Source organism: Pleuronectes platessa, chromosome 3 (genome assembly GCF_947347685.1).
Source record: "Pleuronectes platessa chromosome 3, fPlePla1.1, whole genome shotgun sequence".
Lineage (NCBI taxonomy): Eukaryota > Metazoa > Chordata > Actinopteri > Pleuronectiformes > Pleuronectidae > Pleuronectes > Pleuronectes platessa.
The window spans coordinates 8726531-8849257 of NC_070628.1; the positions used below are offsets into that span (position 1 = coordinate 8726531).

The window sequence follows — 122727 nt, forward strand, 5'->3', positions numbered from 1 at the left end:
TGGTTCAAATATTAACACTCACTCCTTCTGTTTTATGGCACAGGGCGTCTCCTCTTTATCACCATTTCCACTGTTTAATTATTCCTGAAAGATATCTACATAAAATAGAGAGAGAGAGTCGAGCGAGTCCTGAACTGCTAACTGTTCCCCAAATTAATGAATTCATTGATCAAACAATGCAGAGACAGAGAAATCTTATTTTCTGCCTTCCCGCGCAGCTTTGAGATGTAAAACAGGATTTTCTCTGAAAAGCAGCAGCTGATTCTTTTGGCCCCGATAACGGACGACAACACTTAACATTCAGTCTGAGGAAGGAGAGTGGACAGAGATGTGTTGTGTGAAGATGCTCAGACACACACAGACACACACACACACACACACACAAACACACCTGACAGCTGCACTTTAACGCCCCGTCCAGGTTACAAGTCTAATTATCCGGTGCTGGCAAGTGTGTGTGCGTGCAAGTGTGTATGTGTGTGTGTGTGTACCAGTGGGAGGGGGGGTGCCGGATGGCTGGGACCTGTGATTTGATTTTTGGAGGAGCAGATGGCAGGCTGCTGCTGGAAGGCATTTGGGGTGTGTGGTTTGTGTGCGGGGGTGTGAAGGGGGGGGGGGGGGGGGGGGGGGGGGTCTTTACTTTCTAGGAGAGCAAAGTAAAGCTTTCTTTAGAATCTATGGGATTAGTTGGTTACCATGTGTTACTGGTATGTTGTGATTCTCATTTAAAGACCTGATAATATTTGGTGACACACACCTTAAATAAAGTTCTGACACCGAAACCAAAAGATTTGTTTGTATTTATGAATTTATACAACCTTAGATTATTTCTTTTCTTATTCTTTAACTTTCCATTTTTTATAAAACAAAAATAATATAATTAATATATGACCCGAGTAACTGTACAAACAATGTCAGTTTAGCCTTCTGAGCCATCTTTGTGTTTAACAGCACCACAAACTACAGCTCCAGTAAACACTCAACATTATAACTTTTAATATAGATAACTGCAGGGTTGTTTTATTGGGAACCTAATAATACTGAGTGCATTATAAAAAATCGAAATGACAGATACAAAAGCCAGGATGATGTCACTGTAACAAGGGGCATCTGTGTGTGTGTGTGGAGCGCACATCCACAGGAGTGTCATTGGTTTGGTGTGTGTTTGTTTGCCCTCTGTGTCATTTTCAAATACACAAAACTGAATATTCTTTTCACTTCGGATGGAAAACGTTTCCCTGGCCTCCAGTGAACTCTACAATACACTGAATACACTCTGGGCTGGTTGAGATTGATAAACAGATATAGATTTTCTGGTCCGGCTCGGTGGTTTGAAGGAAAACATGCCTCCCAAAATGTTTGTGTTGACGGTATTGGAACTAACATTAGGAAACGTCCTCTGCTCAAATCACTATATATTGACACATTTATGAGTTTGGTGCATGTCGTCGATAAACTTAGGAATTCATTGTTGCTTGATAGATTGACACAAAACTCCCAAAACCTAGATTAATCTTTAAACATTCGATAATTTGGCCGACAAGAGAACATTTGTATTTCCTATTCATAGAGTTGATGTTTTGGAGGAACATAGAAGAACAACGATGGAAGTGGAGAACAGCCTTTTGTTTGTGTGTCCACCAGTATGACGACACTTGGACTGTGAAGAGCCTCATCAGTGTTGAGAGGTTACACACAAATGAGTCCGCTCTTCCAAGTAGTCAACATGTATACAGGACAAATAAAGACTGTGTTGACATATCAAGAATCCCCTCAGCCTAGATTACAGAGAGCATGCTGTGTGTTAAAGTGATCTGACTGCTGCTGTAATGGACAGGATGTTGTCAGGTGTCCAGCTCTGTGCTTCGGTTCAAGTTACAGGCTTAATGGGTTAAAACCTCCAATTAGACTTTTAATTCGATCCTGAGACGATCCTGTTGCAGCCGATTGACGAACACGGGTCAAAAGCAAAAGACATCATGGCAAGGAACATTCACGCTTCAGCTTTGGGGTCGTTGAACAGACAGATGTGAAACACAAATTCTGTCTGATGCTGAAAAGAATATCCTGAAGAAAATTGCTCCAGAAGAGAAGAAGCATTTGTGAAGTGCGTGTAACTTGTTCACATGAAGGTTTTCAGACAGAATAATAAAAGGCGTCTGTTGAAAAAACCCAAACAGGCTTTAAATCCACTGAATCATCTTCAGAAACACTACCTGACTCGTACATATAAATATTCACCTCTAAAATGAATTATTAAATCTGGAATCTGTTGCTTGTATCCAAAGGAGTAAACCGTGTGGAGGACTTGAGCACTTGGTGACAGACTGAAGAATTCATGTTCCAGGAAAAGAAGACATCATTCATCAAATGATGCTGAAATAAGAGACGGCTGTGACTAATGGCTGACGTGTTTATCATTTAAAATCCTGTGGTGAGAATCTGAAGAAGATACATGATGTGGTCGGCGTGAGTTGTGTGATGTGTCAATTGAAATGTACAACCTGGAAATAGTAGAGTGTATCTCCACAATCACAACTACAATGATTGATTCATGATTTGAAAGATAAATACGCAGCCAGAAGGAAAAGGAAACAGGAACTTATTCATCAGATCTGCCTGATCTTAGAGTGTAGACAGCTGATCTAAGGCCAGCCAGGTTCGCACAAAGGTTTCAAATGATATCTGGGTTTGGGTCGGGTTTGATTCATTCAGACACAAACAACACAACAGCCGTCATGTTTGGGTTGGGCTCGGCTAATCTTCTCTCAGGGTTCAGACAGACCATTGCTCCACAGTCACAGAAACAAACAACAAGTTTAAGAGCATCCAGCACAGGAAACTTTAAGCTATGATTGAGTTAAATATACAGTGATATTCTGGATACTATTAAATAATCCTGACCAGCCCTTATAATCTGTGTTCCTGTTGTGTGCTGGCCTGACAGAGAGGACTCTGGCCCGGGCTCTGTCAGAGGAGATAAGAATCATTATTCTCATGAGTCACTTATCTGGACTGTCAGAGCCCCTGCTGTCGGCTCACAGGAAACAAACAGCAGCTCTTTTGCTTTTCAGACTTTACTTTTTTTAAAATGAGGACATTGTTCAGTTTCACGTAAACTTAACGTCAAAGTCATTTCAGCAATAATCAGCAGCTCAGTGGAGTTGTTCATTTATTATACAGTTGAATTTCACTAGCAATTAAACAGCCGTTTTAGATTTTATGAGAAAAGTCCTTGTGAACATTTTGACCTTTGTTCATAAACACAGTTTCACTGCGACACCGACAGTAAACAGGCGAATCTAACCTGAAATCCAAGGACGCACGAACAGCACGAGCAGATTCAAGAAACGTCTCAACGGGTTTAAAAGCTCCATGTGACCATTTGCTGCGTCACAGGGAAAATAATCATTCTTGTTTCTCTTCATGTGTTTCAGTCATTTCAAAAAAAGCCATTGCAGGCACCCTCAAGCAATGCAAAGCAGAAATGTGGGAGCGATTATTCTTACTTAAGCTTTAAAATGTTGCAGTTCTTTTTGCATTTAAAAGTCTAAGTTATATTCCCTGCCTTTTAAACTTTATTCTGTCATTACCCAGGGGTCGGTTTTATGTCCTTTGCTATAAAACCTGTTAAACTGGTGAAAATAATTGTATTTGTATCTTTGCATTCAAAAGTTTAGTCCTTTAAAGTTTTGACAATAGGATTCTATATACATAAATACGATGTGAATCTCATAAATGGATTCCAGCCCTTACACAACCCCACATCTGTTGACCTAACTTTTCCAATCAAGTTCCTGTGAAGGTTCAAAAGATTATTTTTCAAAACTTAACTTTTATACATTTCCTCCTTTGTGATGTATCATTTATTTAAGTATAATTCATCCTCGACATTTGTCCAGAGCTGCCGTTGTTAAATCACTTCTGCGAGGATGAGTTAAAACAATATAATCAATAATCATAATGTCAGGAGTCTCCCAGATGAGGAAACATCGATATAAATCACCGGGTGTTGGAGCTCACCTCATCTCCCACCACCGGGGACCCTCAATGAGAATCTCAGATGCATTAGAGCGCTGAACGATTCCCAGACGGATCAGATTATAGCGAAATGTCTCCGACGGCTTCACGAGGTGAGGAGGACACTGCACTGATGGTTACAGCAAAAGGCCTGAACTCCAAAGTGTATTCATCAGCGCCTTGTTGAAATAACTGTGGCTGTGTAATTACGTATGGATGATTAAGGAGGATGTGATTACCTCCGCTGCTGACACAGCTGAAGCCTGTAAATCACAGCGGTTTGTGGAGATAAAACCTTTCGGGCTAAAACGCTCAGCCCCGCAGGCCCATCTGGTTTTCATGTGCACGTCGTCCGACCTCGTCTCACTGAACACAATGCAGGGAACTCCCTCTGTAATGGCCAGGTTATGTAATGATGGTCTGTGAGCTCATGGATTGGCAGGAACCAGAAGGAACATTGTTTCTATGGATGGTTTTGCTATTGTCATCTACCCAGGAGGATACAGTTGTACTCCGATGATGCTTTCAGACCAAGGAGGTTTATGTTTTCACCCTTGTTCATTTGTTTGTTGGTTGTTTTTGTTTGTTTGTTTGTAAACAGGATTGCGCAAACACTACTTGATGGATTACAATGAAACTCAGTGCAAGGATGTAATATGGTCCAGGAAAGAACCCATTCAATTCGGGTGTGGATGTGGACGAAGGTGTGGATCCAAGAATGTTTCTATCCCTTGGTTTAAGATTGAGAAATGGGTTGTGGACTTGTCTTTCACTCTCTGTATTTATGTTCTGTTATACTTATATATGTCCAATTGTCTCAATTATAATAATATACAGCCTGTATTAAAGCTCTTGTATGTTTTTATTTCATTTTTTGTTTTAATTGGGTGTGGATTGATTTCATGAGACATTACTGGTTTCTACCACACCCTACGTGTATAGTTTAACATTTAAATGAATGCAATTAGTATAAATGTTGATTGAAATAAACTCAACTGAATGAAAAAGGAAATCAGGCCTATTTAGTTGACTGATATCTATGCATGTGTGTAAAAGGGTAAAGGCTGATTTAACTGTTGGGCCTTGGCGGAGGTTTGCGCTCTACTGAGTCTCATAAGCAAGTATTCTCCTCGACTGACTCACCTGCTTGCCCTCCAGCGTGTACAGCCTCCTCACGGCTCCAGAGTCCAACTTGATGGCCTCGGTGATGTCGGTGAGCACCTGATCGAAGGAGTGCGCCGTCTTCTTGTTGAGCAGGATCCGAACGGCCTTGCGCGGTTTGACTCCGCTGCGGATCACGGTGACGAGCTTGGGCTTGATGAAGTCCTTGGACTCGCGCTGCACCAGCTGCATGAGGGAGGAGAGGGAGCGCGAGGTGCCGGTCTTGCAGCCCACCGACCAGTTGGGGTTGACGTTCTTGGCGTAGTCCACACGTCGGAAGGGCTCGTTGGAGGCGCACACGTAACTCTCACCTGGAGGAGGACAGGGAGTTGAGGGTAGATATAGTCAAATTTTGTTTTTGTTTTTTAAATTCTTGAGCATTGTTAGAAGAGAGCCTGTGACTCAAGCATTTCATTGTCATTGACTGCTTAATTGTTATCTCTGTGCATTTGATAATAAAACTCTTGAATCTCTTGAATCTTGAATACGCCAAGAAACAAAACCCACACGCATGCATCACACGTAGGGAATGCACCATAAATACCACTTCCACTTCCAGGTCAGACGAACAACAAAGAGTTAACATTCCTCAGCTGGAACAGAGAGGCACATTGAGAGGCCGGTCCAGCCTCACACTGCCCCTCGTACCGTTCAGCTGCCGAGCTGCTGCACTGGCCTCCCTCCAAAGCAAAAGCATTTTGTTTCATCTGCCAGCATTCCATCGGAACCGTGAACACGCAAATGTTTTCCCCTCAAGAACAAAGTCGTGTGACAGCAGGGGGCCGGCTGGTCGAATGGAAACCACAACAAGAATGTGTGTGTGGGGGGGGGATTGTTTTGGAGTGATTGTTAGATGACAAACTGTTGCTCCTGAATTCCGACGCGTTTCTTCAGCATGAGTAAGAATGTGACACATATCTCCTCTCGTGGCTCCATTCTATTTCTAAAGTATGTCAGTGTCCTTGAAGAGGAAAGCTACTGCTCAACAGGCGAAGACATAATTCCTCTTTCTGCATAATGAAGAGCATGATCACATTTATTGGATCCAATAGTGGAGCATTGTTTTTGCCATATCATCCACTGCAGCAATATAATATCTTCCCAGTGGCTTGGGTGTGGTGTGTTAGGAAAACTGCATAGTAATCAGGTCAATCTCTGAGCCCATTGGCTGTCGTCTGACAAAGAATTAGCCTGTGGGGGCAACGGCAAACATTTTGGGGCCCCCCGGTGCAGAGGGTGGATATCTGGGCCAAGACTGGCTTCTGTTCACCGGTCACTGTCCGAGTTGTTTTGAAACACTGCTCCCAAATTAATTTTTACCGACCAGATTACAACTGATAATCCATAAAAGTGTCATTAAATGATCAAATTATCATACAGAGGGCCACATTTATCATAAAAATACAATAATTATCGTACATCTGGCCACACTGACCTTTTTCAATCTGTTTCTAGAGATTATAATGAGGTTGGCCGTGGAGCAAACAGACATGTTCGTTTCAAAGCAGCATAATCCTTAAATCCCACAAACCACACAAATATGTCAGTTAATAACTTTAAAAAAAAATGTTGTGAAACCATTTCCACTGTCTTTGGGTAAATAGGGATTTTTACTGGTTGCTGGATATGTATCAAGACAGATGAACGGAGCTGGAGTGTTTAAAAGGCCGTTTGAGACAGTGTGTCCCATGATACCTGGTTTTATTAAGCCTGCAATTAACCAGAGGCTAATTAGAGAGCTAGGACGCAGCTGGGGGGGGGGGGGCAAAATAAAACTGGGGCTGTCAATCATCTGAGGGAAACTGTCAGAGCTGGTGACAAGCGTGTTCCCTGGAGACCTGGGGATCTCAGGTGCAACGTCTCCCAGTTGTGCGTGAGGCCGCCTCCTCCGCCCGCCACCGGCTGCTGTTCTCATCTGCACCACAGCTGAGGCCTCACCAGAGCTGCCTAACCAGCAACTACTGCAGTGGTCACACAGCTGGCACCAGTATAAGACCTCGGTAGATAGATGTGAGTGAGTGGGAATCATAAAACAGTGTTGAGGCAGAATAAGATGTATCATGTCCAAATCAATGAAGAGACCCCATCATGCACTGATGGTCTCAATTGTTTGTTTTTGCAGGTTTATTCTCCTTTTAGATATAAAGGTCGAGCATTTTCAACGTTCACCCTCATGGATCCATCATCCTTACATTCAGGATGCAGCGCAGTTTTTAGCCTGGAGCATACAATCTATAAATCTCTACAAATTAGACATTTAAGATGATTCATGACTGAGGGTCTCCTACAACTGTTAGAATTTTAAAGAATAATTGAAATCAAACACAAAATTCAGGCCATGATGATGAATCTTGGAAATTCTCAGGAATCAAATGACTTCATAAAAATATTTGCTTTGATTTTAGGTAAACATCAAACTGTTTTTGGTGTAGGAACAATGATTACAATATATTCTAGCTTCTGACCGTTACTGGCGGCACTGAGAACATTATGCTGCAGCATTGATTTTTACAGGACTTGTGTTTGTCCTAAATGGCCACTGGAGAAACTCTCTGGATGAGCTGCAGACAAGTTAAGCATAAATCATTGTTATTCTGAAGCATTCTCATCCTGATGAACTGAACGAGCTCTGAATCACAGAAAACAGAAGGCAGCTCTACTTTCTGTGATTCAGGGCCCATGAGGAAGTTCTCGTTCCTGCACCAGATTCTTCCTCATCTGGTGCAGTACCGTGACTCATGATGTGACATCCCTCTATCAGGGCTAATGCTATAAACAGCTATAAAATGTTAAATATTTCAAACTCCGGAATTCCTCATTATCTTTAGCCGAGTGGAACATCCCCATTAGGGGACTTCATCTCACCATTTGCTGGAAATAAACCCTTCAGCCTGCAAAGTTATTGTCCCATCTGGAGTTCCACTGTCAGCACGTTGTCCGCACAGTAAACTACAAAGCTTCCGCTCCTGCTACCTCCCTGTGTTGATTTCCACGAGCGCAGCAGTTCAATTTGGCTGGCTGGCTCCCGTCCGGGCCGTAAGGGGCACACATGTGAACGCTGCTTGATTGGCTTTGCACACAAAAGAGCCCAAGCAGGCCTCGGTCAATGGAGGACGGACTGCTGAGCTGTGCAGTAATGTGCCCGCCGTCTGTCCATTTGGATGGGTGAGGAAACGAGGACAAGACACTGGAGCCGGCCCACCTGTCTCACGTTTGAGATGTTTTGACACCGGCTGTCAATGCCAGTAAGACGAAGGATTAAAGAGGATTTTTATGTGATTTGGGTGAACTGACCCTTTAGCAGATATTTTGTAGAACAAACTTTTCCCTCTGCGTTTGTGCTTTTGGGGAGTATTTGGGGAACTATAATGTCACAACTAACTTGTTGCATGTCCACAGAAACAACAACAATGGCCGCTCTACGTTTTGTCTAATCACAAGTTTGCAACCAAATCACATTCACAGGCTTATTCTGCCTGAACCATTTCATAAGCAAAGATATAGGCTAAAGAAATGATGAGCTACAAGTGTTGTTCCACATTCAAAAACCTATCTGCAGTAGTGTAGACGAGGCCGAAGTTAGTTGTTGAGTTGTCGGTCAAGGGTAAAACTCTAGATCAAGCCAATGCACCAAAAAACAACCTCGCTTCTGCTGCAGTTTGCCAAAGTAGTGATGCCACAGAAATTGAGATCAGACACTCGCTGGCCTAAATCTTCCTCGGGTCTCTCAGGGGGACCCGGTGCAGGAAGTGAGCGGCGTGGAGGATGTGACACCAAAACTAAACCAGTACATAAGAATAACGGCTGCAAGCGAGAGGTCGGCGGATCCTGTGAGTGTGCGTGTGCGTGGCCGAGCGGTGACCCCATCACGTGGAAAGAGGATTTCAGGGCAGGTTGGAGCAGACAGACATGAAGCTTAACTGATCACGGAGAGAGGTCACTGTCCCCTGCAGGGAGAACATCACAGCAGGACAGTGAGAGGACTGCTGACTGGGCACAAATCGTGAGTCTGCAGTGCAACGGCCCCATCTGACAAAGTGGTTTTAAAAAAACACATTTGTTTGGGAACTTGGATTCTTCTGTCACGTCTCACTATAAAATCATTGCAATCAGTCCGTTTCCAGTCCATTAAAGCCCATTAATCCCCCCCCCTCTCGCTCTACACTGCAAGCAATAAACAGATAGTGTGGATATTGGAAAAGGGGGGGGTGGATCTTTCAAGCCCCAAGGGGGAGATTAAGACTTTAACAGCAAATTGACCTTAAAACAAAAAACACACAGTCATCAAACATTTACTCCCAGGCAGTGAGATATAAAATACACAAACTCAAAGTGGAGGGAAGGGAAAGACCAGCTGAGATGAAAGAGTAGAAGCCTGGATCTGCACTGAGGAGTGTGTGTGTGGGGGGTTCCTTGTGTGCATGCATGGCACTGGGTCAAACATGTCACAAGAGTTATGTCAAGGATGGAAAACTAGGTGAATGAAGAGGGAAGATTTGCAATTGCATCCATTATAATGCAATGCCCCCTGGAGATAAATTGACAGAGTTCTACTCTCTCTCTGTGGTGGTGGTGGAGGGGAGGGGGGACTTTGTGGGGCCAGACTTCACATGACCTGCCTGACCTTTAAAACCCCTGGCCTCACTCTCATGAGGCTGTAGTGCACATCTGTATGAGCCGGTCGACCAATATTCAAGTCAAAATGTAGCTTTTAACACAAATAATAATCGATTGCATGTCTGGATCGATGCACATTAGTCTGTCGTGCAACCAGGCCTCTTTCATAGAGGCAAGAGGAAGGCAATGCATCAATCATCATAATCAACCCTTACCCTCCACTAACTCCTCCAGGCTGCTGATCCTCCTGCCCCCGTCCAGCACGTACAGGCTCCGGACCCCCTGGGGCAGGTTGACGTTGTCCGACAGGGACCGGGTGAGCTCCATGAGCAGCGCGTCCAGGGACCGGAACCGGTCGTTGGACACGGCGTACACCAGCCCTTTGAAATACTTGTCCCCGTTGCGGTAGAATCGCACTTTCTTGGCTTTCTTCTCGGAGGTGAGTGACTGCAGGGTGCGCGTGCGGTAGAAGCTGCAGTGCGCGCTGTGCGCCGGGCTGGGGACCGCTCCGTTTCCCCTGGAGCCAGGATGCGCGGACCCGGGGCCCGAGATGTTCCTGGGCGTCCGCTGCATCTTCTCCTCGAAGTGCTCGAACTCGATGCTCCTGCTCAGAGACATGTTTATATCGTCCTGGGAGAAAAACAAACACTTCACACTTGAAATCCAGAAGGAGTCCGTGCACGTGTGCGTCTCCAGTCACTCCCAGACCAGTGTGCGTCTCCAGTCACTCCCAGACCAGAGTGCGCACTCGCTTCTGCAACTTCTGCTCGTTGCAAAAACCAGCTTCCCAAAAACAAAACCACTCTTCACCTCCACGGACACTGAATCCAGGTGAATGAATTGATCTTCCTACAACCCCCCGCCGCAGGAGCAGGAGTAATCCAAGTGCTACAACGCGCAGCAGCAGCGGAGTGTGACAGGCATCGCTGTGGAATTTTCCAAACCGAAGTTGTAGTGCACCGCAGCAGACTGACCGCAGACCAGCTCCTTCTTCCCTCACATCCTCCCTCTCACTGGAGTCTGAGTCAAACTGTCACATCACTGGATAATGAGGGAGCAGGGAACCTCCACAGCCTCAGGGTCCTAATGCCCCGAGCGTTGCTCCAGCTCGTGTGTCCAGGACCTGAGGACCAGGAAGTCTTAAAGGTGCAGCCTGTCAGGGAAAGGGATCTATGGGCAGAAATTGAAAATAAAATACTCTTAGTGATGATTTCCCTTATGTGTGATCATCTAAGTTGTACGAATTTTTGTTTTCTTTACCCTAGAATTAACCCTTTATATTTACATAGGGAGTGGGTCCTCTCTACGGAGTCGGCCATGTTTTTCACTGGACATACTTGACACCTTTTGAGTTTTTATGACAACTGAAGGTTACCACAGGTTTTCTTTCATGTTTGGAAGGGGAGGATGAGTTGAGGGAGATTAAGCTGCAACATGCAACTTCACCACTAGATGTCACTAAATGCTATACTCTACACATTGAACCTTTAACTGTCACTGAAGTAATAAATAACATCTATCTATTCATCTATCTGGCCTTATGTCTATTTATCCATCGACTGTCGATATTTTTTTTTAAATTGCAAATATTTCTTTACCGTGCACCCTTAAAACAAAAGTTTTTCTTATCCCATGTACAATCCTATACCACCAAGTTTCATGGAAATCTCTTCCGTAGATGTTGTGTAATCCTGCTAATAAACAAACAATGTAGAATGGAACTCAGTTGTGTTCAAGGCCCAACAGTCGCCACGTGAAACAACATTTAAATTCACTTGATCTGGATTTTTTTATAGGATCTGCACCAAACCTTACCCTCTTCAATATCAGTCCCCTAAACAGAATCATCAAGATCCATGAATTATTCTCTGCTGGACGCTCTATCCGAAGTCTGTCAAACAGTGAGCTTCATGGGTCAAAGCCAGTTTGACACTCTGCCTGTTGGGTTCATGGCTGTTCCCCACCAGGCTCGTACCTTCCTGTCACCACCTGGCACCACACAGCACAGTCCTGAGCCTCACTTTCACTGCAGCTTGACAGAAAAACAAAACACAAACAGGACAAACACAGTGTAAAGGATAGAATGAGGCTGAGTTAACCCACTTTTCAAATACATTGGCCTAATTCACGAAGCCAGTGCAACATAAAACACTAATCTGTCACATTTAATGAGCAATTACAGAGACAAGCTAGTTTTGAAAGACAGACCGGTAATTTTCTGACAGTAAAACAGTTGCAGGTATAGTCACACATATGGTAGTTTAGCTAATAGCTGAAAAAAATCTACATTTATTCTTTAATTTTCCTTTAATTTCAAAAGCTGCAAGTCTTGTGTGTGCCCTATGAAACAATCTGTTTTTAAATAATTGAATAGTGTCACATTAACAATTAAAGACATAACAAACCCAGCATGAAAACCAGAAAATATGTGAAATTGGGTCGTAAATCAATTTGTGAGAGATGGCAGGTCTTTTATTTTGTAGCTGGGTGGCCCTTGTTTTTACATGATCACAGATTGTGTGTATGTGAGAAAGGAAATGAGATTATGAGTGAATAGAAACAAAACAACATTTGTGACCTTATCTCTCTATTGTCAAACGTTTCATTCATTTTTTCCCCCTTTGATTTAACCATTTCATTCAAATCTGTATAAATAAACCAATGTGTTTCCAGCCACATCTTAGGAATTCCTCAACTCAACAGCCGGCTGTTTTGAATGCATTGTTCTCAGCAGCCTTTGAGAAAGGAGGAAGCCACTTAGCAGAAACCAAATGGAAGTGCTCTTCCCCCGGCGGAGGGAAATCCTGTACAGAATGACAAGCAGAAAATCCCTCGCTGACAAGAATCCCTCTCTCTAAAATAAAAATAACAATCAGGCCGGCGGTGGAGCTTAAGCCTCCTCTGACTTCTTCTTCGGGTACTTTTGCTAAGCTGCTAATATAATGCAGTTTATCGGGGATTGTGGGAATAAATTCTCCTCAGGCATTTGTATGAAAATCATTTAGCAGAGGAAATCCACTCTAAAGAAAACAATGCCGAGCTTGTGCTCAGCGGCAAAGCTCTGCCGGTTTCAGGCTGAAAATCACATGCCTCATGTATATAGGCTATTTACTATACTGGAGGGGAGAAGTGAAATCTCAGTTTTGTAACATGTAACATTTTATAAAACACACTTACAGTTACTACAGTATGTATATATATTATAAAAAATTACTTGTGGGCGTATTAAAGGCATCAAGATATCTAAACTGTGTCTGTAAACACAGTGAAAACAGCATGTGCACTGTGTGTATTGTTTTTATGGCGGAAACCAGGTGCAGCAACACAGATTAATGTGTCAATAAAGATGTGGATGTAGCTTCAGGGGTCAAAGGTTATGAGACAGTTAGAGAGAGGTCAGTGGTGCATAGCTTATTGTGGGCAATGACACATACTGTAGTTATTGCTGTCTTGGACACAGTGGATGTTTTATACACAAGCCAAAAAAATAAATAATTGTTTTCTTTTCAGGAAGTCAGGCTCAGTCATTTCTGTCTGATGTGGTGACATTGAAAGAATAAAATATACTCCACCTCCCTCTAGTGTTCACTGGAGAAACTGGAGTCGAGGAATTCTAGAACAAACCCAGATTGTTTCATGCTGAATTAGAGATGATGTGGGAGCTGTTTAGGATTTTTTTTCATATTTATGGCACTAATCACACAGTGAGGTTGGATTATAGCTAAACTCTCTGCTCTGCAGCTTTGTTTCTGACCAGTCAGGATTCCTTGTATCCCTTGTATCTGGACCACTGGGACATTTCCTCTGACAACGTCTAACCTATATGAGCACTGAAGTGACTACATGGACTCCCCCTGCCATGGTTTGGCTCTGGGAGGGGCCCCTATGCCATTGCTAAGACTGGGAAATCTTTCCTTTTCCTACAAGGACCTAATGCCTGTAGCAACACAGCTCCCAGAACCACAGAGGCATGCAAACCCATCCACTTTGTAAATACGGTAATATTCTACATTTCTGTCTCATGCTCGTCATTCGTAAACAGAGACCAACACCTCTGTTAGGACCTTATTTTATTGGAATATTGATCAGAGGTTATGCTGGAAGAACAATGAAGATGAATCAAATCAATAACTAATGTCATAAAAACACATGTGTTCTTTTGAACATACATAGTCCTGACCTGTGAAGTGGGGGAATGCAAAGGAAATCAACGGTTCACTTAGAAACTTCACATGAAAGTGCACAAAATGTGCCACAACCATAAAGTGGACAAAAAAACAATCATCCTCAGCCATGACCCATGGCAACTATTATGAGGATAATAAAAGTGAGTCACACACACAGCCGTGGTAATTGCACAGAGTAAATCTCTTGCTGTAGGAGAATAAAGTGTTCTCCAGGAGAAGAAACACTGTCTATATCTATTATTTACCAGGCAGTGGGTCCAAATTTAAATATATAAATATATGCAACACAGCAGGGATTCATAAGTCTGGGCATGATCACAAACAAGGGCATTGTGGGAGCCAGACAATGTGGGCCATTCTGATATGAACCAAGCACTCGCTTCCACCACCAAGACGGCGTGAATTATACTGGGTCACTTCAGGTTTGACACAGTTTGGCATCAGTGACACTTGAGGGGCCGCGTTTCTCCCACAATGACCCAATTCTCTCACACTGTGTTAAAGGTGGAGTCGCTGGCATCGCTGCCAGGTCAAGTAGCACGACTCTGCAGCGGATACATTAGGAATACTAGAGTGGGAAGTATGAATCGCCCATTCAGTAAGAGACAGATCTGGATGCATGGCCATGAAAACATGAACATACTCGAGCATATGTAAAAAAAAAAAGCCTATAACTCAATGTTGTTTAAATACATTTTTATGTAATGTGTTTACATGTAGCAGGCAGGTGATATAGTAACAACAACAGTGTATTGTTTTTTTATGTTAAATTGTTTTGGATTACACAAACATTTATGAAGTTGACTAAACTAAGCTTTAACTCTCTCGAGCCACTTGTATTCTATGAGACCTTGTAAATTGAGCATTTTTCTTTTCTCTTGTTGTTTTTGTTTATGTCTTTCTTATTATCAAATTGTCAATTGCATGTGTTTCACTTTGAACTGCACTCACATGCATGAAAGTTGCTGTATAAATAAAGTTTGATTGATATGTTGTATTATATAAACGTTAACATTATAGTACACCCATGCCCACACTCATCTGTGGAGATCTGCAATGACTTTCAAAATAAACGTTCCATTTGCAAGCCCACCAAGCCACACCCATGACCATACACGCCAACTCTGTTCAGCCAATGAGATTGTGTCCTGCTCCGGGCTGAGCTCGCCTCTCTACCTTTAAAGGTGTAGAGTAAAAGTCACGATGGCGCCTCCCTCTGGAGAGGAGTGTGTCACACAGCGCATCGGGTCCAGCAGCAGTTCTACAAAGTCTGTATCCAAACTACGGTGGCTGAGAGAGCTCAATTAAAAAAAAAAATGCAAATAGAAAAAAAACACGTGCAGACTCAGAAAATATCTTCATCACTTTGACGACACATGTGCTCCAAAGAGTGACAAGAACAGCGCAGCAAGACCAGAAATGTCAAGTTCTTTTGTCGTTTACAAAAAAGCATCCAGCTTTTCACTGGTGCAGGGAACAGAACGCATAAATATAAAAATAATGCATCACAACATGTACATCAGAAAGTGTGTAACAAGTGAAAGTTTAAAAGAAGGAATTTGAATTTTCTCTTAAAGAAAATCACTTTTCAGGTCTGACCACCAGATGGGGCTCTAACACCTTCTTTGTACTGTAGTTGTGCTGCTCTCTTCAAATAAGGTGACTTCTATTATTTTTACAAATATTCTTCATTTTTTTAATTTGACAAACATTTACTCATCCTGTGTTTCTATAGCTGAACCCATGAACAGTGACATTTAAGGAAAGCACCAGTCACTCTCTGTACCTTCATCACCATAAGCGAGTGATGCCTGAGTCAGAGCCTCACTTCCCCACCAGTGACCTCAGACCATGTGGAGGGGAGCAGCAATGGGAGTAGAAATAAAAAACAACAGCAAGGGAGACATAGAAAGGGATTTGAAAAAAAGAAGAGCTAATTAGAATGGTAGAAAGAGGATTTAATTCAGTGAGCCAAGGACAATATGAGGTAGGCCATTTTACAAAGATGTGAGTTTTTCAGACTCCAAAAGAAAGTGAGGATTTAACTGGAGAGGAAAAATAAAACCTTTCCTCCCATCAGGGAAAAGACCAGCGTGGAGGAGTCTGCACGGGGCGATGAGCACACTGCAGGAGGAATACTGAAACATATACACAAAACTTTCATTTAATTAGTTCTTTGAGTTTGAAATACGTGTAATATAACCTGTGCTGCAGATGTGTGCTGAGCTGCCCACACAGAACTCCATCAAGTCACACAGCTCTGACAGTGATGTGTCTCTACACCTTTGTGACCTTGACCCCGACATTAAAACACACCTCTCTCGCTGAGAAGCTCTTACGGCACAAAGACAAATCCCGGATCAATACAATCTGTGAGTTCTCTGCAAGGGCCCAAACGCATGTAGGCATTAATAGCACTGTTAATCTGTCAGAGCCTATATACTTAAAGATTTCTGTTTGGAGAAGTCAGCGCATTGACGTCAGAACTAATGGAGTCTGACACATGTCGGAGTGAGGCACTGGCCGGGCCTGATCTCGCCCGAGTCGTCTTGCCCCTCCAGAGAAATCACCGGCCCTGTGGCCTCTCTCTCTCTCCGTCGTGAAGAGCTGCATGTACAGATCCATCACCAGCTCTCTCCACACTGGCAGTGATCTGGTGCTGTCATAAGGTATCGGATTGTCAGATAGTAATTCCTGTGTTTCAGGATTACGCTGAAACTGCGATGGGAGTTAAAAATATCAAATGGCAAACAATTTGATATTTAGTTTTTTTAATGAAAATCCATTGGCATTAAGGCACAGTTGGTGCAGCATTCAGAAATAATAACAGGGGACTTTGAGATGTGACTTTAAAGGCTCAGCTCAGTCCGGCCCTCAGTTATATTACGGAGCTATAACTCACTGGTCTCAGAGCTGTTATCTAAGATCCAGCATTTGTAGGCTGGTAACCAAGGGTGACTGGGCTTTTGCCATCAGGACCTGAGATCCAAACATTTTTTTTATCAGAAAGACTTTTAAAAATCCAGGTTCAGTGTGTACGATTTAGGTGAAAGGGATCTATTGGCAGAAATGTTTGTTTTCTTTACCCTAGAATTAACCCTTTATATTTAACTCCTTTACATTTACATCAGGCGTGGCTCCTCTTTACGGACGCCGCCATTTTTTGACAACTGAGGACAACCACAGGTTCTCTCTCTCATTTTTGGAAGGAGAGTTTGAGGTGAGGGGATATTCAGCTGCAACACGCAACTTCACCACTAGATGTCACTAAATTCTACACACTGAACCTTTAACTGGCTTGTTTTCGATGTTTTCTTTAATGTATTGTTCTTTCTTATTTTGTTTGTCTGTTATCATCATCGTTTTCATCATTATTGTTACTATTGTTATTAATATATTGTATCAAAGGTTAATAAATAATTTCACAATGTTTTAAATATAAGTCATGGATGGATAACCAGCTTACTAATACCCTGTTGAAAAAAGTAAAGGTTGAGTCTGGTCATTTTCGATATAATTATAATGCAGTTAGAAGTGTCAGTAATCCATTAATCAATACTCATGAGTATCTCTTTCTATTTGAAAACCAATTGGATTATATTAAACATAATGTATTGTCATGAAACTGATAACAGGAGAGATTTCACAGCTAATTAAAAGTTGGCATTTCAGGAGTTAGGGGAGTTAAATCAAGTATAATTAATACATTTATAATCCTCTATGTTTAGAGGACTGTGCCATCGCATGCTGATGACTCTACTGACAGCATCAACACTGCTGTTACCACCTTCTATACTAACAATCGGCCAAATGTGAACTATGATGCACAGCAACACTGGACACTGCATGTCACCGCCGATCTGACACGAAAACTCCCGGAGATGCGTCAGAAATTAGCATTGTGAGCAGTTGGGCCCTGACGGTTGTCTTTCACTGTGAATATCAACCACGGTGCTGGTGAACAAGTCTTTTCTCATCTTGTCACAGACTCCTACAGAGCGCTGTGTGACGTCAGAGCCACACTGCAGGTTCTCATGTGAACTGTCGGGCTGAGACAGACCCTCGTTAAAATGTATTGATTGATGATTTGTCACCGTGTTAAAGGTCCACTCACTATGTGGCGCGATGACACATTAGCAGTCGCTCAGTTTTTCTTAAATCCTGCTCGTCAATCAGTTTTAAAAATAACTAAGTTGAAAGTAATTTGAACGTTGTTGAATATCTGGCTGTATCGTGTTCATAAGGTCACAACAGATTGGAGACTTAATGTAATACAACGTTACTGTCCATTAGGGAGGAGAAGTCCTTTACATCACAACTGGATCACAAAATGGACACAAAACATACAACTTTGATTAGAATGAATATTAATAGTATGGAAAGGTAGTTTTAGTGCTAAAAAATGTACTTATCATAAGCCTGAGATGATCATAGGATCAGGCTTCTGTACATCAGAAAACACATTTAAGGATATTTCAATGGGAGATATTACGGTTAGTAAATGCTATTCTTTCATTAAATCATGAAACTGTGAATACAACTACATCACAGTGTGTCACACAACTTAATTTAATATTTATATTGCACTTAAATGGCCTAATGATAAATGGAGTCAAGTAAGTGAAGCATACCATAAATACATAATATACAATACATATATAGCCCTATAAAATAAATATAATAAAAGATAGATCCTGCAGAACAACATCACCATGGCGCTTTCTAGTCTTGATGACCACTCAATATGATTATTGAATACATATAGTAAGATCAACTTTAAGGAAAATAAACTACCAGGTTGTAACTCTGCACTGAGCTAAAAACATTCAAATAGAAAAACACACATGATGAGTGAGGTGAGGAAAGATGTTCACTGTGAATCCACAACAGTTCACTGCTGCCACAACGTAACTCGACGTGAAGTATAATCAATAGATGGCACTGTTTCCCAGGCCCTCAACCTCTCAGTACCTCTCTCTCTCTCTCTCTCTCTCTCTCTCTCTCTCTCTCTCTCTCTCTCTTCTCCCTCTCTCCCTCTCTCCCTCTCTCCCTCTCTCGTACAGTCGTTCTTTCTGTCTGGAACCCACTTCACTAAAAATGTTGAATAGACTCTCGCTGGAGCCATTTCAAGCAGAATCCTCCGGGGAGTCAAACATCATTGCACTTATTGTAGCAAAATATAGCCGGGGATGGGATAACTGTTTGAGATGGCTGGTCACAATGTAGGGGGGAAAAGTAACCATACAGTGTTAGCGGCAGATTTATATTAAAAAATATGTGGTTTGTTTTTATATAATGGTGAAAACAAAAACATTGAATATCAGTCCAGACAGGTTTCTGCATGTTCTGCATACTACATAGACTAATTTACATACTTTATACTAGGGAGCCTATTATCTGCAGTGTCACTATGTGTGTCCGGCCTCGTACAGCAACTTATAACAGGAGCTGTTGCTTTTTTTGGGGTCAGGAGATTATGCACAAATGAAAACATGATTATAAGTATTAGATTTACTGTTTTCAATTTCTGGCAATAGATCCTAAATCCAATGTTTAGGTCTGATATGTGTCACTTCCCCTGAGTAAGACGTTTTAGTAGTCAGAGGGAGACAAGCCATGCAATGCATTTATGAATGCTTAAACCTTATTCTTTATAAACCCATATAAAAATTGTTATCTTGCCAAATTTCAGTTTTCTCTATCTGACCAGATCATTCATTTTTCATGTTGAGAATAGAAAATCTATATGATTAACCCCAAAACACCTAATCTGCCAGAAAACCTGATCACTTCTTTTTTCACCAGTCTGAGTGACAATGCTAACTTTGGATGTTTGCTAATTAAAACATCTGCTTTTAGTTTGAAACATTCCGAGCTGTGCATTGAGCTCCTTTCCCTGCTGTCGACCCGCCTGCAGATGACTGACTGCTGCTCTGTGGCAAAGATGCTCAAGTCTGAGTAAGAGCTTAGTCAAAGAGAACTGCTGCACTGTTAATTACAACACTGATCACAGAAGGTGAACGTGTGGAGGGAGAGAGCTGGTGGATCTCGAATGATGAGTCAATGTGATTCCAGGGAAAAACACCAGATTCTCTCTCTCCCGGAACCCTGAGGCCCACCAGTTGAAAACCCACTGTGTTGTTTAGTCTTCCTTTTGTTCCTCAACGTTTTTCCTTAAAAATACAAGAACACACACAGGGTTTGAAATACCGCAGCACCCACTTGGTTCACATGGGGCTCCAGCTTCTTCACGGAAGTTACACCTGGAGCATGAGACAACCACAGCGTTGCTAGGTAACGGGTCTCCTCACGGTCTCTGCCGCGAGCTTCCAGAGGAACCGGGCTCTGCTCTGTGAATCATTGCCTGAGCCCGTGAGGATGACAACGAGTGAACCATATTCTGTACGCTAGAAATCCAGTGTGTGTGCGTGTGTGTGTGTGTGTGTGTGTGTGTGTGTGTGTGTGTGTGTGTGCTTCAACTGTGGATACAGTAACGATGCCTTTTTCACAGAGGATATTTTGATATTTCAGGGTGAAAACAACAACAACTGAAATGTAAGAAGCAGCCATGCTCGTATTTTACTGAAGATTTATATTATCATCGCAGTATAAGGTTTAGTAATAGAGTTTTCTGACATAATTCATGATTGTGCGATCACGGTGGTTGTTAAAGTTGATGGTGGATATGGATGGTGATAACTCATAGTTTATATCAGCAGCAGTTCACATCTGTGTGGGAGTGGAGGGACGGAGAATATTTGCTGACCACCACTTCTTTTGATGGGTGCGAATATTTCAAGTTCATGCTGTGCTCCTTCAAACAAGTTGATGACTTAAATATAGTTATATACGATAAAAACAGGGGCTGAGACTGCCTCCCGATTGGTTGACCCTGTGCATCAGCGGCTCTACCGTGCAGACTCTGAATCTAAATGAGCAAGATGGCGGCTTTCATGACCGGGATAGTTTGGCTTCATTTCTGGATAGTGGGAGGACAATGGAGACGCGTCGTCCATCTTTATTTAAAATCTACGAGAGCAATATTTGAAATCTTATTCCAGGTTGCCTGGAGAAATTAAAATTACATACGTTAATCGTAATTTAAAATATCTGACTCTCCACTGTGTTCACCAGATAGTTGCTAATTAATAAGAGACTTCACAGAAACAAGAAGCTGAAAGACGCTGAAAAGCCTCAAAGAACTGACGGGGGAATCAGGTGACACCATCTCATTCATCCGTGTGGTTGACACCTTTCAGATTACACGGAGGCGTTTGACCCATATTCATATTAAAATTGGTTTGATTGATTGGTGCGGCTTCAAAAATTGGATTGAATGAAAGATACAGGAAATGAATCGTTAACGCCTGTGATGTGTGTGTCTGTGTGTGTGTGTGTGTGGAGGGATGTACAATCTGCTGTAAATCTCTCTCTGATGAGCAGATATTGGCCTTCGTTTTTGAGGAGTTCTCTCCTTTGACTATAGTCAAATAAATGGTTTATCATGGTGGAAACGACAGGACTGAGATCTGCCCGAACGCCTCTCCGGCTCTGCTCAATAGTGTTGTTTTCCTCTCCTCATCAATTCCAGCCATCTGTTGCTCATTTCAAATCTGTCCATCCCAGTTTGGCCCTGGGAGCCTGCATACTTTAAAGTATTGCTTTAGCGTTCGAAATATTCATTTATCCATTTAAAATGTGGCTTTGCCAGAATCCCAGAATTCTAAAGCAACGCAACCACCTTGTGAAGTGATGCCACAGGAATAAATGTTACACAAATGGCACATGTATTCCTAACAGAATAATTAATAAGCCGTGGTGCTGCACCTTTTCCGTATCAAGGCCCATTACAATTTTTATAAAATTATTCAAGGGACTTACTAAATTACTTAACATACATTTTGTACTTGTTTTTATACTCATTAATTTCTTGTCATGATTTTCACTACCACTTTAGATTTTATAATTTTTTATGGCATCTTTCACAAATGTTATATCACAAGAACTGCTTTAATTGTTTTTCTGATGTCAGATGGTTGTGTTGAGCACAGGTGGATGTTACCGAAGAACCTTACTCAAGCAAATCCTCACCCTTGGTCGTTGAATGCCTAGGTTTCAAATACAGCGTTTCCTCCCTTGTACTTTGTAGTAATCCATGCACAAAAATTACTGGGTGCTCAAGGTATATTGTCAGTTTCAGTCAGATGATCTTTTTTCAAATATATTTTTGGGTATTGTGTTTTTATGGACAGAAAATCTCCAGTGAGAACCGGGGGACGACGCACAGTAAAGACCAGAACTAAAGGTAAGGCTGCTGCAAGACGACTTAAACCTCAGTTTGTGACGTGTTTGCAGTTTTTCGTTGTTTAATATCTTTGAGACAAAATTGACACTTTTGAACTGTTTTACTTTGTCCGGTTCTAGAAGCTCCAACATGGCTCCTTCACAAATTCTCTTTCTGACTTAGGTTTTCTGTTTTTTGCTATCAGCTTAATTAATCAGCACAAAACGTGCCTGCATAATAATGTAGCTGTCAGAATGTGGTCTTGTGAATGTCGCTTGTTGGGAACCCAGACTCTGACATTGACCTTTTCCAAGCACATGCGTCCATGTAACTCAACCAGTTTGTTACGTTTCTCCATTTCACTTGGACAGAAGAATTTACTAGATCTACTTTATTTTTCTTAAAAATCATTAATCTTAGTCTCTTGTGTGTTTGTATATTTAGGTCACGGTGGGAAAAAAATCTATGTTTATCAGCAAATGTTCGCTGCTCGACATGCTCCTGGATCCACATCATTCATATATATTTGTAGGCACTTTATTTGGAACACTTTCAGTCATTATCTATCAATTATCCAATCAGCTCATGGGGCATAGATTCAATGTGTAAAATCAGGCAGATTCAGGTCAACATCTTCAGTTTATACACAACCAACATCGGGACGAGGGGAAAACATGATCTCACCGACTTTGACTGTGGTATGACTGCTGGTGCCAGACAGGCTGGTTGGACTGATCCTGAAACAGCCGATCTCCTGGGATTTTGATGCCCAACAATCTCTGGAGTCAACTCAGAATGGTGTGGAAAAACAGAACGCATGCAGTGGGGAGCAGTTCTGTGGATGGAAATGTCTTGTTGATAAGAAAAGTCTGAGAAGATATTCAAGACTGGTTGGAGTTTACAGAAAGGTCTTTACGTTAACTCAGATACGCTCTCTTTAAAACTGTACCGAGCAGAAAAGCTTCTGGTAATAAAAAATACATTGAATCTTGAGGTGGACGACAGCAGAAGACTTCGTAGGGTTCCACTCCCGCCATAAAGAACAGAGATCTGAGGCTGCAGCCGACACAAAGTCATCGAACTGGACAGGCTGAAGGCACGAAAAGCATAGTCGAGTCTGATGACCCTTGTTTTTCTTCTACAGCATGAAGATAGTAGCGTCAGTTGTTGGCGTCAACAGAATCCATGGACCCTATTATGTCAACTGGTGGTGGTCTAGTAGCGTGGAGAACAGTTTGGGCTCCTTAATTCCAATCAATCGACGTTTGAATGATCTGAGCATTGATGACGCTACTTATCCGTATTCTGACGGCCACTTCCAGCATGATGATGCAGCATGTCACAAAACAAACGTTATCTCAAACTGGTTTCCTAACCAAGCCAATATGTGAAATTTACTTCAGTGACCTACCTATTGGCTCCAACCTCCCCCCAAGCCCTGCAACACCATAGGCGACCTGTCCAGGGTGTAGGCTGCCTCTTGGGGATTGGCACCAGCTCTCCCTCCAACCCTCAAAGGATACACACTCTAGATGATGGATGGATGGATGGATGGATGGAGGGATGGATGGATGGACCTACATACCCAGTCACCAGACCTAAATCCAACAAGGCACAGTAGGAATGCGGTGGCATCAGAGACAGGCAGATTGATGAGAAAGGAGGCAAGGACACGTGTTGTATTATAATTTCCAGGGGAATGACTCTTTGAGTATTTACCCACGTTGTCCTATGATGTAACTGAAACTTTATGTCATGTCTAACAAATCTATCTCTTTCCCGTTGCACAGTAGTTTGGGGTTTAAATGAGGCACATAAGGTGATCTGGAGGACTACCGCTGATTTATCTTGGACTGGGACACGGTTGTGGTGCTACAGTTTTGGCACAGCTGCTCTCGTAAAATGTTTTGATACCCCCAATAAGAGTTCAGTGTTTTACTGTGATTAAATCCCCCAGGCCTGTTTGCAGTAAAGTCTCTCTCTCTCTCTCTCTCTCTCTCTCTCTCTCTCTCTCTCTCTCTCTCTCTCTCTCTCTCCCCTCCCACACCCTCACTGTTTGCCTCTCTCTGCCTCCCTCGTCATTTTCATTCCCTCCCAGTCTTTTTACCTCGAGTGACCTACACACAGGAAGACGCGGGTCACCGAGTTCCAGTCTGGGGAGTCAGTGCAGATGCCTGAGATAAAACCCCTCATACCTTTACCTCAAGTCCCAACCAAATGACTGCAGAGTGTTTGTATTAGAGGGTTTATCTTTCACCTGTTTCATTTGCCTTTAAGAAAATCCTACAACTAATTAAATTGGTCCATAATTTGCCAAACACTTGTTTCCTGGTCGGGGTGTGGAATTTGTCTGTTCTCCTGGTGTCTGTGGGGGTTTTTATCTGGATAGTACTCTGGCTTCCTCCCTCCAAAGACTTGCAAGATCGGGGTTGGCTTAATTGGAGACTCTACACTGTCAGAAGCTGTGAATGTGAGTGTGAATGTCGAGGCCCCTTCCGCCCCCTGTGTCAGCTAGAATTGGCTCTGCTGCCTCCGTAATGCTTCAAACGGTAAAGAATAATCACGATCAATTACAAGTGATGAATACAAACAGTGGAAGAAAACTAGCAGAGACGAGTAATGTCACAGCTAAAGCAGATATGAAGTATTTTAAGTAGATTTTGGATAATGTAAACACCAGTCAACAAAATATATAACATTTATTATTAAAAAAAAATCTAAATATACCTTAAAACATAGTTTTAAACCTCTGTTGGTCCATGTAGAAACATCACCTTCATATTGTCTCATATGATCTGAGCCTTCACTCTGTGCCCCCCCATGTGACCGACTTTCCTTAGCCCCTCATTTGTCCTCTGACGATTACTGATAATTGTTAACCAAAGGCCCTAATTGCTCAATTAGGCCGGGGGCCGGGGCGCTGCGGCAGCTGTGGCATGATTCATGTATGCTGCATTTTGGGCAGTGGTATAATGGGCTGGGGGGGAGGCAGGTGAGTGAGAGGAGTGATGCGGCCTCTGGCAGAGGAGCTGGCATCTCTCCCCCGTGTCAGCGTAATGGGAATGGGAGAGGCAGTCCCAGTATGCTGCCAGGTAACCCGCAGCCTCCATTCTTCACCGCCGCTGACTTGAAACAGGTTCAATCGGGATTCGTGCCACTTTTAAGTGAGTCGGGGGCCAATATTTATGAGAATTCAAAGAATCAAAGCGTTAATCCATCGCGCATCTGTCATCCAAGACGTGTGTGTGCTTAATGCAATAATGTGCAATTCATCAACAGCATGTTTAGGTGGAATATCCCTTTAAAATGTCCCGGTCTGCCTCTAAGCTCCCACCGTCATTTACATAAAAGGACATAACGCAGTGCGACTTCATAAATAAATGATTTATACTGTACCTTTTTGTATTTGTGGCCATCTTGAGCCCAAATGAGCCAAAAACAGTAAAAGTCCTATGCATCCCCAGAGCGCCATGAGCAGACTGTGTGCAGCGCTTGTTGAAGTAAATATTAATTGACAGGCAAGAGCACTGGCTTGAATATTTCAAAATCAGAGAGGGCCGTACAGTGTGAGAGAGTCCAGGCCCGAGCGCTGCGATCCATTAGTGCTGTGTTCTCCTCCACGGCCATTCCCAAGGCAGCAGCGGCACCAAACTGGGTACAGTACTTTCTTTGCAGTGGCAGGCAGTTTCCTCCCTGCCAGCAGACTTTCTCCAAAGGTCATGTTACTGTGGGCAGAGTTGAATCACATTTTTCAAAGCCCTCTGTGTCATTCTCAGATGTTCGTGTCCCGTCTATGCTCCGTCGCAGGCAAACAGAGACATACTGTCTTTCTTTAATGCCTGGATTTGCATATGGAGTTGTTAAACTAATGGTTGTACAGTGCTGTGTTTCTCAAGGAGAAGTTGGCATCTTCTTTTAACTTCTACAAGGACTATACAGTGTGATTATTATTATTATTTTAATGTATTTTGGGACATTTTGCCTTTTATATATAGGACAGTGTTCCGATTGTGTTGATCCTAACATGCAGTGTGTTCAGGTGCATTTCTGACCCATTGCTCTCTTGGTTCTGCTTTTGACCAAAACAAAACTTGTCTTTAGACAATGGGGCAGCATTTCATTGCTATTTAAAGGGTGCATTATCAAGATAGTGATATAAGTGTGTGCACAATGCATGCACACTCTGCTTGTTACACACACAGGTGGCCTGCTCATGTGCTTCGGCTTGTGCACGAGCGCGCACAGATCTGTTCCCTTTCTCTTTTCTTACCTCCTGGAAAATCTGCCATTATTGTAGCGACTGGCCAAGGTGTGAGTGCACCTGGCTTTTAAAGCTAATGACAAATGGGACATCCGTTGGTTTATCACACACTCAAAACATGCTCAGGACCAATAGGGAGACTAAACACAACCATTCTGATCCATGTGTCGGCCTCAATTACCTTTATTTCCAATCATTCACTGAATGCATTTGCAACATACACTTGAAAACACTTGTGTGGATGGTTAAAACGCAGATCCTCTGTTGTCAGCATTGTTTCTGAGATGCAAAGCAAATTTGATGTTGCCGCTTTAATCTGGAAATGTGAGGTCGCTGAGTGAAGCTGTAGACGTTGGACAGACACATGGTCAGCTTTGTTAAGGTGCTGCCAGAGTTTTTAACGGCTCTTACTTTTGAGAGGACGAGATAAATTTCCACTTATGTTTACACCAAGGGGACGAATTTGCAGGAGCGTCTTATCATGAAAGGTGAGCTCACAAGATCTGGATTTCCCTCAGTGAAGCGTGATTTGTAGACATCCACCATTAGGGTCCTTCTGCTTGATATCGGTCATGGTCTATTAATGTTTGCATGAGGGGCAGCCGCACTAACAACACGGTTAGTCAGATATAAAATTTGCTTGTGCACCAAAAACACTGGATCCTACTCATCCTATATCCCAGTGGGAGGTTTGTTTTCACCCCTGTTCATGTGCTTGTGTGTTTGAAAGCAAGATTATGCAAAAACTACTGCACAGTTTTCGACAGAACTTTGTGGTAGGATGTGGCTGGACCAGGGGACAGTCCCAAGACCACTTTCTTAATAATTGCCAAATTTTTTGACAATGTCACTGATTTCCCCAAATAAAAATAAATCAACCATATTTTCTGAACTGATGTCTATGAGTGTGGGAAATTTGGTGGAGCTCGGTGGAATATGAGGGGACTATTGGACCGTGGCAGCTATTCTCCTTTATTTTGTTAGACCCCCCCTGACAAGAAAACTTCCTGCCTATCAGAGTCATATCACCGGTTACTCCAGGTGAGGAGTCATTTCCTGACTCGTCAAATATTCTCCAGATCCACAGGATACAATTGTTTTCACACGCCGGGTCAGGGTCAGCACTTTATTGCTTCAAAAATATTTGAGAAAGGCCTCCAGCTGAAATGCAACAATAGTGTGTGTCTCTGCACTAAAACATCAGGATGCCCCTTTTAATTTACTTTGGAAAACTATGTATTTATTTTATTTCCGTGATCGGAGAAATTCTCTGTATGGTTTTGCTCACTAACATGAATACTGATGTGAATTTCCCGCTGCCATGTTGGAGATGATGGTTTGAGTAAAACATGGAGATGTGTGGATTAATTGCGGGTCCAGAATCCGACTGCACATCACCACTGTAGCTCCCCGAGGGCTTCATAGAGCCGTGGCTTTTAGCCAAGTGTAGATTTACAGCCACACTCGGACAAACATTAGAGTGAGAAAACACTGCTGCTGTTTAGTTTGTTGCTATCTGTCACATTTGAGTTATTTCCTCTAATGTTCCGAACAAATTAAGCTGTTTTACTATAGATGCAATTAGATCTCACACAGTGTTATGTTTCAACTTTCTCTCTCTTGTTATTCAACACTCGGAATTTGCAACGTGTCTCACCTTGAGCAATAATTGTGATTTTTTCTTTTCTGGTACAAGACTCATTTGCCAAAGTGTCAGGCCACGTCAGGAAAAATGGCTGTGACACGGTTACCTGCAAAATGAATAAATAAATAAATAAAAATAACTTTGGAAGGGATAATTATTTCCCGGGGAATGTAGAGGAAAGCGTTTTCTCTCTCTACTTCTGGGTCAGTCTGTGGAAATGCTCATTATCTATAAAATGATTTCTATATCTGGCCGGACAGATTCAGACAGTGACATGATCAAAACACCCAGAACAGGGATTCCTAATGGTATCAACATCATTAGTGGGAAAGTTGAATGAAGAGTTTCCAAGAGGCGAAATGTGTTAAATGTTATTTCCAACATGACAAAATAATATATGAAGAAACTGTTATTTTCTTTGCTTGTGTGATGTGATGGAGCAAATTTTTACTTTTACCAAGGAGGTAATGTTTATTACTCTGTCCGTTTATTGGGATTATTCAATGACTTATTAAAAGGATGGACATGAGCCAAGAAGGAGCGCATCCATTACTATTTTTCTTAATTCTTCTTCCACGTTTTTTCCTTGCAAACATACACTACGGCACAATGCAGCATTAAAAGCCACGTAGCATATTGGAATGCAAAACGTTGAAAGCACAGGGACACAGAGATAGAGATGAACGGATGATTAATTCTTGCTTAAACATTGCTGTGCTTATAATAGAGCGTCTATTCCCCTCTGAGCTGATGCGACTAAACACAGGAGATGAGGCTCCAGAACTGGAAAGTTTTGCTCTAACAGAAGGGTCGGGCGCATGTGGGGAGATAGCAAAAGACTCCTCTGGTATCCAAAGTATGACTTGGGGTCACGGGAAGCTCATTAACACTGCAAATCCCCTTGATCTTTTCCAATTAACTGTCCTGGCCAGGACGATGTGAGACATGCAATTAACAAAGGCCAGTGGCTGACTCACCCCTCATCCCCCCCAGTTTCATTACTGGCAAAACCTTGGATCTGAGTCAAATTCAAAAGCTGACATATGTGCTTTAACAATCCGAGGGCTGTGAGTTTGATGCCGCAGAAGCTCTTCTGTCTCGGCGCTGTAATTATGGAGATGGCCTCCTGTTAGTGGTTGAGTGGGTTCAAGGTCTCACACAGGCGGCGAGGGGTGACATGCAAGAGTCAATAATGAAACAAGAGGGATGATCATAGACCTGTGTAACACTTGGATCTATATCCGGCTCTAGACTACTGTAGTGTTTGATCCAACCTCGCCGTGGTATTACTCACTCTGATTCACACTCCGATTATTCTCAGACAAGATTTTCAGTTAAAGGGATAGTTCACCGAAAATGTTTATATGACTCAATATCTGCTCACCACTGAGCCGATGGAAGGTTGGGTGAAGTGTTAGAGTCAACAAAACACTTTTGGAGTTTGCAGCACTGCAGCCAAATCCAATACAATTGAAATAACTGGTGAACACGTCTTCAAATGTACAACATCCAAGTGTCCGTGAGCCCGTCATTCAAATTCACCTGGAATCAGCTTCACACCCAACACAAGCTCTCGCCCAAGGGTGCACACGGGGTTCGGGTAGCATCGCTAGTTCCAGTCACATGGCTGCATAGCTGCAGTTATTGCTGAGTACTGCTGATGTCGTCACGTGGGTGAGAGCACAGAGGTGCGAGCTTATGCGATGTGTGTGAGTGCACGTGAACCGGGCTCCAGCAGGAGGATGTACAGTAAGCGGACATTTACATACACAACCATCACAGGCTACTGGAGCCTCGAGGTAGGACAGGTAGGAGCGCTCTGAAGCCGAGGTCGCTGGTGGAGCCGCTGGTGCAGATCTTGGTTGTGGTAGCAAATATTCAAATGGGAAATTTGTAGGTGGAAGTGGGGAAGGCTTTCGTTTTGGATTTTTTTCTATTATTTAGGTCTATTCTAGAATTTCATTATTATTTGCTTCAATGCCTTGTCATATTTTTTGGTATGTTTTCTCAATTTACCATTAGAATTCTTGAGGTATGGCCAAAACTGTTCTTTGTGACGTCACAGTGACCTTTACCTTTGGCTTCTCGACATCCAGAATTTCAAACAGTTCGTCCTTGAGATACAATAAACATTTGTGGCAAATTTAAAGAAATTTTCACAGGGTGTTCATGAAATATCGTGTAAATGAAAAAGGGATGTTCATTTGCACTGACGGCAAACTGAAAACACTGTGTCCAAGGCCACAGCTGCCACTGGTGTTGAAGAAAAGAAAGACAGAACGGAGGAAAGAAGCATAGACAGAAGAATAAAAGCTCCACCAAGAGCAGTTGAGCCCTTTATACTCTTTCCTCTGTCTGCACCTACTGAGTCAGGCTGTGTTTATATTCTCTACGGTATCGAGTGTAACTGACAAAAAGACCATGTTCGAATTCACCCAGGCTACAGTTTTGTTTAAGTTCTCCGGCATTTTAAAAACTTGTTTTTTTTCCCCAGTCAACGATGACATAATTAATGGAGAACAACACGACTTAATGGAGATTCTGAGAATCTTAACGTCTCTCTGAGGATCAAATCTGCATGTGCTCTTAAGTGATCTCTGGCCTCAGATGCGGGATTTGCCACCCACCAACATGGATGCATACGGTACACACACACACACACCAGCCAGAACACAAAGCATGTACACACACACACACACACACACACACTTAAACAAGTGAAACTGTACATATATATTCTTACTCTGCTCTGACCCTGGTGTAACTTTAACCTATGAAAACAAAGTTTTAAACCCTGGTCGACATTACTCTGCAAAGCGCCTTGAGATAATGTGCTGTAGCTGTGAGTGTGAAGTAATTGTTAAATATTGAGAACATCTCAAGGAGGAAATTCTCAAACTTCTTCCAAATCAGATTTTTGCTGTGAATCTAGTTTTAAAATGACGTATTCATCATGTACTCTCTCACAAATAACCTTATTTTAATTATCTTGATTTTAATTCCCTCCGTATATATTCATTCATTCTATTTTGTTAACTTTTTGGGACCTTTTCCAGCATAAACAATGACCATGTCTGGACCAGTCGATCTCACGAGGAACAAAGACCGATCCCAGTGAGAAAAAACTTCATTTATGAGGTCCTATAGGTTATATGTAAAGTTCTGGTTAGGCTCTTTAGCTGACCTCAAAGAACAGAAGTCAATGCAGTGTCCTTATAAGGATAGCTGTGTGTGTGTGTGTGTGTTTGTGTTGTGTGTGTGTGTGTGTGTGTGTGTGTGTGTGTGTGTGTGTGTGTGGATCCGATGCAGCCTTTCTCTGCATGTGTGGGCTGCTGAAACTCAGTTTTAGTGATTGCGGATTCAAACTCCTTTACATTCACTCTCTGGTTGATAAAGCATTTCTTCATCACACTATATTTGCATTCATGTTAATTCTCTTTAGGATGTGGCAGCATCCCAGTGGTATTGAGTTTGATAGAAAAGGAAGATTTAAAAGGTATTTGGGTGATCCTGATGTAATGTTAGCAGTATGCAGTGTGTTTCCTTTCCCCAACCATGATACTCCTCCTTCCACTACAGTGACATACTAATAAGGAGCTGCAAATAAATATTTATACAGTACTTTACATCACATATATCTTTAAGTATAACATACCTCCCCACTGTTCATATATATTTAATGTCTAATACTTTGCAGGCAGTTAAATTGCCTTCACCAAATAGAATTCCTCAGTAAAGACCTTCGGGAGAAAAACTAAACCTGAGTCAGTAATCATGAGGCCGTTTATATTACATTACACAATGCTCTTCATTTTTAAGATGCATAAATAAAGACAAAAAGCGACACCTTCAGAAAGTCGTTATCTGATTCCACAGATGTTCTCAACTTGGTTTGTTCGCGGGCCGTGGAGAGCTGCGAGATCATTACTGACATGTTGGTTTTAATAGGACTGGTAAGGTGCAAGCCTTCACACTGGTTGCAGAAAAAAAAAAGCCAAGAACATATGTAGCTAAAATGACAGAATGGTGAGAGAAGAGCTGTCAAAACTAAATAACACTCAAGATATCATAAATAAATATAATTTTGTCATGTCATGCTTATGGTTTATACTAAGTGAGATGTTAGCTTTCAAGTAACTCTTTTATTTACAGGACGGTGTATCTTAATGGCAGCGCTGGTCATAAAGGATTCATGAGAGATGGTATTAGATGCAGTGACTGGACAAAATATTGAGCGCAGCAATGTGAAAAGGACTTTTGAAGTTATTAAAAATCCCCGGTCACCGTGCCGGAGACACCGGTGTGTCATTTTAAGATGGAAGTATTGTGGGTCACCTTTAAAAAGAGGTCGGACAATTGCCACTTTTATGTGAATTCTCAAAGCCCCATGAAGCAACTAATGGAGTACTTAAGTGTCGGAGAGTCGGTGGCTTGAACGCCGGCACATCAATTACACGAGGTTTAAGTATTTGAAGCGGCGAGGGTCTCAATTATCAAACGACAAACTGCACTGGCAAAGAATGACAGAGATTACATGTAGAGCTCAACAGCCAGGGGAGATGGAAATCACAATGTGGATTCATTTAGTCATTTTCTCCTATATTGACTTAAATGTGTATTGACACACACATTTAAGTTAATATACATATACAACAGTAACAGTAAGAAGAGTTGATGGATGGTCTCCAGAGAATTCATCCCAGTAGCTTTAGAAATCCCATCAACTCTATGTAAAAAAGGACGTATTCTCCAATGACCAACAGAGGGCTACTGGTTTCAAAAGAAGTCTAAGAGAAAATGACCCAATTCCCACTTGGTTTATAAAATCAGTTAATATTTTCATGGTTTTTGGTCTAAATAAGTTCAAGTCTTATTTAAAACAGCATGATTTCGTCAAGTATTAGACGATAAAGCCTGGTGTTCATTGGAGCATGGATACCTTCATTGTATTCTCCAACGGGTGCAAGAAGCAGGTGTAGGTGGGTTCTGGTTTCAAAGCTCCAACATGGCACTGGACTGCCTGTAGTCATTTAACCAGTTTCCTACATTTTTTATTTCCTCTAACATGCATCTAACAGCCTGTTGTTAGATGCATGTTATTGAGATGCATCTAACAACAGCGTTATTTCTGTAAACCTGCTAAGCGATGAGGTTTCCATCAACCGCTCAGCTTAGCACGCTAGCATAAGGATGGTAATCATGTTTACTACTTCACATCAGTATGTTAAGAACTAAGAAAGTTAGCATGGAGATGTTAGTATGTAACGTAAAAAGCAGTGAGGAACCAACCTGGTAGTCTTGGTCTCGTTCAGTTTTTTTCTTTTTAAATAAAAACAAATGAAAGTAATAAATTTGACTCAGGTTTATATCCTCACTCCTATTTAGATCTTAATTAATCCATAATTCATCAGTAATTTATGTGACAACTGGGCAAAGTTCCTCTGTTGATAAAGATCATGGGATACGAGTGAAAGCAGCTGCAGGTCGTGAGGTGAACTCGTCGAGGTCACAAGGTCGAGCACGAACGTTGAACTTTTCATTTCCAACATTAGTCTCCATTAGAAACTCTGTTAATCTAAATTTTATGACAGAGCAAAACAAAGTTTCTGTAATTAAAGAAGTCGCTCAGATGAAGGAAACCAATGATAACGGGAAGTCTCCAAAGTTTTACACCACTGCCGGCGGTGCAGCTTGGAAAGTCTTATTAACCTAGGTGCCATTCATTAACATCACATTATTCATATGCATTTCTATATTGGACTCCATGCATCTCCAACCCTGCAACAATTACACACTTATGAAGGATTAAGAAGGATCCTATATTTAGGAGCAGCTCCTGAGATAAGCAACTATTTTCAGGATCGAACTAATTCAAATTAAACTCACTCATACAAACTTCTCTTATAATATAACAGCATATTTCTGTTTATAACCAGAGTCGGAGCAAAATACTTGAATCAGATGTCAGATGAATAAAAGGAAGGACCTTGAATCAGAGCTTGTTTATGCTCTTGGCTGCTTGTAATAAAATGATATCATATTATTATAGTATCTTCACAGTCGACCTTAGATGAAGGCCATGATGCTTATACAATAATAAAATTACATAATGTAATACACACAACACACAATATCATTTATCTGACAAACTGTTGACTCAAGATACCGTGTCACCTCCTCCATGTTGTTTTTTAAGGTGAACTGTGCTGTTGCCATAACAGCAGCGACCAGTGAAGGCAGCGAGGTCCCTCTGCCTGAAATAGCCTGGCAAAAAAAATCTTTGTTTAAACAGATAACTGGGAGTCTGGCTACTGGCCAGGAGCGTGCCCCGGTGCCTCATGGGATATTAATGGCAGGCCGAGCTGAGGCAGGGCTGCGGTGAGGGAATAGATCCGAGAACCAGCACAGCACATCTCCCCTTAATCGGTGCTTTAAAAATCAGCTGTGCCTCTGCTAATTGGCTTCATTTCAGACTCAGGACGTCTCCATTTGCTATTAAATTAGAGCAGCGAGGGGGGGGGGGGGGGCTGTGAGGCGTGTTGTCCAAGTCCACGTTTCAGAGCTGAAATCACGACCGGGGCTAGATCTTCTCTCTGCGTTGCTTTTGCCCCTTGGCCACAGATTTGTGCCCCAGGAGTTGCTCAATAATACCGAAGTTACCAATTCTCCCGGCTGTCCTCGCTAAACTCTCCATCTTGGCTCCTCTGTTCCCGTGTCCTGGCTGGCGGGCTTCTGGTAGATAAATATCAGCTCCTTTGGCAGCGGTCTCCGTGTACATTTCCCCAGCGAGCCCGTGGGGCCCCTTGATGAAAGCCATCCGTCATGGCTGCGGGATGACCTGTCTGCCCTGACCACCACAACACCTCCACCCTGACCACTGGACTGTGAAGGGGATGTCTCCATGAGCACCCTCACACACCACCAAATCATGATTTAATGCCTTTAATTTACCACGTCTCAAGGGCTTATCAAAAGGTTAGTCCGGGAGCACTGAGACAAGTTTATAAAGGCCTCGCTGGGACACTGCTACACAGGACTTTTAGAGGTGGTACCCAAATTCCCCGACTGCCGCAGTAAAGGCTGTGGCTTTTCCTGGTGTTTATCGCTGAAGGTTTTTTTGGCGAGCGGAGCATGTTTTTCTGTCGGTGCCTCCCGAGGGGCGAGAGCAACAGGGACCGATGTGAGGCTGAGTGCACGGTGAATCGAACATGTGCCGGGACAACAGTGAGGATGAGGAATGATGCCTCGGCGGGAGATGGAGAGTGACAGGCTGAAAACAACATCGAGGATATTCCCATGAATATTCCTCCCGAACATGTGAGATAACATTCAGAGAAGAGCCTGCGAGGGAGGGGGGGGGAAGCATCGGCTGTCGAAGGCGTTTGACGCAATTCGCTGCAATGTTTCATCGCGGGAGTCACACAGCAATGGTCTAATTGAAAGTGCCTACATGGTATTTAAGCAGGCCTCGGTTGGCCGGCAGAGTGCAAAACAAATCCCATGTAGGTTTTATCTGTTACGGGCCATCAGGACCAATTTATGACTGTCATCATCATCACTGCAGGTAATGTCATTGGAGGGCATATGGAACAATAAATCCGGTTCCCAGGTTCCTCGTTACTGTAAATGTTCCTCCTACACAGCCAATGAAATGGATAATTCAAGTAGTATTAAAGCTGCTGTAGGTCAGAATGGGACCGAAGATGCAGGAATCACAGACAAGGAGGAAGTTTTAATGAAGAACTTATCGACTTTTAAGAATTCAACGAGATTCTGAATCCCTCGAGAGTCTGAAAATCATGAGGCAAAAGAAAAAAAACATCCCGGCATTTCAATGCATTTGGATTTGAGTCGAGGGGAATTTTAAATTCATAACAGAAAGAATTGTGACCCAGTTTTGGATCCACAACTGCTACAGAGTGTGTTAGATGACTGGGATATCCAAATACTGGGATTGGTTTCAGGCAAAGGGTGAATTTTAAAGTGCTGCTTTCCCCAAAATCAAAAAAAGGAAAAGAAATGTGCTCACCTTCAGTTGTATCTAACCATGCACATAGTCTGTTTGTTGGTTTGTTGGCTGGATTACAATAGAACAACTGAATTGGTTTCCATTAAATTCATGTCCTGCATGCACAACACAGGGCCTTCTGGTTATCTCAGGGTTTTGAATCTGTTACATTCCCTATAGCTCAACAAATCACAGAGTCCCCTGAAGGAGGACAAAGTGAATACTGTTGGTTAATGGTACACGTTTCCTTCTTCCTCTGAGGGGTCACTCCATCTTTAATCCACAGCTCCTGCCAGGGTGATAACTGAGCTAACCTCTTTTGAAGTAGAAGGCAGTTTCTACCAAAGGAGGAAGTCTCGTCTACTTTTTAAAGTGTACTACATAATCGTAGTTTTCCTTAATGTACAAAAGAATCACTGCTAGTGATAAATGTTCAATATCAACATCGGCAACTGCACTGAGCCCTCTGAAGATTTTACCCGTCTTAACAATCCACATGAAAGCAGAACTTTCCTCGTCTTCCCTCTGCGGAGCTGCCAGTGCAGAGCTGGTACAGAGGAGAGAATGAAAGGCTAAGTGTTTTTCAATGGGACCTTCTTCTTCTTCTCTGCTTTGTTCTTCATCTTGCACATTTCCACCGATATCTGATCAAACAAACCCAGCAGACTGTCCTGGGCTTAAAAACACAACTGAATAATAAAAGCGGTGATTCCATGGTTGCCAGTTTTGTAATCCTCAGACAACATAATATTTGTGGAGCATGTTGTTCCATCAGTTCACACAGTTACCGGTTGGATACAAAGGAATGTAAAAAAAGGATTAGCGAGTCATCATAAGGTGTCATATGGTGGTAAAGACAATGTCAGCAAACAAAACAGAAGTATCGGGGAATCTGAAATCTGGTTTATTTTCTGTTGTGGCTAATTTTAGAACTTAATGTTTGAAATCTCTGTTAAAGTTAAACATCGACTGGCAAGGGAAATAAATAAGACTTGTGTTAATGAATCATAGACTGTAAATAAAGAAGGATAACATTTCTCCACTTCCTGCCACTGTGCAAAAATGAAGCTTCGATACGGGTGCTGCCATCTTCCATTTCTAACAGTAATTTCAAAGTAGTGAAGGTGGAGCCACAGAACCGACGTCCCGCCTACACGTGTGCTGCACCAATTGCGAGTCACTCTCAGCTGTCAATCATCACGTTTCCTCCCTATTTTCAAATCCTTAAATAACGAACACATCACTGGGTTAGGATCTACCTGAAATGAGAGAATCCATTTTTTAAAAGACATTTTTTGATGCATACTTTGATTTGTTTAAATGAGGTCCATGTCCCATTTGTTAACCTGGAGGAGGCAGATTATATGACCTATACTGCAGCTAGCCTCCAGGGGGCAATGAGGATGATTTGTCCTCACTCTTGAGGAGCTGTCATGTCGTCTATCTTTATTCTTTGTTATTAATGAGACCAAACCGGATGAGCTCACACGTCAAACATTCACCTCCATCGCAACCCGACACATTACATCCTCTGTTGAAGACTGTGCGACTGAAAGCTCCAGGAAATAATATTTACACAGTATAGTAATTCTACAAATACTTTTCTAAGAATATGGTACAAACAGAAACGCTCCTGCGACAATGAACAGTGTGATCGCCTAACAGTGGCTTTTTCATTTTACATGAAAGAGCAAAACAACAAGCTACGGCTAATTATATTATTGGTCTGTGTTGGGGGGGGGGGGGGGGGGAAACATTTAATCATTACAGATAACCCAATTCAGTCGTGTTTGATATTCGCTCTCTCTCTTCCTCTTCGCTGCGGTTCCACTTCATTTGCCTCAGAAACAAACACAAACACATAAGCAGCTCCCTTCTGCGACTTTGTACCCGATAACTTATTTTTGCTTTTCTTTACGTCATCTTAATTCTAATCTTCAAAATAAATAAAAACTCCCTCCGAGATACTGGGAGCACATCTGCAGACCGAGATAATGAGGTAGCTAAAGAAGAGAAAAGTAAGAAAGTTTGTTTGTGCGAGGAGATTCCTCCCAGGCAGTCCAGGCTGCTGCGTATATATAGCGGAGCAGGCTCGCTTGCATGCTGATGGCCATCGACCAGCAGAAGGTGTTGTCTGGCACTCCAGGCCGTTCACACAGACTCCTGGCTTTCAGCGCACAGTCATATTAACAAGTTTGCCAGTTTGTAATTAATAGGAATCTGCTGTTGAGCTTGATGAGCCCCGTTTCCTGGTTTATGGAGCCGTTTTGACATAAATGAGGAAAACGTGATCTGAAGGGGAGTTAAGGAGTTGAAGGAATTTCACATGCAGTCAAGATGTCTGCATTTTAAAATATTTATTGAGATCTTTCAACTTAATCTTACATGAATCACAGTCTGCAGACACTGGGCTGGTTTGTAGTGTCTGTATATTTGTGGTTTGTGACCATTGATAAATAAATGCATCTGAAAATGAAGCTTCTGGAAATAAGTTTTTCACTTTTCTGACATTTTAGGGAAACAATTAACAGGTTCATAACAAATATATAATTGACACATTAACTGATAATTAAACTAATTGTTATTTGCAGCCAAACACAATCTCTTTCCCTTCAGAGTCCACGATCAGCTCGTGTTCGACAAAACTGCAGCAGTCTGATTCTGTCAGATGAACGTGTGGATGGCTCTCAGTGGAGCACATCTACCTCTGCCAGGGCTCGACAGTCCACTCAAATTACAACAAGCCTGATAATTAAGATCACATTACGTTACACTGGTGTCATTCACAGGTTTCTAGCTCTATTTGTTACTATGCAGAGGCTGAAAAATACCTAAACCACTTTGAAACCACATTTAAATCTACTGGATCCAGATTTCTGTTAGGATCCCTGGCCCTCTAAATAATGAATGAATTTTCATTGAAGCTTCACTCATAATTCTCTGAGAAATAAATAAAAAAAAGAGTGGGAAAAGGCCTTTCCCTCGACCTTAAAGGAAGTGAAGAAAGTAAGCCTGGATCCACCCCCTGCTTTGGATCAGCAACAACATTTTATGTTTTTTTTTAATGGCTGATAATTCATCTTTCCACCAATATATTCAGTAGTTTATACATAATCCTGTTCACAAACCAACATGTGCAGATGAAACCCCTCTGGTGCATGTAATAAACTCTTGGATGCTTTCGGTGAAGAGCATTAATCTTCTATCAGCAAACTCGTCATAATGAAACCTGTGCTCGGTTCAGGCTGGATGGTCAGTGTGATATTATTTCTTCACGTTCCCTCTTCCACTCGGCAAAAGCTTCCCTCGCGTGAACTTGTCTTCACAACCTGAAAAGTTTTCGGCGTCTTGTGACAACTCTAACCCTTCTCCCGTTGGCAAAGGGACGCCTGTGAAGAAAGTGATCATCAAAGCCAGACAAATTTACACCTTAGCCAAGTATCACGAGTCCTGCAATTTCACACAGACCCAGTTTCCCTCCACAGCAACACCAGGAAAACAGCCAAGTTTGCCACTTTCCAGATGGAGGCTCGGCTTTGGAATAATGACTGGCTCTAAAAGTTGCATTCGAAACGTGCGCGCTACAGTGTTTTCAAAAGTGCTGATCTCCAGTCACTGTATGTTAATGCAAAGTGTGCACACAGCCTCGAACACTCCACTGAAAATGGATTTATATCAACGATGCTTCGACGTCATTTGTTTGTTACAATCATCACGTTTATTTCAAACCATCTATCACTTTAATTCGTCAGGAATATTCTGGACTTGTGTAAAACATAATGTGCCGAGTGGAGACGTCTGATACGCTGTAGGTGGACAGGAGGAAAATGCAGGACTGAATTTATTTTTTTGCACAAGCTTGTTTACACAGCTCAGCCAAGATGAGCCTTCTTTCCCCTTCATTTCTATCAAGGCATCCCTCACTGCTCACACACGCACACGCACACAAGCACACACACACTATATGCACATCTCTCTATGTAGCAGCTTCTTCCTCAAATAGAAAATGTGCACTAAAACATGACAGCACTGGCGGCTAGTCTCCGAGAGCAGCCCCGCTCTCTCTGGCCTAGATTCTTTCAAATCCGCTCTGGAAGTGCCTTCGTCCTCAGCTGCACTGCCAGCCCGCCAGAGAGGGAGTGAGCGAGCCATCTGGCTGCACAGCACATCAAATCCCAATCTGTGTTAATTTGAGTGTTATGGGCCATTGTTTATTTTGGAGAAAATAGAAGAATAGAGGGAGGAGGAGGGAGAAGAGGAAAAAATGTATAACTCATTCGTGGTTAATTCTGTGTAAAGTTTTTCCAAAATTTCCTTTTTTTTCTTCTGCACACTGCAGATCGCTTCTGAAAATTACATACGTCGAACATGGCAAAGTTAAAATGGAATGTAGCTGCGAGACACATCAACACATGTCGAGGATTCTGGGGAAATGGGACTTGATGCATAAATGGAACATTTTTATGAATAAAATAGACACAGGCTACACAGGCCTGTCATCCTGCTGTGCAGATAAAAGTAATTGCGCTGAACTGGTTTCCACCACCTGGCGAGAACGTTTGCAACGCCATGGGCTTTCATTGGAGTTTACGGTCGTGCATCCAGTACTCCCAGTGACAGTCACCAGCACAAACATTCCTCCACAGGTTTGTAAGTAAACTCAGATGACACTGTGAGCTCAGAAGTCAAGCTCTGACTCATACAGGAAATACAAGTAGCTACTTGAATACATAGACATAGATACATAGATCATATGCATGCAGATTTTATAATATAGGCTCTCCACTGATCATATTGTAACGTGAGAGCGGAGATCAGATTGTAATAAGTGCAAGCCAGCGATAATTCTTTCAAACTTCCTCTTGGTTTTACCAGAAAAAGTTGTTGAAGCCATGTCTCTCTGTGTCTCTTTACCCCCCACACTCTTCTTCTCTCCTTCTCTCTCACCCTCACACACACACACACACTCACACACACACACACACACGCCACCCACCCTGACACATGGTGTGTTATGCAATGGGTGATGCCTAATTACCACTGACATCGCGGAGACTGTTCACTGCGAAATTAATCATGACACAGGCGTCAGCTTTTGATATTTTTCGCCAAGTGCTCTGAGTTCGTACCAGCCGATGTAATTAATAAACCAAATGCACACAAATGCTGATAAGACGCTGACACTGATGTCTTCATAATAACCAGGCACCTTGAAAACCAACGCCAGGTTCCACACACACACACACACCCAGCAGAGATGAGAGAAGGAAAGGAGATGCAGAGGAAGAGGAAGAGGAAGAAGAGGAAAGAGAAACTGGGACAAATTAATCTCAAAGTGTTAGTATGAGATTGTTAAGGGTACTGACTTTGCTGTGAACTGCCATAAATAATGAAAGGCTTCATGTGTAACAAGGTCGTGTGCATACATCTCCACACACATTCTAAACAGCTGTGGGTCCACGGTAGCTCAGAGGGCTCCAGTGCTATTTATAAATCACAGCGTTGTGCTTGGAGAGCGCTTACTGTACATCCAGTCATGCGGAACATAAACAGTTGCTTTCTGTTAGCAGAGGAAATCTCGCCGTTACTTTATTATTACAAATAGATGAACCGAGACTCCAGGAACGCAGCTCGCCAGTATCCGGCATAATTAATGTGACATGCAGCTCATCAGTGCACAAACCTCTACAAGAGCTGGTTGCTCATTTCACAGAGTGTGTTTTTTAAGCGATCACAACGTCGTGCCGTTTGGGGCCGAGATGTGGGACGACTGATTCACCACAGTGCTCATTGTTAAAATCAGGCCCGGAGACTGTTTACCTCTCATAAAAAGACGTATTCCTTTTTTTTGTTCCAGCTGAGATTAACTTTGATCCTCCGCAGGCTTCAAAGTGCAACACATCAGATCCGTTCATTTGGAAAACACAAAAGGGAAAGTTGTTTCACATCTGAGATTTCTGTTTTATCTTTTATCTTTTATCAGAGAGAACAAAACACAATAGTGCGCAGGGCCCCTGTTTCTTTTTTAAACGGGCGGAGAAGTGTCAAATTTTTCCTGTGAGTTGTGCTGTTAAGCTATTTTGGGTCCATATGATCTCTCTCTGTGGAGTATGTACAGTACAACACAAGCCTTTCAGGTCATTTTAAACTGTTGCACCCTGGCCCCCGGTGAGTCTCCAACAAGCAGGCCTCCTATTTGCTCTCAGGCTGAGGTGGGTCACTGAGTGCACATGGGAGAGAGAGAGAGAGAGAGAGAGAGAGAGAGAGAGAGAGAGAGAGAGAGAGAGAGAGAGAGAGAATAGAGAAAGAATGCCAAGAGAAAAAAAATGGTGATTAACAGATAGAGGTTGTTTGTGTTTTTGTCCATGTAAAGAATTTTTCATGCATTTTACAGTAAAGATAGAGAGTAGGGAGGGGACAGGAAATGAGGGGATGAAGAGCAAAAAAGAAAAGTAAAAAATCTGAAACATAAACTTATTAAATTGCGATTACAACCTTCATTTGCATTGTTCATTAAACTTCTTTCACTGTCTTGGTAAAGGTACATATAGAAGACCAAACATGAGGATAATATAAATACTGATAATAACCAGTTCAGATTCTTTAGGTTATAATGATTATTTATTTTCAGTTCTTAAACCGGGTTATAGCTATGCTATAATAATAATAAACTATATTTATAAAGCACCTTTCACTACAGTTACAAGGTACTCTACAAGTTGAAAATTTAAAATGAAAGGCAAAAAATAGGAAACAGTTAAAAAGCAATAAGCAATAGAGCACAGCTATAGAAATATAAAAATGAAAAACATTATATTATTAAACATGACAAAAGCGTTAAAATAGAAGTTGAGATTGGAACAAGGAAAGAGCACACATCTAAAAATAAAGCTTTAGGAGGCTATAAAAGAGGGTCAGGAGTTTGCAGTGTAACTGATGTGGATATATTGTACTGTAACTGTCTGTCAGGATATAAAAAACAAATAAAAGCAGAGACACACGAAGAAAACTCCTGATAATCGAGTAAACACTGTTATCAGTCGCTCTGAGCAAAGGTCACGTGGGAAAATTAGAAGGGGAAAAAAAGAGAAAAGAGTTTATAGGCCAGAATATGCTTTCACAAATTATCAGCACAGAGCCATATGTGCAAACACTGTACACACACACACACACACACACACACACACACACACATCACACACACACACACACACACACACACACGCACACAAACCTCAGCGAGGGTCACCAGAGACCCACTGTTACACACCACAGCACCACAGCTTTTCCATATGAAAAGCACAGACGCTTCGCACTAGATTTCAGATGGGATTCATTTTGCTCCTCTGACTATGTCTATATATATTTTTCCTTAAATCTACTTTATCTCTAGGCGAGGTTGCATGTGCGGATGTCTGCTCTGTATTCGACAGACAGAGGAGCAGGAGGTGACCTTTATAAATGACACACAAACAGCCAGACAGTGCATCAGAGTAAAGGTGTTTTTTTCTAATCCTCTCCCCTCCTGTTGTGTGGTCTGACTTGTCCACTGTATCTCTGTGTGTTACGTCCCAGGCAGAGTGACACGTGGAGCTCGGCTGTTTCTCTGGCTGCTGCCCTGACATTCTGTTTGTGTCACGCTTTACCTCCCTCACTGCTTTTGTGCAAGTCGAGGTACAGGTGGAGAAAAACGACTGCTACTGTAACACGTGTGACTCTGCACTGGAAGAAGTGTTTGCTCAAAGCTGCAAGTCATATTATTTGAGTTGAACTTGTAGACGAGTATTTTAAAATAACTTGACACTGATAGTCATAGTGTATTATTAAAAGTTTGCATTGGCCCACTTTTACTAATGTGGATAGTATATCATTGGTTATTTTTTTGAATTATTTCTTATTAAGATAATTCATTGTGATTTGTTTTATCTGTAAGAATGCATCTTATTTTCTTAACTAATGAACTGCATTGATTAAGAATTGTTACCTCAGGTATATGTCAAACCATACATGTGTTACATAGGGCTGCAGAATTCCGGGAATATTCAAAGTTGGAAACTTTCCATGGGAATTAACGGGAATTAACGGGAATGAACTGGAAATGTTGTGGGTAATTTTTACTAACCGTATTTACCTTGTAATATAAAGACATAAATATAAACATTTTGTTTTGACATATGCACACAGCCTTTCATTCTACATTGGCTGGGGTGAAATAACTCAAGATAGTGCACGTGCCATTATTCTGTAGAATAAGAGGAGAAAAAAGCTTGTAAAAAAAACACTAATGCAATGCCAGAGATATAAATAGTTGACCAAACAATTGGAATCTTCTGAAAAAATATCTTACAATTGATGGATAAATGGAATGGAAATGGAAATATTCCGGAAATTTACCGGACACTTTCCGCCACTTTGCAACCCTAGTGTTACACGAACACTATTTCACATGTTCATTATAAAACAAATCGTGTCAATTAAAACATCTGCAATGATTTCAGTTTTAATCTTTACCTCAACTTCCCTTATGACTACTTTTACATAATTCAAAAGATACTCTCCCTGCGAGTATTCTATCAAAAATGTCATTACTTGTACAAAATGCCGCGCATCAAAATCAATTGCAGGAAACATCACAACACCTGAACCCACTCAAATAGCTATCCAAGCATTTGCTTTTAAACCTTGGCATCTAGGTGCTGCATGATGGGAGTTATGTTTGCAAGCTGACACCAGGAATATCAATTCATAATGTACTTGACACAGTTTTGTTGAACAACACATTATTTAGTGATAATTCTCCGCGTGTTAATAATGTGATCTGAAGTCAGGCTGTAGCCTATACGCCGTGTTCCCACTGAATATGTATTCCTGACTACGCTGAGGGTAAACATGTTATTTAATCATCAACATGATCTCAATCGTCATTGCCTAAGTGGGAGGAACAAACCCCAGGTGGTGCACACATAGTAGGAGAGACTTTTTGCCGGGGAGGCCGGCTGAATGCATATCATTCAGCATTTAAACGCTCCGTGCCGTCTGTGTAGTAGGGCAACTTAAGGTGAACAGCAATCTGTGTCATAAGTGGGACTGGGGGGGTGGCTTTGTTTACGTTGTCTGAGTCTCACGAGAGACACGTACACATTTTGCATAATGTGCACTTTGTATTTTTTTAACTTACGTTGAATTACACACACGTTTAAATGATGCACTGAAACTCTGTGAGGATACAGTTCTTTGTATTTGTTTCCTGATCTGGAATCAGCTAAGCACGCCTTTTTGTTGTTTTTTGTGAAATCTTCTAAAAGCGTGTGTGGATTTTCACCCTGTGTTACAGTCACACTTTAATGATGTTCTCTGTAATTATACCTCTGGGTGCATTCATTAAAATCTTAGCAAGTTAGTTGTAAAGCTCCTCAAGTCTCCATGTGTCTGACTGCTTTTACACCAGTTACACTTTTTCAATTATATCCTTTTTAACCTTAATTGCTTAACTTGGATAAACTTGTGAAAATGTGATTTAATTTGTTACCAGGATGAATCAAGGGGGGAAATGAGAGAATATCAATCTTATATGAAAATCATATCATGATAGCAGGAGATGTTTCCTTACTATAATCTCTGTGAGTGGGTAATATATGTATTTTTCTGTTTTCAGGCACAAAATATTCACTATCACGCATTTTATTCACTTAGCCCAAGGTTATTTTTTTTTATTCTGTTCAACACACATACCCTGGCCGTGGCTATAGAGTTCACATTTAAAAAACATGCTAGTTCCCATAGCAACCCTGTTTAAAATTCACTGGCATACGGTATATTCTCATGTCTGACCTTCATAGGCTTGAGTCCCATCGTCCAAATGGGAAGTTATTCAGTCTGTGTGCCAGATACTGAAGTCTCCCTCAGACACAGGGAACGAGACCATCATCAAAGCTGGAGAAAGTGTTTACTGCAGCGAATGGGCACATTTTAATGAAAAAAAGATGTGTGAACAGATGGGCTCTGAGTTGCCACATATAAGGTGAGGCATCTAATGTTGTGTATGCAGCATGGTTTTTTTTTTTCACCAGGAGTAATGGCTGGGGTGGTAAAATGTTGGAAAGGAATCCGATAATTGAAGAAGCAAAAAATGTAAGTGTCTTTGATTAAAATATACAAAAAGATTATTATCCACAGGGTGAGACAAAAATGACAGTTTAGACTTTATATCGAAGCCGAGACTCTATCATGTTGCAAAGATACAGTATCTACTAAGGTTAGCATGCAGCGTTGGAAAGGTATGATCCAGTTTAATTGGTTGGCAAGAACTAGCAAGTGTCATTTCTGGATTTTGGGAGGACGTTGATATGTGTTGTCCATCTTGTTTTGCAGCCAATGGTCTGCCCTCATGTGAGGATGAAGAAATAGTACTGCCTCAGGTCCGTTGATATCCCATGGTTCATCTGCTATGACAACGACAACCTCCCCTTGGGGGTCAAAAGGTTGTCCATGTCTTTTCTTCTACATCATCTGTTTCCAAGTTAAACCGGAGAAGAAAGATTCTTATCCAACAAATGCAGGTTCGACAACGTGCAGATTTATTCAAGCTAACGTTAGCACAATTTGAGGTTGAGTGTTTGAAACTTTGTTCTGATTGGATGGTTAGCTCAAACCAAGCGCATGTGCTAGCATGCTACAAGTGGCACCCTGAATGAACAGGCACACAGAGAAGGCCTGTTAAAACTTTACGGATTTTTTTGAAAGCTCACTGAGTTTTGAGAAACAAGGGGAAATAATTAAATTACTGTAGATCACCTCGACGGTGTCATAACATTATTAAAGATATGCAAATTATTCCTTAAGAAAAACTCTGCTAAACGGGAACTATAAGCATCTGATTAAAACAAGCTCTGTAATTATCACAGACGATGGGAACAGGGTCTTCTGCTGAGTTGACGAGTGTTTTGTTTCGGAGTTAGCATGCTCCAATTCCCTTGTCCCCATGAGGCACAGCCAGCACCTCTCTGTTACGCTGTTGGCCCAATCCGCAACTGGGGTTGTCTGCTATGAGTCTGAACGGGAGTGGAAGTCTGCTCCTGAACACAGCGATCACTCATCCAAGAGGATCCCTCCCCTCCAAAAGAGAGCTATTTTTAGCCCCCATGTATGTACAATGTTTTCAGGGCCAGCGTGGTTATCTTCGATTCGGCTGGAGCGATGGGGAAAACCCCGGCGACATGCGATGGAGCAAACTCACAAAAAAAGAGTTACCACGTAGGCAGCCAATTATGACTGATTTCAGATCAGCCGCGCTCTGATGTCAGTCTGCGAATTCCTCTGTCGCTGAGGAAAAGGTCTGTGATGCAGAGCTAAATTAGATTTGCTCATGATGTGTTTGACGGGAAGCCACGGACGAGCGGGAGCTGCATGAGTGAGGGTGGGCCACATGGGCTGTATCTCAATTCGGATGCTTTTTATCAAGCAGGTCTTCGCTCATGGGTGATTAGCAGGCAGATCAGGGAGGTGGGCAGTGTTGCTTGGATGGCTTTGACTAATCCAAATGCTGCTGCTTCGCTTAGCTACAGGCTGGCTCGCAAAAAACAAGCAATGAAGCGATCCGCTCCAGAGATCCTCTCGAGATGTCCACAAGTCCTGCCTGCGTCCTCTCACACAGGAACGTGAGACGCTGCAGAATGTGACTCGACTGACTGACAACTCCGCAGATTAAACTGATTATTGGACGTCGCCGGAGTGAAACCAAAGTCCACACTCACATCGACGGTGAAATGTAAACAACACCCTATTCAGAATGTTGGCGTCACAATCGTTATTCGTTGATTTCGCGAATAAACGCGTGCCCAAACATTATCTCAGAGCTACACTGACATCACAGGAAGTCGGTTTGACTCGGAGCCTCTGAGCAAAAACGGGAACATACATAAATTTTAGATTTTTTTTACTTCCGCCTATGAGGTTATGTTTTCACCCTTGTCTGTTTGTTTGTCTGTTGGTTTGTTTGTTTGATCATAAGCAAGATTAAAAAGATGACGACATATTCCATGAAGTTTTGTGGAGGGTGATCCAAGGAAGAACCCAGATCCGGGGTCAGATCCAGGATTCCTTAACGGTGAAACATTAAGTGTTTTAGGACATTTACACTAATTCACAGAGCTTGAAGAAAACCAGGCATAGTAAGGGAACTGATATCTGTACATGTGTGCAGATTGGTTGAACTTAATGGGACTGTTGCACCTTGGTGGAGCTCTGAGATCCACTCCAGCCCACTTGTGTGTGTTTTGGCCTCACTTTACAAATACAATCATCATCATCCACTTCAAGTAATATTGTGCATGCGGATGGCTGATCGTATTAGTTATTTGCATATTAATTTATTCATTGACATTGGTTTATTTGAGTTGTGGTGTTGTTACTGGTGTGAAGTGACGTAGTTTATCTTAGTTTGACATGAACTAAAGTGACATCTCCTACTGTTTCAACACATTTACTTTCTGGGAGAAGCAGTAGAAATATTGCTCCACCTGGTGGAGGCAGACGTTACAGTGGCTGGGCACCATCCTGGTTGATCTCACTGTGTGTGCAGGGGTCTATATGATCCTGCGTGTCATTAGTTGTAAAGAGACAACCCCCCCCCACCGGTCCCCTCTCACAGACACACACACACACACACACACCCTTATGCAACTTGTAAGGTGGACGCGTGTGCACGTGCCCCGCGTGCAGCAGAGCTTGTCGGAAAAGGAAAACCAAGTGAGATATTCGCAGGAGAAAGTTGCAGCGGATGTTTTATTCAGAGGCCGGGCAGACTCTGAGACTTTTTTATTTATTTATTTTATTTCCATGCCCTATTTCCAGACTGTACCTGCGCCCATAGCCCCTCCCCTCCGCCTCTACCTCCCTCCCTCCCCCCGCCCCCTTCCTGGGAGTTTGTGTTGCACTCGTTGCAGTGAGAAGAAGAAGAAGAAGAAGAAGAAGAAGAAGAAGAAGGGTCCATGTGCACACGATGACGTCGCCCTGACTCCTGCGTCTCTTTCTTTTCTTTTTCCAAAATCAGCACTTTTTTTTGTGTGTGCGCGTGTGTTTTGTTTTTTTGAGCTCCCCCCCCTCCCCCTCACTCACCCCACCCCCCCCACCGGACAGTGATAATCCCGGAGAGCCGCGCGCGCTGTGTGCAGAATCCTGCGGCCATAATGTGAGATGATCCGCCGCTGTCGTCCGAGCCCGTCGCTGCCTGCTCGTCCTGTCAGGAGCAGCGGCCGCGCTGCCGAGGATTACACCGGGGGTAATACGCAGCTAAGACTTCTCCTCCTCCTCTTCCTCCTCTTCCTCCTCCCCGAGCTGTCAAACTGAAAACTATGAATAAGACTGACGCGTCTCGCTGCTGACATCCACTGACTTTTCTTTTTTTTGTATAATCTTTGTGGCTCTGCGTGGCTTTTTTTTCCTCCTTCTCCTTCTTCGTTGTCTGGAATACCGCTGCCCGGCCACACACACACCCACCACCCGGCAACTCTGAATGTGGCTGTTAAAGGTAAGGAAGCGCCATGTGTGTGTGTGCCCGAACTGCGCGTCTTTATCCGCGAACTCCTCGGGCGCACGGTCCCGCAGCTCGACACTTCGCATCCTCCTCCGTGTCTATTTGCAGCGGAAGAGAAACGCGATAACTTTCGACCCGGGATCGGCTCCACGGTCAAAACTTTGTGCACGCCGGGGGGTTTACGCACGAACGATGAATACGCACGACAGTTTTATTTCCCCCCCAAAAAAGATCCCATTTGTCTGCGCACCTGTGATGTGCGGAGAGATCCCAGTGCGGCCAGTTCGTTAAAACTAAACACCACTTAAACTGTGCACTAGCTGTGATTTGCACCCGGAACAAAATACTTCCAACTGCAGCTTTATAATAGCAGTTTTTAGTTTTTTTTTTAATATTCTGCGCAAACGCAAAATGGAGAGAGATGCGGAGATGGTGTCCAGACGGAGGCAGGACAATCCCGACCCGGAGCTGCAGGAGGAACCGAGCTTTTTTTTTTAAATGTAATCATCATTATGTTATATTGAAGCGTGTGCACGTGCGCAGGCCCTGTGTGATATTTGACTAGTGCGTAACTTTAAACGCAGATGTCTCAGGAGGAGAGAAACACAAACAAACAGTGGGACAGGGATCTCGAAGAAGACGCCTTATCGCCACACTGGCTTCTGTCAACGGTGATAATTAGCGGGTGTGTATTTGTTTGATCTTCCCCGTGCACGTGCCGCGAGCTGCTCCAGCCGCTAAAACAATATTTCAACTTATGTCGCAGCTACGTTGAGGCTGCAAGAGCAATAACTATTGAGCGACAGCTGTCCGACCAATCCGTGCGTGGCCTGGTGGAGCCTGCTGGATATCTGGCTCGGCCGGCCAATGGGAGCGCGGCAGAGGGTGGGAAGTTAACGCAACAACACAACGAGAAGAAAAAAAAAAGAGAAAAAGTCGACGTCACGCAGATCCATTAACTCTTACGATGCGTTTTCCCTCAAGTTGTCACTGTACGTCCCCTGTGGAGCAAGGAGCAGCAGCTTGACTTGAGAGAGAGAGAGAGAGAGGAGATACTGTACTGGACTTTTTAATAAGAGAATAACTAATTTAACATTCTGGTGTCAGTTTTTGTTTTGTCTTGTATTCTAAGGAGGTAAGTCATCTGATATCCAGATCATTTAAATAATATGGTTCAAAGAAATATGCTCTACTTCTTCACTGTGCTTTTTCTTCCTGCGACATTGCATTCAGAAGTTTTTTGCATTGAAGCTTTGACCGTGAAGTTGAAACGCTCAATTCACGCTGTTGTTTTAAAAATAGATTATTATCTCCCCCGATCGTGTAATTTCATTACTCTGAAAAAAATTGTTTACCAACTTGAAATACTTCAGTTGGTGACACGCAAATACTTTTCTTTTGAACTTGTGAATTGTGTTAACATAATGTAATAAAACTTGATTTAACTTTAACTTCAATTTAAACAGGAACTTGATTCATTTGTGTTATTTCATAAGTTTGTACACAGTTTACTTTTTCCAGTGAACATGAGACCTGCCTAAAGGCAAACAGCCAACCTTTAATACACCTGCCACTAAACTTTATTGTCTATATTATTGTCATTAATCCACTGTTGTTGTGTGCAGCTGAACCCTAAAAACAGTATTGTAAACTGTCTCTCATTCTTTTCTTTCTTTTTCTTTCACTTTCCTTATTCTACCAGGTGAATCAATGAGCCAGCAATGGAGACCAAAAGATACCAAAGTTTCTTTGATGGAAGCGACACAGAGAACAGATGGTCTCACGTCCCCGGCACCATGGAGTACTGCTGCAGCACAGAAGATTTGAGTCTGTCCAGCACTGATATCCTGATGGACATAGTCAACGTCAGCTGCCCGGCTGGAGGTGCAGCCGCCGACTGCAAAGACAACAACACAAAGAAGCAGGAGCAGCCAATGCTGCGGCTCGGCCAGAACCAGCCATTTGTTCTCCCACACTTCAACAACTCTCTCCACGGCCATAAGCAGGAAATGGACTCCAAGGAGCTTTCCAAGACTGTGGCCGAGTCCATGGGTCTGTACATGAACGCTGCCAGGGAGGCCGACTTTGCTTTCAGTCAGCATGGGGGCAGTACCAGCCCTGGGAAGATGTACCCAGTGTGTGGCAGGCCTCTGGATGAGACCCAGACTGGTGCCACTAAGAGCCCCAAGATAAAGCCCTTTGGTTTTCAGCAGTCCAACGCCACTCCCAGAGAGTGCAACACTGGGACTCCTGTTAGCTCGGCGTCCATGCTGGTCTCATCTCTGTCCTGCAGCCCCCAGACCCCCGGCTCCATCTCCAGCCCGGGGGGCAGCAACAACATGGTGTCATCCACCACCAGTCCTCCAGCGTGCTTCGGAGCAGCGTGTTCATCCGTGGGCAGTCCTGTCAGCCAGACGTCTTGTGCTGCCACGCTGGCCAACATCAAGCGTAGGAATTCAGCCACATGTAGCCCAGTGGAGTCCACCACTGTGGGCTCACCACCACTCACCAGCCCACTTAACGTCATGAGGTCTCCCATGTCCAGCCCTCAGAGTATGAGCAGCGTGAGATCGCCTCCGTCCTGCAGCACCACGTGTAACATCCGCTCGTCCGTCTCGAGCCCCACAGGTGGCAGCTGCACCAGCACTGCCAACACCTGCAACCCAGCACGGCCTTCCATCTCCAGTCCAGCCACCGGGAGCACTATGGCTGTCGGCAGCCCACAGAACCCCTCCTCCGGTGGGTTTCCCGTGTCCAGTCCTGCGGGTGGACTGGGTTTGGTACAGAACGACACCAACAGCCCAGAAGACACATCTCTGACCAGAGACCCAGACTTCAAGAACTTCGAGTTCCCCAAAGTGGAGATGGCTGACGGGGAGGTGTTCAACGTGGGCCTGGACCAGATGGGCATGGTTAAGTACATTAAGAACGAGCCCGGGACTGACTTCAGGAGCATGTGCTTAGGCAGCTCTAAATGTAATGTGAGTAGCACACCCTTTATCACACAGATTAAGAATGAGCCAAACAAAAACGAGGGATGTATGAATCCTCAACCCTATGGCGAGCACTCACCTTCTCTTGGACTCTTCTCCGCGTCTGAGACCACCTATTTGTCCCTGAGGAATAACATTGACGAATACAGTCTTTCTGGTATCTTAGGACCCCCTGTCGCTATGAATGGGAACTATGAGCCCGATGTGTTCTCCAACAATGTCCTGTCTAAAGGGGTTAAGCAGGAGCCTGCTGATGGCAGCTATTACCAAGAGAATAACAGCATGCCCACATCGGCCATTGTTGGAGTTAATTCCGGTGGACACTCATTCCACTACCAGATTGGAGCCCAAGGAACAATGTCTTTCACGCGGCACGATGTGAGGGACCAGTCCAACCCTTTGTTGAGCCTAATTTCGCCCGTAACGGCGTTAATGGAGTCGTGGAAATCTCGGCCAGGCATGTCAGGCCGAGGTGAAGGATACCCAGGTCCCAACTGCATCACAGACAACATGTCAAGGTAAGGACAATGAAGACGTCTCTATACAGCCTGACTCTCTGTGTATCTCCGTCAGATGTCCTGCTTAAAAAACTCTGTGATGTTTTTTAGGAGCTGTGATAAGCGTGCAAGCTTAGCGTCACAAAGAGCAGCAGCTTTCACTTTTCCTGCATTTTTCTTTTTTTCTTTCTGTGAGTGTACCTGTAGAATCACCAGCAGCCTGCGTCTTCAGAGGATCAGATAAATGAAGGGGCCAGTTTGCTACAGTTAGACTCATATTGCAAAAAAGGGATTTAAGGCGTTTGCTCTGGGAAGTGCTAAATAATAACAACAGCAGAGCTTGGGAAAGGCAGCGGGATGCTGGCTGGGGGGGGGGGGACAGGAATGAAAAGACGAAGGCCCAGGTCATTGTTATAGTAGCATGTGATCACAACATCGTCTGTGCTCGTGCTGCCCTGTGTCCTACTGTAACACACAGCAAGAGACAAAGTTTACCTCTTATCAGGGCCTTGTGTGTATGCACAGCAACACAATTAATTGCTCTGTAAGACCTTGTGTAAAGCAAATATCTGTCTTTTATGGGCCCTGAGCCATTGGCAGCAACATAAATTATGAATGATTGATCACATGTTCTTGTTGCCAAACTGATTGAATAAACAGTTGCTTTTCCTGAGGGTGGAGGAGGGGGGGCCGAAACAAAAACAAACAGGCCAAACGGGAGAAAAATCTATAATCGCAGCCAATCTGGCGAAGTGCAACTTTGACACAGTTGTTGTGCCTCTTATGTATTCCGGTGTCCTAGTTGCATGTGAAGTTAAATTATTGTCAGCGTGATTAATAACGCTGAATATCAAAGCCACGATCTGAAGATACGTGTGCGCCTCTGTGCACTGTATTCACCCAACGGTGGGAGACGCTGCTGTTTGTTTACACTAAATCAAAAGAAAGGTTTGTGGTCCTGTAATTTGGATGTGATGTGATATTTATGTTTTTAAATAACAGCGGCTGGCTATTGGGGTTCTTCTGAAATACATTGCTATCATCTATTTATGCATGGGACGTCATAAATTCGCAGCCTTTATGAGCTGGAGCAAAGAAGCTCTAAACAAAGTCATAAATGACTCCCTGCTTACTCGGCTTTGATAAGAGTCAGACGCTTGCTGTAAAAGAAGCACTGTACAGCTCTGGATTTGACATTGGCGGGACATTGGTTGTGCGTTTGACTGTGTCTCGACCATGACAAGTCCAGGCTGAGTTTGGGCAGTGATGTTGCGCAGCATCTGAAAATGGAGATTTATTAGATAAAAAAGTTTTTCCTGATTGAATTTGTTAGAAACCAACTTTGCTCTGATTGCGCTGTCGTTTTTTTTTTCTGTACTCAGTCGATTTCTTCAGCTCAGCTGTGTGAGACAGCGGGGACATGTTCGGAGGAAGGTTGTGGGGAAAAAGGACATATTCACACAGCTCATCAACTGACGGCTTATTTACTGTAGCACACAAATGCAATGCAAAACACAACTGTCCTTATGCTTTTGAGCCAATCTGTTTATTTTCCTTCTTCTGAATCTCACCCACATTTGACCTAATTATCTTATCATCAGTCATTTATTGTGTCTGCTGGGTTTGACATATTCATTTTATGTTTATGTGTACGGTACACACCCTTCTAGACAGTAGATACTGTGTGTGTGTTTGTGTGTGTGTGTGTGTGTGTGTGCATGTGTGTGCTATAACAAGGCTTGCAGCTCTGAGGAGACTGATACAGCCCGTTACCTTGGAGGCGACCCATATGGCAGGAGCCAAAGCGATGTTGACGGGATCACTGCCACCTTGGTCCTAATGAGATCCAGCTTAGCCCTAATGTCAGACAGGATGACAGTAAGAGATGGGCCACATGGCAGGCAGCCAGGCTGGCAGAGCAGCACACAGGCACCAACACACATATAAATACATACAGTACATACAATTAATACACACACACACACACACACACACACACACACACACACACAGTAGATGTAGACATGGAGGGATGTCTTAGCTCGAATGTAGGAATGTTACATTTTTGTAGAGGTTGCTGCCCACTTAGAGTTTCCAGTTACACCTGTACGATGGTATTGATTGACAGCTATACTTAGACATAAACATAAACCTAAATCTGAAAGGGCCCTGCAGGAAATCTGTGATTGTGTCACGCTCTGGGCTAACCGCACGCTGCCCTGGCCCAATATCTCATATGCCAAAAAAAAAGAAAAAGAATTACGTAATCAAAACCATTAAAAAGCACAACCAAAAAACTCTTTGATCCACTGGAGCCTTGGATGACAGAGAGTAAAATCCCATGGCTCCGTTTTTCCCTTTCACTTTGGTTTCCTCTGTAAATGGATTTAATTAAAAGTGGCTGCTCATCTGAGCAATCTGGATTATTTCGTGCGAAACTGTTTTGACTCTGATTTACAAGAAAGGAAAAAGAGGTAAAAATAAAGAGTCGTTCCAACCCAGAATTGAGCTGTTTATTTATTTGCCCTTATTGTTTATTTAAACCAGGCTGCCAGCATGGTGCACTGTAAAAGTCAGTCTTGTTTTATTTTCAAAACAAAAAAGTTGAGTTCCTATATTTAATATCTCGACACTGTAAGTCCCTCATAGAAGAAATCTAATTTGTAGGAAATATATAAATGTGGATATTATTATAAAATGACCTACATTAGTGAGCTGGATTATATTTGCTTTCTGGCTAAATCTCCAAATCTCTTTTCATCCTATTTAGGGCATTTTTTGTGTGCCGGTTTTCAAAGTACTGTTTCACCAAATAGAATTAATCCAAAACTTTTCAGTCCTCTGACCTCTTAATTTCATAATCTAACAAATGGTAGAAGCCAACGATGTAGTTTTTTCATTGAGGTACGGTCTCATTAAAAAATGTGAACCTTTCCTAGAGACAGTGCAGAGTGATATATTCCTATAGACGGGTCTTTTCCTCGCTCTCAGCCTGCAGCCAGTTTCTATAGACGGACAGAATTGCCGTCGACTCATGAGGAAGCACCAGATTTAAGCGGGGAGAAGGCTTTGCACTGGACTCTGGCCAACTCTCAATGTTCTGCAGAGGGATGAAAAGGCATACTCCTGAGAGCACACTAATAAGGCTGTAATTGTATGTTCCTCCACTAAATTAATGGATGGAAATGATTTGATTAATTCAGACACTGCTGGATACTAATATCCAATTAAATCCCAACACCAGGCATGCACAGGGGCTCCTGGTGCATTATGGGCTCCTGGCTGTATGAGGCTGGCAGCTGCTTGTCTGGGTTGTTAAAAAGGATGTTACAGGTGAAGGTGTCGGGGAATGGTTGTGTGTCTCTTCTGTCTATGCATTAATTGGTGCGTTCTCCTGTGCACGGGCAAGTATTTAATTGACAGTGAAAAACAAATGAAGAATACAATTATTTAATTCTGCCTAGTTTTTTTAACTTGCAGGTTTGTGTTTTTCTACCATTAGTGTAAACGATATTCAGTAGGCCATCATGTCAGATTTTGTATTTACATCCACAAACAAATAAGAATGGATTTTCATTAGATAACACACATTATGTCGATAATTTCACCATCACTATGCTTTTCCAAAGGCATTTTATCATAAATCCAAACTGTCAGTCCGTTTTAGAATGAATACATCATGTTATCCACTGAAAGATAATTGATCGGTCAGTGAAGCATGCTGGGAAAAGTTTTTCTCAGCAAAACAATTGCAATAAAGTTTATAAGTGTATAGCACAGCACATAACATCAGAGAACCGCTCCTGTACAATTTTGTGACATTAGAAAGTTTTAATTGGGATAAAAAAGGTCAATATAAAGACAGGAAAAAAAATTATACACTTGTCCTAGATTCAATAACTATCAAAGTTTAATATTTTTCAGGTTATGCATATTTCATGTGCACTGAAATATACTGAGATGTACTGTGGAGTACTCCACCTTGGAGTCTATGTATGGAGGTCTCAACTTTATGCAGCACCTTTCATCCATGCAGCTCAAACTACTTTGGAAAAATACATTTAAGATATGAAGACATAGAATATCCATAGAAAGCATTGTAGAAAATTTATGGAAATTAAAATGGAAATAAAACCCAATCAGTAAAAAGTGGGATTAAATAAGAGTGAGTAATAGTGATTATTTGAGGTTAAGATGGCATATATATATATGAAGTTAAAAACTGCAAATAAAAACAAAGACAACGACAACAAACTCATAATTAAGAAAATAATTCAACAATAGAAATCAGTGTGATACAACTGGTATGACAATTGAGACATTTTGTTCTAAACCAACCTCCCCTCTTAAAAAAATCGACATAATTGGCTGAAATTATTCTGATATTTTTCTCAATATTTCCCCTATTTTGTGAATTGGTATGAATATATATTCATAGCAGAATATGACAACCAATGTCTACCGGGAAGAAAATCTAAATGAATAAAACACCTGAATGGAAAATGAAAAATAATATTAACACAGCCCGTGAGATTCCAGTTCTTTGTATCTTCTGGGCAGCCCATCACTCGTCGGTGTGGGCGGATCAGAGGATGTGTAAAGCAAGAGCGGAGAAGAGGATTCAAGGGATGAGAAGCAAGAGTGAAATCTTACTTCTTCAAACTCCCCCCCAAAAAAATCCTTAAAATGAAGATGAAAGCTCTTTGTGAGGCATTTTATATCTTGACTGCAAAGTTAAAAAAAAAGTATTTATCGAGAGGAGCTTTCCAGGCTCGCTGGCTTCACGAGGCTAAACTGGGGAAACATCCTCCAAATGTTGGTTACAGCGAGTTAGCAAAACGTTAAGTGTCCAGAGCTTGATATTTAGTAGATTGAGTTGTAGCTTAATGCTTTCATGACATTAATTTAGTCTCAAGGCTCCATTGTGAATAGTTTTTTAGATTTTTGGCTGGCTTTTGCTGCATGGCTGACAAATTGACAGCAATTGGTTGATAATCGCGGTGCTTGTTATTTGTTTTTCTTTCCTTTCACAAGAAAGAGATTCTGGAATTACTACACGTCTTCCCACCTGTCAAGTTGTAGTTCACGTCCATGTCCAGTGTCTCCCGCAGAATAAGATCCTTGTAGCCGGTAACTGAATAATATATACAGCTCTATATCTTGTGTTTGCTGTCAATCTCAGCTGTTGCTTCGGCCCGACCTGGCTCTCCCACAGCAGCGTGTTGGCTGCAGTCCTCCTCCTCCTCCTCCTCCTCTTCCTCTTCCAGGTTTTAGCTGCAGATATCTCTACCTGACCCTCTCTGTTTCTGCCATAGCAGCAAAAGATGAAGCCTGGATATTTTCAAAACAAATTCATTGGATAAGATCACACTGTTTGGAATTGTTTGGTTTTCCCATGTGAGTTTAGTTTTTTTTTAATGACCTGATTTGGATTGACTTCATGCCTCCCCAGAATTTGGACTTTCGAATCGATGTAAATAATTGTCATTATTCATCTGTCTGAGATAATTAATTAACGTTATCTACTTGCGAGAAAATCGATATTGTGCAGTGACTATGCTAGCTGTCCTTTTGGAAAAAGCTAACTATAATCCTTCCTGCTGTGCATGATCAGTTTTGATTCTGAGTGTCCAACTATTCATAGATGAGGTGTCTAGATGACGCGATTTTAATGAAAGATAAATAAGTCTGAGCTGCGGAACTTGAGTATCCCCCCCGCTGGCTGTGAAAGGAATTACACAAACACTGTTTACAAATATAGTCACTAAAATACAGAAACATTTCCACAGTTCCAAATCAGTAATCAATTATTTTGTGTAAACAGAATAAATGTAAAAGCTACATATTATTCCTGCAATATTTTACAAATACAAACCTTGAGCCTACTTATGTACATACACCAGAATACATTTGAAGAAATTCCCCCAAGGCATTCGTTAGATGTTTCATTTAAGAGAAAGCAATATGAAATCACGATGCAGCAATAAAACGCTTAAAATACAGAGCAGGAGGAAATTCAAAAAGATCTGATCTGATGTCCAGTAACGTGATATTGAAAGGTAAAGCCATGTGGGCACATGAATGGACGTTTGTTTTACCTTGTGCTACGAGAGCGTAGGAGCAGAACCGCCTGCAGTGGCTGTTATCTTTTTAAAAGAGCCAGGATGATACAGCGTGGCACAACCATCGGATGCTTTTGTTGCAGAGAGGAGAAACCCTGCAAAAGTCTCCACTCTGCCTCTCCCACGCAGAGCCGTGCACGCACACACGCACACACGCACACACACACACATACGCGTGCACACACAAGCGCACAACACCTCTGCCATGGCCGCCAACAACAACAACAGCACACATTCTAGTCCAGACTTGACACCCCAATAAAAGTGTGGTTACTGCTGGCCGGGGCTCCTGGGATCTGAATGCTTGTCTTGTCCTCATTTGAACCTCCTCCTGAAACGCAGCCTGGTGACAGAGGGCCAGATTTCCGCTATGGCGGGCCTGGAGTTGGAGATCTACTCTCAATTACCTACCGCTGACATTCCCTTCTGTTGCTGAGGTCATTACCAAACTGCATAAAGGAGGCGGAAACTGAATACCAGAGCTGCAACAAAGCATAGTGGATGCTTCTTTGTGGCGATGAATGCCCTGATTTTTTTATAGCGTGCTGCTTTGTGAGGTACTGTAGCTGAATGGCGGCCTTTTGTGAACGGACTACTCTGTTTACCTAACAGGCAAGAAGTCTTGAACATGTCACACAAGTGGTTCGAAAAGATCCCACGAGTCATGATGCTTGTTGGTGGCTTTTTGTGCAGAGGAGAGCCCGAGTGAAACGCAGCGTCATCCGAGAGGAAGCAGCAGCACGCCGGGATCAATAATATACAGTTGAGTGATTACATGGAAACATGTGCATATTAAATCACAAATTACAAAGATTAACAAGTCATAAGAGCCTATTTCCACTGTCATAAATTTAAAAAAGGATTGTTTGTTTGGGTTAAATACAGGCGGATGTCTAATTCATTGGGAGGGTATTATTCATTCAGAGCTATAAAAAGAAACAAGATCTATATTTCGTTTTGGTGGAGAGGATGCAGAGAGAAAGTTTCTGTATCTCCACTCACACACCCGGCTCGCGATTGTTCTCCTCCGGTATCCTGATACATTTGACCGAGCAAACAAGGCACGGCTTCATCATTCATGTTTAATTAGAGTTTGCCAAAGTATTCAATGCCAAAGTGCTTACATGTAAAAAAAACAAACACTGTCTTGTCAATGCCTCCGTGGAAACGGACGCCATAAAGGAAGACACTCGGGAAAAGAAATGTAAATTCTTTTCTGCTTGAAAGGTTCCCGAAGTAGGTCATACATATTTGGCTCAACTGAAAAGAAGGGTGTGTGTTTGTGTGTCACTCTGGACCCTTTTACATAACAAACACACACACGCACACACACACACTGACTGCAAATCCATGGACACTTGTGTGTCAAGAGAGCCTGTGATTCAGAAAATTGCAGTCGCCCACACTGACTTTAAACTTCTATAACTTAACGTTTTTAACTTAATTCGTGGCACAAATGACCAAACAGCAGTGAACGGTGAGAAATGAGCCGTGTAGCGGATGGAAAAACTAAAATGTTATAGGTTTTCTAAACGGTTTGGAGCCTTTTAACGCAGTGACTCTCATAGTTATTATTTCCGTGATGTCCCCCCCTTTTCAGCAAATGCATCTATTTGCTCGGTTGCCGTTTTTTAATTATTAGGTCCAATTATAAGATAGGTTCATCTAAATTGGGTAAGCCTTTAAAAGAACACTCGATTCAAGTGTTTGAAGAACTAAAACTCTTTATTATATGTTCCAACGTACACACATTGGGTAACATGGTCCATATTAATGTGTCTGACACTACATTACATATAACTACATATCCCAGATATACATCACTCATCTTTTAGCTTTCAAAAAAATATGTATAGTAATTTCGGGGGGAATTATATCATTATGTTATGGAAGTGTTTTCACTAGGTGTGTCCTCGGCTCTGGATGCTTTGCGGAGAAGACACATGATTTGCGATTTTTGTCAAGCAGTCAGTCAAATCCATAAAAAGCGTTCCTATGGAATCCCTGTGATTTAGGATATGGCCTCTACAAGCACACAAATCATGTATGTAGCTGCGTGGCACACTGACCCACCAGGTGAAAGGAGGCCCCCAAGGATCAAGTGGTGAGTCGAAGAAAAAAGACACCATCACTGTGTATCACACCGATCACTCTGGTTGCCTGACGCTGCAAAAGGGGTAAACTTGTTTGGCAGGAAACACAATATGTTTCTGTTTTCCGGAAAAAGAGACAAGAAATTCATAATTGGAGGGGGATAAGAAAGGGTCAGCATTCTCAAGTTACACACAAACACACACACACACACACACAAACAACACTTGTTTCTGCAATACCTCATATTGTGTCTGGTCGTGCAAAAAGTTTCGGTTTCAATCATCTAGTTTTTTTAAATGTCAGTCTCCTGAACAATGGAGGTGGATGGAGTTTTGCTTGTGGGGCTTAGAGGTAGACCAGATGTCTCCATTGCTCTGCACAATCTTCGTGAACAGTTTTCCTTGGAAATTCTTTCTAGGCCCTATAAAAAAAAAACACACTATTGGCAGCATCGTCTGAGGATTAGCAACAGTGAAATTCCATTCACCTACAATGTGTTAGTGAGAAATATCAAAGACTTCCTGAAAACCTTTTTGGTACCAAACCAAAATCCAACTGTAGTATTGAAAATGGTCAAGTACTCAGATCTGAGACCGGGACTACAGATTTAGGTAAAATGATACTGACTCAGAGTATTAAACTGATTCCAGTGCATATAAAGTATCTGTTCTTCTAACCCTGTGTGGAAGTAATGGTTTATTTTATTGTTGTATGGCCAAGCTCAGGTTAAATCCTGTAAAATACAAAAACATACATAGAATGTTGTCCTGGAACCTCTTTTACTTTCCACGTTGACAATCATGCGCAAAAAAACAACACAAATATATAAATCTAGCATTATACAACAATTGTTTCCTTCAAAAAGCTCAAAACTTACATCTTGCATATGGTACACATCGCAGATTTATTAATTAAATAGGTTCTTACTGCATCCCTTCCACCAAGCTGTTTTTTTGCGTTATCCTGTTACCTGACAAAAACAAACAAACAGGGGTGACCAGAAAACCTCCTCAGTGGAGGTAATTAGCCCGCTTCAGCAGAAAGACACTGGGTTTTGATGGGTCACTGTAGTGGCATCACCTCAGTACTGTCTGCAGTTCTGGGAAATGCACAAGCAAACACTTTGTGTTGGAAAGGGAGAAAGTCTGGGGCTTCTTTTATTTTGTAGACTGTCACAAAGGAGCCTTCTCTTTCATCCACAGTCGTGCTCAGCTGCCGGACCTTGGAGGAAAATGTAAAAATCAAATGCACCAATATGCTGTAATATTATCCTGTGAGCAGAGGAGGGGCCGAGCATGTTCATACCTCGATTCATTTGTTGTGTCGAGCCACAAACGAAGGGATGATCTCAGAGTTAGTTAATGAAGGATAGCGAGGAAAGATAATGTAGGTTAAGATTAAGGTTAATCATGTGTCATTGTCTCTTTCGGCACCTCAATTATCTTACTTTTCAAATCAACCAGATGTCTCACTCAATGCTTCGGTGTATAAATGGTCACACGACATTGTCACTTTAAAGACATGTTGCCTCGACATTATCCCGAATGTAAGCCTGCTCTCCCAAGAACATTCCATCCTGCTGACCTAGATCCCTGCCTGATTAAGTTCTGCATTAATTGGGTTGATTCACCTCGATAGATCTCGTGCCAACTGTGGTGAGAAGACGTGGCTGGAGGTTGGCTCTCCTCCCCGGGGGGCTTCACTGTCGTAGCACAACACCTCAGCCAACTCAGATCAGTCCGGATCTACGTCTAAATCTGCAAACCAAACTCCTGGTTGACCTTCTCCAACACCACTGTCCCCTCAGTGTTTTATAAATTTGAGGCCTGACACCATGACGTCTATGCATCTGATGATGTTTCAACCACAATTAAAACCTGAGGCAACGTCCTGGCATGCGAGCTGTCGGAATCTTTATTGTTTATACTTATTGTTGATGAATATGAGTCCGGTGTAGTTGGCATAAAGGCATAAAACGACATTTTGCTAGCGTACGTTTCCCTCTGGTTGGAATCACCTCGTAATTTGGTGGAAGGATGCAGTAGAGGTCAGGGAAGAATCGCTGTATTTCTTTGAAGTTTTCATCCAATAATTCAAAGAACTAGATGAATTGAATCAACTGGTATCTATGAGTGTGAACAATTTGTCGCGGCCTGATTGGATTGCATGGGACAGTCGGGCCTTGGCAGCAGTCTGCGCTCTACCGAATTCAGATCTAGTTTTTGTTAAACTTGGTTTTGGGCAGTTTGGTCTTTGCAGCCTGAAAGGAGAAGCCCCCCCCCCCCCCCCTCTCTCTCCGCACCTCGTTTCCACTGAGTTGGTGCGAATGTGGCTGACGGGCCTTAAGATCTTTCCATTCCATTCCACTGCAATCACAGTCACTCGCTCAAGTTTCAGTGACGTGCACCTCGTGGTACAATCTGGCTCACCAGCAGGAAGTTCCTAATTCAGGTGTGATGCCAACATGCTTGAGTGGATGGGCTGACAGTCTGCCTCTAATTGGTAGTGATGACCTACTTATGCATATAACCCACATTGCATTGGTTCGCCTCCGTGGTGACTGAACTCTATAAACAGTTGACATTTTACCAGGGATTTCCAGTGTTGATGAGTAGATGGTAAAAAAAAAGTTATCTGCCTGTTGAGGAGGTTGTTTGCTGAATATACAACATAGACCATAAAACTTCAGTTGGACTTTATAATTATTCTGAATTCAGTTCATTATTTATTTTTAAACTCAATAATTGATGCATATGTGACAGCAGGAACATTAACAACGTCAATGGTTAGCGCCCCAGCTAGTTCACACCCATCGTGAAGATTATCCACATTTAAAGATTATAATTAATGAATTGTTGGCAGTAAGAAAAACTTTGATTGACATCAGACAGGTACCAGCCTCATTAGATGAAGTCTTAACCAGGGAATGATTCTCACGAGATATGTCGCGGACTTAACTGGGACATCTTTATCTGGTCTGTCATAGGTATGTGGGGCCAGCAGTCAGTGTAGAGAATTACTGTAGTTTTCCAACAAAAAATACATCTTTAAAGGTACAATAATTAGTATTTTAGCGTTTTTCAGATCGTAGTTTGGGCCTCATGACCAGCAGCACCAGCAGCCCACTGGTTGTTTCGGATCGTCGTCATCATGGTGCCATTAACAAACACATGCTGAACCTTGTGGTACGATTGCGTGAATCCAATCTCACCTAACTCCCTCCTTTGCTTCCACCATTATTACAAACACCCGATTCAATAATTTCAGTGTAATAGTCGAGGGATATAAATAGGTCTTTCTGTGAGGATTACAGTATCAGCAGGTGCAGCAGGATGGCAGTACCGTTGCTGCCCCATATATTGAAATGTTCCTTGTCACTAGTTCACTAAGTGTCTCGTACTGAAAGTATCCATCCTATATACGGTAGAGGTCCCATTTTGTCGTCATCTTGTTCCCTTGGCCGTGGCATTAGTTATTAAAGGTCCCATCTGTGGGTTGTATTAGACGAGGTCTGCTGACAACATGGCATTTCTTCCATCCTCTGTGAACAAAGCTGCATGCTCATTTCATGCAATATGAATTAAGGGCCAAATGCTCTCGAGTGTTGGATGAGGGATTTCCCTTCGGTGATTACACTGGAGGGGCTATTAGACTAAGAGTATAGAGGAGCAGTCGCTGAAAATAAACTAATCGTGATTGATTCATGTATTGTAGAGGGCTGCACACTGTAAGCTTCTGGTCACGCAATTCTTAGAGAGAGTGGGATTAAACCTTAAAGAATCACGGAAAAAGACCGGAAAGTCAAAAGCGTCAGGAATATTTGAGGAATTGGATTTTGTGTTAAGAAAATTGACCTTGTATTAGTAGTTAGACTAGTGATCTGCTAAGAGATTAGTCATTGGATGGACTTTGCTCTTGTGTGTTTGCCAAAGAGCTAATCAGTGTTTTGGTTCTGACCCGCCAGGAAGCAGCCACAATTTAAGACTTGTCCTTGAGTAAGTGTCTCTACTTGGAAGGTTCTGGCATCGGCAGTCTGACTTGTTTGGGTATAAACACTCACATACTTACTGACATAACTGAACCCATTGAAAGTGACCTGGTTACGTTAGCCTCTATTTACAGGTGACTTTTGCCACATTTGCCTTTCAGAGGTGAGGTGAACACTTTCCAAACAAGTCCTCACTGGCCCCTGTGCAGCAGAATAACGTAGGATTGCTTTGGCTACAGTTGTTAAATTTTAATTATTGTGTAATATCTCTGCAAGTTTCTACTCAGAGGAATAGAATCGGCTGTGCCCCAGTTTATCAGCGGTGCTGTATGCGTGAGGAAGGAGGTGCATCTTCACTTCTCCACCTGGCGATGCCCACACAATTTACCCACTCCCTATAGGTGAAATGCAACAGAGAAACGCTGAGTCAAATGCTCAGTCCACTGCATCACATTTCACACGCGACCCCCCCCAACATACCCCCAATCCCCCCACGACAGATTAATGGGGTTGAAAATGAGAGAGCGTCACATGTGCAGACGCGATGGGAGAGACAGTGGTCTCAGCAGAGCTGTAGCCCCGAGGCCCGGCCGCTGTACAAGCTGCTGTATGTGCTCTCTCATCATGACGCACCGTCCTGCTGGTAATAGATGTGAATAAATATTCACTTTACGGTCCAAACTCACCAAGAAGGAGCTTTTTTATGAGGACTGACGGCTGTTTGCAGGGATATTCAAAGGCACAAACACTTGTGAACACAAACCACTGGTTTCTGTACAGATCGTCACCTTTGTGAAATGTGGAGCAGTTTGCGTAGAACATATTCGAATCATTTTTATTTCTGATGTTAAACCTCTTATCTTCTATTGAGCTGCCCCACGGTAAACTTGTCTCCTCAACATCCGTGCCAAACGTTTCATTGTGGTGTTTGTGTAAAGCTTTACAGTCCTGCTGTTGCCTAGTTTACATCAACATGCAGACTCACACGGATCCAAAGATTTACATCCTTGTTTGTCTCGTGTATGATCACGAGTGGTCAGACAGAAAATTTCCCAGATACTACGTCCACACAACAGTTTCTGTCCCGTCTTTTCTGTCTCGTGGTATTTAACAAACATCTGTGGGCTGCGTGATTTAGTTATTCCCCCTCAGTTGACTTCCTTTTGGCTTTTCGGTGCCCTTTGGGGGTGCACACACTACACACACACATTCCTCCTCTCTTGTAAGTAACCATAGCTGTTTTGTGTACATGTTGATCTTTCACTTGTGTATCTACTGTATTTTAGATAGAGGTTAGTACAGTACACAACTAAACTATGCACCCCCTGAATAATAACACTAATGTTAAGTAATTATAAATCCAGATTTTATATATCTGCACTAAACGGGCTAAACCTCTATTTTTTGTGAGGTTGTACCTAAATTCACTACAAAGCTGTTATAATATGTGTTTTTAAGAATGATTTTATTTGGAAGAATCATGGAAAATAAATGTTCACGCAAAATTAGAGTAAAACCGACAATTCAGCGTCTCTTGGTCCAAGGGCTCAGAACTCCTCTGTTCATGACAACAGATTTCTTTTTTTAGACGGCTTCGATCTATTTTGAGATGGGTAATGATACAGGACAGACACTGAAGGACATTCAAACCTGTCAACTCGTCTTTCTTCACACCTCATTGGTCAGGGGGAAGATGGCATTGATGAAAGGTCGCTGGGTGGCTCTGATTAAAAGGGAATATATTCAGCTAATCCAAACAGCCAGCGCAGTGCCGGGTGGCTCCTCCTCGCAACTTGTCGATGGATCGGGTAATTGATCTGATCCGTGCCCGCCGAGCGTGGAGCTGCTGCCCCCCCCCCCCAGCCAGCGTCTGTTAACCCTGCAGTGTATGTAAATCAGGTTCTCCACAGACACAAGCGTGCCAAGAGGAGATTCATTTTTGTCAGTTTTCTGAAGTTGTGTTGACACTGTCGCCACACCTCCACAGGTATGTTGACCTAGTTAGTGAGGCGGAATAATGACAAAGAATAAAGAAATCCCTTGTTCCTTTGTTCCAGTGCTCGATAAGAATCTCCTTCAACATTGAAAGTGCGTATGACGGCTGTAGAGGCCATTCGATATCAGACGACGTAATAATTTCATCATTTCTGTGTTTATATCACTACGATCAAATTATGAGCTAGTTTAACTTGAGATTGTGTTGGAAAATATTCTTGTCAGTCTAGTTTTTGCCTGTTTATAACCATGATACCGATCCATTTCCCCCACAATGCAACGGCTTATTTAGTTTGCTAATGTTTCTCGCCCCTATAGAGTGACATTACCGCGCGTGTGACTGTGAGAAAGGACGGGCAAAGCAAAGCGGAAAGTTTTGAATGAAGGCATAACATCACCTTGCACACGCGTGTCACAGTAGACACGCAACAAATCCCCGAAATCCTCACTTAAGATTTCAAAAATGCTCGAGCAGAGTTTATGTTCCGAGGCGTAAGCAATGATAGAATTATGTGTGTCCTTGACTAACAAAGTCCTGTGAATGTAGATCTGTTTCTTGGAGCTACTGCAACCAATGGATTTCGCCACGTGATAAAATGATGGGAGACTCTTTCTTTGGATCTGCTGTGGTATTTACTTTACAGTATCTCTCATTCACTTGATATGGTCAGAGTCAGGGTATAAAGGCAGCATTGTAAAGTATAGAATTCTACAGTAAAAGTATCTATATGCACACCACTTAGATGGGGCGTCATTGTCATGTTGTACTGAGGCTATACATGAAACCAAAGCACTGAAGTCCTTCTGAGAATCGTGAGTTTTACAGTAGAAATAAAATAAAAGGGAAAGAGACAAGTGAGGTGGAGACGGATACAGAGCTGCACAGCGGATGGACAGACGGAGGGAGAGCTGATGATCAGAGATAAGCAGAGAGAGGAACACAAGGGCAAAGGGAAGAGGCATGTCTAAGTACCCTTTCAATTTATTCTATATCGCGCATCGCAGATGACAGATCTCCGAGTGTAACGTCTCAATAAAGAACCACGTGACCACAATTAATCCCCACACGTCGACCCACACCTCATTTAACTTCTGCTCGTCTTTTTTTTAATGATAGTAAAATGAGATTATTCGCCATGTTTGAAAAAAGAAGTTTCTCTCTGAGTACGAGCGATTGCGTTTGTTACAACGGGATGAGGCTCAATTCAAATTGTCTGAATGAATTGTTGGTTTGTTCCCTGGGTGTATGTGTAGAACCAATAAAAACCAATGTACACATTGCCTGAAGGGAGGACACAATGTAAGGTAAACATTCTTGTCCTTCCTGCCATCTTTTCCTATTGGCTGACAGCCATCAACTTAAGAGACATTGTCCTGAACTTACACCGTCAGGCTTGGATTGAACATGTTTTAACCACAGTCTGGTTTTCAGTCGCTCCAGCTGAGGCAGAGCAGGGAAATATTTAGGTATACAGCAATAAAACAAAAACAAAAAACACACCCCTCCAGAGCAATTGTTAAAATGCTAGATATTTGATTTAACTACATTGTATCTGGGTCTGACCTCCTCTAATATCGTTACAAAGAGACAATAAAAGAAAGTGATACACAGAGCGATCGCAGCTCTGCACATCGAACAAAGAGCCCAGAGAAGTGACTCTGCTTCTTGGAAAGGAAGAGTGAGTAGACGGACCAGACACACTTGGCAGGAAGACGGCGCTCGCACTAGCACTTAGAATTTGTTCCAAAATCAATGCGGCCTACTAATATTTGATTCTCCTAAAAAGAATTGAAGGCCTCCTTTGGCAGACGCGGCACACACACACACACACACACACAGACCAACTGTAAATGCTCCTGTATACATATTGGCATGTGCATCAAAGTGTCAAGAGGAAATCACTTAAATTCAAATGAACCGAAAACCCATATGTATTTGTCCAAACTACACCTTTGGGAGAAGAAGCAGGTGTGGAACAGTTGAGAACCTGTGCATGTTTAATAAAAGGAAGAAGTCCTGCCACCTTTTACTATAGTACATGTCAGTTTGTGGAGGACAATCATTAAAATGAAGATCCCTCTTTTGTCTCACGGAAGGACAGAAACAGTCCTTCCTCATTCACCAACATATGTAAATGGTTTTTTAGAAATAATTGATGTTTGATGGTAACTTGTATTTAGTCCCTGAATAAGAGAACTGCTCGATGAAGCCAGGTTTTGTTTGGTTCAGGTACAAAGATGACTTCCTTGCACCAATGATAATCTTTCCTGTAGTTTTTGTGTAATCCTGCTAACTAACAGACAAGCAGACAAAAAAAACAAACAACTGAAGACAAGGACATGACCTCCTTGGCGGAGGTGAGAAATAATGCTTATATAGTTACATAAGCAAAGTCAGGTTTGTTGTCCTATTTCCTTCTAGCCCCTACATTCCTCCCAACAGAAACACGTGTGCCTCTAAGACATCACCTGAGTCCGAGGGCTTTTTCTACTTTTACTTGAAAGGATATATTTTGGTCACCTCCTGGGACACTGCATCAGATCAGGGTTTTCCTGATCAGTGCCAGACATCATTCGTTCACCTCTGAGACACCTGCAGAGACACATGTCGTCCTCTTGGTGTGAAAGAAAAGGGAAAGTTGCACCTGGCTCAACCTGCAGCATTATGCAACGACCCCGAGTTGGCTGAGTTCAACAGATTCTTGACAAATGACACTGTAACATGAACAACACGGTTAGTAAATTATATCACAGCTGTTTCCTGAATAACTTCTAAAAACATCCCTCCTCATAGTTCTAAGTTTCTGTAGGTATCATGGATTCTAATAAACCAGTTCCTGAAGCAAATCAGAGAAAAGGCCCTGCATGCTTAGAGCTAACAAAATAAACAGAAACGAAAAACAGGTGATATTGAAGTATTTTCTATTGTTATGTAGCCAATGTTTGCATATTCTCTAGTGGTGTAAAACGACATCAATATTAACTGTTGTTCACTATTTCTACGTCTTTTATTTGACAAATAAGGGGAGCTGATAAAATGTCTCCATTTACAAGACGAGGTTTGGATATGTCCTCTGGGCAGCAACACTTCTCCATGATGGATGGATGGATGGATGGATAGATGGAGGGATAGAGGGATAGAGGAATAGAGGGATAAATACAAAGATAGAGGGATAAATACAAAGATAAATATTTTGCTGATCCCAGTACTTCAGTAGAAAATTATTTCCTACAAAATACATACACATTTTTGACATTATATCAAAACATATAAAAAAATATTTTTTTTAGATTCCTTTGATGCTTTTAGGTAATTCATAGCCACTACTAAAATAAACTTGGAAAGAAAAACAGACTAAAGGTAAACATTCTGTATGAAGCTAGAATGTATTTGTGTGTCTGTGGCGTGTAGTCGCCAATAAGCCACAGAAAACGATAAGAAAATTACTGCTTTTGAGTTTCCTTGAGACTGCCTTCATTATGGCTAATTGGATTGAACGGTGCCCACTCATTGGCCTACATTTATACATTTACATCGTATTTAAGGCGCTTAATCTGAGTGGCACTGATATCATGAGACTGACATTTAAGCTGTTAAATCCGGAGGATGTTATAAGGGTTTTAGAGAGGGAGAAAGGGTGAGGGGGAGGGAGGGAGGAGGCAGAAGAAAGACACCAGCGAGAGGGTCTCGGTGACTGCGAGCTCGCTGAGACGGTACAGCAGGATGACAGTGCAGGGCTTTTGTTGGAGAGACTGCCAGCATGTCAGTTCCGATGTAACATTTTTATCGACACCCTCCTCGCCGCAGCCTGACAGGCGGGCAGGAGCTCAACTTTTACATTCCGCACCAGAAGTTCGGGGTTAGTGAAACAGGTTGCCTTGGCAAACTTTGGAGGAAATCTTTCTTTTTCTTTTTTCCCCCCTCGTTGTTGTCTGCCGCCGCTGCTCATAAAAAAAAAATATGCACGGATGGCAATGTTTATTCACTTGACCTAGAAAAAGCTCCCGGTGTAACGGCGCAGATATTCTGAATTCACAAGTCACTTTTGATTTTATAGTGGAGCTGTACACTTTGTGTGGATGCAGCGTGTACTGTATGGGCTGTTTACTGCTGCTGCTCTACTGGATCAGGAGGGACCTTGTTCTGAGTTTTCGGGGTTTGCAAGCTACATCAGACTGAAATATGTAGTGAAGTGGGAATTCATAAATATGTTGGACATATATGCCAATCTTTAACTTTCCATTATCACCTTCCTCTGAGCCCAGTAGTGTATCTAGGATTTTTCTAAAACAGGGGCCATAAAGGGGCCACAGTTAACACGGGGGGGGGGGGACACATTTAAGTTATCCCGTGTTTACTGTTAGTTCTAAAGTTTTGAGCAAAGAAACACATTATTGAATATATCTATGTGTTGGTCTGGCACACTATGAACTTAAAAAACTACAATTTTCGCAAAAAAGACTGACAAGACGCGGGGACTTCAGGGACCAATCAGATTTCAGCTAGGGCCAGGGCGCTCCTGGTCCCACCCCTGGAAACACCCCTGCATGAGCCATTTTGTGTTAAAACAATAAATCAATATTAACAGTTATTCACAATTAACAAATTCAATAATCAGTTTTTGACATCTTGAAGTCAATTTGCTCTCAGCATTTTATATAATTTTATTCGCTAAAATATTATTTAGGATGAACAAAAAAATAGATAATAGTCATTTGGGTGTTTACATGACAATACATTCACACAGTTTATCTGAAAGATGGTTTTGTTCCAGCAACAACATATCACAGACTATTCTTCTGTTGTGAACCACTCAACTCTCATATATAACGGTGGAGGATTAAAAGTGGATTTTGCAGCACAACTGTATAATAAGCTACAATCTGTCTCTGCGCTCCCTCAAAGGTCAGCGCTGTCTAGACGGTTTACACAGATTTACTTTGCCCCCCGTGAGAGAATCCACCTATTGCTGTGATTCAAGGGAAATTAACAGGTTTTCTTTTGCAGATTTGCAGAATTTTGGCAAACAAACTTATTTCTATAGTCTTTTATAGTGAAAATATTTGAGAACATATAAATCTCAGGGATTTGGACTATTGTTTGGGCAAATGAGACATTTTTCTGCCGTAGGAATAATAGATAATGGAAATATCTTAAGTTGAAGTCATATTAAAAATACCTCACTTTACTTTTTCTTTCACTTCAGTAGCTCCACGCACTGGTTTCATGCTCCCTTTTAATGCACCCAGTTTTATAGCTCTACCTAGCCATGAGCAGGAAGTGCTGCAGATTACTCCACAACTGTCCATCTGGACATTAATACACAACAGAAACCCAAATCTATTTCCCTGGCCAGACAGACTGTGTTGTTCACTGCAGGGCTCAGTCTAAGCCTCGCCACATAAATGCATCCAAATTCACCAGACTGAGCAGGACGCAGAGAGTCTGTGCGGAGGGGAGATTCTTTTGATGTCTAATAAACTGTTATTGACATCTCCGCACAATTTCTCCTTAAACTCACTAATCCTGAACAGTAAGTTGTTTTGACGACTTTATTCACCGCCCGTGCTTTGATTGCCTTTGACCACCTCAAACGATGCTACCATTCCGTATCGATCGGCCGCTTTGTGTCTCATGTTTGTTTGCCGATTGCTCAATAATCCAATTATTGCAGCGCAGCCTTCTCCGAGTCCCCGTGACGCGGAGAGACACTTCCTTAGCGCTGCGGGAAAAGAAAGAGAGTGAGAAAAGAGGGGAAGGAGGGAGGGTGAGAAAGAGAGACAACTCGGAGAGCAGGACAGACTGTGTGCGATGAACTTTATGTGGGAGAGAGGGACAGAAGAGATGAGAGGCAGAAGGGAGGAGTGAATGAGCAAAGTGGAAGGAAAGCGCTGAGGGACTGTGTGTGTGTGTTCATGTGAGAGAAAGGAAAAGACAGAGGGGGGGAAAACACAGGAGAGAAGGTCGCGGGCGAAGCCAAAGTTACCTTTCTGAATGCACTGACCTCGTGCACCTCGCATTAACCTCCTCCTCCAAGAGAATTAGTCTCTATCATTTACACTCTGCTGTTTCTAACTGCGCCAATTGATTTCAGTGGACCAGAAAAGGGGGGTGAATTGAATGTCCCGTTACCCTGAGCAGAGGCCGAGGGGAATTCATGCTAACGCCGCTCAGACAAACTTGAAATAACAGTCTATGGACTCTAAGTCGGCTGTTTCACTCTCTCTGGGTAGATCTGGTCGAGCTTGAGTGGCTTGCTGAGGTGTGGGACCTCATAGAGGGTATGGAACTCTTGTGTTGGGTTTTACATGCAGCTCAGAAGAGAGGTCACAAGAACACAGTATGGGGAACAAATACTTTTTCAGTGACTGACATGTAGCATTATGGCATTGCACCGCAGCCATTCGAGCCCTATTAAATCAGCAGTGAGCGTATTACTTCTGATTGATGGCCGAGGGCGAGGAGCTCAGACAGATTCATTTACGCAGCATTTGCTCCTCGTTAATAACGACTGATGCTATCGCAACAAAGACAAGTTTTCAAAATAGGCCTTTGTATGGTTAACCCAGGCACGAAAGGCTTTGGGGCTGCAGTGGGTTTAAAAAAACGCACAGTTCAACTAAACATGTATGGATTTCTTTTTTAATGCCTCTGGTATACAATAGAAACTGCAAGTCTCCAGCATGAGGCTAATGTTGACGTTTGGCTCCGCGATGGCTCTCGTAAACGGTGGTAATCCACATTAATTTGAAGGAGTTTCTCGGCAGGAGGGAAAAGATTTCAAAGATAATACACACAGTTTGTACAGCTCAGAAAATAAGGGGTAACGTACAGATGTAGAGAGGCTCCGATGGAAATATGGCTGAGGAAGCAGAAGGGTTTACAGAGGCCCGTTGAAAGAGCAGCAGCCTTTAGGCGGCACAAGAGGAAGGTTGAATCAAATCAGTAGAAACTAGGATGACACTCAGTAGAGAGCATTACTCCCCCGAGGACTAAAACTCCACATAATCACAGACATCAGTCCCCTCAACTGCCTAAAAAGAACATTATTAACATCATTAACATCCCTAAAACTCAACAAAGGAAGTCAGACAAGCATTTCCTGAACTTAGCCTTTGTCCGGATCGTTGCCAAAATGAAATGGGTTCTTTCTTGACCCATGTACCGAGTATCAAATCCTGCCGACAAATCCAACCAACCAACCAAACCAAACACACACAAACCAACCAACCGACCAACCACATAAAAACCAACCAACCCAGCCAACCAACCAACCAACCAACTAAAGCAACCACCTACAAACCAACCAATTAACTAGTTAACCAACAGCTCAGAAAGGCCCATATCCCCTCCAAGATCCAATCCCCTAAATTCAATCAATCTGTGTAATCCTGGTGTTGACCAAACAAATGGACAAGGGGGAAACACAATTCCTTGTTGGAGTTTTAGCTACTAAAAAATTATGGTCAATATTGATTTTATAGCGTTTTTATGACAAGGAAATCATTTCTGCTGTTGCCGAGGAGGATCCCAAGTCCGACACAGTGGAGACACAGCGACACAAATAAAACCCAGACACATAAAAAAATAAAAAATAACCACAGCAAACAAATCTGTGTTTCTTTGTACGTCCAACAGGGCAACCCAGTCGCTGATTTATTTAGAACGGTCGAGTGTCCTTCATCTCAAACCTCGATGGTGACGTGTCTGCAGCTCGGCAACACGCCCTCAGGTCCGGGCCTTTTGAGGATTTATAGGGCTTCGTTATGTTCGGCTATAAAACACAGAAAAATATGCTTCTTTCAGATGCGGCACGTTGGCCCAGTCAGGCTGTAAACCGTGACATGTATGTGCAGGAGCAGGAGGTGTTAAGTGGAAATTATGACCTCTGTTATCCCGAGGAGATTTGGCGGTGACAGATCTATTCAGGGCGAACTGGCACTTCCTCAGAATTTACAGTAACCAGTGTTTGTATGCTTTGGCCATGGATCCCGGTGAAAATGGGCGTGCTTCACACTTAAACATGGCTGTTATGACAGGCTCGCTCCCGTAACGTCTCTGTGGACTGACAGACCCCGGGGGCAGAGTACATAAAGAGGAGTCAGTGGCACATTGAGAGGCCATCAACGTGCTCACACTGTGCACGGTGTCACAAATCTAGATGTCTGGTGCCACTCAGGTCTCGGTAAAGGAAGTCGAGGCTTGATGTGAGATTGACAGACGTCTTTCTACACCCCACCCCTGGTGCATCCCTCAGAAAAAGAAAAAAAAAAACTCAATTATGCTCTATTTCCTCAGATGAAGCCGCTCATTAGCGCTGACAGGTTTTGCGACATCAAGCAGAACAGTGAGGAGGAAATGTGGAGCTACAAGCTGCTTTCCTGCTGCAGAAACCAGTTGTTTCAATGGGGAATATCCTTTGTTCACTGTATGAATCCCAATGGCCTCCCATTTAAAAACGCTGCACATCACATGAGACTAAAACTCCTGCTCACGAAAAATGTAATTCGAATATATTTTTAAAAACTCCACTCAGATCGGACCACGAGTCGTCTCCTTTAAGAAAGACACGAATCTTGAAAAACCTGTTTCAGGCATCATAATAAAACCCGCTCAGAAAAAGATACTGTACCTACACTAGACCTGCCCCCTCCCCTCCCCGCCTCAGACCCCCTCTCCCATTCTTAAATATTTATGCGATGAGCTGTAGATGTCATGTGTTTACCCTAAAATCTTCAGAGTCTTGCACACCTCAAGCAACGAGACGTATTGTGTACACGAGGCAGCGAGGGGACGAGCAGCGAGAGAGAGAGAGAGAGAAGAAGAAGAGGAAGAAGAAGAAGAAGAAGAAGTGGAGAAAACCTCGGAATCGACAGCGTTTCCCTCAGACGGAAAAATGTGGAAGATATTCTGAGCCTCAGGAGTATTTGGTTGGGCGAATGTTTTATTTGAACAGGGCGTCTTAGTGGCAAAGCCCGATGTTATTATTTATTAAAAGTGCAGCGTGAAGGGAATTACAACATTGTGGGAAATGTGCGTGCGTGTGTGTGTGTTTGTTTGTGTGTGTGTGTGTGTGTGTGTGCTGATGAATATATTTGTGCACACGTGACCGCTAGCCTGAAGAAAGAGGACAAGGACAGTACAGTCAGATGACTGTGTGTACATAACATTAACATCATCCTCGCCGTAGAGCAAATAACATTTATGAGGATAAACATGAGGAAGTGTGACACTAATCAATCAATAATATTATTCATCTTATTTCTGTGGAATTGTATTATGATGATATGATCTATGGACGCAGAACTAGAACAATACGACTATAGCACAATTAGCTAACTGAGAGAAAGTTGTATTATCAAATTTTAATACATTAGTAACTTTGTTATTGTTAAATTAATGGTTCCTGCTTTGACTTTTTCCTGTTGTTGTCTTTTGTTTAAACAAAACTTATTTAATTTATTTCCAGCTTGGATTGATGGTTGGATCAAACAACCGAGATAACTCAAATTGGGTTCGAGGAATTGTCAAAAATACAATTAATCAATAATGAGCTGGTCTGAAGTATTGATTACTCCGTTAGTTTAATGATGAATGATCATTATTTTAATATAGTTAATACTAATCGATAAACAAGGTCAAATGCCCATCACAAGTTTCCAGACCCCCATGGTGTAACCTTTCCTTTATTTATGGTATTGTACTCATTGTTTCTTTATTATTTTATTTTAATTGAAAATGTTCAGTTCAGACATAGACGGGGAACACAGGGAGATTGAGATCCCTGAACGCAGCTCAGTGCAGCTCTCTGACATTTTTCTGTGTGTGTGTGTGTGTGTTTGTCAGTGTGTGTGTGTGTGTGTGTGTGTTTGTCAGTGTGTGTGTGTGTGTGTGTGTTTGGCAGAATTGAGCCTCGGGAGGTGCGCTCCCATCATGCGCATCTTAACCGCTAATCCACCAGGACGCTCGTCAATTCCTTATTTTGTCTAAGCTTAGTTAAAAAGCCCAGAGGGATTTAGATTTTAATATGAGATGGAGGAAAATGACAAATTCTCTCAGTTATAAACTACAAATGTTTGTAAAACAAATTAGGTAGAACAATTAATCTGCTATAACAGTTATCCATCGATGTTCTGCTAATGAACAAATTGGTTAATCCATTTTTTTAAGCATTCATATTTTCCTTTTTTGTGCTTGAAGTCTGAATCCTGACAGAAATAAATCGGTATCTGTGGAAGAAAGAATAGAATTTAAACATTTCCTTTCGTTTACTCCTGTCTCACTCCATCCGTTACCCTCTGTTGTCTGTGCTCGTCCCGTCTGCCTCTCCGCTGCTGACATCCCTGGAGGTCGCCGGCCCAAAAGGTGACATGGGCGCCCGCTGTGAAAGGGCAGCCACATGCACCACTGCGAAACTTTCACCCTATTAAATATACATCAATAGTCGGCCATAGTCTCCCCTGAGCCAAGGTCACGGTGACTGGTGGTGTTTTTCATCCCTGTGTTTAGAGCAGGAAACTGTTGTGGCGCGTGGATCGTAGGGAAAAACATATTTCTATATCTATTTTCTAAAAGGTAGTATTATTATGTTTCATTTCCTTTTCGGTAAAGCCAGTCGGGTCAAATTCAAAGGGATATATATGTTTTCTATGAAATGAAAAAGATCTGGTTTGTTGACTTGTTCCTGCTCAGGTGACTCACAGCTGACTAACTTTTACAGTTTCAGTCCAGTATTGTTTTTCCCTTCAGCTGGTTGGTTCAAAACAACATATTAACAGCAATATAGCCACAGAGTAAGATAATACAAAAAAGGTGGGAGGTGCCTGAACCATTGTATCACCGCAACACAAAGGACAGGAACGACCAGTGTTAAAAACGCTGGATCTATTTTTCTGCTCTTTTGACCTTGTCTCATACGTGGGAAGACAACATGAAAACCACTGAAATCCCACTTGTCCTTAAAAAAGCAGAATTTGACTTAAAATGCTAAATAAATTTAAGGTTTGGATTAAACTTTGCTGAGATTAGTCGGCACATACGTGTGTTATTTTGATAGATCGTTGTGTGGTCTGGAGTTTTTTCCTTTTCGCAGCAGTTTTTTTTTTGTTTAAAGGAGAACTTAATTGCGCTATGACTCTCAGCAGGTGTTGCATTGTTCATCCAGTGGCCATCTGGGCCCGTAATCCTTTGGAGGTGAACACACTGAATTTGAAAAAGGTCATTGCACAGACATTTAGTTTGGCCCCGACATTTTGTGATGTGTGTCCTTGCCCTCTAACCTTTTTTCTCTTTTGCATTTTGTGACGCACGTGTGGGACCTTTTGTCCTCGTGAGGTCAGAATCTTAAAGTTAACCTTTCAGCAAATTGCCGGACAAACCGCAGTTATCGTCCTGTAGAGCCGAGTCGTTTTTTCTGGGTAGACGAGCATTAAACCGGACAACACTCCAACATCATAAGATGGTTTTGTGGTTATAACTTACTCTCTTTATCTTTATCTCTCTCTACATTGATGTATTGATACACAACACATAGTTCATCGATCTCAGATTTGTAAAATGTTTTGCTATTTATCAAATGTTTGTCATTCTCTGCTGGTGAGTTTAAAATCTGTCTTTAAACTTACAAGAAATAATAATGTGACATTTATCGTGATAACTATTGATATTAAATGATATGATAATGTTTATTTCGATATAGTTTTGGGCCGTTAATCCGGAGCTTTTACAAATTTTTGTTTGTATCTTCCTCTGGGATCTTTGTGCAGATTCGTGAAATAAAATGTGCAAAAATTGTCCACATTTCCATGGTTGATACATCATCAACTTTTTTTTGTTCATTGGTTGGATCCTGATAGACGCTGTCAGCAGCACTTTAAATGGAGTGGGTGAGCGCAGGCAGGACCTCTAGCTGGGGATGCGCCTGCTCTTCTGCTGTTGAACCTGTCAAATACTATAGAGAGGCTGACTGGAGAGCAGCTCTCAGCAGTTCTGGAGCGAACATGCAGAATGTGCTGCTGTGGTGCTAACCACCTGGCTCTCAGCCAGCCACAGACTTGGCTCTGGCTCCTCTGCACAGCCCACTTCTTGGGGTTGTGGTTTCATTCCATGTGAGTTTATTGAGCCACTTGACTGTATGCTATATATTACCAATACAGTGCATACAATAAACACCCTGGGCAGGTCCACTTGGCTGACCTATAGCTAACGTAGATGCTTCACTCAGTATGTTAATGTACCATTGGTTAGTGTGTGCAGCATTGCCACTCTGCTCACACTGGATTCCCAGCCTGCTCCATCCTGGTCCCAGCAGAATTGTAAATGACTGGTGGGTGTTGAAGATAATCGCATGTGACAGCTAATGCGTGGGGTTGCTGGCAACATGTGTCAGCGTCAGTGTACATTAACCTACATTCAGAGTGAGGCCTTTTTGAATAACATGGATGTGGAAAAGGTCGCCTTTTGAATAAGATATTCTTTGGCACGTTTAATTTCTCCGGACCCACAAGCTCAGTTTATGTTGTTTGTGAGGTCGGAGCATTGTTAACCTCCTGCACACCTTAATCTCACTGACCAGACCCTTCTTCTACTTAAGCAGGTAAGTATAACCAGGAGTTGGCTGTGAGCTATCTGTTGCTAGAAAGTGGAGAACAGAGGTAAGGAGTGTGTGGCGTGGAGGTGGCTCAGGTCAGGGCTGATCCCTGAAAGATAATCTCCGTCTCCAGGGATTTGTTTTTCTCATTTGTCCTAGGGCCTCTAAGCTGAGATTGGAGGTCACCTGCTGCACAGGCAACCAGACCCATTTGTAAGGAGCGAGGTATTGCATGGAGCTGGTGTGAGAAAGCATAGTAAGCGATAAATGGAGCTGAAATATGAACGCGAGGGGAGGCCAGGTCCAGAGTTCATCCATGCCACTGAAATCAAAGGATTTCGGGTCTACAACAAACCAGCGTTAGCCGCGTAGCTTTGATGTGGGTCTGTTCGTGTTGACGTTCGTGGCAGTAAGCTAGATTAGAGCACGTTTTGATCCATGTCTCACAGAGGTGGTGAAAACAAGCTCCATTTTTGTGTATTTAGTTAGATTTGAGCCAACTACCATGCTTGCTTTTGTTGTCATCATGTAGGTTTATGTTCAGCAGGGAAATGTGATTTAAGTCACCGAACTGGTATTTCATGTTTTCTCATGTGTTGGAACATTTGCTGTTGAGCGCCGGCCTCTTGTTTGCATTGTTTCCCTCATTCCCAGGCCTGGAAATCAAGCCCACGATGCCCAACAATGGATTTCTCAAACCCGTCAGCTGGATTCTGTTCCCAGCTGTTGTTTCGGCCGCTGCTGTTTTTAGCCGAGAATTTTTTTGGAAACTCTGCGCTAAAATCAGAAACTTTGGGGATCAGTAAGAGATCAGTGTGAGGGGCATGTGAGAACTTCAGCTCCCGGAGGCAGTGGAGGCACTTTCGCACAGTCGATTAAAACTGTGCTCCAGGACTTGTCTGAGAGATTTGTCGAGGCTGCTTCAGAGCTGCATAAATGAATACTAGGATTGTTTTAGGGGGATGAATTAAGAACAGTGAAGACCGTTGTAGTGTTGTTTTCTATACGTGTCTTGTATGTGGTTCATGCAAATCATGCAAGGCTGTATCATCTCTCTACATCTTGAGCTGGTCTCTCCCATCTCTTCTGGGAAGTGACAACAAATCTGTAAAAGGTTGTTGAGGTAATCAAGCCAACTTGTGGGATGGTGCCCCCTTAAACCTTCTTCTCAGCCCTGTGCAGATATGTTATTTTCGAAAGTGTGCCTCGTGGTATCGCACATCTTTGGCCTCGCTCATGCTTTGTGTGTAAATTAACTCTGCGGACTGCATATAGTCAGACCCGAACGAGTGGGTGTGTTGACCTCACAGACTGTATAGGCGATGTTTCTTGTTTTTGCAAAAAGTTGAATTTTAATATGGCTGCATTTGCGTTTCTTCAGTTTTTGTGTGCAGTTTGCAAAGTATGAAGAAGATAGTCAAATAGCACATGCGCATCGGCACAGGCCTCAAGTATGATGCGCTGCACAGAAACCATAGAAGCAGCTTTTGGCCCCTTGCTGTCTTTGGCATTGGAAGTACGGGAGTTTCCAACCATGGTAAACTTAGAACAACAACCATTGCTCACATCACACATCGCTGAGATTCGTACCTGCATGCTTCAGCTTAGCCAACACGTCTCAGGTGATTCATTTAGGTGAAGTTAAGATGGTCAAACCGCTCCGGCTGGTTATAAACACCTGAGTCACACACATTTGCTGCCCTGAAAGGTCTCCGTAAAGCCCCTGAGCCATTCGCCTGCGGGAAGAAACCAGAAACAGCCAAGTTGATGTTTATAGGTGTTTATAAGACGGGTACAGCTTCAGACATTTTGAGATAAAGCTGAATACTGTGTGTAGAAGTGGATAATTCTTTACCTGCCCACAGACGCAGGCCTCCGTCGGCTCCCTGAAGGGGGCCGAGCGTGTGTACGTGCTTCTCTCAACTCGCCTCGCTTCTTTTGTTTACACTGAAAACAGTGGATTTATAGAAAGATAATCATGGTTCGCTGTCATGGGGAAGGTCAGTTGAAGTTTGTCGGCAGAAGCCTTGGAGGGGAGACAACACAACAGCTTGGAATTTAAAACAAGGAATGCAATCGCAGCTGGGACACCCGACTCCATCAGAAGGCAAATTTTGTCATTTCTGTGGTGAAATGTATTTAATTTGATTGTGTGGACGCTTCATTTGCCCGTTTGCTTCAAAACCAGAGAAGAAGAACAGGAGCAAAATATAAACGTTTGAAGGCAAATGACCATTTGCTCTCTTTCTGGACTGTATAAAACCAGTTTTTAAGCTTTTACTTTTTTTCCCACAGCCATTTGAGACAGCCAGTCAGGGTTGATTATAGGCTAACCTTAACACAAGTGTAACACAAAGCTGCCAAAGAGGAAATCTCATATTTCTGTATGCTCAGGTACTCTTCCCAATGCCAGGGTCACCTTCACCAGGGAAAAATAAATCCCCGGTGGCTCTCTAACACTACCCATAAGACCTCTCTCCCTTTGAGAGGCGGTGAGTGGGTGTCAACCTAATGTTTATACTGTCTGCTCATGGTTATGTAAGCCATTTTGTCCTCTTTCTCCCTCTCTCCCTCCGTCTGTGTCTGCGTCGATCTCTCGCTCCAACTAATCCACCTTTACCTTCCCCAACATGCCAACTTGTGCGTTACATAAATATTCTCTGAGCTGGTCAAGCTTTGAGGTTTTTTTTCTCTTTCTTTTTTCTCAGCATACCAAGGTGTGTATTACATAAATATTGTAGGCCAGACTGTGGAGAGGTACTGTACCGTGGAAGCTGTGTTCCCCCCCCCCCCCCCCCCCTAGAGTCAAGGATGCTTCTCTTTTATGAAGGGCAGGTTCAGGGAGGCTGTGGTACTTGTCTGAACCATCCGTGTGATAACAGCGGTCAGTGTGCCTATACACACACACACACACACACACACACACACACGCACACACACACACATGCACACTTATCTTTACAGTGGGCAGCTCCACAGCAGTGTAAATACAGCACACTGAAGCTCACAGATGTGTGTAGGGCCAACTGTGCCGGACGCCGCATGATGAGGACATTGTTTTTCTCTTAGGAGAGAATAAGCCGCATCTACACTGTGTGCGCCTCAGCTGCTCGCACACAGACTCACACAGACACAGAATCATACTAATGTACTTGTGCAGGTCACCGGGTTCAGTCGCACCACGTGGGCCCCGCTGTCCTCCATCATACAGACATCTCACGGCCCATTATTCACCTCTAATGATGTTATCTTGATAACCTCGGAATAGCTACCAGCTTCCCCCCCTCCTGCCCCCCCCCGACTTCCTTTGTATCGCTAATTCATCAGTTTTCTTCTACTTCACGCTCTGTTCCTATGGCAACTGACTTTTGTAGTTATGCCACAGTCTGATGACTTCTGACCTTTTCCTGTGACCCACATTGACTTGTTTATAGTCAAAGGATTAAGAGAGAGAGAGAGAGAGAGAGAGAGCAGCTTCAATTGACTGTGATGCCAGGGCAGTGTTTCCTGATTCTGATAAATCTATGGCTTAAATATCCCTTCTGGTCTTATCGCCGGTCGATTTAGCATCCTGTCCGCAGCTGAGAGAGGGCGGAGATATTTGAACCATTCGGAGAATGCTCCCAGTGTGACATCCGAATTAGTCGTACAAAAGCATGAGGCCAATTTGAGCCCCAACATCTGTCCCGCGGTTTGTCCTCAAACATTTCTGGAGGGCACGTTGGGCCTCGTCTGGCTGAACAAGCTCTCACGTCTCCCTCTCCACTTTGTCCTTTCATTAATACCTTCCCCCCGAAAGCAGCACGTCGGTCCACGGAGTCGGACGGAGATACACTTTTCTCAGCTTGTACATTTCGGTGGGAAGAATCTGGGATTGTGTACCCGCACTCATCTGCGTCCTCATGGGAAATAAACAGCGACTAAATCTAGTTGTTAGCTTTGCTTGTTATCTTTAAAGATGAAAGGACACTGAAAACAATGAAACCGCTGCCCTGGGGTTTTTCTGTAGGAAGGAAAAAAAAAAGCAACAACTGGAGCGAAGAATGAAACCTTTGATCTGAGCAGTCAGTCCCATTGAGTCCGTCTGAGACTGGACCCAGAAATAGAGGAGACAGGGGTCAGGAAGAGAAGCCACAGACCCTGTTCACAGAAGTCGCCTCAAACTGTAAAACACAAAAACGTTCTTTGAGAACAGCCAGATATTACTGTGGAGACATTTGCAGGGATAATAAATTGTTTTTTGCATATCAATCAGTCAAATTTTATTCAAGTACCAACATTAAAAGATATATTAAAAATGAATTTAAATTAGTTAATAAACCAGATTTAAATGTTTCAAAAACACATACAATAATGTGTGGCTTTGCTCATAGCTATACACAGTATGAATTAAATGTGCATCATACTGGATCAGGAGTTGAGCATGGATGTTTCTCATTTAGAATTGGCCCCCCTGTGTAAACTGTGGCCCCTTCATGGCCCCTGATTTAGAACAAATCCAAGATCCGCCCCTGACACAAACATCCAGATTTAGACACTAATGCTTACCTAAGCAAAGACAACGATTAAAGCAAGTTAGGACAATTTAATGTATATCATCGAAAATAACATTTTAGTTACAGTACATGCTCACATTAACAGCTACAGCCTGTTTACAGTCTCCAATCAACCTGACCCACGATCTCCACACAGTAAGACACTGGCAGAACTGGGAATCGAACCACTGGAGCTGATAAATTGTGTTATTTGGTGTAAACCAGAAAGAAGTCTTCTTTCTGGCTAGATTACTCATGCATTAGTCACTCAGTGTTGCTCAGAGAGATAAATGGCCTAATGCATAAAATAAGCCTTGTTTTTAAGTCTTAAGCAGAACAACAATGTTTGCATTAATAAATATAATTATAGATTGCAAACTTAATAAAGCATCTGTCCGCAATATCTCATAAACCAAATGTGCTTCTTGTGCTGTGATGAAAGGTGACACTTGGTACTGCAGGCAGGTATTTACCGTTTGAACTGCCGGTCTTAACAAGATGTAACTTGCAGCGGTGCATTATCATTTCAGCCATCACTGAAACAGGCATGAATTACGACCGGGAGAATATTCCAAGCCATGGAAATAAGAGTCCTTTTGTACAGTGGGTTCAAAACGCACACAGCTTACACAGTGTCTGAATTAGAAATTTGTCTTTCAACCTCATTAGAACATATTTGCAGAATTATTTTTTGCACGTAGCGCCCGCTGAGGGAATATCTGTGCTGAACCAGCAGGATTTTGATAATGATGTCTGTTCGCCTGTGTGTAGTTTAAGGGCGACTGGCAGCCATTGGTGCACAGTCACTGCAGCCTGGCCCGTCTGCTCTGGTTTCATAAGCAGAGGGAGTGGATGACCTATATACTCCTCAGAGGGAGGGGAAGTCACCTTGTTGGTGGACGGGCAGGCAGGCCCACTGGTTCACAGCGACAAGGTTTTAATGTGCAGCTCTGTTAAAGGGTTTACCGCTGCCTCGGTATTAAAGCTTTAGACCGAATTGTTCTTGGCCGTAAACTTTCCAGGGCGGTTTTTCCCGGCTCGGTTGGTATAACCTAGTTTTGCTGGTGTGAATAGGCCAATGCATAGGAGAATATTTAGTAGATAGACAAGCTAAACACAATAAACACACCTTGACACACACACACACACACACACACACTCAGGCTGGTGCTCGCATTAAATGAAACCGCGGGGCCCGGTGCCAGAAAGATCCAGTCAGACAAACACCTCACCAGAGACTCCTCTAAGCGTCCTAACAAATTGAATGTGTGTGTAGATGGACAAGAGGGAATTAGATCAGCGGTCCTGATTGTATCTGAGTGTGCCGCTGCTGTACCCCTTTCCAGCAAGTCCCCCGGAGGAGATGTGTGTGCATGAGAGCGAGCGAGCGAGGCACAGAGACATGGAGGAGGCGGGCGGGCGGCAGAGAGAGAGAGAGAGAGAGGGAGCGCCTGGCAGCTGGTTTGATGAAGGATGTAAGGAGAATGTTAACCAGACAATCACCTTGCGTGTTATTGATTGAGATGGGAGCGAGGTAATTAGCACAGAAAAGAGGGGGGAAGCTGAGGCCACTTTGGATGTTTTGATACAAGGTGTTCTGTCTCCGTGCCCGTGGACACGTCCTGTTCTTTTTTTATTTTGTGCGAACGTTTTAGCAAAAAATTGAAAACGTACGTCCGGATTTTTGTCTTCGAGTCGGCTCCAAATGTAAATGTGCGTTTTTCTGACATGTGAGAGGCAACTGATTCTGTGTCGTTCCATTAGTAACTAGCATAAAGAAATGGCACACCCAAACACAATGAGCCTACTTGTTCACACCACTAAGTGACATGTCATGTGTCCTCCTCCTCCTCACTGTAAACTTGTTCTGTGCGATCATCAAAACCACGTCAGGCTTCACACTGATCTCTATTTCGTGGCCTGGTCCATTTTCCTTCTTCTTCTCGTTCCAATGTCCCGCTTTGCCCTTCTTTTGCTTTACATCTCCATTAACTCGAGTGTGGGGTTGAGAGATAGATTTGGTCGCAGTGCCCTCGGGCCGCACGCGGGACATAAATCCTAAAAAAGCTTAAAGAGACACGATGGAGTGGTCAAGTGGTTTTTCGTGGAACAGGAAACAGAAAGACCGAAAGTCCGATGGTGGGTTTGCGTCTTTGAAAAAACGAGAGACCTCCCGATACCTGGCATGAACCTACACTTCCACATTACTAATGAACCTTGGCTTGATTCCAGAGGTTCAAAGCTATTACCTATCACTCAGTGGCTTCTTCTCACGAGAGATCATTTGAGGTTGTTGCTAGATGATAATTTTTTAAGTGACATCAAACATATCTTTGACATTTCGTTGACGTGATTTGCTTCATCGGCCGACGTCAACACTGACGCACGTATCTCAGAGACACAAACGTTTTGCTGTTGACTTGTTCATTTCAGGGCCGTGCTCTAAATGCTGATAATGCATCTGCCCGTGGTTAACGCACAATAAACCACGCTATCACAATCTTTCCTCCTGGTGTTTGCTTATTAAAATGATTGTCTTGACTAAAACAAGCCGTGAAACCAGAAATACAGCAACACAACAGGTATTCAACCGATCACACTTTAATTAAAACAGAACAAACGTATCATCATGGTCAAGGTTAAACTGGTTTTCGGTCGTATCATCAATGTTTTGTGTCTTTTTGTGTCTTTTTGTGTCTTTTTGTGTCGTGGTTAAATCTTAACTCTTGAGATAACCTGACCCCCGTGCAGGGCTGCGTTTCTAGAAAGAAGTGAACCTGACCTGATTCTCTCATTAAGTGCTGCATGAGTGGGAACGTACTGTACATCCAGAGCTGCTGTGGTCACTGTAGAAATCAGTCAGTGGTGAAAGGAGGAGGAGATGATGATGAGGAGGCCAGAGTCAACAACAGACACTTGTCCTTTCTGCTGCCCGCTGGTTACGGCTCAGAGTAAATCCTGAGAGCACGGACGATTCTCACCTTTTGCATTATTTACACCGTTACTAAAAATAATGTTTCTTTTGAGTCCAGCATTTAACCTCACGTTTCTAATGTCAGTGTTTAAGGTTCTACTTCAAATTTAGAGGCCACTCTACTTCAATGTGCTTATTGAATTCAAATGATCTCCTCCATATTTCTCTCACGGTCACGTCTGTAGAGCCTGGTGAAGCTGTAAATATCTCCTGGTTGGCAGACATCTTTACGGCGGGCCTCATTGCGCTGCTACTGTACCGAGGCTCATAAAAATACCTGAGAATGTTTCACAGCGTGTGTTAGACTGCACACGGGGGGGGGCCCTGTGTTGTTGACTTTTGAAAATTCTTTGTGTTTGGTTAAATAACCTAAAAATGTGTGTTTTGTGGTTTCAGTTCACCGCTGAGGCAGCCGTCCTCCACGGTCAAAGTGTGCCTGGTGTGCGGGGACGAGGCGTCGGGATGTCACTACGGCGTGGTCACGTGCGGCAGCTGCAAAGTCTTCTTCAAGAGGGCAGTGGAAGGTACGGCATTAACCCCTCGTTCAAACAGGAGTCACTGTTTTCTTTCTAATGAGTGGACGTGACACAATGCACATCACCAGTCACCACTTCGATGAGCCGTGGAGGCTGTGAGTCAATAAGACACAGGAGCGATCCACAGCGCGCCGGCTGCACAGCAAACACAGAGAACACAAAGCAAATAGAGAAAAGCTGCAAGTTGTTCACTGTGACAACACAACCAATGTTTTTCTTTTGGCGGCAACAAGAATTCCCGCACATGCTAAGAATTATTTCAATGTCCAAATATCCTGTAGAATCATAATCATGCAATCTGGGTGTCAGAACCAAAATAAACATCAGCTTTCTGCAGGTTTTCTGTATTTACAGTGTGTTGATGTCGTGAACACGCTCATGAATTTGTTGCCTAATTTCCTTGTGTTCTGTTTATTCTCCAAATGCTACAAACATTTTTATTCTTCAGATGCAAAGTGACGTTCAGTCGTTGTTTTTTAAACACTCAAACATTAGTCTCATGTCTGTCAGCCGCTGGGCCAGAGTTACTCCGTCATTCTGTGACTTTCAAATCACATTACGCCAAAATTAATACTCACAGTGGGCTGAGTGAGTATCAAATGGTTTCAAACAACATCATCTTCAACTGACAACTGCAGCCTCTTCCAGAGCTGTTGGCAGACGTTTTGCTCAATTCATTAACAGTGGTTCAGGGGGAAGAGCCTCGTGCCAAAGCAAGTTTAAGTTTGTGGTGAAAGCTTCCAGCTCTTCCAACTGGGGAAATGTCTTTGAGAAACATGTGTGTAAATACAACAAGAGTTTTTTTTTAAACGCTGAAGCATTGGTGGAAACCACTGGAGCAGCCACAGCTCTGATATATTTCTGAAGAACTATTAATCAAACAGTGGAAGCTGGTTTAATTTGCACCACACTTATTCTTATTTAACTACTACTGTTCAATCGCAACACATCCTTTGCATATCTATCATTTCCAGAAGATAGATTACCTACAGCTTAACATTTATAGACTGTGACCAAGTTAAGTGGCACATCAGAGGGGGGGGAAAAAACAACAACAACATTCAGAAGGTAATTCTCCTGCAGCCGTCATTTCTGTTATATTTAGCTGCGGAAAAAATCAGCTGCACCATAATGTGCTTTTCATTTGGTGGCTGTTGCCCGAGGCGTGCGTCTAACTCATTAAGATGAATGTTTGAATGCAAAACACACTCTTTATAGACCCAGAGCAGAAACAACCCCACCAGCCAGCGACTACACGGGCCAGCTCTGGATGTGTTTTTCTCTGAACATTTAATTGGAATTGCACCCGTTCCCTCCCCCCCCCCAATCAAATCATGGCCTCGATTTGATGATATTTACACACGGACGTTGTGGACACCAGAAACCAGATTATGTGTCTGAGGTTATCAAATCAGACGCTTGAAGCGAGGCCCCGGCAGGAAGCTGGTGGCCGGCGGCGAGGATGTGACTTTGTGTGAGGGGCGTTCAGGCGACTCTCTGGAAACCTCCTGATGGTTAGACTCCTGAAACTCTGCCTCTCAGATGAGATGCAGTATAATCACCCTGACTCACTGACTGTATGAAATCTCACTTTTTTTGTTATTATTGGCGTTTTCTCCTGATTATGCAAACAACCAAACAGTCGCAAGAAAAAAGCGGCCCAGTACAGGAGTTTTGATGCCATTAGGGCTGTGCCTGTGACACGTGCGCTCTTCCCTCCGGTGTGCAGAGCGAGCCGTTACCTTACTCGACCCACCCCCCACCCCCCCCACACACACACACACCTCCACGGCTCCTGCCGAGGTGAAAAGCAGAGAGAGGCAAAGGGTGGGACGGGAGGCGAGGGATGAAAATAGTGAGAGGAGGATTTTGCAAACTGAAGAGAGATAGAGGACAGTGAAACAGATACAGCGAGGGAGGAAGGGGGGGGGGGAGAGAGGAGGAAGGACAAAGAAAAAGTCAGATGCAGACAGAGATATAAAGAGAGGAGGAGCGGGGAGAGGGAGGGGGGCGAGCAGGACAGGGGAGAGAGGGATGGAAAGTGATGTGTCAGCAGCGAGCCCCTCTGAGATGTGTAAGTCGGGACGTGAGGAGACGGGCTGCTCCTCCCCTCCACCAGCGTTTCCTCCTCCCTCCCCCTCCCTCTTTTCTCTCAAAGTTAAAAAACTTGGACTCAGTGTGTGATATATAAAAGCCGACTGCGGAGAGTGGGCATCTGCACGAGGGGAATAATCCAGCTCCATGCTTAATTTCTTTTGGCACCGCCCGCCTCGGGGGACACAACTTTTCGGTCGGCTGTGGCTCATTAGACGACTAACTGGCTCACAGCCCTTTACTACAGAGCTAGTTAGCATTCTGCAGTCATCGACCAATCAGATGGAGTCCTCTGACTGTGGAGGGTCTGATCCCCCCTTGCCACCCCCCCACCCCTCAATCCAAGTCACTGCTATAGGAAGCTTTACTTTACATCACCGGCGCTCGGCACAGCGTTTCTTTCGGAGTCTACATTTCGGCGTTTACGTGCAGACCATCTGTTTGGAGAAGCTTTTGGCCGCGGGAGCCGTTTACTTTCCAAATCTGTTCACTTACAGTCCTCCTCAAGTGGGCGAATATTCATTCCACTTAATTCTCGTCATATCTACCAGAAGGCGCAGCCAACTGTACTCTATAAACTTTATCACCACGGTCCCTGGAAAAAGAAAAATGTAGAAGTATTAAATTAATCGCCGAGTACATGTGCTACTGCAAACACACTTTTTCTCCATAGAAGAAGTATTCGTCTACCTGCTCCTCGTATATGCACTTCATCTTATAATAATAACAGTATTATGGAGCCTTCCACTCTGTTTACTGTCCCATAAACAAGGCTGTGTTGGTCGTTATTTTAATAATGTTGTGTTAATGTTCTGAGCGGGTTTATGGTGTTTTTTATGTGTATGTGTTCAGAATAGTTTTAAGTTAACTATCGGTGTGGTGCGTTTAATAGGGGCCAGTCACTGCTCATGTCAAAGGTTGTGCATCCATCCATCCATCCATCCATCCATCCATCCATCCAATCATTATATACACCACTTATCTTTTGAAGGTTGTTGGGGGGGGGGGGAGGTACACAATAATCTTGGTCTCTGTCCACTTTCTTGTACGTGACGTTCACATTTTTAATCATTGTATATTATAAACACACACATGGCAGAGTGACAACAACACGTGTGAAGTTTTGCTGTAGCTATTGTCGACTCTAATGCAAACACACGCAGTTAACTTTTAAGCTTTGATGAAATATACCAGTTCTTCTTCCTGGGCCACAAACTTCATAAATATGTTTTATCGTCTCTAATGAGAAGGGGAAATGGCTGCATGCTGCACACATGCAGTTTTTTGCTTCTCCCCTCGATTCCACTGAAGACTCCTCTGTTGATACAACACAGCTGCACTCGATAAACGACTCCATGTGCAGTTCATTTGAACAGAGCCGAGCGCCAGCTTATTATTCACATGTCATCAGTGGCTTGGCATGTCTGCTCTTTGTAATAATACCAGGCGCTCCTTTCCTCTCTAGCTCGCTCGCTGCGTTTTCGCCGCTCTCTCGTTGAAGCGAGAGGTTTTTCCAAAGTCATTAGTCAAACTGGTCGTGGCCTTCAGAGTGACTGGGTTGCCATGGCGTTCGCGTCGATCTGAAAACCTGTTCCTGCAGAGGGCTGCCTCTGTGGGAGAGGTCACCCGAGGACACGGCTCGCGCTGCTCCGGCTCTGACTGGCAACCCGGCCGGCCAATCACATCGCGCTCAGAGGAGGCTGGAGGAATAGAGGCGTCCTTCCAGCGCCGGAGTGAATGCTTGGACTCGTGTGCATGTATGTGTGTGTGTGTGTGTGTGTGTGTGTGTTGTGCGTGTGAGGCTCGTGTAACTAAAGGCGGGAGAGGAGCCGTTGAGCAGTGCTGCCCTGATCCCAGCTCCTCCGCACATGTCTCACATCAGATGCACTTTGATCAGCTGAAACTGTGCACAACATTCAAACACAAATCGCTGGCTGAAGCTTGCTACGCTCTACACACACACACACATGCACATACACTCACTGTAGATAGAAATTAAATCTGCAAAGCTTACTGTAAGCATGTGTGTGACCCACATTTCTAATAGGCATTTAGGTTGGAGACTGCTGCGTGAGGAGGGGTCTCCTTCTAATGCAACCTAGATTAATTTACTTTTACAGTGTGTGTGTGTGTGTGCCTTTTACATTCATACTTTAAAAATACATAATCATTCGTGGCCCCATCCATGACTTAAATACTTAATAATCCCAGTGCTGTACACTCTGGGATTTCCTGACCTGTGCAGCCTCTTTTTTTTTACAGTAACAGGTTTGTATGGTGCACGTGATGATATCAATCACTCTCATGCACACACTCCTTCCTCCGTTCCCTCACTTCCCCTGACCCCCCCGCCGACCTGTTGGCCTGACGGATCTCGGGTGGAGATAATCTGACCTTCACCGTAGTGATTAAAAAAAGAAAGAAGAAGTGGGTTAAACCGTTTGTGTTCAGCCGGGGAAACGGTGCCGATCTACCGGTTCAGTGTCTGCACTGATGATTGATCTGCTACAGCAGGAGAGTGTTCTAACCTCAGTAGACTGTAAATGTGCAGATCAGATGGAGAATGTATTATTAGCAGACAGGAAACAACAAGTTACGCAGAAATTACTGCACCAACAGAAATACTCCACTTTGTTTTCCCTCTAAATGTGAGTCATAGGTATTCAATAAATACTTTAATGTAGTTTTAATACACATCAAAATATGTTTTGATGAGTAAGGAGATATGGAAGAGCATGTTTTTGTCTTCTCTCAGTTGGAAAAAGGCCAAAGGAGTATCTGACCTCTATAGCTGTAACTTCACTGGTTGTTGTATAGACTCATATTTTAATGTCTTATCTGTGTTATAATTAATTGTGTATGAGAGTATTGTAAGATACATTTATAAACGCTACCTCAGCTGACGGCCTTTATACCTGAGATTAATTCAAATACAATACTACAGCCACTAACAACTAAATGCCAAATAATGACTAAATACATTATGTGTAGAAGAAATAAATCAAGTGGAAAATGCACAGGGCGACTGTTTGCAACACCGAACATTATTATCATAGAAGTGGAGACATTAGTAAGCAAAAATAACAGCTTCTATTTGCATCCTATTTGATCTCCTGCAGCCTCTCGTTATAATGATCCAGACAGGGAAACTTAATTGAGTGGATTTCCATCCAGCACAGCTGTTTGTGTGTCGTCCAGAGCCCAGGCGTGGCCGAGCCTTTGCAAAGGCAGTGATCTGCATATTGCTGGCAGAGTGTTTACAACAATTACATCGCGGAGAGGCCGGACTTTCGATTGTCTGGGTATTTTTGGTTATGTAATTTGGGTTTGCATAAATACCAGTGAATGGCGAGATCAGAGAATTCACCGAATGCGACGCTGGCGGATAATTAAACGGCGTTAATCCATGAGACAGACACAGAATCCAGCTCGTCCCTTATAGTTATGTTCCATCTTCTGTGTCCAGTGCTGGTGCATAGTGAAGAAATGGGTTTCCACTGCCAAATGCCTTTTCAGAGAGTGACAGTGGGATAATTGATGTGGGGCAGCGAGGGTCTGATGGTGTGTGGTGGATGTTTAAATATGCCGGGTTAAAAAGCCTGTGTGTCGTCTGGGAAGCACATGCACCATATTTGTGGCAGTACCAGGGGGGGGGGGGCAGGGCAGACCGCTCTCCTTTAAGTGGGGGTCCCCGCAGGAGAAGAGTATTTCCCTCTCTGAAGAATTCCCTCCTAACTGATGGAGGCTGGAGCTGACGGACAGCAGAGACCAACTCAGCGGGTGGTTGCCAGTTTGTGAGATCATTAGCCCAATGTAGACGTGAGTGGACTCCATTAAAGAGCTCAGCGGGTTGCCATGTACAGGATGTGAGTTCAGGAACATGTTAACATATCTGCAGTGAAAAGGCTTCTGCATACAATTCACACAATCTGAGGAATCTTTTATGAAAATATCCTGATAAGATTTGTTATTATTGACTTAATTTGACAGTAAAAACCGGACTAGTGTATTTTTTGGGTGAAAAGGAAAGTTCCATTTTCCCAGGTAACACTGAACAAGTGACGTTCATCAGTTAGGCTGCCACGCGCCAGGTTGAAAAGCACATGCACATATTCAGGGGTAAACACCCAGTGTGAGTCCATGTGAGCACACACACACACACACTGGTGCAGTAATAAACAACTTATTTCCCCCTTCAGATACACACAAAGTTACACACACAGTTACACAAACACACACACACTGGTGCATTAATAAACAACTTCTCTCTCCCTTCAGATACACACACAGCTACACACACAGCTACACACACACACACACACACACACACACACCCCTGAGTTCAGCTGTCTCATAAAGTGAATTTCATTCCAACAATTATTAACAAGATTCAAGGGAACGAGCAAAACAGTTGACAGGAAAGCTCCAGAGTTTTTTTATTTTTTTAAATAGCCATTTGGTCCGGGCCTATCCAAGTGAGAGCGTGTGTGTGTGTGTGTGTCTGTGTGTGTGTGTGTGTGTGTGTGCGTGCACGAGGGGGGGTGGGGTGGGGAAGGGGATGGCTGCGTTGTGTTTCCTGTGTCGCAGTTTACTGTTTTTTAGAGCAAGAAAAATGGGCTTATGTAACGGTCATGTGATTTAGCCAGAAATAGTGGTGGGGCTACAGCTGCTGCCTCTCCTCCTGCAGCTCGGTTCCTTGGCTTTTGGCAGCAGCCAGACAGACACACTGCGCACTACTCCTGCTAGCTCAGAAAACAACTTCTGCTCAGTGCTGCACAAACACAAATACTGTACCGTGGAGGCAACAAAGCCCGATGCACAGAACGTACGTGTGTGAGCAAACTGCAAGGAAACACGATGCACGTGTTTGCTCTCGAACAACACGGGAAAAGTCTGCGCCAGAAATCTCCCTAAAGGGTCAAATACTAGAGGATGAACATGTTAGAAGACACAAGACCGAATACACTGACATGTTTGTAGAGTTGGAACATTTTAACACCAACCCTAATAGAAGAAATCCATACACCAGGGTCACTGGGATCACTATACCTCACTATATAACTCTCCAGCTGGGTTGTGTGTTCCTTGTGCATTTGTTTGTGGAAGCAAATACAACATTTTGCAGTTTTATTTAAAATTGTCAAGTGGAGCAGCTTTGGCTGTGTGTGCACGTGTGTGTATGTGTGTATATGTGTGTATGTGTGCATGCGAATGTGTATGTATATGAGAGCGAGCGAGTGAATGACTGTATGCGTGCACGAGCATGAGCCGGTCTGTGAGTGGGCGTATGGCACTCTGAGGCTGGCGGACGTGTGGAAAAAGGGAAAAAAGAGGGATAGAGATGCAGGCGAGGTGGAGGAGAAGAGTGGAGGAGGAGAGGAGCTGTACAGTGAAGAGCTAGTGGAGCGGAAGGAAGCGCTCTGAAATGGGAGATCATTGGGTTTAGCTGAGGGCTAGGCAGGAGGCAGGAGGCAGGAGGGATTCTCGCCATGTTAGCATCACTGTCAGGAGAAGAAGTCTAGCTGCAGCCAGTGTCCTGATTCCAGAGAATTCTAATACCCTCATCCCAGATCCTCTATAATACACCGATAGTCCTGCGTCGTCCAAAGTGAGAGCGGATTAATCACAATTTCAATCATTTTCTCACTGGTAATCATTAAAATGTAGATCTCGGACATTCCACTGGTTTCTGTGTTGACCTACATTACGATGGTGGAATATGTAGAAAGTCGAATTCTCAATTCTCCTCCTTTTTATCACTTTAAAATCTTCAAACGGTTTCATGCACGTTTCACCGTTAAACTGACTTTGTGTTTTCTCCTCCTCAGGGCAGCACAACTACCTGTGCGCCGGCAGGAACGACTGCATCATCGACAAGATCCGGAGGAAAAACTGTCCGGCGTGCCGCGTACGGAAGTGTCTCCAGGCCGGGATGAACCTCGGAGGTGAGGAGTCACACCCCCGTCAGAGACTTGCTCAGTCACGTGTCTCAGATCTGACATTTGAGTCAGCCTCCGCTCGGCTTATTAAGAATAAGAAAGTAGATATGGAAAAGTGGTTGTGGCTGTAGTCACAGGAGGCGCAGGGAAGCTGAGTCATAGGATGTTTGTGTATATGGGTTCTCATACGTATGTGTTCTCATATATACGGGTCCTATTATTTACACTGCATTGACAGTAGGTGTAGATCTACTGTGCTCCAGGGAGGTTTTGTCAGCGCGAGCCAGGAAAACAATGCTCAAGCTAAAGTTCAAGACAAATAGAAGAACAATACTGATAATCTCTCCTGACATCTCAGATCAGTGTTCTGTCCCATACACGATTTAATATGTCATCCTGTAATTTACTGACCTCTTGTGGCCATGGTGGGCTATGGTCTCTGGAATCTGGGTTAGTAGCCGGCCGGCACATGTATCGTTTCTGTCTTTTTCTTGGGTACGGCCCCAGTCGGGTCAAGCAGAGCGGGCAGCATCCAACACAAACACACACACACACACACACACACACATTCAAAACAAACGTTGTGGATAATCCTGGGCTCTCTAGACGCGTGAGTAGCTACGGCTAGCTGCAGGCGATTGAGATCGTAAAGCTGGCCCTGCCCTCTCCTCTGCGAGCATATGATGCGATGATGCACAGATTATTACACACATGCACAGACGGGCGTGGAAACTGTACCCTTGCATTACTAACGACTGTTTTACATTTTTCTTCTTTAATGCCAAGATACAAGTAAACAAGGAACTTACAGTGTGATTAGTTTCTCCGTGCAAGATCTGTAGTGAAGTGAGACGTGTGAGTCAGCATATTGTTGCGCAAGTAGCGTAGCTGCTTTAGCTCGGTGTGGGGGTTGTGTGCGTAGCAGACGTGTGTGTGTGTGTGTGATGGTGAGAAGTTAGCAGTAAAAAAGTGTGCAGTTTATTGTAAGTGCAGTTTATGCTATTTGTTAGTAAATAAATAAAAAGACCCGCGGCTAGTTCCCACGTTTTAACGCCTTCAGTCCAGACGATGATCCCGGGGAGGGTTAACATGTATAAAATATTGAGTCAGACAAGTTATACTTCAAATATTACCGAGGGAGAGATTTTAAGTACAGAAAAAAGTAAATTTACAATTCTACTTGAAGGAACTGGACAGAGTAACACAGTACAGACCATCAGGAAACCTTAACAAATTAAAATGTTATGTTTCTGGTGGCACTGTGAAGAATAATTAATGAAGGACCATAGAAATCCACTAAATCAGGCGTATAGAGAACAGCACCCCTGATACGACCTTATCTAAAGTACTGCACTGGTTTATGAAAACTGTCACATGGACACGCAGTAGAACTGTCCGCTGTCATCTCAAATAAAGTTTATTTATAGCCCAGTATCACATAAAAGATCTAAATGGGCTTTACAGGCTCCAAACAGCAACAGCTCCCAGCCCGGCTCAAAGCTCTCCGTGGCTCGAGTCCTTCATCAACCTTGCGGCGGTTCAGAAAATGGCTGCTGGAAAAAAAAGCTTCTAGTGACGGGAGAATAATAAAAGACGTGTTATTATGCACAGGGAGAAACTCTAATGGCATATTTCTTAAAAATAGAAATGTATATATGAGGTGACATGGAAACTAGGAGCTGTCCTGGTTTTAATGGCCACTCAGCGTTTTGCTACATTGCAGTGCACATTCACCCATTCACCCACATTCATCAGTGCTTCTATATCTAGCACCCAGTCCATCAAACATACATCCAATTCACACACTACCGGTACAGCAGTCAGGGGTAATTTGTGGTTCAGGAATCGAACCCCCGACCTTCTCATTAGCAGACTACTTGCTTTACCACCCTGTGAGAAAAACCCGAAAGCGGGAGGACTATGATTATAGCAGCAGAATGAAATGAATTTATTTTGAAAGGATCTAGAACAGGAGTGAGATTGTCAGCAATCAAATAAATTACACCACAATTGTGGACACTAAAAATGAACTGAACAGAATGAGGGCAAAACGAGTCAACTTTAAAAACTGAGAGGTGAGGATCATCTTTTCCTTTGGTTCCCTGACTTCGTCTTTAAACGTTAATATGTGGGTGAAACGATGAAATAATACAATATTACACAAATTAATAGGAAAATCAATCCCAGAAAAGCACTAAAGCACACATGTGAAAGTGTGAGTTTGTAAATCCCAAGCAACAAGACAATACCATTGTAGTAGTCATATTAAATGGATTCATTATTGAGTGAACAGGGTAATTTGTTTCTGCTTTGTCATCGCCGCCCTCTAAAACACTGATAATGCTCACGCACAGAGGAGACAGGTTTGAAATAGACTGGTCCCAGGGGAGCAGGAGTCTGTGTGATGGGTGAAGGTGGGTCCAGAGTCGAGCTGGTGTCTGCACACGTGTGGCAGAGAGGTCGCAGATGTGCAGCGGCCATGAAGCCGAGCAGAAGAGTTAACTCCACAAAGACAAGTTGAACAAGTCTGTCCTGTGTCACTCACTCATGTCGAACTAACGTATTATGCAAGGACAAACTATAAAGACAACCAGCATCACCAGGCTGGTAGTTTTCTTTCTGAATGTTGAGCCTAGATGAGTCCCAGCCGCTGCTACAGGGCTCTGGTTGTCTGTTCAATCCAATGTGATGAATATTGAACGTGTCACGTGTCCAACTCGCACCAAATTTGACACTGCACTTTCTTTGGTCCTTTACAATACACAGGGCCAGTGCGAAGACGATAAGATGAACAGTTCTCGAGATATGGGAGCCACAGACAGACAGATGTTTCTCAAATTATTGACTCATTCACTCAAAGCACAGAGGGGATTGGGGAGTGATGCTTAAAAAAAACTTTGAAAACCCCATTAGACATCAGCTATTCAAATCTGAGTGTGAACCGGACCCCGACCCGAGATGCAGCGCTCCTCCCAGCAGATCATTTCTAACTCACACACATTAAACCAAGAAAAAACCACGACCATGAAGTCAACACATGTCTGTTGAGTAAAAAACGTTCTGAAGTGTTGACAAACAGCAGATCACCACAAGTCATGAGTAAACACTGGAAGTTGTCAGTTGTCAGTGAGCGTGTCTGAGGGTTTGAGTCGCGGCCTTGTATCTCGACTGTTCACATCTAATAAAGACACAGAGACGAGCGGGGGGGGGGGGGGAGAGCTGACAGACGTCCAATCGTAAAAGAGCACAAATATTGTATGGATATATTATGGAAAATGTGTGACTGCAACCACCAACGCTAAAGTTAGCATTGAATCTAATTGAAGGAGAAAATCATTTCATGCATCACAGTTTGATAAAGAAAACAGTGCAAATAACAGCAGGGTGAGAAAATACCACTTTAGCTCAGGAGCTGTTACAGTTCAAGTTACGTCGTGCAACAGAACACCTGAGTGGATGTTTCATTTGAATTGCATGAAGGATCATCAACATGTTCACCCAGTGGATGGTTTATTAGGGTTCTCCTGTTTTTACTGCCCAGTCTAATACGACAGTCCTGCAGTGAATCTTATCTTCACTCTTTATTGAACTGGTTTTATGGAGATGTTGATTCGTCTTCATGGTCGTCTTTGAGATTATGGTGTCTGCTGAGCTGTGTTGTGTGTTTCTGTTATTTTGTCCATCCCCATTTATATCAGTGGCTAAGTAACACAACCATCTTTCTGTATATTGGAATACAGTTCATGTAATATTCATAAAGGGAGCTCTATTGGGATTGCAGAACTGCAGTCGATGCACCTACAGTGTGTGAGTGTTTGTATTTGTTTACTCCTGATTCTGCTGGACTTTGGTCAAGAAACACACGGATCCACCTCCTAACAGTTCCAACCTCTGCATTACCTGTCTGTTAATGACTGTAAGAAGTGACCGATGTGTTAATAAGAGCCGGTTCTGTTCCCCCCCCCTCAGCACGAAAGTCCAAAAAGCTGGGGAAGCTGAAGGGAGTCAGCGAGGACCTGCCGGGCTCCAAGGACGGCCAAACGGCCACAGGTGGCGCTGGAGGCGGCTACCTGTCCTCAGAGAAGGAGCTGAACGCCAGCGCTGCCAACGCCCTGGTGCCCCACGGGCCCGGGGGGGTCACGCCTTTTCTGCCGCCCTCCATCTGCAGCGTGTTGGAGCTGATCGAGCCCGAGGAGGTGTACTCTGGCTACGACAACACACAGCCTGACACCACCGACCACCTGCTGTCCAGCCTCAACCGCCTGGCCGGGAAGCAGATGGTGCGCATGGTGAAGTGGGCCAAAGTACTTCCAGGTTAGTGACCACCGGAGCGATGGGCCGAGGCCTCCATGCTCTTTATGAGTGTGTAGTATATGTAGTATACGTATGAGTGAGCGCCGACCTCACAGATATTTGTGTAGAGGTGGGTAAATCACAGTTTTTAAAGGTTTTAATTTAACGACGACAGCTGCAGTATATCAGGTTGAACTGCGGATGAATTACCTTTTTTCTTTTGCTTTTAAAAAGTCAATAAAAAGGCTGCGGTTAGTTAATTTAAGTATCTTAAAAATCCAGTAAATTTTCAGCACAATGTGTCTTTGACCAGGAAGATTTAAATCATAGAGCCTCACATTTAGAATGAAAAAGTAAATCAATTTTTTTCATGGATGAGTCAAAGAATATAAAAGTTATCACTCTAATAAATATCTGGGTTTCTATTCTGTGATTATTTATCTGGTTTTAATAAAGATAACATGGCATCTTTACGTTTGATCTCACATAACAACCCGGCACCCAATTTAAATTTATTAATAACAGGTCAGGGAAATTATTCTGCAAAGCTTCAAGAGGATTAGCAGCGAATCCTGTTTCACCATTAAATAGAATCGAGATTAGGATTTTCCAAACGAGAACTGATTTACATCAGAGTCGTCAGAAGCGGTGCTGAACAGAAGATCTTGTGTTTTTTAACCTAGAAGAAAAACAAGATAAAATGGTTGAGAAGGGGTGAAGAAGTTCCCCCTAAAATGCCCGTCACCGGAAGACGTGTGGAGAGATACCTCACAGGTAGCTCTTTGAGGCCCTTTCATTTGCTGAATTGCAAATATTTGATACCTCCTCGGTGTCTGCTTGCCATATCCGGACGTATAAATAGAGAGGGAGCCAGACAGAAGGGTCAAAACGAGTACCATCGACTTTCAGATGTGCCACCGCCTGCATTCGGCTCTGGATGTGGCAGGGCTGACACGCAGGGCCTCACCAACCAATAGCGTCAATAACAACAAAATGTTAAAAAACATTGACGCCTCTTCCTGTGTCAGTCAATAAAAGTGACGTCAGTAAAAAAGATTCAGATGTTGAATCTCTATCTACAGAAGTTTCCGCCTGAATGAATATAAACAGCGTTAATCCAGGCTTTTTTCTCCACGTACCTTTGCTTTAAATATGTATTTTTTAAATGATTGTTTTTGGCAGACTGACATGCATTCAGACGGAAATAGTCCCTGAGCCTTGATAAGTCACTTGTGTGTCCTCAGTTGGCCCGTGTTTTTTTGCCTGAGAAGTTTCTTGCCAGAGTTTGATTGAGAGTTTGGCAAGTTTCCTATTCGACTCTATTTCTGGGGCTCCATAGACAACACACCAATAACTGCAGGCCTTCTGGGGATTTACATAAAAGAAGAACGGATGAATACTTCTCAGTGGTTTTCATGTCTCAACAAATATTGGCACGAAAAAGTGAAGTGCACATGACGTAGCTGCACGTACGAACTGTGCACAGGGACACACACACACACACGCATTCAAATACTTCCTCCTAAATTGATGTGTAAGTACCTGAGTACTGTCAACCGCATTTATATTGTTCTTTCTTCTCATCTGCTTCATCTTTGTGTTTGTGTGTGTGTGTGTGTGTGTGTGTGTGTTAGGTTTCCGGGGCCTGCCCATCGAGGACCAAATAACCCTGATCCAGTACTCGTGGATGTGTCTGTCCTCCTTTTGCCTCAGCTGGCGCTCGTACAAACACACCAATGGACAGATGCTCTACTTTGCCCCTGACCTCATCTTTAACGAGTAAGCACACACACTCACACACACTCACACACGTTCATATCTGCAGAATACAGCTCATACCTCTGAAAAATATGAATGTACCGGTGCTGATATCAAATATTGTTTTGTTACATTATTTTGTTCAATTACATCCTTAAAGAAAAATAAGATTTCCCTTCCTGTAGTTTTAAGCAGAAAACAGTTTCAACAGCACATGTAAAATACATTTGATGTTATCTGATGTGTGTGTGATCTTCAACACAAGTGTAAATACTTTTTGGGAGTAGATAATTAGCAGATACAGAAATTGGTTGGACACTTGCAGGTTGACTACTAAGTCTTATTGGCTTCTGCTATTTCCAGCTTCTCCTTTGATGCATATTTATGCACAAACTTTAGTTTTGCTCGTAGACTTTGGAGACAGTCTTTTCCCTGCTGCACTATTTCAGGCGTTCCATTAAAATGCCTGAAAAGCACTGAGAGGGACTAACTTGAGATTTTGCCGGCGATGACGTTGCCTGTGCACTTGACACAAGGTCAGATTTCTTGCACCTGATTCCTGCCACTTCACGGGCAGACGGGGGCCGTGGAAGACGAGCGGGGGGGCAGCACTCCGTCCCACTTAATCTGCGTTAATGTATTTGAACAGGAGAGCGAGTGGAGAGGATGTGCATGTGAGCCGCGGCGGCACACGGCTGGGGATGAATTGAATGTTGTAGAATGAATCAAAGAGGAGAACAGCAGCCCCTGTAGGCAGCCGAGAGGAGCAGGGTCACACAGGGCCAGGTTTGAATAGGTTGTGTAAGTCAATGTTAGTGGGTCAGATTGTCCCAAACAAATAAATAAATAAACAGACGTACAAATGACATTGTTCAATGCAGCGATTACGTGTGTGTGTGTGTGTGTGTGTGTGTGTGTGTGTGTGTGTGTGTGTGTGTGTGTGTGTGTGTTGTGTTTGTGTGTGTGTGTGTGTGTGTTTGTGTTTGTGTGTGTGTGTGAGGTTTACGCAGGCGGTGGAGCACCAGTGGGCCACACCACTGATCCCCTAATCTGTTTAGTGCCAAGTGGCTTACAGTTTTATTAAGAATTATGTGTTTCTCTTTGAGACTAACAGTTTGTGGAGAAAATCTCATTTTGTGATAGAGACTTAATTGTTTTGTTTTATTTGGGCGATTCCAGTAGAAGGCCTGAAGCTGCTACAGCTAACAACACTGGTCGGTGGAGACAATTAGAGGCCTCGGCCCACACTCCCACTCCCACTAAGATATGAACTGGAAACTCTGGTTGGGTTTTACAACTCAATTCATTCGTTTAAATGTTATTCCTAGAGCACCAAATCCAAACATACATCTCAAGGTGCTGTACATAGTCAGGTTGAGACCTCACAACGAGCAAACACTTGACAATTATAATAATGACGACACCTATAGATGTAATTATGTTAGCAATGATAGCACATATATCCGATCTTATGCTACGCAAGTATGTGAGGGAGAAAATGTCCAGTAATGAGGCTGCTCTGAGATCGGTCTGTGTTTGTGTGAGGTAAAGCCGAATGGGGTTAATTACTCCTAGTCGAGGAGTTATAAAGAAATCAGAGAATTATTTGTTGGCTGACAGTTGAGGTATTTTAAAGAGGGTTTGGTCTCTAGCATCAGAAGCCAAGAGAGCGTGTCACCAAGTTCAGAAAGACAATCCAACTATATGATTCTCCGGATAATTTATAGTTTCAATCAGCGGCGATGAAAGGTTAAAGAAAACAAATCAAACCTGCTCTTCTCGTTTGCAGTTAATGTTTTTTAGAGAATCCAGTGAAAGATTAATTGTTAAGACTTAAGATAAATGCCACTTAAAACTGGTTTGGCTTGTAGTTCCGATTTTGGCTCAAACACTTCCAAGTCATGCCACTCTTCCCCTGCTGAATGTCATACTCCATCGCGCACACACATATACATATACATACACACACACACACACACACACACATGTCAGCAATTATCACCCTGTCCTCTGCTGGGCCACACCCACTCCCTCGCAGGTGTCAGCCGATCTCACCCTCTGCTGTGGAAAGGAGGAGTCGGCTGCATCTGCTTGAATCGCTGCTGCAAGTTCAGAATAAGTTTCAGGCTCAGGCCACTTCATCAGTGCATTGCATAAACGTATGCACTGAGATACATAGAGTTTACCACGTACATAGAAATATACTGAACTCAGCTTTTCACCTGTTCGTGGATATCAGCATATTTTATCGTGTTAAAAAGACAACCCAATTCTGAATCTGGCCTCTTAATTCAAACCTCTCCACAAGGACAGATATCATTAATATGGCCAATTTGTTCATCAAGAACAAATGTGAATCCGCCCCCTTAATTTATTCCGCTCTTTAAGAGGTTTATGTTCTTCCTTTGGGCTTTAACCAACCCTCGTGCTGTAATTCAAGAAAATGAGTTCAGTAGTTGTTTTGCATTAAAACAGACCGAATCTCCTTGGCTGAGGTAAATATTGAAATTGCATCGTGCAGCAGGCTGTATGGTGTGGTTCCTGTATCATTGAGGGATGGGCCTGGTATTTATCTTGAAAGAGTAGATGGAGATTAAGATGAGATGTAGACCGGCTGGAGATGGAGGTCGGTCTGGATGTTCTTCTATCTCAGAGAAGTCTAGATGTCACTGCCACACTTGCTTCTTTTTGGGGCTGTGTTTCTTGCTGTGAACTCAACCTGGTGTTTAAGTAATTCAGTCAGAAAAAGATTTTAGGGATTTAACCGAGCACACTCGCTTCCATAGCTACACAGTGCCTGTGAACTCGGGGCATTAGGGTATTTAATGAGGAGCCTGTCCACTCCCTGAGCCAGAGTGAAAGACAAATGTGCATTTTACATTAAAGACAAAGTCTAATCCGTCTGCATTAAGTCTCATTATGTGTGTTTGGTGCTTGCTAAAGAAAAACAAAGGCTGGTTCCCTGAAGTTCTGGGCACTTGATCATGATTAGATTATTGCACATGTTGGTAAAGGTAGAAATAAAAAGAGCAACACTCCTAAAACAGTTACAAATATGATCAATGTCATATACATGATGAAATATTAAGGTTTCAATCTATACTGTAAACTCTAAACAGTTGCAGTGACGGACGTCTGGCTGACAGACAGGAAACACATGTGAGCAGTGAGGTTGGAGGCTGGGCAGCTGAATTCTCTCAGTCAGCTGTAACAAATTAAACAGCCTCAAATTTATTCTTTGCCAAGAAACGTCAATGTCACTTATTTCAGAAGCTTTGAGGTCTGGTCTTCATTTGACAATAACACCGTCTGTCCTTGACTCGAACCTGCAGTTAATTCCATTCAGTTAAATTCTATTTTATTTGTGAGGCGTCAAATCCCAACATGCATTTCTGCCACAGCACGATTTAGAGTCACTGTTCCCATGTCAGCTCAGCTGTCAATCAAAACCCGGCACCGGACCACCCACCCAAAGGCTCATTTCTGATGAATCTGTGGAGATGTTTTTACCAATTATTACTTAATATTAACAATAAATTATAGAATTATTTTGTACATGATATCTGACTGTTAATAGGGAATCAGTGATTGTTATTTTAGATTAGTTTGGATGAACTTTCAGCTTCTGGCTTCCCCTCAGCCAAAAGGTGAAGCTGAACCTTTTCCTCCCCTCACTCCTCGCTCCCTCCTGAATCTTTAACCATAGAAACAGACAGAGAGGGAGAGAGAGGGAGACAGAGTTCAACACCGAGAGAGAGAGAGAGAGAGAGAGAGAGAGAGAGAGGAAGATGGAAGGAGAAGCAGAGTGAGGGAGCGAGACAGAAAGATGTAGAGAAGATGAGAAGGAGGGAGCGAGAAGGAAGGAAATAGAGAGACTGCTGCCAGTATTTCTTTTTTCTCTTGCCCTCCCCAAACCAGCAGCTCATTTTGAGAAGTGATTCAGCAAAATTGATTTCAGGAAGAGAGTGCAAGAGAGAGAGAGAGAGAGAGAGAGAGACACAACGTGTGGAGACTTTAGAAACTCCAGCTCAAAGTTGCATTAGATGATATTTCGCTGCACTTTGGGAAACTGCTCTCAGACTCTGCGGAGGAAACATGTCCTCTCACAGTTTGTCACTTCCTTATCGGGCCGACAGCTCTACTGTAAAGACTGTAAAGCTTTATCCTGTCCTGTGCGTTAACGGGAACATTTATGCACTTACAAAACGTTTAGTCTTGTTGTTGTTATCGGACCGAAGTCTCCGGGCTCCACGATGTAGCCTCAATGTTTTTGTCGGGGGAAACTCCCGATCTCTTTCATGTGGAGCCGCGCCACACGCACTTAATTACTGTGGACTTGAGGTTGTGGTGATTTATGGGAGAGATGATGGCACCAAATGCCACAGATTCCCCTCCAATCTGTGGCATCTGCAGAGCACATTCCTGATTGGCTCGTACCATGTCAGCGTGCCAAAGTTTCTTTCATGTTTTGCAACCCAGAGAAATTGTTTCACTGATAGAGAAACCAGTGAAAACCGGGTGGAGCAGGAAAGTGTCGGGTCACATAAGTTTAGTGTTCATATTGTTACATACACTCATGTACGGGGTTAATTTCTGTCAACATAAATAAAAAGAATATGACACGTCCTCCTTAGACTGGTTTCTGTGGTGACTGGAGTGGGAAGTGAGGGTCTTTGGTTCCACCCCAGTCTCGGAGAAGTGGTGCATCTGTGCTGCGATACTGTACGCAGCACTCTGCCATCCGGGGGGATTTTGTATTCTGCTCTCAGCCCAGACTCACAGGATCCTTCTCTGCACTTCTGTGGAAATATTGTTTCACTGGGCTGAACTGGCGTGATAGGAATAGAGTCGAGAGAAGCCAGTGAGGGCTGTGGTTTGTACTGAGGGAATAATAAGCATGGATCAGGGCTGGAGGATAAATCAATGGCATCGTTAGCAATATAAGAAAAAGTCCAATATATCTTGATATGTAAAAACAGTTAGGATCCAAACAACAAAGTTTCATAAAACTAGTACAGTGCCCATTGTAAACATGCCTGTTCTCCTCCTTTGTGTTCATCCCACCTGATTTATCTGCAAGAAAGATTTTATAGTCTATGCTTTTTATAAAATTCACAACTTTCAAAATAAAAGCTTTGTAATTCAGCTCAATATAAAGCACGGCAGCATCCAGAGGAACGTTGTGCTGCCTTTGAGTGATTCTGTGGATGCTGTTGCCATGACGGAGATCAGCTCCCACAGCTCCCACAGCTCCTGTGAACGTCTGTGTCAGTCGATAGGGGAGAGGGAGAAAACCCAATAATCAGAAGAATCTGGTGCTGATCTCACCCAGTTGCCGACCACTGCGGCAGTTTATCCGAGGACTTAGGAGAAGCTTCAACTCGCTGCCCCGCCCCCACTGACTGCCTCAGACCTCTGGTGATCATATCGCCCAGCGCGAGCATAGATTTGACCAATTACTAACACAATCTAATAAAAAAGGGCTCTGCAAGAAATTGTTATTTCTGTTAATTCTAAAGATTATCACCTCTCCCCTCTTCCTCCAGGGACCGCATGCAGCAGTCGGCCATGTACGACCTGTGTCTGGGCATGAGGCAGGTGAGCCAGGAGTTCCTGAGGCTGCAGCTCAGCTACGACGAGTTCCTCTCCATGAAGGTCCTCCTGCTCCTCAGCACAGGTGAGGCAGCCACGGGCCTACTCTGCATCATATGGGTTCATCTTGTACCAACCCGCTCACACTGATTATGTGTTCTGCAGAATTACTTGCACCTCGTGCCAAAACCTGCGTGCGAGTACAATTCACTACCTATTATGAAATATCATTTGAAAAAACATTTATTTAAAAACATTGTAAAACTGAGTGAAATCACTGTTCGGTAACTTTAAACATCACCAAAATAACAGCTGACACATTTTGTGAAGGGACACACCAAGGGACCGGTGGTGCCCTGGTTCAATCTGACCATCACAAACCACTGCTTCCAGTGAACGCTGATGGTTGATGATGTTTTATTCTACCTGCAGATTCAGGTGGATGATTATCACGTCCGCAATGAATTTACATTTTCATCTGTGTTTGTTTAGCAGGATTAGGTAAAAACTACAGGAAGGGTAAGACTGACACTTTGTGGTATGGGCCAGAAACAAATGCATAACATTCAAGTGCAGATTCTGTGTCCAGGTTATTTTTCCCCACTGTAACATGGTGAGCAGAGATTTGTTCTCTCCAAGCGAACTCCTAGTCTTCTTCTCCAGGGAGTTTGTTTTCATCTGCATTCGTGTGTTAGTTTGCAGGATTACGCAAAAACTTTCTCTGAGAATATTTAGTGGATTTGGGTCCATATGTGGACCATGGCGGATACATTTGTGATTTCTATGAAACTCGGTCTCAGCATTACACATGATTCAAGGAAGAACTCATTCAATGTCAGAGTCATATCAGTACAAACGGGTGGAAGCTGGTGGAGAATGGGCGTTACCTTTGGTGGAGGTGTGCACTGAGGCAGGTTGTAGATGTACTGTCATCAGATTGCTCCTCTTTTGAGTGATAGAACATATCGACCACTTTACCTGAACATGTCGGCCCATTAACAGAGAGTCACCTGTGCCGCTCTGAACTCTGTCTATTTCAACAAGCTTCCATCGGTGCTTTGTGAGTGCGATGCCTAGCTGCACCATGACTCATCCATTACAGCGGCACGCTCCTCAGCCGGATTCACCAGAATCCACAGTGCTGATGTTCTCAGGTCACTGATAATTGGATAATTGGAGGCGTCTCCTTGTTTGTCTGCTCTTACAACATGAAGCCTTGTATGTTCCCAAATAAGCATCTCCCACATCTCCCACAGGAGAAGCATTGATCTGGAGTCTCTTCCATCCACAACACCACTTTGAGACTGACAGTGCTCTTACGTGCACGTCCTGGCACCAACACGCCCTTTTTTCCGTTTGGTCACGCGTTCAAATCATATTTAATAATCCATTAACATGCATGACAGGCGTGGAAATCGAGGTTGATGTTACATGCACCTGCGTAGTCAATCTCCCAGTCTTAAATATACAGTGTCAAAGTATTTGGACTCAGAGTTAATACAATAACAGCAAGAGTAAACCCCCCCCCGCGCCTCCCGGTGTTGGTGAAAATATTCAGAGTTAAAAGATGTGGTGTACAAAATACTCTCCTAGTAGAACTATGCAGCGTCAAAGTACGCAAACTCTGCCAGACTTATTGTGATAACAAAATCCGGTGAAGAGCTCCGCCCGCCTCCTTCTCATTTCAAACCAACCAGACGTTTCCAGACGCCAATTTCTCCTCCTGGAAAATGCGGTAAGTCTCCTTTTTACTCACTTTTTTAAACATTTACTGGCAGTTTAGCACAAGATGATAAAAATATGTTTTTCCTTTTGGAGAAAAAGGAATTTGGAAGAAAAGGCAATACTCTTTCAAAAATATTTTCTGCTAAATTGATTCAGATGATACTCTGATATGTTTTAGTCTGTGATAATCGGCTTTTAAACCGTGCTCATTCCTTTAGCCTCAGAGTGAAACAATCCTCTAGTGAAACTCAACCCCATGGACGGGCCATCGGGATGAAGAGGAGCACGATCCACGGGTTCTTCAGGTCCCACCATGCAAGTCAAGAGCAGAGCTGCTTTATGGTTTAATTCTTTATAATAAATTGGTTTAAGAAATGGAAATAATGGTGTTTGTACTTTTTTTCCACTGACAAATCAACACTAACTTTTACTTTAACACTCTGTAGATAGGGACCATATATCCACTGGCTTCAGTTCAAATTGACTTACAGGAACACTGCAGCCACGTTCTGTAAATGTCAATGAGAAGAGTCGAGCTGTGACTTCATCTTCCTTTTCTCTGAATGAAGACTAATCTGTTTTCATTCGTCTACCTATTGCCCATAGAGAAACAGAACACTTCCATCACTCACTGCAGAAGGTCTCACTCTGTCGCCACTCTCGGCCAAACTTCGCCCACAGGCTCTGCAGCAGCCGCCTCACAGAGAGGAGGTGTCGGCCCAGGCTGCTCAAACTGAAACTGAAAAGAAGAGTTTCTTTTGAAATACTTTACAACCACAACAATGCACAATGAGCTGCTGCCATTCAGATTCCGTGATGGCTTCTGCGTCATAAACCTCACCGTCCAAATCCCTAATTACTCCTTGAAAACAATAACCACAACACTTGAGACACGGGGACATCAAACCTGCTGCTGGCTGGTTTCTTTTTGTTGACGTGGGCGGTGGTTTCAATAGTTAGAGAGAGGTGAGGTTGGGGGGGGAGTCGTGGAAAGGAATTTGAGGAGTCTGCACCCTCTCTCTCTCTCTCTCTCTCTCTCTCTCTCTCTCTCTCTCTCTCTCTCTCTCTCTCTCTCTCTCTCTCTCTCTCTCTCTCTCTCTCTCTCTCTCTCTCTCTCTCTCTCTCTCTCTCTCATTGGCAGAGTGTTTATGTTTCAGTGAGCGAGGCTTCTGAAAGTGGTGCATGAAAGCTGGACTAATGAGCGAGCTCGGAAAAACTTAATTACTCGGTGGCGTGACAGCTTTAACCAGTTTGGGTCAGCTGGTCTGTTCACATTGCAAAACCTTTGAATTATTTGAGAACATCACGTTATGAGTTGAATTGGAGAACATAGTCCATCACATTGTTTTTGTTTCCTTGGCTTTCAATTAGTCATATGTTATAAATAATACAAATTCACTTGAAATTATAGTGTCATCATTTATTCCACTTTCAAATCTAAATGTATTATTCAATTCAGACTTATTTTGCGATAGATTTAAAAATATATGTATTAAAAAATAAAACATTAGAATTGAGTCTCACTGTTTCCTTTACAAAACACCAGCTAGTTTCTAATTAATTTGAGAGCAGATTATACATAAAAACGAATTATGTAAAACACTATATATATATATACAGTATATATAAAGATTAAAACCTTTGGCTTGGAAACCTTTTGGTTCATTAATCTTGCAAAGAAACAAGGTTCTTCATGTGTAGTACTTACTGTAGTACACATAGTACACAGGGAAGTAAATCTATAAAATCTATGAGTAGAGACTGATACATTTCCCACAGCGATGGTATCAGGTTGGTTTTGGCTTTATAGTACACTGACATATGGAGGAGGTGGTGTGAAAGCACGATATAGAGTAACCTCAGTGCTGTTGAGTCATCTGGAAACAGGGGCGCTCCAGCTGGACTTCAGCTATTGGATGCTGGGAGAGACGAGGGGAGATGAGGGGAGAGAAGATGGGAAACCAACGGGGGAAAAGGGAGATTTAAAAAGTGGAATCAGGACAAATGTTGACAGTGAGAGCTGGTGTTGGTGAGAAAGAGACAGGTGCATAGCTGAAGGGAGAAAGAAAGAGGAGACAAAGGGGTGGGGGGGTCAGAGCTGGTCCTTCTGTTGCTGTGGCCTCGCTCTCCTCCTCTGGAGCTTTTCCAGAGAGCCCTGCTGTACTTAATAAAGGCCAGTCGAGCACCAGGCAGCGCTCCAAGACCTGCTATTTCTCTCCACTTCCTTCAAAACCCCGAGCTGGAATTTCAAAGGGGAGGTGGTGGATAAAAGAAGCAGGTATAGAAACAGGGGAAACTCGAGGTTCTTCAATCTGCTCCGGGTTAATGGATTTAGTCAAACTAAAGCAGTGGAACTGTTGATGGAAGGCTGGTTTTTGCAATGTGTAGCAGAGAGGTTCCTGCCTCGCCGGGCCTTTTCCAAAGTCGACAGGACTGGACGCTCGGCAAAGGAAGCGCTCGTGATTCAACACAACGAGCCGCTCTGTCTGTGGCTTGTTCCGCTGTAGGAAGCTCTTTAAGCTCCAGTCATTCAGAGATAACGTGAGGGCCTCGTGGAGCGTGGGGGCGTCAGAAATGTTTACATAGGAAGTTGTCAGAACTTGTCAGCTGAGCAAGTACTACAGAGTCACTGAGTGTGTGTGTGTGTTAAATTGAGAGAGGGGGGGAACATGTGAAAGAGAGAAAAAAAGGGATGAGGGGAGAAGAGAGAAAGGGCTGTTATCCCCTCTCTGACCTTGGCTGAGGTTTCACTTGAGCCCGCGGCGTCTCATGACCCTGTTTGGATTTGGCACCGGAGCGGCGGCCTGCTCAAACCAGTTGCTCTCCTCACCTCTGCACAGAGTCAGCACTGCTCATTCGATGCTCTGCTCGCTCTACGCCGGGCGAGCGAGCCTCCCTCCGATCGGGCGACCCGCGATGACGGGCGCGTGTTTCCGTGACACGTCTTAAACTCTTAATTAAGGCGATTAAAGATTTCAACTCCAACCGGTCATTAGTCATTGTTTCTGTATGTTTAAATAAAGGGTTTCCTGTTCGCACCACACCCTACAGCTTGACTCACTCCCTCTTGTCGCCGTTGTCATGCTCGTCGTTATAAATTCCCCCGACGAGTAGAATCAGATCTTAAATCAAAGCAGACGGAGCCGAGCTGTCAGTCAGGTATGCAGCAGCAGCACCCCCGAGCAGGAGGCTGCATGTGCCTCAACAACACACACACGCCAATGGCAGCTCCTGAATGTGAGAGTTATGTTTATGTGGCATTCAGGAAAAAAAAAGAAGAGCTTTCATGGCCTCGTGGTGCAAAGAATAATGCAGGTGCACGCCACGATAATAAATACGGCCTAGTTGAAAGGAGGGCAGCCAGAAATCCATTTGACACCGATTACCGAGGTACACGGGCCCTGTTTCTTTGGTTATGGTAACAGCCGTAAATGCCAAGTTAGATTCCAAACAGGACGCACGTGGGTCAGCGGGAGACAAACAAAAGGTCCGTGCGCTGGTTTGGATTCTAACACGTTCTCGTCATGTCAGCCGTGAACATAAAGCCGGAGAGCTCGTGCCCTCCACACGAGGGTCCAATCTGTTTTCAGATCTGTTTTCCTCGACTGGTTGTGCGTCGCGCCCCGAAGGTGTTTGCTGTGTAAAAAGTAGGATGAAGACAAACGGAATGGAAAGAGACAGACCGAGCCGACGAGAGGCAGACAAACACAAACACACACATTCTGCGAGTTATTGACCTACAATGCTCTGTTCTGAAAAACGATGCGATGCTAACTGACAAGAAGTAGGATTTCGCCCGCAGCTATTTGTTCTGCACATCTCAAACAGGTCCTGTCAGTTACTGGTTATTTGTTGCTGGTGTTGCTACCAGTGGGTCGTTTTTCTGAGTGTTTGAGGCGTCGTGGCCCCTCAAACGTTTCAAATGAGAGGTGAAGTGTATTTTTTAAAAGTGTGTAAAAAAAACACACCATAAAAGCGAACTAGACTCTGTTCTCATCATGTTCAAAGATGCTGTGAATCTGCTCTTTGAGTCTCTGGTGACGACCATTAGCTTCCAGAAGCTGCTCCATGTGACCAGTAGCTTCTCTCTGTTGAAACATGAGCGAACACGATCTTCAGAGGAGGTTCTCTAGAAATGAGATGCTACCAACACGTGAGGCTCGGCTCCACATTACAGATCCAACATTTAGCTTTTCAATTATATAGCAAATTATATAATGTAATATAAGCAGATTGACAATAATGTGATTTCTTTAATAATCAAATAATAGATTTCAGTTTCTTGAAGGTGAGAATTAATCCATATTTATTATATTGTATATATTATATTAATGTTAATTGATTATATATCTGGTTTGAGACATTTTTAGACTAAAATATTAAATAACTAAAATATTAAGAAAGTAATCTACAGAAAATTGATAAAGTTGATAAAGACAGAACAAACAATTAAGTTGTTTTGTTGTATGAAAGAAAAATAGTTATTGAATCACTCATTTTTTATTAATTTCATTTTTAAGTAGGTGTGATGGATGGATAGATAGAAAGATAGATAGATAAATAGATATATAGATGGATAGATAGAAAGATAGATAGATAGATAGATGGATAGATAGATAGATAGATAGATGGATGGATGATATATAGATGATAGATTGATGAATGGATGGATGGATAGATAGATGGATGGATGGATGGATAGATAGATGGATGGATAGATAGATAGATCGATAGATAGATGGATGGATGATATATAGATGATAGATTGATGAATGATTGGATGGATGGATGGATGGATGGATAGAAGGTGTCGTCATTTCTTGAGTGTTTGGTGAAGGACAACTGGGGGCGTTCCCTGACTGTGATTGGAGGAGGGCCGTCTCAGAGAGGTGAAGTTTCTTAATCTGGTCGCCAGCGGCTGAATGTCATCGTCAAGAGCGTTGGCAGATTAGCAAATCTGTGACTTTGTTCTCCGGCACAGGGAGAAAGATGCTGCAGACATCTCATCCCTCACATCTGGTCATCGAACAAACTTCCTGATGAATGAGCTCTGGTTGACATTAACAGAAGCTCTTTCGTCTCCCCCCCCCCCCCCTTATTTACTGTCACTGCTGCTGAGTTGACTTTTAATCACGGCCTTTCAGCGTATCACTCGTCTTCCATGAAACTGTGGCCATAGGAAAACTAATTACCACCTGAGTCGGTGAAAGTGTCTGTAACGAGCAGCTAAACAGGCTCAGGTCGTCAACATGGGGAGAAAAGTCCCAAACAGGCAGCCGTGTGTGGGAGTGTAAATCACAGAGTGGCTCTAATTTCCCTCTACACAGTTTCACGTCTGCACATTAAAGAAACATACAAGTGGTTGTGTATCGCTCAGCCCATTAACTGCTAATGAGAAGGTGCATTTGTCAGCCAATTCCATAAGCATGTCATATAGCCTCAGACTAATTTCCTTCATTGCAGGTGAACACTAGTTTGTATTCTTTGCTGTAATGTAGGATATTTAACCCAGATGGGCGTGGAACTATTATTATCAATGTTTAAATGCCTTTTTAAGCAACTGCCGAGATGTGAAAGATGTAATTGTGATGTTCATTCATAACATCCCCTTCCAGACTGACAGTTCATAACGCTCACTGTAGTAGTACTATTAAAATTACAACTAAATCAGTATAAAAAGTACAGTATTTCAAATCTTTTAAAAGGACTGAAGAGCTATATGTAAGTCTAAATACTTTCGAAAAAGATCAGCAGCAACAAGAGGTATCTGCAAAACATGTAAACTGGAAAACATGCTCTCTGCCAGAATTGTAGACTTCTTTATTTCATCCCAGACGATCATGTCACTTGAACAGTTTCTGGTCATTTGTATAACTGTTCATTAAGCTTGAAACCCTCATCGGCTGAAATCCATTTTCAAACCAGTACCCTCGCCAGTTCATCCTCTCACCCAGTCCAGCTGATGACAGTGTGATTTGTCTGTTTGTTCCCCAGTTCCAAAGGAGGGTCTGAAGAACCAGGCGGCGTTCGAGGAGATGAGAGTTAATTACATCAAGGAGCTCCGGCGCTCGGTGGGAAAAGCCACCAACAACTCTGGCCAAACCTGGCAGCGCTTCTTCCAGCTCACCAAGCTGCTGGACGCCATGCATGATGTAAGTAGCCCCGACCGCCTCTCATCTGCCAGCTGCCCACAGTCCAGCACAGGCTTCCCCTGGCAGCAGGTCCACATGCCTTCACACACACAGCGAGGTGTCCAGTGGCACTTTGGGGCTCCGATATCACTGGAACCGTTTTCAGTAAAATGTCAGCATTGTGGATTTGGATGATGCATTCAGGGGTTCAGAGGATCTGTGGCTCGGAATAAGGATTACTGCATCCCACCCCCTCCCTTGGGGGGGGGAGGTTATTTTGGAAGAGGCGGTAACCAGGCTGCATCGGTGAATGGAACAGAAAGGGATCGATGCCAGTTCGGAGTTTATTGGATCAGAGCACACACCGGTCACTGTGGCAAATGTGCTAAATCACTGTTCCTTTGTTTCTCTTATGAGAGGGTCAACTGGAATATGTAGGCAGAGCCCCAAGAGGTGAGCGTCAGCCAGAGAGAGGTCACAGAGATAAATGACCAGCATGCAATGACCCTCATGACTGAGTGAATGGGGTTAGTGCTGAGCGGGTGACCCTTCTTTAAAAGGAGGTTTGCCCTGAAAAACATCTGTGGTGCCCCCAAGTGGTGAGCTGAGAAAGAATGGAAAAGGGGTCAGAGCCTAAATAAAGTGTAAACGGCCTCATATGAAGACACAGAACTGAATTTAACTGTTTTTTATAAACGTGTAAATATGAATAACACTGTAGAAAGAAAATAAGAGATTTCCTTTTTGTCGGCCTTGATGTGAATCTTAGAAAACTGCTACTTCCTTGTGTTTCTCATTATATCTCGTGTGTGTTTGTGTGTGTGTTTGTGTGTGTGTGTGTCTGTGTGTTGTCCAGCTGGTGGGGAACCTGTTGGACTTCTGCTTCTACACCTTTCGCGAGTCCCGGGCGCTGAAGGTGGAGTTCCCGGAGATGCTGGTGGAGATCATCAGCGACCAGATACCAAAGGTGGAATCGGGCCTCACTCACACAATCTACTTCCACAAGAAGTGACTCGCTGACAAGCCGTCGGGACAGAAGCGACATTTGAGAACTGGGAGGCGGTGAGAGGAGAGAGAGGCGTGCTCCGAGAGGCCGGCGCTGTCTGGCCTGCGCCCTGTCCCCCAGTACGCCGGCGTCCTCGTCTCGGACTGGGAAAGTGAAGTGGCGTGGTGGTGGAGGAAATGGGAAAAAAGACGGATTTTGACCATGCGCTGAACCACGTGCAGGTCGGAGCTGTGAATAGTCGTGGAGCCAGCGTGACGCGCTGAATAGCACTTGTGACAAAGCATCCCGAAGTACCTCCCGTGTGCCCCCCCCCCCGTCCCCCCCCGTCCCTGCCCCAAAGACAATAACAGTATTTTCTATGGAGACGAAGCCATACATTTCTTAGGATGCGCTAGATATAGTCACCACGTGCACACACACACTCACACACACACACACACACACACACACACATAGAGGGAAATTGATACACATGCTGTCCACATGCCTCCACGCAAACGCACAGACGCACTCCACATGCACTAAAATCAGATGAACTGACTAATCTGGAGAAAAAGAAAAGAAAAAAAAGGTTTTTGCAAATATTAACTGTGGCTTATGCAGTCTTTCACAAATAATAGCAGTATTTAAAAAAAAAAAAAAACATGCCAATACTTAGATTTTCTCGCTTTGCAGTGGAGCAACATGCTGCAGGACGACAGGAACATCACGAGGAGGCACAGGAATTAAAAAAAAACACTGTACGGCTAAATGTCTATTTGAATATACAGTATTCCAAGGGCTAAACCAGCGTCATCATCACAAGCTGAATAATTACACTCATTGGAACAAGTCCAAGTTGGAAGCTCGATCTGAGTCGTCACAGCCTCATCAACATCCACATACTGAGTTTCTTTATCAATTACAAAAATGTAGTAAAACAATCAAATCTAATATGCAAAGGTCCAAAGCTAACTCTGTTTTGAAATGAAAAACATGTCTCTCTCTCTCTCTCTTTGTAAAAGGAAAAGCGTGCACGTGAGGCTCCCATGTCATGAAGTCACTATTTTTGGCATTGTGTGGAATTAATGCGACATTGACGAGCAATTTTACCGTAGTGCAGAAATGGCCGGGAGTGCTGCAGGACGGGGGGGGGGGGGAAACATGGCCGCATTAAAGGAAATGGTTTTTTCGGTCGAGTCCGCTGTGGTAATGGATTTGACTGAGGTGCATCCATAGTAATTGCTGTCATTTGTGTTATCTCCAGAGCAGCTGTCCAAATGTCTGTTTTTACTCGCAATGAAGCAAAACCAGCCCTTTGTGAATCAATACTTATCTACTCTTCCCAGAAATAATAAAAAAGCATTTTATAAAAGTGTGTTGCAAAAGGTTTAGTTTTTGACAAAGCCAGTCATTTTACATTAAGGTGCTTCATTTCTACAGAAAGCCAGACAAATCATAACATGTACAGTAACTTGTAGAGCAGTCCGTCCCCCCCCCCCACTATACGGATGGACCCGCAGTTTAAAGACACATACTATGTAAAAGTTGATATAATCCAAAATGGAGCGTAACTCTACGCAGTGCTTACAGCAAATGGCTAATGTATCAAAACCAGGCAAACGTGTACAGGTATTAACTTCTTAAACCCGTTCTCTTCAGCAGATGTTGTACAGATGTTTCCAAGTACATGTTGATGAATGCTTGATGAAGAACTGTCGGTATAATCAACCCCCCCCCCCCGCCACTTTAGTTTGTTTCCTTTCTCTCAGCTTTGGGCCGAGTACTGCTACTTTAGGTATGGGGCCCAGTCATCTGGACCATTAACTCTTGTCTCTCACCCCACTGGTTTCTGGGTGGTTGTGGAACACTACTATGATGCTACTGAAAAGCGATAGAGCCGCTGGGAGGGAGGGGGGGAGAAAAACAGTGGGTGCGTGTGTGTGTGTGTTGTTGTTTTTTTCTTTCTGTGCCCTGTGAGTGTGTATTTACATGCGAGTATGGAGCGAGCGGGCCTGCGTGCGTGTGTGTCTGTGTGTGTGTGTGGTTTATTTTTGTTTGTTGTTTTTCATGGCAAGCATGTGCATAGTTGATCTGCTCCTTCAGCGTGGGTATTACGCAGTTATGTTATAGGATTAGCCACATCCTATTTCCACATTTAGATTTTTGCACAGAGTGGATACAATGTGAAATGAGGCATTAATGCAGCTACAGCAGGAATGATCTGTGTTGATAAGCAACTGTGATGATCTGGGGGGGGGGGGGGGGGGGGAGACTTTCTGCACGGGCCACCAGCCTAAAGTTAAACAACATGACATCGCTGGCAGAGCGGGGGGGCACGAGGTGGGGTTTCGTGGCCTTGGCAGTGTGTGGGGGGGGCGACTGATGTACCAAACCAGGATCACAACTATCACTAGGGACTGTGTGACAATTATTAGGAGGTAGGCGAGGGCAAGAAAAAAGGGGGAAATGTTAGATTTTTGAGCAGGGGAGGGTGGGGGGGGCAGGGGGGGGGGGGTAGTTTCACTTTCATCTTTTACCCGACTCGCTGTATTTTCATGAGGTTTCCTTTCTGTCATGTATACGTTTTCTTTTTCAGATACAGGGGCAGGGTACTGCAGTTTTTTTTTCTAACCCCAACATTAATATCACATTCCACCGTAATAATTTTCATACAGTCCCTTTATCAGCAGGGCCTCATTTTACGATCCGTCTCACGTCATGCGTCGTTGTGTTCACGTTGTGTTCACGTTGTGTTCACGTTGTGTTCACGTTGTGAAGGACCCTGAAGCTAATCTCTCACTGTTTCTTTTATTTTGCCCCTTTTTTTTTGTCCTTTTTTAAAAAGGTTAAAAAAAAAGACTGTCTAAAGGTTCATAGGATGACTGGGAAAGTATTTTTGAGAGAATTATATTTTGCTGGAAAACAATATTTAAGTACTTTGTCTAAAAATGATATCCTTTTTTGTAAAATGAAAATGTTAATGCATGCTTTTTGATGAGATGTTTACATTGTATTTAAAAAAGGGAAACTTGTGCCTTTTTATCTCACATGATTTACAATTTTACAGTATATATATTGTAAATAATACAGCAAGTCCTTATGTTGAGTATAGTATAAGACATTTCTACTTTAACCATCTTGTTGGAATATTGGAAAGTTTCCCACTCGCCATGTTCTGTGTGTTGGCTCACAGAGAAGAATTTACAATGAGGGTTGGCGGCAGCGGGGGCCAAGCGGAGAAATGAATGTATCGTACATTGTGAGAGACTTACGGAACTTACTACCTGAATGTTACGGAGAGTAAAAACAGTAAAAAAAATATAATAAATACATGGATAAATAAAAAAAATAACAATAATCAAACAAAACGTATTTCTTATTTTGTAACAAGATGTAAGTGATGGATCATTGAGTTGTTGCTGTTGAAATTATTTCCTAACCCATGACGGTATTGTTGTTGAGCACCACAATAAAATGGAGAAGTCACAAACTATTGAACCTGGGAGACGTGATGGAAAGTTCTTGACTTTTCAGTGTGAAAATACAAAACAACGGACGTATGCAGGGTCATGTTTGACTGTTTCTACCAGTTGGACCAGTTTCAGTGACTGTGAAACATGTTCAATTCTCTCAAATGTCAAAAAAACTACAAATCTAAAACAGTAGATTTCAAATACACACATTAGAAACTCCTGTATGATCCTATGCCCTCCATAGATATGGGTTTTCAGTGATGGATAAATCAAGGAATAGTTTTTGGGAAATACACTTTTTCGCTAATGACTGTTAGCAAATCGTAAAGACTGGTCGCACAAGGAAACAGCTGATTGGTTCCAAATGACGTCACCTGAGTCAGTGTTCTGGGAGGAAAATGAAAAATAAATGTGAGGGTATGAAGTTACAAATGGTTCACTCAGCCTCTGTGTTCTGCATTAGTGACAACGAGCACAACTCAAATACATCTCAAACTGACCTGTTGGAGGCAGCGACAGTTAAGTTGGACAGCATGGCCGGCTCCACTTCACCTTGATCGCCACCTGCTGGTTGGCTGCAGGGTCTGTCATACACCGCACCTCCTTCATATCGATGATGGGACGTGGATCAAACTCAAGAGTTCTTCTGGAATTCGTATCTGTGAAAATGGAGCTTCATTTCTTTGGAGGAAGTGGACACATGTTGCTCGTCTTTATAAGCTGGTAGCTGTTAGTCCAGTTGATCTGAGGCTAATGGAAGCAGCAGGTTTTCACAAGAAAGTCAAAACAAAGACGACTGTTCTACTGGTTTTGCTCCATCAAGTTAGTTTTTATTTTTATTGCCCATTTTGAGTTTAACGATATTATAAAAGTGAAACGCTAAATCGTGGACGCCATCTCTCTGTTCACAGTGCCGATCGGGGGGGCAGAGACATGAAGCCATATCTCCACAGCCGTGGCAGAGCATTTCTTATAAACACAGATTCAAATGCGTTTCTGTTTATTCCCTAGTTCCAAAAAATTGACTTTTTACTGAGATGCTTTGTAGAATATATGTGAATCCAGCGAACATGCAGTAGACACCCCTCAACAGGAACCAGTAAAACATCTTGGAAACCAGTTACTACTGTATATCTTGATATTGCCATACGTCTGTTTGCAAAACGATTGCAAGATTCTAATAAAAATTGTTAAAAAATGTCACGTGATCTATCTGTGCATGTGTGTGTGTGTGTGTGTGTGTGATGAAAGTTGCACCATGAGACAGAAGCGAGGAATGGTGCCCCAAAAAACACTGTTTGATCTGGATGGATTCGAAACAGCTGCATTTGGTGTCTGGGGACGATAATGAGCCAAAAAACACATGGAAACACAAGGGATGATGTAGAGCAGCAGCAGATAGAGCAGGTAGAGCAGTCGCAGGGAGGAAAGATGAAGAGAACTACGAGGGGAGCGGGGGGGGGGGGGGGGGGGGGGGGAGTGAAGAGAGTGAAAACGACAATGAGGATAAGCAGGTGAGGATGAGACGTTTCACAGTAAAACGTTGTCTGTGGAGAGAAAATCACCATTAACCTTGTTACAGGCTGATCTGAAAACACGCCGGCTTTGCCAGAGCGGAGAGCAGACAGTATTACTCTTTTTGCTCTTTTTTTTTTTTCTTCCTCTCCCTCTGAATCCTCAGCCCTCTCCAAATCTCCCCCAGATTTCCAATTGCTTTCACTTGTAGTCGTGCCAGATAAACAGAATCTATTGGATCAGGCTGATTTCACGGCTGCGCCCGCGCACATGGCGACTTCTGTGGCCCACTTTCTGAGCTCAGGGTTTTGCTTTCTTTCCTCCACTCTCTCTCTCTCCCCTTTTTCAGCTCAGTTTGAAATTCACTTTTCTCCACATTCCCACTCAGTTCTCAGCCCCACTAAGACATCAAGTGTTATTATGGTTGCTTTTCAGAAGCTTTCGCCCTCTGAAGGAACCAGATGAGGACTCAGGACAGTATTAGGTTAGTGTAACCTCTGCTTTGGAAAATTCAAGACACATTTTAGTTGTGTCGGTGTATCTCTGCGGCGCTGCGTTGAACCAAGCTGAGTCACGGTGTGTGTGTGTGTGTGGGGGGGGGGGGACTATGTTTCGGGGGCTGAAGGACACTGCGTCATGGGAGTTAGAGGACAGCTGGAACCCAGCCAGGATTCTGGGAAAATATGACATCAACACATCCGTCTGGGTTTTATTGGAAAACACACACCAGCTTCTAGTTCAACCTGACACAGTGACACTAATGTAACTGAGTCAGAGACACACAACGATGCATGAAGCACGCACAGAGAGAGAGAGAGAGAGAAAGAGCGAGAGAGACAGATGGACAGATGGACAGACAGACAGACACCAAGAGTGATGCAACATCCATCTCTAGTGAGAGAAAGGCTGCAGACAATCCTCAAATATGAGTCTGACCCACAGAGATTACCACTGGTGTTCATTACGTCACATATTCACAAGCTTAGGAGGGGGGGGGGGGGGGGGTAAATGCAAAGAGCTTAACTGATTTCACGAACAAACTACTATTAGAGCAGCAGAGCAGAACTGGAGCAGTGAGTGATGATTGGAAGAGGAGGAGCAACAGGATGGAGGGTGAGGAGGAGGAGGAGGAGAGCGTTTGAACTGGTCCAGAGAGACAGACAGGTAGAAGGAGAGAG

The 122727-nt window shown here is 43.2% G+C and overlaps 2 protein-coding genes and 1 long non-coding RNA gene across 5 annotated transcripts in view; 1 reads left to right on the forward strand and 2 right to left on the reverse strand.

The window, feature by feature from the left end:
* dclk2a (doublecortin-like kinase 2a) overlaps nucleotides 1-10849 on the reverse strand; it is a gene marked incomplete at its 3' end in the record, with an annotated part of 29345 nt that extends 18496 nt beyond the window's left edge. The window contains 2 exon segments of the mRNA XM_053417629.1: nucleotides 5164-5492; nucleotides 10014-10849. Of these exon segments, the coding sequence (XP_053273604.1) occupies nucleotides 5164-5492; nucleotides 10014-10416 (732 nt within the window). The 5' untranslated portion in view covers nucleotides 10417-10849.
* Nucleotides 10850-49353: 38504 nt separating this feature from the next.
* On the forward strand, nucleotides 49354-120059 carry nr3c2 (nuclear receptor subfamily 3, group C, member 2). Of its 3 annotated transcripts, none has more exons than XM_053419761.1 (9): nucleotides 49354-49462; nucleotides 51420-53228; nucleotides 87902-88029; nucleotides 95964-96080; nucleotides 100044-100388; nucleotides 102002-102146; nucleotides 107672-107802; nucleotides 115437-115594; nucleotides 116430-120059. In XM_053419761.1, exons 2-9 carry the CDS (start codon nucleotides 51439-51441, stop codon nucleotides 116583-116585), a joined length of 2970 nt encoding a protein of 989 aa, XP_053275736.1. In that variant the 5' UTR covers nucleotides 49354-49462; nucleotides 51420-51438; the 3' UTR covers nucleotides 116586-120059. The 3 variants fall into 3 exon arrangements, with proteins under 3 accessions (XP_053275736.1, XP_053275733.1, XP_053275734.1); XM_053419758.1 differs by lacking the exon at nucleotides 49354-49462 and adding an exon at nucleotides 49475-49711; XM_053419759.1 differs by lacking the exon at nucleotides 49354-49462 and adding an exon at nucleotides 50690-50852.
* Nucleotides 61585-81902, reverse strand: LOC128437554 (uncharacterized). The gene is made up of 3 exons (XR_008338228.1): nucleotides 81852-81902; nucleotides 81587-81732; nucleotides 61585-61844 (listed from the first exon to the last, which is right to left on the reverse strand). It is a non-coding gene; the product is annotated as an uncharacterized LOC128437554 (long non-coding RNA).
* Nucleotides 120060-122727: the final 2668 nt, after the last annotated feature.

Bases quoted from the DNA above. Each gene is read 5' to 3' on its own strand.
- nr3c2 (XM_053419761.1), top strand. From the start codon at position 51,439: ATGGAGACCAAAAGATACCAAAGTTTCTTTGATGGAAGCGACACAGAG. The intron at 100,389-102,001 runs GTTAGTGACCAC...TGTGTGTGTTAG, and splicing joins GTGGGCCAAAGTACTTCCAG to GTTTCCGGGGCCTGCCCATC. The intron at 102,147-107,671 runs GTAAGCACACAC...CTCTTCCTCCAG, and splicing joins CCTGACCTCATCTTTAACGA to GGACCGCATGCAGCAGTCGG.